The sequence below is a fragment of the Rhinoderma darwinii genome, chromosome 2 (assembly GCF_050947455.1).
Source record: "Rhinoderma darwinii isolate aRhiDar2 chromosome 2, aRhiDar2.hap1, whole genome shotgun sequence".
NCBI classification, from domain to species: domain Eukaryota; kingdom Metazoa; phylum Chordata; class Amphibia; order Anura; family Rhinodermatidae; genus Rhinoderma; species Rhinoderma darwinii.
The window spans coordinates 248698844-248843022 of record NC_134688.1 but is presented as its reverse complement, the minus strand read 5'-3'; the positions used below and the strand labels follow the sequence as shown (position 1 = coordinate 248843022).

The 144179-nt window shown below is 42.0% G+C and overlaps 1 protein-coding gene across 1 annotated transcript; it reads left to right on the top strand.

The window, feature by feature from the left end:
- Positions 1 to 37128: 37128 nt before the first annotated feature.
- Positions 37129 to 106898, top strand: DHX40 (DEAH-box helicase 40). Its single transcript, XM_075853043.1, has 19 exons — positions 37129 to 37213; positions 37311 to 37390; positions 41324 to 41530; positions 47642 to 47787; positions 48747 to 48866; positions 55073 to 55303; positions 58446 to 58512; positions 59417 to 59548; positions 62495 to 62594; positions 63913 to 63999; positions 64085 to 64267; positions 66700 to 66780; positions 72191 to 72348; positions 81804 to 81918; positions 83691 to 83799; positions 88275 to 88369; positions 101454 to 101523; positions 102702 to 102930; positions 106241 to 106898. Exons 2-19 carry the CDS (start codon positions 37378 to 37380, stop codon positions 106375 to 106377), a joined length of 2280 nt encoding a protein of 759 aa, XP_075709158.1. The 5' UTR covers positions 37129 to 37213; positions 37311 to 37377; the 3' UTR covers positions 106378 to 106898.
- The last annotated feature ends 37281 nt before the right edge of the window (positions 106899 to 144179 follow it).

Sequence of the window (144179 nt, the reverse complement as noted above, 5' to 3'; positions counted from 1 at the left end):
TTTCAGGACCAAGAGTCATCAATACTTCAATGACCAGCCCCATTTTTTAAAATCTGACGTGTCAGTTTATGTGGTAATAACTCTGGAATGCTTTTGCCTATCCAAGCGATTCAGAGATTGTTTTCTCGTGACATATTGTACTTTGTTAGTGGAAAAATTTGGTCAATAAATTCATAGCTTATTTGTGAAAAACACCAAAATGTAAATAAAATTTGCAAAAACTATAATTTATCTAATTTTAAATGTAATCTACTTGTAAAACAAATAGTAATACCACACAAAATTGTTGCTAATTAACATCCCCCATATGTCTACTTTATATTTGCATTGTTTTTTGAACATTATTTTATTTTTCTAGGACGTTACAAGGCTTAGAACTTTAGCAGCAATTTCTCACATTTTCAAGAACATTTCAAAAGGCTATTTTGTCAAGGACCAGTTCAGTTTTGAAGTGGCTTTGAGAGCCTTATGTACTAGATAGACCCCATAAATAACCCCATTATAAAAACTGCACCCCTCAAAGTATTCAAAACAGCATTCAGAAAGTTTATTAACCTTTTGGCTGCTTCACAGGAATTAAAGCAACATCGAGGTGAAATTTACAAATGTAATTTTTTTTGCCGAAATTCATTTGTGATACATTTTTTCTGTAACACAGAAGGTTTCACCCAAGAAATGCAACTCAATATTTATTGCCAAGATTCTGCAGTTTTTAGAAATATCCCACATGTGGCTCTAGTGTACTAATGGACTGAAACGCAGGCCTCACAAGCACCTAGAGGATTTTGGGGTCTCCTATTTTTAGAATATATTTTAGGCACCTTGTCAGGTTTGAAGAGGTCTTGTGGTGCCAAAACAGTGGAATCTCCCCAAAAGTGGTTTTGGAAACTGCACAACTCAAGGAAATTTATCTAGGGGTATAGTTAGCATCTTGACCCGACAGGTCTTTTGCTTTATTCATTGGAATATGTCTGTAAAAATGAAAATCGACTTCTTTTTCTCTGAAAAAATATTAAAAAATTGTCATTTTTCCAAGGAATAAATAATTAAAAGCACCCCAAAACTTGTAAAGCTATTTCTCACGATTACGGAAATACCCCATATGTGGTAATAAACTGCTGTTTGGACTCACGGCAGAGCTCAGAAGGGAAGGAGCGTCATTTGGCTTTTGGAGCGCAGATTTTGCTTGGTAATAGTTCTGTTTGGGGTTTTGCTGGTATTTCAGTTTATAATGTGGGGGTACATGTAATCTGTGCGAAGTACATCAGAGCATAATAAGAGGGTATAATCATGCGGTAAATAAATAATAATTCATAGATGTGTGGCCGGTGTCGCACTGATAAATGGTGCCCGATCTTATCCAATTTTGGACACTCTGCACAATTTCTGTCGCTATATTCTGAGCGGCAGAACTTTTTTTATTTTTTTCTCCACCGGAGCCGTGAGAGGGCTTATTTGTTACGTTACAATCTGTAGTTTTCATTGGTACCATTTTAGGGTACATGTGATTTTTTGATCACTTTTTATTCGATTTTTTTTGGCAAGCAAGGTGACAAAAAAAACATACGATCTTTTTTGTCCTTTTTTTTTACAGTAATCACTGTGCGCTATAAATGACATTTTACTTTATTCTGCAGGTCGGTACGATTACGGCGATACCATATGTATATCGTTTTTTAATGTTTTGTGGCATTTGCGCAATAAAATCACTTTTCTATAAAATTATTCATTTTCTGTGTCACCATATTCTGAGAGCCATAATTTTTTTATTTTTCAGTCAAAAAAGCTGTGTAAGGGCTTGTTTTTTGCGGGACGGGTTGTAGTTTTTATTGGTATTATTTTGGGGTACATGCAAAGTTTTGATCACTTTTCTATTCTATATTTTGGGAGGGGTGATGACCAAAAAAATTGTGATGCTAGTATTGTTTTTTAATTCTTTTTTGCGGTGTTCACCGTGCGGGAAAAATAATATTATAGTTGTATAGTTGGAGTCGTTACCAACGCTCTGATACCAAATATGTGTACTTTTTTAACGTTTTATTTTTTTTCCTATGATAAAAGACTTATTATAGGAAATATTTGACACTTTTATAAAACATTTTTTATAACTTTTTTTTTTTTTTACTTGTTCTACTTGAAGACCTGCAGCACTGATGGCTGCTATAATACATTACACTACCTAGGTAGTGTACCGTATTATAAACTGTCAGTGTGACGTTGACAGTCACACTGACAGGAAGCCTATGAGAACCAGCTGGTCCTCATAGGCTTCCGTGAATGGCAGACCTGGAAGCTGTTGTAGGGGCTCCGGTTTTGCCATGCAACCGACGGTAGCACCCGCAATCGGTCTTCGGGAATGTTTGTTGGAGCAACAAACTTTCCAGTTTGTTGCTACAACAAACTTCCCCTGCAATCACATGATCGGGACCTGAACCAATCAGGTCCCGGTCATGTCTCCGGGACCAGAGGCAGGGGTTGACAGCGCGATCCGGGTTTCAGCACTACTCTGAGACACCCGGATCGCGCTTTTAACACCCACTGTGAATTCACGTCGGCTCTGCACAGAGCCCAGCAAGCGCTTACAGTGGGCAGTCAGGAAGCGGTTAATACCGGTGATCATATTCTCTGACAGCCGAACCAATCAGTTCGGCTGTCAGAGAACAGGTTGCTGGGGAGCCGCGGATACTGACCCAGCCTGCGTCTGAGCGCTTTTCACAGCGCTATGCCGGCTGGAACAGAGATCTGTACATACACGTCCTGGCAGCACGGAGTAAGTGCGAAAAGGACGTCTATGTACAGATTGTCGGCATGAAAGGGTTAAAGGCAATACACCTCCTCCTTATTGACATATGAAATATTGCTGCTGCTCATTTTACATTGATTTCCAATAACTATGATTTCTATAATGGTCATTGAGCTCTGGATAATACTTTCTTTAAACATTACGCAAGAACAAAGTATATTAGACGAGAAATTCTGCAGAATTTGACTCGCTGCTACACTGCACCAAGAAACTATATGTTCTTTTTATCAAAATGCGCTGACATCACGTTCTGTTGCGTAGTGACAACGTAGTTCTGTATTTAAATAGGATACTGATAAAAAAAAAAAGTATTTTTGGTGGTGATTTTATTTAATGCTGTTTAAAGTGTAACTAAACTTTCAACAAACTTCTGACATGTCCAAGCAATGAGACCCCCACCGATCGTGTGAGCGCTGAGCCGCTTCGTTTTTGATCAGCTTTTTTCGGAAAGCCGATGTAACGGTGTACTTTCCATGATCTCTCCTGGAGGGGACAGCCTCTACCCTGATCAGTCCTCTACCCTAGTCACCACTCTTCCATTTTTTTTTCGTTCGCAGCAGGCCCGCCCCAGATCTCCTCGGGCGGCCGCATCAGGAACAGTCTGCGCCATGGCGCATACAAAGTCCTGACGCCAGGCAGCATCATGACATTGTATGCGAGCCAGCACACAACGTCCAGCGTCAGGACGTTGTGTGCTGCTACATATGATGTCCTGATGCTGCTCGGCGTCAAGACCTTTTATGTGGTGCAGCATCAACCACCTGATGTGGCAACCTGAGCGGATCCAGGATGGGCATCTTTCCCCTCCAGGAGAGGTCACACCTCCTCTGACCGCGATCGTTATGCCTCTGGATCTACTGTAAGGTCCCACAGTCACTGTGCAACTCGTGTATGGAGTGATGACGGCCTTGAGGCAATTATCCTTTGTTTCTCCTATAATCCAGCCCTGACCACTCATATGCTTTACTTTTATCCAACCTACGTTGTCTCCCATATCATATCTATCTAACAGTGGATACATAGAAACTGTATCTTATCCTGAAACCCGTATTAGTCAGGTCAGCGGGACTGACTGTTTTGATAACAGCGGGTCCTGCGTGTCTGACATAAAGGATCCACCTGTTATCGATTACATCTAAGTTCATAACTTCACTGAATTACTGCATGTTTCATAGCTTAGAACTGCATGCACAAGTTTACGGATTGTTAGTGAAACCTGTTGACAAGTTTGTCGACAGACACATCCCTGACAACTTATCTAAACTTCACTGAATTCTAGCAGAGTAAACTTTTTCTGCATCAGATTATTATAATACAGTGACGGTGAAATACTACACATCCTGGAATGTATCGTCTTTTAAATAATTTGGATCTATATTTATGAGGCTCTGTTACTAGTTTATCACTTCCCCATGTCCTACCTAATCTAATAGGCGCTTTAATGCTGATAACTCCTTTGTTTTGTTTTTTGTTTAAAAAAAGAACATAGCTTTGGAAATAATCGTTACGCTAATTTTCTCATAATGGCCAACTGGGCGTTTTTATTTTATTTTCACCATGTGGGTATTGTATAGAAAACTATATGACGCTGACCATTCCGCGTCATACAGTTCTCTTCAGTCCAGCCCAGCCCAGCGTGATCTCCGCTAGAATCGCAAGATCATGCTGTGATGTCACTTACTCCCGCAGGTCCTTCACCAGAGCGATGGAAGACAGACCAGACATCGCCTTCAGCCATGCCAGGACGATTATCCTCCTCAGCAGCAGCTATGAATGTGAATTTTACTGGAATGTGCTGTTCAAACTTTTGTGTTTTATGTCATTCATATGTGGGGTTAGTGACTGCCTCTATTTTTTGATCTTGCACTCCTCCCACTTTGCCCTGGGTGATTTTAATTTGTTTATTGCTGGTTCCTACCATCCCCAGATCCATTTAGGCGTAGTCCCAGTTCTGGGTGTATGTGTAGCATAGGTTCCCACCTTATTGAGGATGCCTTGTTGTGGCAGGTGGGCTCACACAATTTGATCAAAATGTGCGCTAGGAACCTCACTATTGTAAGCAGATTCATTAGTGATGCATATTTATTTATATTTAATGGCTTAGGTAGCGTTAGTATTCAAAGATTGCTGTCTCCATTTTCGTGTGTGTGTGTGTGTGTAAATACATATATATATATATATATATATATATATAGTACACTCCAAGATACGAGACAAGCAATTGCTTGAGAAAGGCCCCATGGAATAGGGCTGAAACGTTGCAAAAGGGGTGATTAAAGTGATCCTATTTTTCACTACTATTGGAGTGCTGTCTCGTATCTTGGAGTGTACTGGTTATTTGGCACACTGGTCGAGTGTCCGAACGGGAATTTTTTGCACCCTGCACAGAAGGAACGGTGCTGCTTTTTCATATATATATATATAAAATTTCAATAAATATATATTATAAATGTTTATTTTTCTATATTGATGAGTTGTATTTTTAATCCTTTGTTGACTGTAATTGGGATGACCTTCCACCGGAGCTACATTGCAATCCTGACAGCATTATGCAAGCATCATTTAGGAAATGGTTTAGGCCTGTAATACTCAGCTTCTCTATTTGCCTTGTATTTCTGCAATGGTCAATTTAATGGTTCCTCTTTAGACAGCTGTTTGATCACAAACCACGAGTAAGGTTTTAAAATTTGTTCTGTAAACCTTGTATGAGAACGTTTGCTGTTCAGTATACAATTTTCAACCCACATTCTTATGCTATAAGTATTTTTGAGGTGGATTTTGTAGATTTAAAGTGTACCGTAGATGCCAATTCTGATTAGTTTAGGGCAGATTATTTTTGTTAAAAGGATGTACAATTCATTTGGAATTGTTCTTTTATCCCTGGTTTACATACACCTCTTTAGGGCCCTTTTACACGGGTCAATGATCGGGCAAACGAGTGTTTATATGAACTCTCCTTCCCGATTATTGCCCTGTGTAAACAGGGCAACGATCAGCCAATTAACGAGCAAACGCTCATTCATCGTCTAATTATATAGCTTATGCAGCAAGAAATATTATCGTTGTTTGGCAACACATCTCCCTGTCGACATAATGAAAATGTATGGGGACGAGTGATCGTAGTAACGATCGCTTGTCCCCATACATTACTGATCATTGCTCCTTTTGAAAGCGGCAAACGACTGCCGATCAGCAAGCTGCCTCGTTGATCTGCGCTCGTTTTCACGGCCGATATCGGGCCGTGTAAGAGAAACTTAACCCCTTAGTGACCAGCCCATTTTAGGCCCTAATGAGCAAGCTATTTTATTCGTTTTTCTATAGGTCGCATTCAAAGAGCTATAACGTTTTTATTTTTTCGTCTACATAGCTGTATGAGGACTTGTTTTTTGCGGGATTAGTTGTGCTTTTTAATAGCACCATTTTTAGGTACATATAATTTTTATATTAACTTTTATTAACCCTTTTGGGGGGGATTCTAAAAAAAAACTGAAATTCCGCCATTGTTCTATGCGTTTTTAAATTGACGCCGTTCACCATGCGACGTAAATAACATGTTACCTTTATTCTATGGGTCGGTACGATTACGGCGATACCACATATGTAGAGTTTTTTTTATGTTTTACGACTTTTGCACAATAAAAACACTTTTGAACTAAAATTATTTGTTTTTGCATCGTCGCTTTCCAAGAGCCGTAATTTTTTTATTTTTCCATCAATGTAGTGATTTTTTGGACTTGATTTCTGCGGGACGAGGCGTAGTTTTGATTGGTACTGTTTTGGGGTGCATGGGACTTATTGATTCATTTTATTATGACTTTTTTGGGGGGCAATGGAAAAAAATTGCAATTTCGCCATGGTTTTTTGCGTTTTTTTTTACGGTGTTCACTTTGCGGTTTAAATTACATATTAACTTTATTAATGGAGTCATTACGGTCGCGGCGATACCACATATGTGTACTTTTTTTTTTTTTTTACACTTTTACTAAATAAAACCACTTTTTATGGGAAAAATGGTTTTATTTATTTTTTTACTGTACTTTTTATTAATAATCTTTATTTCACTTTGATGACTGATTTTATTAGTCCCACTAGGGGACTTTACTGTGCGATGTTCCGATCGCTGCTATAATGCTCTGGTATACTTCGTATACCAGAGCATTATTGCCTGTCAGTGTAAATCTGACAGGCAATCTGTTAGGACGTGCCTCCGGCGCGTCCTAACAGGAATATGTCCAGGGCAGACCTGGGGGCTTTTATCAAGCCCCCGGCTGCCATGACACCCCATCGGAGACCCGCGATTTCATTCGCGGGACGCCGATGGGTGACAGAGGGAGCGCACACCCTCTGTAAACAAAGTTAAATGCCGCGGTCGCTATTGACGGCGGCATTTAACGGGTTAAACGGCCGCGATTGAAGTAAACTTCGATCGCAGGCGTTGGAGCAGGAGCTCAGCTGTCATCAGACAGCAGAGCCCCGGCTCCTGCCTGCACGGGAGACCCGTGCAGGACTTAGACTAGGCTGACGTGAAAAGGCGTCAGCCTAGCCTAAAGCCCATTAGTGACCGACGTAAAAAGGCGTATTAGTGGTCACTAAGGGGTTAATGACCAGGCCCTTTTGCGCGTCAATGACCAAAGATTATTTTTGTTTTTTCACAGTCGCATTCTAAGAGTCGTAAAATTTTTTTGTTCCATCGACAAAGTTGTATAAGGGCTTGTTTTTTGCGGGACGAGTTGTATTTTTCAATTGCACCATTGTTTTTCACATTATAAATTTACGCCGTTCACTATGAGGCATGAATAACATGTTACCATTATTCTATGGGTTGGCACGATTACAGGTATACCAAATATGTAAAGGTTTTATGTTTTGCTATGTTTGCAAAATAAAAACCCTTTTAAAAAAAAAATTACTTGTTTTTGCATCGCCGCATTTTAAATGCTGTAACTTTTTTATTTTTCCGTCGATGTGGCCGTATGTGGGCTTGTTTTTTGCGAGACAAGGTGTAGTTTTCATTGGTAGTATTTTGGGGTACATGGGACTTATTGCTTTAACTTTTATTTTATTTTTTATGGGTGGAATGTGACAAAAAACTGAATTTTACCGCCTTTTGCAGGTTTTTTTTTACGCCGTTCACACGGCGGTTTAATGTGTTAACTTTATTTCAGTTGTTACGATCGCGGCGACACCAACCTTTGTTAGTTCCCCGGCTGCCATGGAAACCGATCGGCGCTCCGCAATATCGCTGCGGGGCTGCCGCTAGGGTGACAGAGGGAGTGCCCTCACTCTGTTAAAAATATTAGATGCCGCTGTCGCTATTGACAGCGGCATCTAATGGGTTAAGCTGCTGGAATCAGTGAGCGCTTCGATTCCGTCAGTTAGGGCAAGAGCCAGGCTGTGTATAACAGGCGTGCCCCTGCCGCTGATCGCGTGGGTACACTGGAGGTACCCACGCGATCTGAGTGACGGATATATCAGTCGCTATGCAGGAACTAGCAGCTGCTTGTGATGGATATATCCATCGCTCGTCGTTAAGGGGTTAATACTACATTGAAAACGATTGCATTAGTTAATGATGACAGATGCAATCTTATTCTTTATGAGCAGTGTGCAACCAAATGTGCAAGCTATAGCGCCCCTATTATACAGGACACATATGGTCCTGCACTGTGGCCTACTCTTATAGTTCCCATAACAGGAATTTACAGGAAACAAGGATCACAGATGTACTGCGATCTGGGAAAGTAACAGAAATCCAGGACCCCTCATTGAAATCTGGTCACTTGTTTGGTATAGGTTTAGTTAATCAAGAGCCATATAAAATTTGCCTGTCACGTGGTGGTGGTGGTGGTGTTGTTGTTTTTTTATTATTATTAATAATAAATACAGCTCATGGACTTTAACACATAAGGGTTAAAAGTAGGTCTACTGCAAAAGTAAATTTGCATGTTATGGCAAAAATTGTCCTTTTTTGGTCCTGCCCTTAAGATTCCCATGAATATACACTACCGGTCAAAAGTTTGGGGTCACCCAGACAATTTTGTGTTTTCCATGAAAACTCACACTTATATTTATCAAATGAGTTGCAAAATGACTAGAAAATATAGTCAAGACATTGACAAGGTTAGAAATAATGATTTTTATTTGAAATAATAATTTTTCTCCTTCAAACTTTGCTTTCGTCAAAGAATGCTCCATTTTCAGCAATTACAGCATTGCAGACCTTTGCCATTCTAGCTGTTAATTTGCTGAGGTAATCGGGAGAAATTTCACCCCATGCTTCCAGAAGCCCCTCCCACAAGTTGGATTGGCTTGATGGGCACTTCTTGCGTACCATACTGTCAAGCTGCTCCCACAACAGCTCTATGGGGTTGAGATCTGGTGACTGCGCTGGCCACTCCATTACAGATAGAATACCAGCTGCATGCTTCTTCCCTAAATAGTTCTTGCATAATTTGGAGGTGTGCCTTGGGTCATTGTCCTGTTGTAGGATGAAATTGGCTTCAATGAAGCGCTGTCCACAGGGTATGGCATGGCGTTGCAAAATGGAGTGATAGCCTTCCTTATCCAAAATCCCTTTTACCTTGTACAAATCTCCCCCTTTACCAGCACCAAAGCAACCCCAGACCGTCACATTACCTCCACCATGCTTGACAGATGGCGTCAGGCACTCTTCCAGCATCTTTTCAGTTGTTCTGCGTCTCACAAATGTTCTTCTGTGTGATCCAAACACCTCAAACTTCGATTCGTCTGTCCATAACACTTTTTTCCAATCTTCCTCTGTCCAATGTCTGTGCTTTTGCCAATATTAATCTTTTCCTTTTAATAGCCAGTCTCAGATATGGCTTTTTGCCACTCTGCCCTGAAGGCCAGCATCCCGGAGTCGCCTCTTCACTGTAGACGTTGACACTGGCGTTTTGCGGGTACTATTTAATGAAGCTGCCAGTTGAGGACCTGTGAGGCGTCTATTTCTCAAACTAGAGACTCTAATGTACTTGTCTTGTTGCTCAGTTGTGCATTGGAGCCTCCCACTTCTCTTTCTACTCTGGTTAGAGCCTGTTTGTGCTGTCCTCGGAAGGGAGTAGTACACACTGTTCTAGGAAATCTACAGTTTCTTGGCAATTTCTCGCATGGAATAGCCTTAATTTCTTAGAACAAGAATAGACTGTTGAGTTTCACATGAAAGCTCTCTTTTTCTAGCCATTTGGAGAGTTTAATCGAACCCATAAATGTAATGCTCCAGATTCTCAACTAGCTCAAAGGAAGGTCAGTTTTATAGCTCCTCTAAACAGCAAAACTGTTTACAGCGGTGCTAACATAATTGCACAAGGGTTTTCAAGTGTTTTCTAATCATCCATTAGCCTTCTAACACAGTTAGCAAACAAAATGTAGCATTAGAACACTGGAGTGATGGTTGCTGGAAATGGACCTCTATACACCTATGTAGATATTGCATTAAAAACAAGACGTTTGCAGCTAGAATAGTCATTTACCACATTAACAATGTATAGTGTATTTCTGATTAATTTAATGTTATCTTCATTGAAAAAAAACTGTGCTTTTCTTTCAAAAATAAGGAAATTTCTAAGTGACCCTAAACTTTTGAACGGTAGTGTACTTGTCAAACCCAAATTGCAGGGCTGCACAGCCTCTAAATAATTCTTCAATGCAATATGCAAAACAACATTGCCTAAATAATAATGCTATAAAAGTGCACAAATAATGGTGCCATGTAGTGCCTAACTAATACCAAGTTATAATGTAAATTACAAATAAATACTATTAAATAAAAGCCCAATATAGTCTCCACCTAATGGTGTCAGATATCTCCAAACAGTACTCAAATAATACTGACAAACATTCTACATACATTCCAAAATAACTGTCTCAAATAGTAGAATGCCATGCATTTTACAAATAATGGTTCTATACAGCATTGACCTAAATAGTACTTCCATGCACTTCTCAAGTGCCCATATAATAGTACCAGGCATTTTAGTGCTCATATGATATTATTTGCCATATAAAAGTGACATTTATTGTGCCCATATTTTACTGCCATCTTACAGTGGCACCCATAATTTGCCATCTATAGTGCATTTAAAAAGAGAGCACTTTTCTCTAGTGACAATAAGAAAGTCATACATGATAGGCCTCTCAGAGATCAGCGCAGAAAAAAAAGTCAGTTTGCAGGAGCAAGCAAGGACTGTTTGTTTCTGCAAATGAATTTGTGGGTGCCAAGGAAGACATGAAAGTGGCCTGAGTGTAGCACGCAAGTCTCTGTAAAATAGGGCCCACTCATCTGTTGGTTCTCAAGAGAAGGTGAGTTCATAAAATGTAAAGGCTGTGATTCTAATGGAGTTTATAACATATGCTTGGTAACACCGTCTACATTTGTGCAGTCCTCTGAGGTTCTCTATATCCATAGAGAGCTTTGCATTTCTGTATACTCCTGCACCTTCATGTTCTCCTTTATCTGTGCTTAAAGGAGTTCTCCGCTTTGTACATTCCCTTCTTGTTAGAAGGGTCCCTTGACAATAAGCATAGACAAAGTCTCACCCTGCTGGGATCCCCAGCAATCGGCTGTAATCTGTGGTGAAACCTGTAAATAAGGCTTCATTCATATCTGCTTTCCGTCGGAACGGAGCCCTGACAGACACAAACGGAAACCGTAGGTGATGGTGACGGATCCGGTGCCAATGGTTTCCGTTTGTCTCAGTTGTGCAAGGGCTCCTTCCGTTTGTGTCTCTCAGGGCTCTGTTCCGACGGAAAGCTCAGACGGAACGTTGGAATGGAACCCTAGCGCAGATGTGAACGAAGCCTTAGTGTTCAGTTTCCCTGCAGTGCCACCACAGGGGAAATTAATCATTACACAGTGCCCATTCAAATGAATAGGTTTTTCTGTACAGTTCCTTCTCAATGAATTAGAATATCATCAAAAAGTAAATTTATTTCAGTAATTCAATTCAAGAAGTGAAACTCATATATTATATAAATTCGTTACACACAGAGTGATCAATTTCCAGCATTTTTTTTCTTTTAATGTTGAAGATTATGACTAACAGTTAATGAAAACCCAGAATTTAGTCTCTCAGAAAGTTAGAATATTGGGTAAAAGTTGAAGATTGTAGACGCATGGTGTCACACTCTAACCAGCTAAACAACACAAAACACCTGCAAAGGTTTCCTAAGCCTTTAAATGGTCCAACAGTCTGGTTCAGTAGGCTACACAATCATGAGGAAGACTGCGGACTTGACAGTTGTCCAGTAGGTAGTCATTGAAACCCTCCACAAGGAGGGTAAGCCACAAAAGGACATTGCTAAAGTAGCTGGCTGTTCACAGAGTGCTTTATCCAAGCATATTAATGGAAAGTTGAGAGGAATGAAAAAGGGTGGTAGAAAAAGGTGCACAAGCAACAGGGATAACCACAGCCTTAAAAGGATTGTCACGAAAAGGCCATTCAAGAATCTGGGGGATTCGGCTGTGGCTGGAGTCAGTGCTTCAAGATCCACCATACACAGACGTATCCAGGACATGGGCTACAACTGTCGCATTCCTTGTGTTAAGCCACTCATGACCATTTTTCTGAGACACTAAATTTTGGGTTTTCATTAATGGTTAGCCATAATCATGAACATTAAAAGAAAAAAATGCTGGAAATAGATCACTCTGTGTGTAATAAATCTATATAATATGAGTTTCACTTTCTGAATTGAATTATTGACATAAATTAACTTTTTGATGATATTTTAATTAATTGAGAAGGACCTGTATAATGCAGGAGATGACCGGTCCTCCAGAGTGAAAGATGCTCTTTGTAACCGTTCTCCACTCTGGCTGAGTAATGAAGGTCCTGCACAGAGGAACCCCCACTATTAACTCAGCATAACATAATGGGGTATATGAAAATAGTTTTCTAAACTGGACAATCCCTTTAAGTTTTCTAAGTATTCCCTGTTTTTCAGCGATACTCACCTTCTCATACCATTAAGGCTATGTTCACACGGAGTATTTTGGGGGAGGAATATCTGCCTCAAAATTCCGTTTGGAACTTTGAGGCAGATATTCCTCTCCCTGCACGCCGATTTTCGCGGCAATTATCGCGCCGTTTTTCGCCCGCGGCCATTGAGCGCCGCGGGCATAAAACAGCGAGATATACGCTTTCTCCTGCCTCCCATTGAAGTCAATGGGAGGTCGGAGGCCCGAAGATAGGGCATGTCGCTTCTTTTTCCCGCGAGGCAGTTTTACTGCTCGCGGGAAAAAGACGCCGACGCCTCCCATTGAAATCAATGGGAGGCGTTCTCGGGCCGTTTCTGCCGAGTTTTCCGCGTCAAAAAACTCGGCAAAATACCCCGTGTGAACATAGCCTAAGGCTCCTATAAAGTGAAACCTTGCCTTTCCACAAAAGTTTCTAAAAGGATTTAAGGTCTTTAAAATGGTTCTCCTTACAGCAGTTCTAGCTGACTAAGGGAAGACGAGGAAGTGCTTATTGGGCCTCTGTGCAGAACATGTTATAATATGTAGTCCATATCATGCATTTTACTTTTTTGCTCTTACATTTTTATCTGAGTTTCAATTAGTTGTATCCACATTCTGAATCCTGAAAAGAGGAATTCACCCATATTGATTTTTAAAAAATGACAAGTTTGAAGGAATCCCTAACATTTTATGTAACAAGCTTGATTTTTTAGCATATAAAAGGAGCTTGGGTATTGGTAACACTAATGGGGGAGGGGTGTTAATAGGGTGACTACTAAATAGTTTTTAACTGTTGTGTGTAAAATACATAATTTGATTTAAATTATTAATGAGAAAGCAATAAAGATAAACATTAAAACACTTTCTCTTGCCTAGACATCACAGATACCGGAAAGAGTATTCATCTATTTTTATCATTTCATCTACTTTGATCGCTTGGGGATTTAAGACTTACAGTAATTATCCAAGTTGACACGCTGATAAATGTAATTAAAACATGCTCTCTCATTATGTTACAAACTGCATCTTTACTTATTATTAAGATTAGGCTGGTACCAGCTAGACAGCACATCCTAATTGAAGAATAGGGCTGTTGGAAGCCTGTCTTCGTCCACTTCTTCCAAACCTGTCTTACATTTGGCTTGAGAAAATTAGAGAAATTGTAATTGGGGCATGAGGGTTATTTTCAAATGCAGTTAGGGAAATGGTTGTGCAAGTAGGTAGCACAGGTAAATTTGCGTCAGAGAATGCAGAATGTGATGTTGAAGTTAGGACCCCTTTAAAATCCAAGGCAAAATAATGCAGAAAACTACTTGGTAGCTGGAAGACCAGAGTATAAAAAATTCAAAGGTGCAGTTTACCAAATTGACACAAGCCCCCGAATACCCAATTTTGTCACTCTGGGTGTGGTAGGCGGTAATACATACTGGCAGGTCTGGTACAGTTGCTGCACCAATTATATTCAAACCCTCCCTGTAATGCTAGTACTGAAATATTTGACCAAGTTAACATACCCAGTAGACAATCTCATAGTAACACAATCTGAAGTCATATATTGTGTCTGGGGAAAAAATTTGGACATTTTTGACAATTTAAATAGCTACAACAATTATTCGTGGTTACTTTGATAAAAATATTTGTACTGTACCTATACTCCAGTATACACAGACCAGCCATAACAGTAAAACCCCCTGTCTAATATTATGTAGGTCCCCCTCATACCACAAAAACCACTCTGACTAGACAAGGCATGTACTGCACGAGACCTTTGAAGGTGTCCTGTGGTATATGGCACCAAGACATTAGCAACAAATCCTTTAATAACTAAGTTGCGTGGTGGGGCCTTCATGGATTGGACTCTTACCAGCACATCCCACAGATGCTCAATCAGATTGAGATCTGGGGAATTTGGAGACCAAGTCAACACCTTGAACTCTTTGTCATGTTCGTCAAACTATTCCTGAATTTTTTTTTCAGTGTGGCAGGATGTATTCTGCTGAAAGAAGCCACAGCCATTATGGAATATCACTGTCATGAAGGGGTGTAATTGGTTTGTAAAAATGTTTAGGACCTATGGATTCCCAGCAGAACATTGCCCAGAGCTATTTTCAGCCGTTTTTCGAGCCGTAAAAAACGCCCCATAAAAAAGAAGTGCATGTCACTTCTTGAGCCGTTTTTGGAGCCTTTTTTCATTGATTCAATAGAAAGACAGCTCCAAAAACGGCCGCAAAAAACGCTAGTTGCTTAAAAAATGGCTGAAAAACATTAGCGGTTTTCCCTTGAAAACAGCTCCGTATTTTCAGCCGTATTTTGTTAAGCGTGTGAACATACACTGCTTCTTTCTATTGTACATTCTTTCCATCTCTTCCCCAAGTTAGCAATGCACATGCACCTGGCTATCCACATGATGTAAGAGAAAACTGGATTCAGGTGACCAGGCAATCTTCTTCCATTGCTCCATAGTCCAGTTCTGATGCTCATGTGCCCATTGTAGGGGCCCTAGTCAGTGGACAGAGGTAAGCATAGGCAGTTTGACCATACTGCAGCTTTGCAGCCTCAAACGCAACAAGTAGTGATGCACTGTGTGTTCTGACACATTTCTATCACAGATGGACTAGCCTTTGCTTTCGATGCGCATCAATGAGCCTTAGGTGCCCATGATTTGTTGCCACTTCACCAGTTGTCTTTCCTCGGAACACAAGATCCGCCGTTTTGGAGATGCTTTGTCCCTGTAGTTTAACCAATCACAAATTTGAACCTTGTCAAAGTCGCTTAAAACCTTACACTTGTCCATTTTTTTCTGCTTCCAACACATCAACTTCAAAAACTGACTTCAAGTGCATAATATATCCTATCCCATGACAGGTGCCATTGTAATGGGATAACCAATGTTATTGACTTCCCCTGTTCACTGCTTTTAATGTTATGGCTGATCAGTGTATTTTACGTGTACATATTTGCGGTTTAAACGTGAATCTGTTTCTGTAATCTGTCACCATGTAAGGTCATGCTTGCACAGCCATATTTGTGGCCTATGTTACATCTGTGTTTTTGTGACAAAAATAAGGAACAACTACAGTCAGAGGATAGTAGTGAATAGGACATGAAGGACATCAACCTTGTTATAGGTGGTCATCAACACTACTTGGAGCAAATTATTGTATTGGTGGTACCGTGGACCCATGCGGAGTGATTGTACTTCTACAGATCTTGATATACTGACAACAAGGACGTATATTACTAAGCTTTTGGGCAAACACCTCTTGAATTAGATTACCAAAAAATGTTGCATTTCCGCCCAAATGACTCCAATATCACTGAAAATTTAATGTTGCGACTGCTGCGAGAGCCTATGTAGTTTAGCAGAAAGACATTGGAACATATAAACAATGGGTTTTCCACAAGTGAAAACAATGCCACAGAAGATGAGATGCAGCATTGTCCACCAGACTCTGAATATTCTTGTGACCAGAAGAACTTGGCCCCCATAAGCCAAATATTCTCACTAAGCTCCAGAGACTGTATGCTGCATAATCTGCTGACCAACAGGAACCATATCTCATTTATCCCACTAACCACCAAAGACCAGACACTGAATAGCCCACCATCGCAACACCTGCTTTGTGGTAACTAAATCTATGTAATCTCTGTTGATGTGGGTGTACTACTATGTGACATATTGTTTTAGAACAGTCAATAAATGAAATGCATGCTGCAGTAGATTACCACAGTAGCAAGACAGTAGTAAATACTGTAGTGTGAACTTAAGGTCCTCTTACACGTCCCCAGTGGTGTAGCCATAGGGGTCGCAGTAGTCGCGACCGGGTCCCAAAGCCTGGGGGGGCCCATAGGGTCCCCGTTGCCGCACAGCGCGCTAATGATTTCATAAATTTTCCTTGTTACGGGCCGGGCTCCTTAGACGTCACGGACACATAGTACACTCCGTGTACTATGTGACCGTGAGGGGCGTTCCAGCCAGCGTGGAAGAGCCGTTGCGGAAGATCCCGGAAGACTCCAGGTGTACTGCAGAGGGGGCCGTAATGTACTTTATTGTGCTGTCTGTGTTTGCGGTGGAGAGAGGAGAGGGGGGCCTTTAAATTACAGCCCCCTCTCTCCTCTTTCCATCACAAACTGCACAATACATTACATTAAAAATTGTGGGTCGCGACCCCCTAGAAGGGCCGTATAATGACCTCCAGGGGGTCGCGAGTCACTCATCGAGATCCCGGTTCCATTCAATGCTGGAGCAAGGAGCTGACGGCTCCTTGCTCCAACATTCGCTGTGCCCTGAGCTATGAGCGGCTTGACACAGACAGGAGCGATGTAGTGATGACATCGCGCTAGTCTGCGCCGAGTCACACATAGCACGGACCAAAGGAGGAGAAGGATCCTCCACCCTGCGTGGGAACGGGGATAGGTAAGTAATTTTATTATTTTTGTATTATGCACATATGGAGGCATTATACTGTATGGGGCCGATATTGCAGGGTTGGGGCATTATACTGTATGGTGAGCTGATATGGGGGGCATTATACTCTATGTGGGGCTGATATGGCGGGGGCATTAGAGTGTGAGAGGCATTATACTGTATGGGGAACTGATATGGGGGGCATGATACTGTATGGGGAGCCCATATGGGGGGCATTATACTGTATGGGGGCAGCTATGGTGGGCATTATACTGTATAGGGGCAGCTATGGTGGAAATTATACTGTATGGGGGCAGCTATTGGAAAATTATACTGTGGGGGGCATCTATGGGGAGCATTATACTGTATGGGGCATTATACTGTGGAGGCAGCTATGGGGGCATTATACTGTGTGGGGGCATATATGGGGGCATTAGACTGTGTGGGGGCAGCTATGGGGAGCATTAGACTGTGTGGGGGCAGCTATGGGTGCTATATACTGTGTGGGGGCAGCTATGGGGGTGCTATATACTGTGTGTGGGCAGCTATGGGAGCGTTATACTGTGGGGGGAGCTATGGGTAGCATTATACAGTGGAGGTAGCTATGGGGGGCATTATAATGTGGGGGCATCTGTGGGGGTTGTTTGGCAAGGCAGCTGAGCATAAGCGCGCGCAGGGGTCTTCTGGGGGTGTTGGGGAGGCCCAAGCTGAATTCTTGCACCAGTGCCCATGAGCCATAAGCTACGCCCCTGTATGTCCCATCCTGGGCCGTGTAAACGACCGCCGATCAACGAGACAGCTCGTTGATCAGCGGTCGTTTGCTTCTTCCACAAGGAGCTAGTATGGGGATGAGTGCTCGTTACTCTGATCACTCGTCCTCATACACTATTATCATCTCGACGCGCGTCTCCCTGTTTACAAGTCCTTCTACAGCTATGTCGACGTAAAAATAAAAAAGTTATAGCTCTTTGAATGCGACGATGGAAGAACATATAAAATAGCTTGGTCATTAAGGCCTAAAATAGGCTGGTCACTAAGGGGTTAAACTATGTAAGACTAGGTTAAGTTGGGTTTTCAGCCTCTGAATATAAACAAGAATCTGTCCAGCTAGTAGAGATCTTCAAGAAAATAAAGGTTACAGTAAAATTAACCCCTTCCCGACATTTGATGTAAATGTACGTCATGGAAAGCATTGACTTCCCGCAAAATGCCGTACATTTACTGCAAATGTTTGGCACCGGCTCAGAAGCGGAGTCGGTGCCATCATCGTCGGATCTCAGCTGTATCTTACAGCTGACATCCGACTGTAACGGCGGGGACCGAAATTAGCTTCGGTCCCCGCCATTAACCCCTTAAGTGCAGCGCTCAAACGCGATCGCTGCACTTAAGGTGTTTGCAGCTCATCGGAACCCCAGCAATGAAATTGCCGGGGTTCCGGTGGCTGCAATGGCAACCGGAGGCCTAATACTGGCCTAATACTGCCTAGCACCGAAGCCGGTCAAGATCCGCCCGGCGGCGGAGCCTGATCGGCTTCCGTAGCTGCCGGCAAGATGGTGCCGGGTCAGGAGCTGATCCGGCGTCATCAGCGGTGGAAGTCAGCTGTACTGTACAGCTGACATCCACCTGTAACTGCAGGAATCGGAGCTAGCACCGATCCCTGCCATTAACCCCGTCGATGCAGCAATCGAAAGCGATTGCTGCATCGTAGCGGTTACTAGCAGATCGCCAGCCCTGACAGGCAATCGGGACTGGCGACTGCTGTTATGGCAACAGGAGACACAATGGTCTCCTGCTCTGCCATTACGGAAGCCAATTAGGCCCCGCCGGGAGGCGAAGCCTAATCGGCTTGCTGTCAGTGAATGACTGACAGATCTAATACATTGCACTACATAGGTAGTGCAATGTATTAGAAAAAGAAAAATCTGACCGTTGGACCTTCAAGTCCCCTAGTGGGACTTGAAGAAAAGTGTAAAAAAAAGTGCAAAAAATAAAAGTTTGAAAACAATAAAAGTTTCAAGTAATCAAATAAAACACAATCACCCTTTTACTCTTATCAAGTCCTTTATTATTGAAAAATAATAATAAACCATATGTATTTGGTATCGCCACGACCGTAACAACCTGAGGTATCAAAATATTATATTATTTATTGCACGCGGTGAACAGCGTAAAAAAAAACGTAAAAAACTATACCAGAGTTTCTGTTTTTTGGTCACTTTGCACTACAATTAGAATAAAAAGTGATCAAAAAGTCGCACGTATCCAAAAATGTTACCTATAAAAACTATAGCTCGTCCCGCAAAAAACAAGCCCTCATACACCTCCGTCGACAAAAAAATTAAAAAGTTATGGTTCTCACAACTTGGCAACAGAAAAAATACATTATTTTTACAAATGTAATTTTATTGTGCAAAAAGTTGTAAAACATAAAAAAGTGCTATAAATTAGGTATCGCCAGAATCGTACTGACCCGCAGAATAAAGTTAACATGTAGTTTATAACGCATGGTGAACGCTGTATAAAAAATATTAAAAAAAAATAAAAAAGCTGTGCCAGAATTGCGTTTTTTTGTTTACCTGGCATCCCAAAAAATAGGATAAAAGGTGATCAAAAAGTTGCATGTACCCCAAAATGGTAGCAATAATAACTACAGCTCGTCCCACAACAAACCAGCCCTCATACCACTACGTCTATGAAAAAATAAAATTAGTTATGGCTCCAATAAGACAGGAAATCAAAAAATATGCAGTTGTGCCCGAGGGGAACATTTCTTCTGTTTCAAGAGGCGATTTATCAAGGACCTAAAATTAGGGAACCAGGAAGGGGACAGCCCAAACATATCCGCTGGAAGCGACGGTGCCCGTATTATACCAGGACAACACTTTCCCAGCAAAATTCCCCAAACTACAAAAGGTGCGGAGTGTGGACCAAAAGGGGGATAAGTAATGACACCATTTATCAGTGCGACACTGGCCTGTGCGGAAAGGATTGCTTCACAGCGTAACACACATCTATGGATTATTTTTATACCACCTGACTATGCCCCTTATATACTCCGCCCCGCTTACATGTACCTCCACATTATAAATGGAAACACCAGCAATACTCAAACAAATATAGTACCAAGCAAAATCCGCTCTCCAAAAGCCAAATGGTGCTCCCTCGGCTCTGAACCCTATAGCGTGCCCAAACAGCAGTTTCCTTCAACATATATGGCATCGTCATACCAGGGAGAACCCTTTTAACAATTTTTGGGGTGTGTGTCTCCAGCGTCATAAGCTTGGCATGACATATTTGCCACTGAATGGCATATCTAGGGAAAAATATAAATTTTTAATTTGCACCATCCGCAGCGCATTCATTTATGGAAAAGACCTATGGGGTGAAAATGCTCACTACACCCCTTAATAAATGCCTTGAGGGGTGCAGTTTCCTTAGTGGGGGTCACTTATCAGGGGTTTCTTTTTATTATTTCACATCTGAGCCTCTGCAGTTGTGAACCAATACTTTGTAAATCGCCAAATTAGGCCTCCACTCCGCATGGTACTCTTCACTCCTGAGCCCTGTCATATGTCCAGGCAAAAGATTAGGGCCACATGTAGGGTGTTTCTAAAACCGGGAAACACCGCATAATAATTAGAGAGCTGTCTTATGGTGGCACAAGCCGGGCACCACATATTGGCATATCTATGGAAAAAAATCCCATTTTCACTCTTCAACATCGAGTGAACACTAATTTCTACAAAACACCTGCAGGGTTAAAATGCTTACTACACCCCTTGGTAAATGCATTGAGGGGTGTAATTTCCAAAATGGGGTCACTTCTGGGGGGTTTCCACTGTTTTGGGCCCACAGGCGCCCAGAAACCAATCCAGCAACATCTGCACTCCAAATGGCGGTCCTTCCCTTCTGAGCCCTGCCGTTTGCCCAAACAGCAGTTTATGACCACATATGGGGTATTGCCGTACTCGGAAGAAATTGCTTTACAAATGTTGGATTCTTTTTTTCCTTTATTTGTTGAGAAAATGAAAAAATGAAAAAATTTGCGCTAAAGCTATTTTCACTGCCTAATTCTAATAAATTCTAATTCTAATTCTAATTCTAATTCTAATAAATTCTATGAAACATCTGTGGGGTCAAAATGCTCACTACACCGCTAGATGAATTCCTCAAGAGGTGTAGTTTCCTAAATGGAGTCTCTTTTTGGGCGTTTTCATTGTTTTGTCCCCACAGGGGCTTTGCAAATGTGACCTGGCCTCCGCAAATCATTCCTGCTAAATGTGATCTCAAAAAGCCAAATAGTGCTCTTTCCCTTCTAAGCCTCACCGTGTGTCCAAACAGCCGTTTATTACCACATGTGGGGTATTGTTTTACTCGGGAGAAATTGCTTTACAAATTTTGTGGTGCTTTTTCTCCTTCAGTCCTTCTGGAAATGAGAAAAAATTAGCTAAACCTAGATTTTTTTTGAAAAAATGTAGATTATTATTTTCAGGGCCTACTTCCAATAATTTCTGCAAAAAAACTGTGGGGTCAAATCGCTCACTATACCCCTAGATAATTTCCTCAATGGGTGTAGTCTCCAAAATGGGGTCACTTGTGGGGGGTTTCCACTGTTTTGTCCCCTCAGGGGCTTTGTAAATGTGACATGGCCTCCGCAAACCATTCCTGCTAAATGTGAACTCCAAAAGCCAAATAGCGCTCTTTCCCTTCTCAGCCACACCGTGTCTCCAAACAACCGTTTATTACCACATGTGGGGTATTGTTTTACTCGGGAGAAATTGCTTTACAAATTTTGCGGTGCTTTTTCTCCTTCAGTCCTTGTGGAAATTATAAAAAATTAGCTAAACCTAGATTTTTTTTGAAAAAATTTAGATTATTATTTTCAGGGCCTACTTCCAATAATTTATGCAAAAAACCTGTTGGGTCAAAACGCTCACTATATCCCTAGATTATTTCCTCAATGGGTGTAGTTTCCAAAATGGGGTCACTTGTGGGGGGTTTTGTCCCCTCAGGGGCTTTGTAAATGTGATATGGCCTCCACAAACCATTCCTGCTAAATGTGAACTCCAAAAGCCAAATGGTGCTCCATCCCTTCTAAGCCCTGCCGTGTGTACAAACAACCGTTTATTACCACATGTGGGGTATTGTTTTACTCGGGAGAAATTGCTTTACAAATTTTGCGGTGCTTTTTCTCCTTTAGTCCTTGTGGAAATGAGAAAAAAATAAATCGCTAAACCTACATTTTCTTTGAAGAAATGTTGATTTTAATTTTCACGGCCTACTTCCAATAATTTCTGTAAAAAACCTGTGCGGTCAAAATGCTCACTACACCCCTAGATAATTTCCTTGAGGTGTCTAGTTTCCCAGATGGGGTCACTTTTGGGGGATTTTCATGGTTTTGGCACCGCAAGAGCCCTTCAAACCTGACATGGTGCCTAAAATATATTCTAACAAAAATAAGGCCCCAAAATCCACTAGGTGCTACTTTGCTTCTGAGGCTGGTGCTTCATTCCAGTAGCATGCTACGGCCACATGTGGGATATTTCCTAAAACTGCAGAAACTGGGCAACAAATATTGAGTTGCATTTCTCTGGTAAAACCTTCTGTGTTATAAAAAAAATTGTATTAAAAATTTATTTCTGCAGAAAAATATGAAATTTGTAAATTTCACCTCTACTTTGCTTTAATTCCTGTGAAATGTGTAAAGGGTTAAGACATTTTCTAAATGCTGTTTTGAATACTTTGAGGGGTGAAGTTTTTAAAATGGGATGACTTTTGGCGATTTCTAATATATAAGGCCCTCAAAACCACTTCACAACTGAACTGGCCCCTGTAAAAATAGCCTTTTGAAATTTTCTTGAAAATGTGAGAAATTGCTGCTGAAGTTCTAAGCCTTGTGAGGTCATAGAAAAATAAAAGGATGTTCAAAAAACGATGCCAATCTAAAGTAGACATATGGGTGATGCTAATTAGCAACAATTTTGTGTGGTATTACTATCTGTCTTATAAGCAGATACATTTAAATTGAGAAAAATGCTAATTTTTGCAATTTTTTGCAAATTTTTGGTGTTTTTCACAATTAAATACTGAACATATCGAGCAAATTTTGCCAGTAACATAAAGTCCAATGTGTCACGAGAAAACAATCTCAGAATCGCTTGGATAGGTGAAAGCATTCTGGAGTTATTACCACATAAAGTGACACATGTCAGATTTGAAAAATGAGGCTCTGTCAGGAAGGTCAAAAGTGGCTAAAGAGGGAAGGGGTTAAAATACACCCCAGAAAATAAAATTTAAAAACTGAATTGCCGCAACCAAGCGTTATGTGGCTGCTGCCAAGACAAATAGGATCATGGGGTGCATAGAAAGGGCATAGAGGCTCATGAAAAAAGAAAGCTGAAGATGGTTCAGAGGCAGGCAACCTTATTTATTAAGGAAATAGCTTGTTGACATTATCAAGAAAGATAAGGTAAACTGGGATTAGAGAAAAACAATGATTTAGGAATGACCTAGTGACTGTACTATGTATAGAGATACCTGAGATCAATACAAGGAACTCTCTAATGATTTGTATATGTCAAGGCCTGCAAACACAAGGGAGAATCCTATATGTCTAAAGAAAAGAAGCTTCCACCGTCAGTACAGCACTGCCAATCTATGGATCCCTCTGGAATTTTAAAGGTTTGTATGCCGTCCCTGGAAAAGGTTGTATATATAGGAGTCCATATTAGATCACTTTACTTTAGTGACCAGTCTATTTTAGACCCTAATGACAAAACTATTTTCTTTGTTTTTCTATGGTCACATTCAAAGAGCTATAACTTTTTTATTTTTACGTTGACATAGCTGTATGAGGACTTGTACATATAATTTTTTGATTAACTTTTATTAACTTTTTTTGTGGGGAATAGAAAAAAAATTGAAATTCCACCATTGTTCTATGCGTTTTAAATTGACGCCGTTCACTGTGCGGCGTAAATAACACATTACCTTTATTCTATCGGTCGGTACGGTTACGACGATACCACATATCTAGAGGTTTTTTATGTTTATGACTTTTGCACAATAAAAACACTTTTGAACTAAAATTATTTGTTTTTGCATCGTCGCTTTCCAAGAGCCGTAATTTCCTTAATTTTCCATCAATGTAGTGACATGAGGGCTTGTTTTTTGCGGGATGAGACGTAGTTTTGATTGGTAATGTTTTGGGGTACAAGGAACTTATTGATTAACTTTTATTATGACTCTTTTGGGGGTCAATGGAAAAAAATAGCATTTTGGCCATAGTTTTTTGCTTTTTTTTTTACGGTATTCACCTTGCGGTTTAAATTACATATTTACTTTATTGTTTCAGTCATTACGGTTGCGGCGATGCCATATATGTGTACTTTTATTTCTTTTTTACACTTTTACAAAATAAAACCACTTTTTATGGCAAAAAAATGGATTTATTTTTTACTGTAATTTTTATTCATAATTTCACATTACTTACTTATTTTTTTAGTTCCAGTAGGGGACTTTACTATGCGATCTTTAGATTGCTGCTATATTGCTTTGGTATACTTAGTATACCAAATCATTATTGCCTGTCAGCGTAAATCTGACAGGCAATCTATTAGGACATGCCTCTGGCACGTCCCAATAGGCATATGCCCAGGGCAGACCTGGGGGCTTTTATCAGCATTTGCGGGCCACCGATGGGTGAGAGAAGGAGCTCCCTCCCTCTGTAAGCAAGTTAAATGCCGCGGTCGCTATTGACCGCGATATTTAACGGGTTAAATGGCCGCGATCAAAGTAAACTTTGATCGCGGTCGTTGGAGCAGGAACCCGGCTGTCATTAGACAGCTGAGTCCCGGCCCCAGCCTGTACGGGACACCCGTGCAGGGCTTATACTTGGCCGCCGCGAAAAGGAGTATTGGTGTTCACTAAGGGGTTAATATTGGTATTTACATAAATTATATCAAAGGGGAGAGAAAAGACATGGACCGCACATCCACTGTATACTATGATCAATGCGGCTAGGCAAAATATTTAAATATGAACGCGAGGTTCTTTGTAACATTTTGATCAAATTGTATGCAAGCCCACTTGCCACTTCACGGCGACCTCTAAAAGTGGGTCCCTACTCTAGCGGTTGCAGCACCGCATGGCGGCTACCGCCACCGCAGCACCGCTCCTGCAGAGGGAGCAACCCAGGGGCCCAAAAGCACCCATGCCTTCAGACCATGCCAAGCCTCCTTGGCTCTGGGCCACGTCCCCCCACAAGTGCAGCACCACAACATGTGAACAGATGGAAGTAGCTCACCTTGCCATGCGCCCCCAGTGGCCGACTGAGAGTACAATCAGGAGCAGGAACACTTATGAGGTCATTCCTGAATTAAAATCAGCTGGGCCAAAAGTGTGGAGTGCTGGTACCAAGTAAAACAAAACAACAGAGGGGATAGACTCTGTATAATATCAAAGGGGAGAGAAAAGACATGGACCGCACATCCACTGTATACTATGATCAATGCGGCTAGGCAAAATATTTAAATATGAACGCGAGGTTCTTTGTAACATTTTGATCAAGTTTTATGCAAGCCCACTTGCCACTTCACGGCGACCTCTAAAAGTGGGTCCCTACTCTAGCGGTTGCAGCACCGCTACCGCTTACATAAATTATATTTTGTTTTTGCCTCCACCTGAATCTACACAGAATATGTAACGTCTATGGCGGGGGTCGTCGTTCAGACTTACCCCTTGATGGCCCCGGCCATGGACATCTCTCTTCACGGCGTCCGCTCCCTCCAGGGAGACGCCTGCACTCACTTCCGGGTCCTCGGACTGATTCCCGCAGGGCGCCCGCGCGGGCACGGCCTTAAAGGGCCAGTACTTGTCCAGCTGTCACCCATCAATTATTAGGCCAAATGGCTGCTGGACTATAAAAAGGGGCTCTGCCCACTGGTTCCTTGCCTGAGCGTTGTTGTATACCTAAGTTTGTCTTGCAAATGGTTTCCCAGTGTTTTCCAGTTCCCAGTGTTACCCGTTCCTGCTGCCTGTACCCTGTATCCCGTGCTATCGTATCTACAGTGAAAGTCAAGTCGAGTCTTCCGCTGCATCCACGGTGTCAGGCTGGGTTCACACGTGGCGGAATTTCACTTGAATTCCGCTGCGGACACTCCGCAGCGTTAATCCGCAGCGGAGCCGTTTCTCCATTGACTTCCACTTAAATTTAGAAGTGTTCGTTTAGACGATGCGTAAAATTCCGCTGCGGAGCATAGGCTGCGGAGCGGAATTTGGTGTCCGCAGCATGCTCTGTCTGTTGCGGAGCAGTGGCGGACTGGTTGCGGACTCATGGCGGAATTTCTCCATTGACTTCAATGGAGATTCTAAATTCCGCAATGAAGTCCGCAGCTGTCATGCACATGTTATATGTGCTGCGGATGCGTCTTGCTTTTTTAACATGACATTTCTTCATTCTGGCTGAACCTATGTATTTCTAGGTCTACAGCCAGACTGAGGAAGTCAATGGGGCTCCCGGAATTACGGGAGCGTTGCTAGGAGACGTCAGTAAATAGTCACTGTCCAGGGTGCTGAAAGAGTTAAGCGATCGGCAGTAGCTGTTTCTGCCCCCTGGACAGTGACTACCGATCCCAATATATAGCAACCTGTAAAAAAATAGAAGTTCATACTTACCGAGAACTCCCTGCTTCTGTCTCCAGTCCAGCTTCCCAGGATGACGTTTCAGTCTAAGTGACGGCTGCAGCCAATCACAGGCTGCAGCGGTCACATGGACTGCCGCGTCATCCAGGGAGGTAGGGCTGGATGCCGAAAGAGGGACGCGTCACCAAGACAACGGCCGGTAAGTATGAAATTCGTTTACTTTCACTAGGGAAAGTGCTGTCCCTTCTCTCTATCCTGCACTGATAGAGAGAAGGGAAGCACTTTTTCCGCAGTCCGCAGCAGCTAGTCCGCATCAATTTACTGCACATTTTGGGCAGATCCGCAGCCGTAATCCGCAACCCGGATTAGGTGCGGCATTGATGCGGACAGTTGCGGAGGAATTCCGCCACGTGGGGGCATGCCCTCACCTGCTGTGAAAGTCAAGTCGTGCCTTCCGCTGCACCCACGGTGCCACCTGCTGTGAAAGTCAAGTCCTGCTTCCGCTACTGTCTACATTGCCTCAGGTAACGGGTCCATGATTGAGCCATTTGTAACTGTTCAAAACTGAAGCATAATAGATCTTAATGGAGCACTTTGTGGTGCGTATTTCGTACACGCTGGGAAGATCTCCCTACATGTATGGCGACGTGCCTATAGACCAATAGCCTAACTTATTCAACGTGTATACTTCAGTCTCAACTGAAATGGAGAGAATAGTCAACTATGCTTTTCAGTACAACTGTATTTAAAGAAACCTACTATGCGGTATAATTTTCTGTTTCTTTAACCCCTTCCCGCCGCAGCCCTTTTTCAGATTTTTATTTTCGTTTTTTCCTCCCCATCTTCCAAAAGCCATAACGTCTTTATTTTTCCGTCGATATAGTACTATGAGGGCTTGATTTTTAGCACCATTTATTTTGCCATATAATGTACTAGGAAAAAAATATATATTTGTGGGGTAGAAAATGAAAAAAACAGCGATTCCGCCATGGTTTTTTGCTTACGGAATTCACTGTGCAATTAAAACAACCTGTTAATTTTATTCTGTGGGTCAATACAATTACGGCGATGCCAAATATATATAGTTTTTTCTATATTTTACTACTTTTACAAGTAAAAACCTAAGTGTAAAAAAGAAAATTTATTTTGTGTCGCCAAATTCCGAGAGCCATCTTTTTTATTTTTCTGTCGATTAAGTGGTATGGGGGCTTATTATTTGCGGGATAAGCTGTAGTTTTTAATAATACCATTTTGGTGTACATGCGACAGTTTGTGGGTGATTAGGTGACCAAAAAATAGAGATTCTGGCATTTACCATTTTTTTTATGGCGTTCACCGTGCGGGTTAAATAATGATATATTTTAATAGTTTAGACTTTTACGGACACGGCGATACAAATTATGTTTATTTATTTTTTTACTATGCTCTAGGGGGAAAATGGGAAAAGGGGTTTTTTTTTAACTTTAAATTTTTTATTATTTTTTTTTACAAAACTTTAACTCATTTTTACTTTTTTTATTAGACCACCTAGGGGACTTCAACCAGCGATCGTTAGATCGCTTGCACGATATACTGCAATACTAATGTATTGCAGTATATCGTGATTCTGACAGGCATCTATTAAGCCTTGCCGGAGGCAGGGCTTAATACGTGCATAAAGATGGCGGATATGGGGGCCTCCATTAGGCCCCCAGGCAGCGATAGCATCCATAACCCCCCCCGCGCGATTGCGTTGCGGGGGGTGCGATTAGCTGTTAGAGGGGGTCGCCCCCCTCTTTCTAACGATTTAAATGCTGCAGTCTCTATTGACAAGGGGGCTTTGTGTGGAGCTATCTACAGGGGGGCTGTGTGTGGCGCTATTTACAAGGGGGCGGTGTGTGGCGCTATCTACAAGGGGGCTGTGTGTGGCGCTATCTACAAGGGGGCTGTGTGTGGCGCTATTGACAAGAAGGTTGCGTGTGGCGCTTTCTACAGGAGGCTGTGTGTGGCGCTATCTACAGGGGGCTGTGTGTGGCGCTATCTACAGGGGGGCTGTGTGTGGCGCTATTGACGAGGGCTGTGTGTGGCGCTATCTACAGGGGGAGGTGTGTGGCGCTATCTGCAGGGGACTGTGTGTGGCGCTATCTACAAGGGGGCTGTGTGTTGTCTCTGTAATTTATTTTCTTTTAACTTACTGTTATGTTAAACTACTTTATACCCTATGTTTAAAAAAATAGTGAAAAAAAATTACACCTCATTGGTAGAGAAAGCATACATGTCGGGAAAGAAGTGGTTGGGGCTCCAATCCGAATCTTTGTTCCGAGTGCTGGAGAACCTAGCTACGCCTCTGCGCTGAGCTACGATGTTTTCCGTAACTCCCATAGTAGTGAACAGCAGTTACAGAAGCAGCGTAGCATACGAGCTATGCAGTTTCCGTAACTACAATTCAGTTTCATGGGAGTTAAGGAGACCGCGTGACTCGCTGAGCTATGCTGTTTCTGTAACTCCCATAGTAGTGAATGGCAGTTGTGAATACAGCGTAGCATGCAAGCTACGCTGTTTCCGTAAATACTATTCAGTTCTATGGGAGTTACAGAAACAGCGTAGTTCAGCGAGTGGCCGGGAGAGAACAAAAAGCTAGAACACGGTTTAGGGGGCCTGCATCTATCTGACATCTATGACATGTCCTGTGGATATGTCATGAAGGTCTTTCATAAGAAAACCCCTATTGACTGCGACATTTAACAAGTTAAACGGCCAGGAACAGCGCAATCGCTGTTCCTGTTCGTTAGAGCAGCGTGTCAGCTGTAAAACACAGCTGACACCTGTAGTATATGGAGTGGGCTCAGTGCATGAGCCAGCTCCAAACATCACTTCCCCCACTCCATAACGTGCCAGCACATCATGGGTCGGGATGGGGTTAATTAAGGAAGCGTGCAGGGGGGGGGGGGGGGGGGTCTGGCGTAGCCGGGTCCCATCACTGCCAACTATAAGACGCAGGGACTTTTTAGTAAGATTTATTTTTGATAAAAGCTGCGTCTTGCATTCCAAAAAATACGGTATATATATTTTTTTATGTTTTAATACTTTAAAAAAAAAAGAGACATCTTGCTAAAAAAAAATAAAGTTTTGTGTTGCCATATCCTGAGACCCAGAACCAGTGGCATAGCTATAGGGATCGGAACGGTCACAGTTGTCACTGGGCCCACAGGGCCTTCGTTGCCACACAGCGCTTACCCCGCTGGTCCCATTTCCAACCGTATCTGCGTTCTCAGGATGCAGATACAGGTCAATTCAATGCTGGAGCCTTGCTCCAGCATTCACTGCGCCGCGAGTGGCTTGGCGCAGGCAGGCGCGATGTAGTGACGTCCTCGCGCCTGTCTGCGCCGAGTCACTCACAGCACAGTGCAGAGGAGGAGAAGGATCTCCTCCACCCGTCCTGGTAATGGGTAAATAATTATATTATTATTTTTCTATTAGGTACATATGGGAGCATTATACAGGGTATGGGGTGCCGCGGGAAACGTCCCGGGGTGCCGCAGCACTCTGCTCATCCACTGAAAAAAAAAAAACTTAAAAAATATATATATATTTTTTTGCTACAAGCTCCGCCCCCGATGTTGTAGCAGACGTGACGCGCGCTCATCTGTTACGAGTACCACCCACCACTTCCCACTAGAAGCCTGACGGATGGGAGAGGAGCAATTAACGCTGGGCAGGGTAAGTATTTTTTTCTTTAGTTTGTTAGCAGTTGTGTGAGAAATGGAGCCAGGGGAATGCTGGAAGTTGTAGTTCTCTCCTCTTATACCTCCTCTCTGTAATGTCCTCTGATATCCCATAATAACATCCTGGACATGCTGGGAGTTGTAGTTCTGTCCTCTTATACCTCCTCCCTGTAATGTCCTCTGATATCCCATAATAACAGCCTGGACATGGTAGAAGTTGTAGTTCTCTCCTCTTATACCTCCTCCCTGTAATGTCCTCTGATATCCCATAATAACGTCCTGGACATGCTGGTAGTTGTAGTTCTCTCCTCTTATACCTCCTCCCTGTAATGTCCTCTGATATCTCATAACAGTCTGGACATGCTGGTAGTTGTAGTTCTCTCTTCTTATACCTCCTCCCTGTAATGTCCTCTGATATCTCATAACAGTCTGGACATGCTGGTAGTTGTAGTTCTCTCTTCTTATACCTCCTCCCTGTAATGTCCTCTGATATCTCATAACTGCCTGGACATGATGGGAGTTGTAGTTCTCTCCTTCTACCTCCTCCTCCTGTAAACTTTCTCTGATATCACATAACATCCTGGACATGCTGGGAGTTGTAGTTCTCTCCTCTTATACCTCCTCCCTGTAATATCCATTGATATCACATAATAATAGCCTGGACATGGAAGTTGTTGTTCTTATAACTCCTTATTTATTCCTTCCCCAGGAGTAAGCACACTTTCTCTCTGTGATGGTCACTTTACTAGAGGGGCAGATGGTCATTTTATAGGGGGGGGGGGGACTGAGGCTGATGGTGACTTTACTGGGGGGGCTGAGGCTGATGGTCACTTTACTGGAGGGGGCTTATGGTCTCTTTACTGAGGGGTCAGTATACTGTGAGTGGGGGGCTGATGGTAATTTTACTGTGAGTGGGGGGCTGATGGTCTTCGAGTGGTTTCCGCCTCTGATATCCCATTGAAATTAATAGGAGGCAGAAAAAACCTGCGGCGCTCGTTTGGTGCTTTTTTGTCTGCGGTTTTTGCATTCGCTTCAACGGCTTCAAAAAAAATGTGGGCAAAAAACACAGCAAAAAAAAAAGTCAAACAACGCTGTCAATTCAAAATCTGCCTCAAAATTCCTATATGAATTTGTAGGCAGGTTTTTCATTTCTGCCTTAAAAAAAAACGTTGTGTGAACAAACCCTAAGAGTGTAGTGCTTGTTTTTAGCCATTTTTTGTCGTTTTGTAAACAATTTTTGGTAGGAGTGCCCTGAGAATTATTTTTTTTTCCTAGGGTGCCTTGAGCCTTGAAAGGTTGGGAAACTCTGAACTAGAGAATCTCTAAATATTTTGAAGAAGGGGACAGAAATAACTGAACTAAGCTCTTTAAGAACTCTATGGTGTAACCCATCTGGTCCCGGGGCCTTGTGTACATTTATTTTGTTTAATTTAGCTTGGACCATCTCTAGATTCAGCCAATTCAGTATATCAACTTATATATTAACAGCACTGGTGTAAAGCGTTTGCCTGACACAGGTTCTGTGTCGACGCCCGGGGTTAATCAGCCTTCATCAGCTCCAAGGTCTGCTAGAGTGACGCGATCTCTTACCACTCAGGCTTGCAGGCTGAGGAGAGGGAGAACCTATCACAGCCTGGCCTGACTGTTCTAGCTCCCGCCCTTGGTGTATTTATACCCTCACTTGCAGCATGTTCCTTGCCTGTGATTCCCTGGTTTCCTGGCTCTGCTATTTACCTGATTGACCATTGTAACCTTTTTGACCCTGGCTTGCCTGACTATTCTCCTGCTCCGCTTTGCTACTACGTACTCTCCTGGTTTGACTCGGCTCGTTCACCACTGCCTGTTGCTCACGGTTTTCCGTGGGCAACTGCCCCTACTTCCCCTTTGCTTCTGTGTGCCCTTGTCTTGTGTTGTCTGTCTTGCACTTATTGAGCGTAGGGACCGTCGACCCAGTTGTACTCCGTCACTTAGGACGGGCCGTGCAAGTAGGCAGGGACTGAGTTGCGGGTGGATTAGGGCTCACCTGTCGTCTCCCCACCCCGATTTATTACAACTGGCACCGGCTACATCAGCTGCTCTTTCTTCTGTTGCATATACAGAGCTGAAGAACCCATTTAGTAACTCCTCCTTCTCTTGATCCCCTGTGACCATCTCCCCATTACCACTATTTAGGGGTCCTACATGTTCAGACCTTGGCTTTTTTGCATTTATATAATTGAAGAATTTTTGGGGATTTGTTTTACTATCCTTGGCCACCTGCCTTTCATTTTGTATTTTTGCTGATTTTATTACCTTTTTACAAATTTTATTAAGCTCTTTATAATTTACAAAGGCTACAGCTGTACCCTCACATTTGTATTTTTCAAATGCCCTTTTTTTTGTCATGTATTGCCCTTTTTACAGAAGGTGTAACCCATGTGGGGTTTAATTTTAGTCATTTATACTTGTTACCTATAGGAATACATTTTGCACTATAATTACCCAAAGTAGATTTGAAAATCTCCCATTTATCATTTGTACCATTATTTGACATTAGTTCTTCCCAGTCTATATCTTGAATTGCAGTCCTCAACCTGGAGAAATTGGCCTTCTTAAAATTAAGTGTTTTTGTCCTTCCAGCCTGTTTGTTTTTTACAGTATAGGTAAAATGTAACTATATTGTCATCACTGTTACCGAGGTTTTCACGAACCGTGACGTTCCCAACAAGCTCTGCATTATTAGAAATGACCAGATCCAACAGAGCTTCACCTCTACTCGGGTCTTCCACAAACTGGCCCATAAAATTTTCCTGCAACAGGTTGAGGAAATGTCTCCCCTTTGCAGTTGAAGCCGAACCATGACACCAATTAATATCCCGGTAATTAAAATCTCCCATTATCACTGCTGTTCCCGCCTGTGCAGCCCGCACCATCTGTTTATATAGCTGACCTTCCATCTCCTCAGTTATATTGGGGGGGTCTATAGATTACACCAAAAGTATTTTTTTCAGTGTTTACCTCCCTTTGTAATTCCACCCACAAGGTTTCAACCTCCTCACAATCTTCACCCTCTAATGTCTCTTTCACACTCCCCTTCATATCACTTCTCACATATAGACATACACCACCACCTTTCCTATTTCTCCTGTCTTTCCGAAATAGTGTAAAACCCTGTAGATTTACAGCCCAGTCGTGTGAAGAGGGGGGCATTATACTGTGGAGGTAGCTATGGGGGGCATTATACTATGGAGGTAGCTATGGGGGGCATTATACTGTGGGGAGATCCATGGGGGTTGTCACGCAAGGCGGCTGGGTATAGGTGTGTGCAGGGGTCTGGTGGTGTTGGGGAGGTGTAGCGGGGCCCAAGCTGAATTCTTGCACCAGGGCCCATGAGCCTTTAGCTACACCCAGTGCCGCACCTGCCATGAGGCGAGATGGGCCGACAGCCTCAGGCGGCCCCACCTCGCCGAAAATGGGGGCGGCATTTTGAACCATGGACGGACTGGACCGGGGGAGGGGGCATGCCTTGTTTTACTTACCTGACGTGCAACATGGTGGGCACGTCTGTAAGAACCCTCCTCCTCCTTCTCTCTGACGCTGTACGCAGCATGCGCACCCAGAGAGGAGTGGGTCTGCAGAAGGAGTGGTCGAGCGCTCTCTCCTCAAGAAGAGAAGTGACGAGATGCACGAGGTGAGAGGTGGCCTGTATTAAAAACGGAGCGCCACTTACAGCGCTCACGCTCCTGCCTTCACTAATTTAAAAGGTGTCGGTCGGCCGTAGCTGGGGGACTGGGACCCGGGAGTATACTGCAAGGGAGGTCTGGGCATTTTACTGACAGCCAAGGGCTCTATGGGGGGGAATAATCAACCCCATAGAGCCCTCACGTTACTATAATGGAAGGATAGGGGGATGCAGGGGGGGGGGCGGTCTGAGCGTCTGACTTACTGCAGAGGGCTCTATAGGGGGGAGTATTCTGCCCCCCCCTTTAGAGAAGTCAGTTGGATGCTCAGACCCCCCTATCCTTTCAGTATAGTAACTAGTGAGGGCTCTATGTGGGGGGGGGGGGATTATTCCCCCCTATAGAGCCCCCTGTGTCAGTCAAACACCCTGACCCCCCCCCCCTCTTTCAGTATATTCCCGGCCCCCCAGCGTCAGCCGACAGCTTTTAAATTAGTAGGGGCAGGATCGAGCGGTTACCGATCACATCTAAGTTCATAACTTAGATGTGATCGATAATAGGTGACCTAATGGATTCAGGTCTCAGCACTAGATACAGCTGCTCTGTACACAGGATACAAAAAAGCTGTATCTCAAAAAGTAAAAATAATTTTCAGTAAAAAGTAATTACCACTTGCACCAATCACATTGATAGATATCTTCGTATATATATATATATATATATATATATATATATATATATATATATATATAAAAACAAGTTTTTAAAGGTGTACATAGCCTTTAAACTGTAACTAAACTTTTATCATGTCATAGTGACATGTCAGAAGTTTTCATCGTCGGGAGACTGAGCACTGAGACCCCCACTGATCGCTAAAACGAAACAGCAGAAGTGCTCGGGTGAGCGCTGTGCCGCTTAATTTATGATTGACTTTCAGCCGAGTGAGCGGTGTACAGACTCATAGACTTTCTATTGAGCCCGTACACTGCTCCAAGGAAAGCCAAGCAGAATCGAAGCGGCACACCGCTCACCCGAGCACTTCTGCTGCTTTGTTTTAGCGACTAGTGAGGGGGTCTCAGTGCTCGGACCCCACTGATCAAAACTTCTGACATGTCAGAAGTTTTTAAAAAATGTTGTTACACTTTAAGGCCGGATTTACATGAGCGTGTGCGCTATGCGCACGCAAAAAATGCGCCGTTTTGCGTGCGCAAAAGGCACTTAACAGCTCCGTGTGTCAGCCCCGTATGATGCGCGGCTGCGTGATTTTCACGCAGCCGCCTTCATTATGACACTCTGTTTGGATGTTTGTAAACAGAAAAGCACGTGTTGCTGTTCTGTTTACATTCATAGATTGGCAGCTGTTGCGCGAATCACGCTCGTCCCACGGAAGTGCTTCCGTGTGGCATGCGTGATTTTCACGCACCCATTGACTTCAATGGGTGCGTGATGCGCGAACAACGCAGAAATATAGGACATGTCGTGAGTTTTACGCAACAGCCTCCCGTTGCGCAAAAATCACGAACTGTCTGCACGGCCCTATAGACTAACATAGGTCCTTTTCGATTTCACTGCAGGAGGGAGTGATGGGATGTCGGAGGGAGCCACCCCCTCTTTCAACAGCTTAGATGCCGTATTTGCTATTGACTGACATCTAAGGGGTTAAACAGCTGGGATCGGAGTAATCTTCATTCCCAGCAGCTAGAGAAGGGTGTCAGCTGTAATATACAGCTGACACCTGCAGCGCTCCATATAACCACCCTACGACGTAGTTGGAAGGTACAGTAATGGTCGTGTGATTTATAGTAGTACTAGTCACGTAACTCCAATGTATGCCGCTATACAGTAGCATAGGTCAGTCATTAGGTACAATGTGAAAAAAATATATACTGCAGAGTATACATTTTATTTTTTGCAGGCTTTGCACGCCAAACTCGTTCACATAGTGGCATGTGAACAGAGCCTAAAATGTAACCTTTAGGCCGGGTTTACACGAGCGTGTGCGTTTTGCGCACACAAAAAACGTGGTGTTTTGCGTGTGCAAAAGGCACTTAACAGCTCCGTGTGTCAGCCCCGTATGATGCGCGGCTGCGTGCTTTTCGTGCAGCCGCCATCATTATGACACTCTGTTTGGATGTTTGTAAACAGAAAAGTACGTGGTGCTTTTCTGTTTTCATTCATCCTTTTCACAGCTGTTGCGCGAACCACGAGCGTCACACGGAAGTGCTTCCGTGAGGCATGCGAGATTTTCACGCACCCATTGACTTCAATGGGTGCGTGATGTGCGAACAACGCACAAATATAGGACATGTTGTGAGTTTTTCGCAGCGGAGACACGCTGCGCAAAAATCACAGACGGTCTGCACTGCCCCATAGACTAACATAGGTCTGTACAACACGCGTGAATATCAAGCGCGTTGCACGGACGTATATCACGCTCGTGTAAGTGAGCCCTCATTTACATAATTTTAAATTAGAACGAGATTTCACATTTTTCGGTTATCAGAGGTAAGGTTAAACCAATAAAAAAAATGATTCCACGTGGGCTACTGAGAGAATAAATTGGCATACTTATTGATCCCGTGAATATATTAGGTACCCCAACATTTACCATGAACTGTAAAAAGAAAACAACCCCCCCCCCCCCATATTAAATTTAAAATAAACCACACACTCATTTAATTATTTTCCCCTATTTTTGCGAATTGTCCATAAATTTAGGGATGGATAGCAAAACTAAAGAGGGTCTGGACACAGAGATGTCTATAGATGTATAGTAAACCTCTTTCGGATTTGAACTCGGTGATAGGTAACAGGCGCTGCCTCACAAACTTTATAGAACACTGCATTTACTGCTGTATTTTCCCATGCAGAACCACTTAAATGACATTAGGTGGCGCTGTCCAATTGGTTTCGGTTTCAGCAGGGTGCACGCTTACTGCTCACAAGGAAATGTTTGCAGTTTTATCATACTACGGATCGCCATAACAGACAAAAAGCTTCAGTCGCTTGGCGTTCTGGCAGGTAAGTACCACTCAGTGCAGCATAGGATACAAAGTCTTTCGTAGTGCGAGTGTTAAAAATGGTTTATGCTGTTGTTTTGTTTATTTGAACCTGTTAGTGGCGCGTCACTTACATGATATTCTTCGGATGGAAGCTCCTGGCAGACAAGATGGCTCCCTCCAGTCATGAATAGTGGAGGTAGGTACAGTGCTATGTGAAGTATTCTAGGTACATTCAATGTTCTAAACACCGGGTACTTTGACTGGCATTCCCACTGTATTTGTGTACTCTTTACATAGTTTGTTGCTTTTCTGGACTTTGGGATAAGAGTGCCTGGATCCACTGACATTGAGGGCAGCTGGACTTGTTGTCATGATCAGCCCTGTCCCATAAAAGTGAAGATCGTCCTCATGTCTGTGGGGAAACAATCATATAGTTTAATAATAATGAAAAAAAATTTCATTGATCTGAAACTTCGTCATCATTGTCAAAAAAATAGATTTCTCATTTCTATGGTGAAATGATTGCGGTCGTGGCAGAATATGTAGTCTGTTATCAGAGAACTGCTCCAGCGCTGCTTTAATATCGGGTCACTCCTCTTTCACTCTACCATGCCCAGCCTATTTAGGACTCCCAGAAAGAGTCGACTTTTACAGCTATTTCTAAATCTTTGACTGATTTTCTCTCATTATTTCTTCCTGTTAAACCGTCAAACAGATAAAAAAAACAAAAACGACTATTGTGTCTATAGAAAATCTGCCCAAACTGTACATCCCATTATTATTTATTATGTGTCCTTGCTGCCTGCTAGGCAATGGCTTTGTGAGTGACATGTCCTGCCACCCTCCCCCCATTGTGATCAGCTAAGGGTATATTCACACTGCAGTTTTGGGGAAGTATATAGGAAAGATTCTACTTCTGATTTTGAGTCTAAAAACTGCACTGTGAATATATCCTAAGGGTATGTTCACACGGGCTATTTTCAGCCAATTTTCGGGCCGTAAATGCACAGAGAAACGGCTAAAACTGCGAGTGCTGAAATCCTCAAAAAAATCTGCCCATTGATTTTCAATGGGAAAAACGGTGTTTTGTTCCCAAGGGGCGTTTCTTACGCGTCCGTTTTTAAAAACGGCCGCATGAAAAAATGCTTCGTAAAAAGTGCAGGTCACTTCTTGAGCCATTTTTGGAGCAGTTTTTCATTGACTTAATAGAAAAACGGCTGAAAATCAGAGGCTGATTTCCCTTGAAATCAGGTCCGTATTTTCAGCCATTTTTTGTTAAGCGTGTGAACATGCCCTAATACTGTGTGCTGCGGAGCCCTCGTTTCTCTTGCAGAAATTGTGACTAAATCTACCAATTTACTTTTAGACCTTATTCAGACAAGCGTGTCCGTTTTGCGGCTGAAAAAAACGGACTGAATTTCATGCATTTCAGTTCCCTGTGGTATCTGTATTTGTTTTTTTTCTCTTAATTTCTATAGCAACTGGTGCATGAAAAACATGGACCACAGATGTTGTCCGTGTGCTGTCCGTGTTTTTCCCACGCCCATTGACTTCAATGGGCGTCGTGGTCCGCAGAAACGGACCAATATAGGACATGCAGTGAGTTTCACGCAACGGACACACGCTGTGTGAAAAACCACGGATGTGTGAATAGCCCCATTGAATTGCATAGGTCAGTGTGCTGTCCATTTTAAAAAAAAATGTAGCTAAACGTTTGTCAAACCTCTGACAAGTCATAGTGACATGTCAGAAGTTTTGATTGGTGGGGGTCCGAGCACGGACACCCCCACTAATCGCTAGAACAAAGCATCTGAAGCGTTTGTGTGAGTGCTCAGCCACTTCGTGTCTGTTGAGCTTTTTCCAGAAATAAATGTATCGTGTACGGACTCAATAGAAAGTCTATGAGCCCGTACGCCGATACATCGGCTTTCCGGAAAAAGCCGAACAGACACGAAGCAGTTGAACGCTCACACGAGCGCTTCAGCTGCTTCAAACTAGAGATTGGTGGTGATCTCCGTGCTCGGACCCCCACCAATCCAAACTTCTGACATGTCACTATGACATGTCAGGTTTGTCAAACGTTTAGCTACACTTTAACAGACAGCACACGGACGTATAATACGCTGGTCTGAATAAGCCCTTACTAGCAGAATTCGGTCACAATTCGGTAACAAACTATAGACCATGGGTTACAGTGACCTCTAATATGCAGACTACAGACTGTCCTAAAACAGTTTACAGCCTGTTTTAATTGACCAATGTAAATGGTAGTCTATAGATTGTCAAAGGGCTCTGAGGACAACAATTTTAAATATAAACCTAAAAAAGTGTAGGGCACAATTAACACAAGTAAATTGGAAAAATATATAGATTTTTATTGAATATTACAACGTTAAAAAATAGTTCATACTGAGCAAAAACACAAAGACGTCTGACAAATGCAGAGAACATACAAAAAAAGGGTAAGTAGCGATGTCCAAGATACAAATGTAAATCCATTTCTGGGTAAATTTGGCCTGATCAAATAGTGGTTGAGACCTCTATATATATATCAAAGCATGTAGATTAGCAAAGTGAGAGATATATATATATATATATATATATATATATATACATACAAGTAAGAGAGAACTAGCACGACAGATAGTTGTACCCAGTACAACGTTTATCAGCAAACAGTAAGTTTAAGACTAAGGTCTAATATGAAAGACATGGCGTGCCAACAGTCTATGATGAGGCAAATGAGGTAGAGAAATACTCGAGAAATAGAGTGTGTAACATACCCATTGTAGCCCTCTGCATGGAGAGAACGTCAGTCCCGACGAAGTCCCGGACGAAGGCATTTCGCCGAAACGCGCGTCGGGACTGACGTTCTCTCCATGCAGAGGGCTACAATGGGTATGTTACACACTCTATTTCTCGAGTATTTCTCTACCTCATTTGCCTCATCATAGACTGTTGGCACGCCATGTCTTTCATATTAGACCTTAGTCTTAAACTTACTGTTTGCTGATAAACGTTGTACTGGGTACAACTATCTGTCGTGCTAGTTCTCTCTTACTTGTATGTATATATATATATATCTCTCACTTTGCTAATCTACATGCTTTGATATATATATAGAGGTCTCAACCACTATTTGATCAGGCCAAATTTACCCAGAAATGGATTTACATTTGTATCTTTGACATCGCTACTTACCCTTTTTCTGTATGTTCTCTGCATTTGTCAGACGTCTTTGTGTTTTTGCTCAGTATGAACTATTTTTTAACGTTGTAATATTCAATAAAAATCTATATATTTTTCCAATTTACTTGTGTTAATTGTGCCCTACACTTTTTTAGGTTTATATTAGTTGTTTAGGGCAACACACCAAGGGTTACTTGGCTTCATTGAGGTCTAGCCTTTATATATAGGCAGCAGTATAGCATATATTCATATGTATACCATTTAGACCTCTCTCCTGCATGTACCAATAGGTTTATGTCAACAATTTTAAATGAACATTTCTCTGCAATTGCCTTGCTCTATCTTTCCTAGAAGTGGCTAATCTGCGTGGAAAATGACATTACGATATTGTAGTAATATTTCTGTTTTCTATCTTTTGTTTAATGGTTCGTGTGTGGCCTTGTATCCAAATGCCTGCAGACTGGAGCCGCTGTCCCACCGATCGGACTCTATTGTACCCCCTGCCAAACGCTTCTCAGCACTATTCATGTCCTATGCTGATCTATCAGCGGTTTTAACTCGACGCCGTATAGTTACAGTGCAAACAATGCATAATATTACAATATTTAGCTCAAATACCTTGTGCATGGATTTTAGTAGTGACAGCCATAACAGTCTGATCATGTGAACCAGTAATACTGGGCTAGGTGAGCGCATAAAGTAAATGAATAAAAAGCTCCCCCTGCAGATTATTACTGTTCTGAGTCCTGCCGAGAAGGTTCGTCATCGGTGTACAATACTCTGTGGTCCTGTTGAATTCCAGCTGGGTAATGGAAAGCACCGCTTGTCGTAGATGTTTACATTTAGCCAGATTATTGGAAGTGCATGGCTGGTACTTTATTGGATCACATACTTACTGTGCGGAAGTGAAAGTATTTGAAAGCTTTTTTTGTGTTTACAGAACGTTTTAAACAAAGCGCAATGGAGTCTAAATCCCGAGATCATAAAATGGATGGCCAAGGGCAGTATTACTATCTACCGATCCTTCCTATTCACAAATGCAAAGATGAGCTTCTTCAGGCTGCAAAAGCACATTTGTTTTTTGTTGTGACTGGAGATACTGGTAGTGGGAAGACTACGCAGCTGCCTCAATATCTCTACAAAGCAGGTATTCTATAAAGTGCACACTGTATTCTACCATATACACACCACACAACAAAAAATCCCCAGCAAATAGCAGTACTTGAGTCATTATTTTCTAGAGCTGATTGTCTGGTTTAACCAGATTATTTTCTTTTGTATAAGTAAGGGCTTGTCCACACACAACGGAATTGCTGCAGCAATCCCACAGAAACTAGTAGGATTTCCGCTGCGGAAAAACCGCACCATTTCCTGCGTTTTTTACTGCAGAAATTTGGTTCGGATTTTGCCGCGTTTTTCACAATCTAATGAGGTGGTGACATCTCTGAAAAACGCAGCAATTCTGTCCATTTTCCGCAGCAGGTATTGACATGCTCCAATATGAAAAATACGCACCACAGGTTAATTTCTGGATGGAAATTTTACGCAGCGTGTGGATGAGATTTGTTAAATCTCATCCACTTTGTTGCTATTGTATTTTCCGCCCCCAAGTCCGGACAGAAAATATGCAGCAATTCCGCTACGTGTTAAAAAGTTATACAATTTTCCAATGTAAGTTCTATATTCACTCTTTCCATTCACAGCCATTTGTTTTGATTTTCGTATTAATTTTTTCCTCCCCCACATACCAAAAGCCATAACTTTTTTGATTTTTCCGTCGAAAAAGCCATATGGGGGCTTGTTTTTTTGCGGGACGAGTTGTAGTTTATCGGCACAATTTATTGTACCATATAATGTATTGGGAAACTGGAATAAAAGATTTTCTGGGGTGGAATAGGAAAAAAAACTGATTCCTTTTGACGGGTTTTGTTTTTACGGCTTTCACCGTACGGTAAATACGGCTTGTTAACTTTATTCTACCGGGAAATACGATTACGGCGATACCAAATTGCTATAGTTTTTTTTATGTTTTACTACTTTTACAAGGAAGAAACTAATTGTTAAAAATAAAATTTGTGTTTTGTCGCCACATTCTGAGAGCCATAACTTTTTTTTATTTTTCTGTCGAATGAGCAGTATGAGGGTCTATTTTTTGGGGGCGAGCTGTAGTTTCTATTGGTACCATTTTGCGCTCAATGAAACTTTTTGATCACTTTTTATTAAATTTTTTGTGGGATAAAATGTGACCAAACAAACAGCGATTCTGACGTTTTTAATGTTTTTATTTTTGACGGTGTTCACTGTGAGAGTTGAATAATGGTATATAGTAATAGTTTGGACTATGACGGACGCGGCGATACCGATTTTGTTTATTTTTTACTTTACTTTAGAGGAAAAATGGGAAAAGGTTTTTTTTTTTTTTTTGCACTACTAAAAACTTTATTAAACTTTTTTTACACATTTTATTAGTCCCCCGACAGGACTTGAACCAACGATCATTGGCTCGCTGATGCAATACACTGCAGTGCTAATGTATTGCAGTATATTGTTATTTTTACAGGCTCCCGTTAAGGCCTGCCAGAGGCAGGACTTAACAGGAGATGAAGAAAGATAGTCCTGGGGGCCTTCATAAGGCCCCTGGGCTGCTCTGACAACCATCGGCACTACCCGATTGCGTTGTGGGGGCGCCGACGAGCTGTCAGAGGGGGGCCGTCCTCTTTCTAATGTCTTAGATGCTGTGATCGTGATTGCTGACAGTTAGTCCCGGGTGTCAGCTGTAATACGCAGCTGACACCTGCTGCGTACAGAGCAGGCTCCACGCGTGAGCCTCCTCCAAACATCACCCCCTGCACCAAGACCTGCTATTGTGGTGCGGGAACAGGTTAATTCCTCACAGTTTTCAAACTCTTTGTTTGCAGTCATTCAGTAGGAATATTAATTGTTTACTTCCAGTGGATACAACACTATCAATGGTCATGTGATGGACACACGGGTGCTGGGATCGTTACACCCAGTTCACACTGAGGTTTTTTTTGGCTCTTATTTTGCGTCAGAATCAGCTCCAAAAAAACGTGCAAACTGACTCCCATTGATGCCACGAGAGGCAGAAAAAGCATTTTTCGCGGTGCTCAATAGTTGCGATTGAAAAACGCAGCGAAAAGTGCAGACAGGTCAAAGTCTGCCTCAAAACCCATGATGGAATTTTGAGGCAGATATTTTCTGCCTGCAAAATACTCCATGTGAAAAGGGCCTTATAAGACACAGCTCTGATACACCTACTGTAACGAGTCGTGCACCTGTGTGTCCATCACATGTCCAACTATTAGGGTATGTTCACACGGGCTATTTTCAGCCATTTTTTGCGCCATAAACGCCCCGAAAAATGGCTAAAATTGCGGGGGCTGAACGCCTACAAACAACTGCCTATTTTCAATGGGAAAAACTGCGTTTCGTTCCCACGGGGCGTTCCTTACGCACCCGTTTTTAAAAACGGCCGCGTAAAAAATGCCTCGTAAAAGTGCATGTCACTTCTTGAGCCGGTGTATTACTACATAACTAAAGAGATTTGGCATTGACAAGGCTTGTAAATCTGGGTGACAGGCCATGTAGGAGCTGTAATTGTACCATATTAACTTCTTCTAACACAGAAACAAGAATAATGCATTTACTTCCTTTCCTTTACTAATGATATTCTTTGTATTATCAAATACTACAGATGAATGTTCAGCATTTTGTCGAAATTTTATATATCTAGTGTAGAAATGGTAGATATGTGTTTTATACTTGCATCCATATCTGAGGCTTGTTTCAGTCTTACAGGGAACCTTTAAAACCGTGCAATATTTACAGCAAGGGACTTTTCTTCACCCTCTTTGCTAATAATAGGGAATAGAAAAAGCATATTCAAGGGGTATTCCCATCTCAGACATTTATGAAATATCCACAAATGTTTGAAGACTATTCCCATTTCTACCCCTTATTGGGAAACTGGGTTTCCCTGACCCCCATTCTGCCAGGCGAGGTGGCCACATCCAGCTGTATGGAGAGGTGGCCACGCTCTCTCTATTCAAGTCTACGGGAGTTATGGAAAAAGCGTGACACTTCCCCATTGAGTCTGTATGCGTCCGCTGTGGATATGCTCTAAATGTCTGAAATGGGACTAGCCCTTTAAGGTACAATGAATGAGAATTCATCAAGTCTTTTCTAAAGCGTTGCCTCCTTGCTTTAAAGAGATTTTCTCATGAAGGACATTTGTGACATATCCACAGGATGTTATAAATGTCAGATAGATGCGAGTCCCACCTCTGGGACCGGCATCTATCTCTAGAACGGGGTCCCCTGAACCCCGTTCTAGCTCTTTGTTTTGTGCTGACGCTGACTCCCACTTCCCGATTTATATGGTCGGGAGTTACAGAAACAGCGTAACTCGCTGAGCCACTCTGTTGCCATAACTCCCATAGTAGTGAATCGCAGTTAAGGAAGCAACGTAGCATGCGAGCTACACTGTTTCCTTAACTACCATTCAGTTCTATGGGAGTTACGTAAACAGCGTGGCTCAGCGAGTTACACTGTTTCCGTAACTCCCGACCATATAATCGGGAAGTGGCCGGGAGTCCGCGTGAGCACAAAAAGCTAGAACTGGGTTTAGGAGACCCCGTTCAAGAGATAGGTGGGACCCGCATCTATCTGACATTTGACATTCTGTGGATATGTCATAAATGTGTCTGATGGGAAATCCCCTTTAAGGCCAGGATCACTAACACAGTTTTTTGTGCAGTTTTTACCTCCGTTTTTTTTTTTTTTAACCAAACACAGGAGTGTACACAAAAGACAGGAGATGTGTCAGTCTTTTCTTTATACTTTTCCTTCTCTTTGGATCCATTTCTGACTTTGGCTCAAAAATCGGAGCCAAAAACTGCATTAAAACTGCATGTGTGATTCTGGCCTAAAGGGAGTCTCAACAGTTTTGGCCTTGCAAAACTGCTGATAGCACTAGAATAGGAGCCATGGAAAGCTGTTTTAAACATACCTTTGTGTAGGGTTTCGTACCAACATAAGTGAGAAACAGAAGTTTTAATCCGGCGCATGCCATTCCAGCTAGTGCCCCCTGGGCGTTCCCTAACGTGGAAGTGCTCTTTGCACTCTGCTGTAAATGCTCCACAACCCCTCTTCTATTAAACGACGGCTGTAGGGTCTATCCAAGAGACCGCTACATCCGTCACTCCAGAGCAGTGGGGAGCGTCTATCCAGGAGACCGCTACATCCGTCACTCCAGAGCAGTGGGGAGGGGTTAAGGAGTGCTTACTGCAGAGTGCCGAGAGCACTTCAGCATTAGGGAATGCCCAGAGAGTGCTTGTGGCAGTGGCACTTGCCATATCTGTTTTTCGCTCATGTTGCTCCTGAAACCCTACACAAACGTGTGCTTTCCAGGGCTCCTATCTAGTGCTGTTAAGTTTTGGGGTATGTTCATACACAAACGCAAAAACTTCTGAAAATACGGAGCTGTTTTCAAGGGAAAACAACTCCTGATTTTCAGATGTTTTTTTATGCCACTCGCAATTTTCGCTGCGTTTTTTAATGTCGTTTTTGGAGCGGTTTTCTATAGTCCATGAAAAACCGCTCCAAAAACGTTCCAAGAAGTGTCCTGCACTTATTTTTCGTGGCCGTTTTTTTACACGGCCATTTTGAAAAACGGCCGCGTAAAAAAACGGCCCATCGGAACAGAACGCCGTTTTTCCCATTGAAATCAATGGGCTGATGTTTGGAGGCGTTCTGCTTCCAATTTTTCAGTAGTTTACGGCCCGAAAAACGGACGAAAATAGGCCGTGTGATCATACCCCAATAGTTTATCACTGATGATTTTGTGCATTTAGACCAGGAAACAATTGGTACCATCACTCGGCAAGGAGGTAATTGGAGAGATTAATGTAACTTGTAAACAGGGCTGTACACAAAGCAATAAGGCTTCCTAACCATTTGCATTAAGATGAAAGCTACAGCATCTTGCTTAAAGAGGCTCTGTCACCAGATTTTGCAACCCCTATCTGCTATTGCAGCAGATCGGCGCTGCAATGTAGATTACAGTAACGTTTTTATTTTTAAAAAACGAGCATTTTTGGCCAAGTTATGACCATTTTCGTATTTATGCAAATGAGGCTTGCAAAAGTACAACTGGGCGTGTTGAAAAGTAAAAGTACAACTGGGCGTGTATTATGTGCGTACATCGGGGCGTGTTTACTACTATTACTAGCTGGGCGTTGTGTATAGAAGTATCATCCACTTCTCTTCACAACGCCCAGCTTCTGGCAGTGCAGACACAGCCGTGTTCTCAAGAGATCACGCTGTGACGTCACTCACAGGTCCTGTATCGTGTCAGACGAGCGAGGACACATCGGCACCAGAGGCTACAGATGATTCTGCAGCAGCAGCGGCGTTTGCAGGTAAGTCGATGTAGCTACTTACCTGCAAATGCTGATGCTGCTGCAGAATCATCTGTAGCCTCTGGTGCCGACACGATGCAGGACCTGTGAGTGACGTCACAGTGCTGCACTGCCAGAAGCTGGGCGTTCTGAAGAGAAGTGGATGATACTTCTCATCAGAACGCCCAGCTAGTAAAAGTAGTAAACACGCCCCGATGTACGCACATAATACACGCCCAGTTGTACTTTTACTTTTCAACACGCCCAGTTGTACTTTTGCAAGCCTCATTTGCATAAATACAAAAATGGTCATAACTTGGCCAAAAATGCTCGTTTTTAAAAAATAAAAACGATACTGTAATCTACATTGCAGCACCTATCTGCTGCAATAGGAGATAGGGGTTGCAAAATCTGGTGACAGAGCCTCTTTAACCTAGAGTCACTAATATGCCCAAATCAAAAAAAAGTGCTTCTGCTAATGCCTGTCAGCATTGAATAATTTGCTTTAGATTATATTTTCCCACAGAAGCGTTCTTAACTCATGTTTGTATCAAAACCAGGCCTGATTTTAGCTGAAAATGTATGCGCTTCTTTAAGTAGCTAATTCAATCTTGTATATATTATTGGTACTTACATACCGTATCCGTTACACTGTTAAAGAAACAATGCGGATACATGAAATCCTGACCTTGCCCAGGATAGTAGAACATGATTTGACTTTTTGTTTAGCCAGGTTTATCTCACTGCTGTCAAAACGTTAGCTACATCCCAGTACAAGTTGCATTCTTTCCTAACCTTTTGATTAAATTTTAATGGTTTAAATGACTTTCTATTTGAAGGTTTTGGTAAACATGGTATTATTGGTGTCACCCAACCTCGACGCGTAGCAACAATTTCTGTGGCACAAAGGGTTGCAGAAGAAATGGATTGTTCGTTGGGGCGTACAGTAGGGTACCAAGTGCGTTTTGATGATTGCACTTCACAAGTAGGTAGTCTCTTCTAAGCTCTTTTCTTTTTTTAATCTATTTGTCTGTCGTGTATTTTGGGTTTTCTCTTAAATGCATCTTCAGCGGTGCCTTCAAACTTAAAGGGGTTGGATTGTTGCACCTATCCACAGGATAGGTGATAAATATCTGATTGGGGGGGTTCGACTGCTGGGATTCCCATTGTTCATGAGAACAAACTTACCTTGCCATTCCTAGGAGGCCCATAGGAATTGAGCGGTAGTGCGCATTCTCAACCACCGCTCCAATTGTTTCTATGGGGCTACCGAGCGCTATCTTCCACAGCCTCCCAGAAATGAATGGAGCGGTGGCCGAGCATGTGGTCTACCCCTCCATTTATATGTGGGCTCCCAGGAATGGCAAGGTAAGCCTGTTCTTATGATCATTGGTGGTCACAGCCATTGGACCCCCACCTTTCAGATATTTATCACCTTTCCTGTGGATAGATGATAAATATGGATTATGGGAAAACCCCTTTAATATAGTTGCACCATCTGATGTTACCAACTCCTTAAAAGCTATGTACCTCTGAAAATGGTTTTGTTTTATATTTTAATTAAAAAAAATATATATTATTGTGTTTGGTGCAACTTTGTAATTACTTTTTATTAAAAATTATTTTCACTTTTTGAGATACAGCTGCTTTGTATAATGTATACAGAGCAGCTGTATCTTGCACAAAGACGTGAATCGGTCAGGTCAGCGGGGCTGATTGGTTCAGTGACAGCGGGTATTGCGTGTCTCAAGTAACTAAGTTATGAACTTAGATGTGATGGATAACGTGTGTGTGATGGCTGCTGTATGGGAAGGGAGTTAACAAAGTACAAAACAAAAAGTGGAGGTAAAACTGAATGTAACTGCTCAGGCAAGTCATTTCATGTATAGGTATGATGAAAGTATCATTTTATTGTAATATATGTTTATTCATGTCTTCCTATAGAATACTGCAATCATGTACATGACTGATGGATGTCTGCTGAGACACACTCTGACCGATCCCAACCTCACAAAATTCAGCACAGTTGTCTTGGATGAAGCTCATGAGCGGAGTTTAAGTACTGTAGGTGCAATTTTATATTTAACTGGCTATAGAACAGTTATAAATATATACGTTATGTGGACCTACACATTACAACTACAGGAGCTTTGATGACATCCCCTTCTGAATCCATAAGCATGAATTCTGACGTTTACGTATATACCTTAAATGCAAAAAAAAAAGGAAGCTTTTTTATTGTCCCCAGTGTGGCCCTTAAAACCGTTTCACAAGAATGGCTTTCTTCAGATCCACCATCTTTACTCCTTCTTGCAGAAGTTAACCCACATCTTCAGGGTGGATTGGGTTGAGGCCACCCTGCAAAAAGAAACTTAGAGGCTCTGTCACCACATTATAAGTGCCCTGTCTCCTGTATAAGGAGATCGGCGCTGTAATGTAGGTGACAGTAATGCTTTTTATTTAAAAAAAACTATTTTCACCACTTTATTAGCGATTTTAGCTTTATGCTAATGAGTTTCTCAATGGACAACTGGGCGTGTTTTACTTTAGACCAAGTGGGCGTTGTACAGAGGAGTGTATGACGCTGACCAATCAGTGACCAATCAGCGTCATTCACTTCTCTCCATTCGTTTAGTCAGCGCATAGGGATCCTTTTAGATCACTATGTGCTGTCTTATACTAACACATTAACGATATATATAACCGATTCAAGAAGGAAAGCAACAGAAATCTGCATAACCATAAGTCCAGGACAAGTCACACATGGAAATATGTGTGGACAGATGGGTCGATTTCAGGATGTGAAACCCTAACAGCATCAGAAATGCAATAGAGAACCAAAAAAGAAGGATTGACGCTGGAAAACTGAGAAGTAGGAAATATAAAAAAAATGCTTTATTAACATTGATAACACAATATAAAAAGAATCCAAAAAACCACAGTAAAAACAGGGATCTTTGGCTGGTAAATGTAGTCAAACCATATAGCTACGCAAGGGAATGGTACATAAAGTGCATGTGCGTCCTTAAATGAGGTGGTAAATGTATGTATACATCCGTTAAATGGCAGTCTGTACAAGAAATAGTTCAATGAAATGCGTATATGAATATGCAATATAACAGACTACATACAAGTGTGTCAGATGGTTTTATAATAGCAAGAAAACAGATGGAGCAGCACAAGTGCCACTCGACATACTAAGTACAAAGGAGCGAAAACATGCAAGGCAAAGTAAATGAAAGAGTAAGTGAAAATATTTTTCAAAGAGTCAATGAGGTCTCACATACCTATGGTAGTGGAACAAGGTAAGTGCAGCCAAAGTCCACCCCAACGCGCGTTTCGGCGCTAATGCCTTCGTCTGGGGGTGGTGTAGGGTTGAGGTCAAAGGTCCTTTATTTGGACTTGGGCCAATGAGCTGAAAGAAATGCAGCTGTTGCGTGTAAAAGCCGATTGTGTTGTGTTTCCCTGTATGATTATAGGTCGCTGTCTTACCGTGGCCGGGATAGGGCACGCACGTCAGTGTCAGTGACGGAAAGCCCAAACCGGAAACACGCGACCGCGTCAGTACGACTCGGTCACGTGGATCAAGCGAAGGCTCGCCGTGGATGACAGAGGCGGGGGCCGCACCTCAACCACCAATGAGAGAGCGACACAGGGAAATCTAAGTAATGATTGAAAAATGTAAACAACAAGGCAGAGTTGTACGCAGAATGGCGCCAGATGGGAGATATGGGATAACTACAAAGATCGTATATAGAAGTTTAATCAAGGACAGTAGATATGTAGTTTAGAACAAGAAGTTCATAGTTAATATGCTGCGAATAAATACGGTGGAAATGTGTGTGTAATACAATTGTGTATCAAGGTTTAAAAAGGTGTATAAGAATAAGACACTGTGCAGGTAAATAACGCAACAATGCCAGTGTGACTAAGGCTTAGTGGTTGTTGCAAAAGTGAAATATGTAAATGGTGTGATAGCTCCGTGACTGGGAAAAGGGGGAAGGAGGATAAGTAAAAGTGAATATGGATGCTCATTGAATATAGAGCGAAGGAAAATGAGTGAAAATAGTGCTGAATGATAAATGTGAATAGATGTGAAGTAATGAGGAGAAACCTACAATACAAATAAGATAAATAAATGAATGGTATAGATCTTGTTTAAGAAATATAAACATGATATTGGTAGTGTTGGAAGTAGAAGAGGGAAAGTAAAAGTGATAATGAAAGTGAGAAGTATAATAAGGGCAAAGATATGATATTGAGGGCTCACATTTACAACACCTATTATGGTGTGTAATACATCAAAAACAGTACAAAAAATTAATTAGTAAATAATTAAAATGACGGAGTGTATTAAAATATACAAGTGAAGGTCCCTATGTATCAAAAGATGCATAATAAAATAACAATATGAATAGTGTTAGGTGAAGAAGGGTTCATAACAAGGAATGGATGAGATACGGTGAAAGTAATGAGATCAAATGAATATATTTAATAGATTAATTTGAATAACATAGCCAAATTATCTTGAATAAGATCTCAAGTATAGCAGCATAAATAACTCAACAATAAAATTACAATGATGCCTATGGGATGACCATAAATAGGTATCTCATACGTCGTTGGTGGACGAAAATGAGAGTAACAGAGTCAAAGTTGCTTGTCGTCAGGCATGATTGGTGTCCAAGTTGTATGAGGAGTCCAAATGAGAAGGAACAAAAAGACCTCAATAGTAAGGGTAACAATATCGATATACGTCTCATCTGTATAACGAGAGATATAGATAATTAAAATCATAAAATGGTAAAATACAAACTTTAAACACCCAACACCACTAAAATTAGGCGGGCAATCGGAGAAAAGCAGAGAACCCGGCGGTTTCATTAAGGCCTTTAGGCACCATCATTTGGAGTTTCCAGATCCATTTACACTCTTTTTGGAGGAGACGTTGTTTTAAATCTCCACCTCTCATATGTGTGTTGATGTGGTCGATGCCACATACTTTAAGTAATTTAGAGTCACACGCATGGTGAGAGAGGAAGTGTCTGGGAATTGTTTTCAATGCTTCGATATCACTCTCTGTTTTTGCATTTTCAATGTCTCTGACATGTTCTCTTACTCGTACTCGGAGTTCTCAAGTAGTCATGCCAATATAAATTTTGGGACATGGGCACGTAGCGTGATAAATTACTCCTTTTGTCCTGCATGTGATGGGCCAACAGATTTTAAATTGACCCTTACCGCTAGAGTCAGTGAAGGACTGGGATCTTATAATATTGGGGCAGCTGAGGCAGTCACTGCATGGTTTACAACCCCATTTTGGGCCCTTTGTGCCAAAGACTTGCCCTAGTTTGGCTGGTGTCAGATAGCTATGAACAATAGAGTCACGAAGATTAGGCGCTCTACGAGGTGCCATGGCCGGATACTTAGGTAGAATTTTTTTGTAGTGTTACATCAGTTAGGAGAACTGGCCAAAATTTTGACATAATGTCGCGCATTTCCACCCAACATGAGTTGTATGTGGTTACAAATCTCACCTTTTGTTCTCGTTGGTTTTTAACAGATGTTTTTAAAAGTTGGTCTCTTGGGGTTTGTTGTGCTCGATAGTGCGCTTGACGGATGTTCCGATGGCTATATCCCCTTTGGGCAAACCTGTCCTTTAATTCGTTAGAGCGGGTTTTAAAATCTTCAGAGGTTGAGAAAATCTTTTTCACGCGGAGGAATTGACCCGTAGGAATTGCTTCGATTACATGGCGTGGGTGCGACGATGTTGCGTGCAACAGGGAGTTAGTTGATGTTGCTTTGCGGTATAAATCGGTCTGTAAAAAACCATTAGTGTCTTGTTTAATGCAGATATCTAGAAATTCAATGCTTTGTCGACTCCATTTATATGTGAGATTTATGTTGAGGGTGTTTTGATTGAGTGTCTTGATAAATAGGGATAATTCCTCATCAGTGCCCTGCCAGATCAAGAAAATGTCATCGATGAATCGGGCCCAGAAGAGAACCCGACTCATCGATGGCATCCGATCCGACATGAAAAGGTCTCTCTCCCACAGCCCCAGGAAAAGGTTGGCATAGGAGGGAGCACAGGCTGCCCCCATTGCCGTTCCCTGGAGCTGTAGGTAGAAAGAGTTGTTAAACGTGAAAAAGTTGTGTTTAAGGACAAAGTCCAATAGAATTATAAGTAATCGGGACACCTCATTCTCAACATCACTCATGCGTAGAAAGCTCTCCACAGCGTGCAATCCATCAGCATGATGGATGCTCGTGTAGAGAGATTCAACGTCGCACGTGACCAAGATGTGATCTGGGTCTAAATGTATCCCGTCGATTTTTAATAAGAGATCAGCACCAATCTCTAAGATAGGATGGGAGACATTCGACGAGTGGCTTAAGATGAAAGTCAATCCATTTACAGATTTTTTTCCAGTTAAACCCCCGGAACCAGAAATAATGGGCCTACCTGGAGGGTTTTTGATGTCTTTATGGATTTTCGGCATGAGATATAACGTTGGTATTGTTGATTCCATGACAAATAAAGAGTCTTTTAAGATGTTAGAGATAGTTCCATTGTCACTGGCCCGTTGTAAGATCTGCATGAGTTCCGAGCTGAAGGATAGTAAGGGATTAAATGTAAGTTTTTTGTAACATGCTGGGTCTCTAAGTTGACGATTAGCCTCATTCACATACATTTTGCGGGGCCACAGTACTACATTGCCCCCTTTGTCTGCTGGTTTAATAACTGTATCGTGCCACGATTTAATTTTGTTTTAAACTTTTTCTTTCATCTCTTAGCAAGTTGTCATTTTTAATTTTGCTAGAGATGGTGGCCCATTCGTTTGACACTAATTTTACAAATAAGTCTACAGCCGGGCAGATGGTGAGGGGGGGAAATTTTGTTGATTTGCGCCTTATACAATCGGGTATCTTACCTGCAGATGTCGTTTCGTCCTGATTGTATAGTGCTTCCAAAATTTTCAAAGTTTCCCTTTCTTGGGTGGTTGTGAATATGGTATCTTCTTCTTTGAAGTACCACCTCTTAAAGATCAAAGATCTTCCAAACAAATGCAGGTCTTTTATGGCTAGGAAGGGGTCAAAAGAGGAAGCAGGCGAAAATGTCAGGCCTTTCTCCAACAAGGAGTAATCACTTTCAGTTAGTGAATGATAAGTTAGATTAATTACCTTTAATCCTCGTTGGCCCAAATTAGGTTCATGCTCGTGATATCTGGGCGTAGATTCTACACTCCTATTCGTTTTTCTCTTGGGGTAGATAGAATTATTGTAGTTGGCCTTCCGTTTTACTTTAGACCAAGTGGGCGTTGTACAGAGGAGTATATGACGCTGACCAATCAGCATCATTCACTTCTCTCCATTCGTTTAGTCAGCGCATAGGGATCCTTTTAGATCACTATGTGCTGTCTTATACTAACACATTAACGATACTGAAGTGTTTAGACAGTGAATAGACATTCCACGGGATGTCTATTCACAATCCCGACACTTCTGTGGTAGTTACAGCAGAGCAAGCGTAATCTCGCGAGATCACGCTGTAAATGACAGGTTTCAGTGAGATTACGCTTGCTCTGCTGTATCTACCACAGAAGCATTAACGAAGTGTCGGGATTGCGAATAGACATCCCGTGGAATGTCTATTCACTGTCAAAAACACTTCAGTATCGTTAATGTGTTAGTATAAGACAGCACATAGAGATCTAAAAGGATCCCTATGCGCTGAGTAAATGAATGGAGAGAAGTGTATGACGCTGATTGGTCAGCGTCATACACTCCTCTGTACAACGCCCACTTGGTCAATGGTAAAACACGCCCAGTTGTCCATTGAGAAACTCATTAGCATAAAGCTAAAATCGCTAATAAAGTGGTGAAAATAGATCGGTTTTTTTAAATAAAAAGCACTGCTGTCACCTACATTATAGCGCCCATCTCCTTATGTAGGAGATAGAGTCCTTTAGTGACACGCTACCACCGAAAATAAAATTAAAACTACAAACTTTCTTCCAAAATACCTTCTGGTACCTAGAATAATCGATAGCAGGCAACCCGCTTATTACATATCTGACCTATGGTTGTGTCATGGATCCAAACCCTACTGTTTGAGCTCTCTTAGTTCTCCGTAAGTGACTTGCCCGTCATCCACTTCATTACCTCTGACTTTTTCTTACCCCCCTTTTTTTCTCCCCAACAAACTCTGCAATTGGGCTGTGCGCTTGCACTTTTATAATTAACTCTATAACATTTTTTTCCCCCAGGACATTTTGTTTGGTCTTTTGAGAAAACAATTCCTGATGAAATGCACTTCAAATAGGAAATACCCTCTCAAAGTTATAGTAATGTCTGCTACTCTGGACATTGAGAGACTGTCTAAATTCTTTGGCAATTGTCCAGTATGCACTATTCCAGGAAAGGTCTTTCCAATTAAAGAGCGATTCCATAATCTGATTGGCCCGCGAGACAAAGACAACAGTGCTTATGTTACAGAGGTACGTGCTTTAGTTCTTCTAATTAACTAATAATGCTAATTTACAGATTTCAGGATTTGTTCCGTATGCCATGAAAATATACTCTTCGGCTGGGTTCAGACATACGGATGAATTTTATCATCCATACTGCAGTAAATTTATTTAACATCCGGACCCCCGCAGTTCTACTGAATTTAGATCACCATAGAGTTCAGTATAATTGTGAGGAGTTCGAGTCTTGTGGCCATAATATAAACCCAGCGTTATTAGAATACTCCTTGTGGAGATTCAGCAGAAAGCAAGGGAGACAATAAAGGGAATCTGTCAGAGCTTTTTGACACTCTGGAAACTAAGTTTCAATCCTCACGTGCTGAAAGTGAAGTGTCCGGCATCTCCGATGTAACTCCTGCCCTCTGCTTTGACACAGACTTGCAGGGTGGCCACCTATAGTTGGCATTAAAGTGGGGTTTATTTTCCTTCGGGAGAAGAAATACACCAACTACATCCTACACAGTCTTCTTAAAAGAAAACCAATACAAGACTGAGTCTATAAGCTCAATAAAAATACATACTTTATTTCATTTTGTAAGAATGTAACTATTTATTTATTTATATATATATATATATATATATATATATATAAATCCACACTGATGAACAAATAGGATCACCACACCAGGAATATCATATATCAATACTGTACAAAACTTTCCATTGTCAATGCATATATCATGAGATAACTACTACAGTGCAGTATGTATGGGTGGATAAAGAAAAGCTGATGTGTTAATGGCTAGCCTATAGGCATACGAATAATAATAATATTACTAAATAACATGGATCTTACTAAACTTCCACTTTAGTGGACAATATATTTCCACATGTAAAGTGCTAAGTGCGCAAGTTGGTAAAAAAAACTCCTCACAATCCCCCACATTAATACATCACAGTTACTAACCAGTCATTTCTAATTCCCTGGAATGGTGTCCTACCCTGACGCGCGTTTCGGCAAGCGCCTTCGTCTGGGGGTGGAGTCCTACATAAACTACTCCCTATTTATAGGGCCATTGACCAATCATGTATGTCTCACTCCATATGTCTCGGTTTGTTAATTACCTCAATCCAATAGCGGCGTCATGCTTCACTTCTCCGTGGTGTACCTCCCTATGAGAGCAGCGTCACGTAATGCGTTCACATGCATACTACGTCATTACATCATGACGCATCACATCCACATAGGGATACTGAATCATTCAAGGTTACCATGGACGCCTGGGCATGCGCACAGGACCCGGAATAGAAGCATGGGTGAGACAGAAGACATAGCCAACCAATTTTGTTAACCACATAAATGCTGTATTAGACTGGTATAGTAGTTGGAATCATATAGAGAGAGCCTCTCAAAATATGGCTACGACATCGAAAGGAACAGCATATTGCCAAAAATAGAAGTCTAATATATAAACTTATTGTCGTATCTCCCTGCACTATTTATAAACAAATAAATGCCCAATAGATCTGTCACACATTTTATATACTAATTTATTGGATATTGCAAAGTGTGTGTTAGTGAGACATCTCGTACACAAAAATTATGACCATCACAGTACAAATATTAATGTGCTTATTACTAAATAGCAAATACTATTATTGCTAAGAGATTCTATATATATATATATATATATATATATATATATACTTATGTGATATATATGAAAAAAGGTATCATATGTGATACTACAAAGTGTAAAAATATATGTGTACTGTTTAAGCATCATATAAATATTTTAACGCAAGGTAAGCCAAAAAAATTAAAATATATGGTGCATCAAAATCCAAAGCCCCACCGCAGTTACACACAAAAAGTGAAAAAATAAAAAATCTAATAAAAATTTGTCAAATATAATAGAATTCTGGAACATAAAAAGTAGGTTTAGTAGTGCAGGGATATTTCCTAAATGACATGTTCCTTGTATATATCATGGTCAATGGTACACACACGTTCATCCCCTACATTTAAGTAGAAAAGAAATCCTATTAAAATCACATAAAAAAAACCATTACAAATTAAATCTATTATAGGAAAACCACAGATGAACAGTATCATCAATCAGAGATACGTTGCAAATTTGTGGGACTTCCACGCGGTTGTAGGGTCCCTAACCTCCAAATCCACTAGCTCTCCTGATGTAGAATTTTCTTCATAGTATCACCTCCTCTTCTATTGGTCTGGAGATGGTAAATCCCTTTCACTTTCAACAATTTAGAGTTGCAGTTGTGATATTGCCTAAAGTGACGAGGAATAGTTTTTAGTTTGGCAAGTTTTTCCCCATTTAACGTACAGCCTGAGCCGATTCGATGTCCCTTACATGTTCTCTAACTCAGACTTTTAGCTCTCGAGTGGTTAGGCCTTCATAGACCATGGCACATTGACACGTAGTGTAATAAATCACGCTTCATGTTGTACACGTAATGGGCCGCACAATCTTAAATGTTTTGTACCCTCGGAGATCAAGAATTCAACATCTTTCTTAATATTTGGACATGAAATACACCGTCCACAAGGAGAACAGCCCCATCTCAGTCCTTGGGACCAGAAGATCATTCTCGATTGGGTATTAATTAGTATATAAACTCTGAACCAAAAGATCTTTTACATTTGGAGTCTCCTTAAGATACACCTATTCGCTGAATTGCTCTATTTACGAATAGCAACAAGTCGGCCAATAGGGAGTAACAGATGGAGCGAAATCAAATTCCCAGGGTGCCTCTGTTTGGCTTCATTAACAGAATAGACCCGAAATGCAGTGCCATGGAAAACAAATCTCGGGGGTTGTTTGATTTCACCCCATCTGCCCTCCCCTATACCTCTTGTTGAATAGGAAGACATGGATAATAGGTATATATTGGCAGATACTGTAAATGCAATTCTCTATTCTATAAGAGAAGGTTCACCAAACAAGATGAATCATCCATTCAAGCACATACGCAGATTGCAACATCTTACACAACTCTTACCTAGAGCGTTTATCCAGAAATAAACAGCCTATGGTGTTACTGGAAAGCAAAATGAATGTTCAGCTTTTTATGACACGTACCATAAAGCACAAGGTTTTAAATGTAATCTTTGACGTGTGTTTTTTTTTTTTTCTTTTCCCCGAAGACTGTGAAAGTCACGCTGCAGACACACTTAAATGAACCAGCGGGCGATATTCTTGTTTTTCTCACAGGTAAGATGTTCTCATAAGATCACAGGCCATTGCATTAAAGTCTATGTACACCTTTTGAAATGTTTTTTTTTTTTTTTTTTTAAACTGTGCATTAGTGTGATTGGTGCAGCTTCCTGAATACATTTTATAAAAAATTATTTTTACTTCTTGAAATACACTTGCTTTTTATTCTGTATACAGAGCAACTGTATAGTTCGCTAAGACGTGAATCCACCAGGTACACGTCTCTGACACGCAGGATTCACCTGCTATCGATCACATCAAAGCTATGAATTTAGATGTGATCGATAGCAGCTCGATCCTGCTTGTCAGAGACACTCCGGACCCGCTGTACATGAACCCGTCAGTGCAGCGGACCTGACAGATACAGGATTCAGTGCAAGAAATGGCTGCTCTGTATACAGAATACAAAGCAGCTGTACCTCAAAAAGTAAAAGTAGTTTTTAATAAAATGTATTTAGGAAGTTGCATCAATCTAACTGATGGACAATTTTATTTTAAAAAAAATAAAATAAATGATTTCAAAGGTATAAATCGCCTTTAAAAATTGTTTACAGTCACCTCAAAGGTTTTGAAATTGAGAAGTGGAATAATTCTAGAAAATCAAGGAGCCTTAGGCCAAAATAAATTATTTGACCAAATATGAGCTCTCAATTTTATAAACTGATATAATTATATATAAAGCGCAAAATGTATTAAGGGGTGTGCGACTATGGCTTAAATCTCGCCAGCTACCCCCTCTGCTTTGGCATAAAATACGCCAGTCTTTGTAAATATTGGGCCTCTGTGCTCTTGTGACAATATTTTAACTTGCATAGCCATCTATGACGTGTGGTAACAAGCTGTAAGTTTCAGAAAGATTCCAAAGATAAATCCCCATCCCAGTACATTTTCTATACTACAGGTCAATCCGAAATTGAGAAGGCATGTGATGTGCTTTACCAAAAAGCTGAAATGATAGACTATCGACATGATGTCTATGACTCCGCTGTGGAAGGGCTCCTTATCTTACCATTGTATGGTTCTATGCCGACAGGTAAGACAGTGGCGAGTTGTAGTTGTCATTGGCACCATTTTGTGGTACATACAACTTAACTATTCCTTTTTTTTGGGGGGTAGGTGGAAAAAAAAAAAATCGCAATTCTGCTATTGGTTTTTGGTTAGTGGTTTGTTTGTTTTTTTTACACCGTTCACTGTATAAATAATATGTTAACTTTATACTACCGGTTGTTACCATGTAGGTATATTTTTTTTATATACTTTTGCCTAATAAAAGCTAGCTTTATGGGAAAAGAAAGTGTTTTGTTTTTTTTACTTTACCAAAGTTTATTTCTTAAAAAAATTGCCAAAAACTTGGGCATTTCAGAACTAAAATTTTCGGTCCTTAAAAGGGTTGTTCCGGGCACAGGTCTGTTTTTCATACTGATGACCTATCCTGTGGTTAAACCACCCTATACCCGGAAAGGAGCAGAGTTTCAGCTCTGCAGCACGGCCGCTATACAGTTTATGGAGCCATCTGCTTCTGGCGCTGAACCCTGCATAACATCTGGTGCCCGTGGGCAGCCGGAACAGCTGATCGTTGCGGGTTCTGGGTGTCGGACCCCCATCGATTTTATATATTGATGACCTATGCTGTAGATAGGTTATCGGTATGAAAGAACTGTCCGTGCCCGGACAACCCCTTTAATATAATACATTTCAATACTCTTGTAAGTAATGTATTATGCCCTGCCCTATTTCAGTTTGGTTTTCAAAGTTTCTTCTATACATAAATAATATATAATACACAGGGCTTCAGGCTAAAAAAAATCACTTCGGAGCCAAAAGGTAGTGTGCAGTAAGTTCCTAGGTTTCCTCTAGCGTCCGTTGCAGACGGACAGCATGTTGCCTTTTAATCTATGTTTTTGCAGGAGGGCTCTAGGCTTAAAAAAAAATAAAAGAATCACTTGTGTCATTGGCTCCTAATATAAGATAAGAAATACTTTATTGATCCCAAAAGGAAAAATTAATAATAGTCACACAGTTTGTTCCATAAAAAGATAACCTCACGAATACAGGACATTCATAACAAACAATTAATACATCAACTTACATTAACCATTTCGTGCACCCAGACGTCCGGGTGCAGGGGGTCATGTTTGTAGCGCGCTCAAGCACTGAGCACACTCCATATGCTGCAGGCGTCGGCTGGACACCCAGGACTAACAGCTGGGGCAGCGATCGCTCTGTTCCTGGCTGTTTAACCCCTCAAATGCTGCGGTCAATCGCGACCGCAGCATCTGAGGCATTGAAAAGAGGGGGTCGGTCCGCTCTGACAGCTCATCGCCCCTGCCGCAGTGAGATCGGGGGGTGACCACGGTTGTATTGGCTGCCCAGGGGCCTAATGAAGGCCCACAGGGCTGCCTTCACTCTGCCTCTGTGGTAGGGCTTAAAAGAAGCCTGTAAAATGACAATATACTGCAATACGTTAGTATTACAGTATATTGTACCAGCGATCTAACGAGGGGGGCTAATAAAGTATGTTAAAAAAAAAAAAAAAAAGTGAACGTTTTTAGTTGTGAAAAAAAAATATTAAAAGTTAAAAAAACAAAAAACCTCTTCCCATTTTCCCCCTAAAGTAATGTAAAAAATAAAATAAAATTGGTATCGCTGCCAGTAAAAGTCTAAAATATTACAATACACCGTTATTTAATTCACACGGTGAACGCCGTAGAAAAATAAAATATGTAAACTGCCAAAATCTTTGTTTTTTGGTCAACTTAGTTCTCAAAAAAAAAAATCTAAAGTGATTAAAAAGTTCTACGTACCAAAAAATGGCACCGATAAAAACTACTGCTCGTCCCGCAAATAAGCCCTCATACCGCTCTATTGATGGAAAAATAAAAACTTTATGGCTCTCAGAATGTGACAACACAAAATATTTTTTTTTTCTAACAAATTTTATTATCAATTAAAGTTGTAAAATATTTTTAAAAAAAACTATATAAATTTGGTATCCCCGTAATCGTATTGCGCCACAGAATAAAGAAGTTGACGTTTTTACCGCACGGTGAAAACCGTAAAAACTAAACCCAAAAAACAATTGAGGAATCGCAGTCTTTTCCAACTTAAGCCCGTAAATAATTATTTTTCAGTTTCCCAGTACATTATATGGAAGTATAAATGCTACCAAAAGAAACTACAGCTCCTCCCGCAAAAATAAGCCCTCACACCACTCTATTGACGGAAAAATAAAAAAGTTATGGCTCTTGGAATGCGGGGAGTGAAAAACGAAAATGAAAAATCAAAACACGGCTTCGTCCTGAAGGCGTTAATTAAGTAACAATAATACTAAAAATATAATTATAAGGCCCTGTTCACACAGTTTTCTTTTTTTTTTTTGCAGGCAGAAAAATCTGCCTCAAAATTCCTTCCGGAATTCCGAGGCAGATCATGACCTGCTGGCAGAACACTTGCCTCGCAATGTTTTTCGGCTGCGACCATTGAGCACCGCAGGCAAAAAACACAGCAAGAACCGCTTTCTCAGTCTAAACAAAGTCTAAAAATTTAGTAGCCAAATAATTTTCTTTTCTTGCATTGGACCATTTTAGTTGCCATTTGGAGCCCTGATACAATATACAGAAGACTTGTGTGCTACCTTTTTTTATTTGAGTTAGCATGTTGCAGTCTGCATTTTTTAAGGGCATTTGTGTGTGTGTGTGTGTGTGTGTGTGTGTGTGTATGTATGTATATATATATATATATGTGTGTGTGTATATATATATTTATGTATGTGTGTGTGTGTATATATATATATATATATATATAATGACTGATGGGAAAATATAAGGTTTTTATCCCAGACCTCCCTTCACGAGGTGGCGGCTTCATATATCTAAAGAAAGGTGATATAGTGTGAATGTTTTAGGTGGAGGGGGGTGTTTTTTTGGAATATGTATAGTAAAGTACTGACCTGTTTCCTGTTTTTCTGTGTCATGTGCAGATCAGCAAAAAAGAATTTTTCTCCCACCTCCAAAAGGCATCAGGAAGTGTGTAGTAGCCACAAACATTGCTGCAACCTCTGTGACAATTGCAGGGATAAGGTACATATTTGTTGTGACTGTGTGTTGTTACATTTTCAGTTATGTATTTGGTTCTGTTATATAGTAATGCTGACCAGCAGCACATATGCATGGGGGACCACTATACTGTGAACGTTTAGAGATTGGTGATTAAGCTCTCCCGATGTTCTGTTTTTCCCTGACTTTTTAAATGAACGTTTTGCACCAAGACAACATTGAGTCCTCTGGTCTCTATTGTTGTAAATGTAAACTATTAAAAGGACCATTTTAGCCCACAAAAATCCCTTTCTATTGGTGAAAAAATATATAATATACTAGTGTTTAAAATTTTGCTCCACTTCTACGCTTTTGATCACTGATGTCCTTTGCCGCTTCCTGTTGTCGCCAACGTTAAGACAGTGCAACGAGACCTTAGCGGCCAATTGCTGGACAAAGTGGTGAAGTCATTATGGAGGACTTATTACTGCAGTGCACAGTAACTGGGTACAGGGGTCTCATGGCCCTGGACAACAAGTGGTAGGAACTCCAAGTATATTCCTCTTTATCAGGAAAATGTAAACGGGTTGTGTCCTCAAGAGAATAAAAGGTATTGGACGTTATGGAGTGTAATCCTTCACTTGGGGGCACCCTCTATTAGCCAGAGTGTAGAACTGCCAAGATACCAGCAACATGTGACCACTGCACCCAATTCCTTCAGTGATGTGTCCGGAAGTGGGAACCACTCTTTCTTGGCCAGCCGCAGCTTTCTCCAGTGATGACCGCTGATTGGAGTTCTAGTTCTAAAGCTGCGGCAATCGGCTGATCACTGGGGTGGCTTCATTTTTACAAAGCGTTTTTTATTGATGGACAGATAAACATTTGGACACTGATACCAGATTATGTTTCAACCTTTGCCTGCAGAATGTATGTCAAGCATGTTTCTACAGTTAAAAGGATATAAGGGGGAGGGTTATTTCACAGTGATTGACTGACTGGCAAGGGGAGGAGAGAGATCTAGAAATGAGAGTTCTACTATGGATGTCAATGGTGCTGTGAGATGGATACATACTGTCCCTGAAACTGAAGGCGGGAGCACAAACCGCTGAGATTATAAAAGAAAGACCAGCAAGCTTAGCTGCACCACTACACTACATTTAAATGGAGAGGGATGATCACATGCGGCCCTGTTCACCTTGTCTGGCAAAATAGGGGTCAGAGGATATCTGTTCTGCTGATAAGTGAGGATCATTGGACCCCCACCAATCAGATATTTATGCCATCTCCTGTGGGTAACCCCTTTAAAAAATAACTTTTCTGAGGTAATTTGCATTGTTGTCCTTATGAACACTTTGTTTTTCAGGTATGTCATAGACAGCGGCTTTGTGAAACAGTTAAACCATAATCCCAGAGCCGGCCTAGATGTCTTGGAAATTGTGCCTATTTCAAAGTAAGTTCAATTGAGTAGTATTATTTTCTTCTATTTTTATAACTATGCGTGATTTCCCTTTCAATATTTATTTCATTTCCTGAAGAAGTGAAGCAGTGCAGAGAACAGGCAGGGCTGGCAGGACGGCTTCTGGGAAATGCCATCGGATTTACAGTGAGGAGTTCTGGGAGAAATGTATGCCAGATCACATGATCCCTGAGATTAAGCGAACCAGCCTAACATCTGTCATTCTGACCCTTAAATGCCTGGAGGTAAATGATGTCATCAGGTAATCCAATGTTTCCTTAAATAATTTTACCTTAGTATGACCCCCTTGTTGTAAAATTAATCCTGGGATGGTGTTACCTGAAGGTGTCCACATTAATGTTGTCCTAGTTTTTTCAGGTTTGGGGACCACTGTTATAGTGCCGAGAGCATTTACTTTTCATATCATAACTAGAAATTATATACATTAGTAAATACAAGCACCTCAGCCTGAAAGTCTGTAAACTGACTGCTGGGAAGCATTTCTAATGCCAGATATTTAGTTAGATACTATTTATTGGGCACATGGGCAGCAAATCAACTAAATTCTCTAGTGTCTCTGTCCTTCTTTTGTTAACTTGATAAATTCTATACAGAGGACCGATAAGCTTCAGGCTTGTTTTCAGAGTTCCTGATAGGGTGTACCAGAATTAAGTTTCTCTATGCTCCCTCTGTTTCAAGATCAGCTGGGTCCCAAGCAAGTGCTGAAGCTCACGATTTACTCCACTTCATGCACTAATAATAATCTTTATGTAGCGCCAATATTTATTACCTATACTTTGGATAGGTGATAAATATTCCAGGTGAAAATACTTCTAGACTACCACAATCGGTGTATTTAGATTCTAGCCTCCGATGCCCGTTGCAGCACGAATGGAAATACACGTTGTCGTCTTTAAACCGTTTACTGCTGTCGCTGCAGAATTTACTTTGTCCGTTAACGTTGGACATTATCTGCATTTGTCTATGAGTTCCAAATTAATGAATGCTCTCTCACTGGTGGCTGGAGAGAAACCATGACACGCAGCATCGGTGTTCAAAACAGTCTGTGCCCTGGGGGGGGATCCGTCTTTATAAGAAAATGAGAGTAGGTGTTACCCTCAAAACTTGCAAACGTATACATTCTACATATGGTAACATACAGAATCCCAATCTCGTCTTTAGTATGTATCTTTAGCCAAAACAAATGCAATGTCATCAAGTTTTGTTACGTTGCCTTTGTAATAGCTGAAATGCAAAGTCATAAACCAGAAGACTTAGAATAGCCATCCCCCCTGTAGGCTGTTGTTTCAGCAGATCTTTGAGCTCCAGTTACAACTATCCATAGCAGTAGATATTAGGCACTTTTAGGTTCACACATATAAAGATATTAAAATATTTTTGACACTGCCAAGGATGTATATAATACTTCATGAATGTAGACTCTTGCTGTGACTAGAATTCATGGGTTGAAGATTAGATCTTGGTATTATAGTAAAGCCCAGAGTCTGTTTTATACTAGGCTCAAAGCTCTAGGAGCAATATTCAGCACGCAGGATGCAGAGTTTTACTCCCTGGTGAACACTGAATGTAGGAAGCTTCCTTCATGCATTCTGCCTGTTTCCATGAACAACTTGTGACACCATGGGCCTCCAAATGTCACATGGGTAGAGGAACTGATCTGGGTCCTGCCAGCATGCCTTTGTATTCAGATCACTCGTAATAATGATCTAATGGCCGACGGGCATTTTATCACTATTATCTGTGATCTGTATACACCGGAATGAAAGCGTGTGAAAAAAAAATCTAACCCCATCCCACTGGCACAGGTTCAATCCTCTGTGCCATGGACACATTTTACATAAACTTCATGGACCCATATAATAATTCCCCCCTATCACAGAATATATGTTATATGAAAATTATTACTTGTCACTTGTTTTTGTCTCTCTATCCCTGCCCCTATTTGCTCTTATGCCTGCTATAATTTTTTTTGTATATGGGTGCTTTGTGCCCGTTTACAGATTCCACACACTACCTAAAGGCAGTAGGCACATTAGAAAATAATGCAGACCTGTATTTTTGGGCATTCTAGCCATGAAGTGGGTTGGGCAAAGTACACGTATTTGGTATCGTTGTACACGAGAGAGCTGGGATTATTCTGTGGCATAAATTGCTTGAACTAATTACATAAAATTACAAAAGGGAAGAGAAGAACGAAATATGCTTTTGTTTTCCCACTATATTTCCAAATTTTCCTTCTATAAAACTTAAAAAAAAATATATATCATTTATTTTTTGGTACTACATTAAAGCCCTATCTGTGCCACAAAAAAAGAGAAAAAAAAATATTCACTCTTAGAATGTCATGAATTTTTTCTGTGGACATTCGGGCATCTAAAGACCTTGGACTTAAAAGGGATAACACACCATTTCCATTCATATTAAATTGTGAGTCTAGACGTACGTCTGATTTTCAAATAGCTGTCCAAACACGATGCGGCTGAGCCACGCTGCAAAAACAGTGTGTGGTTTGCTGCAAATTGCCATGGTACAGCTGAGGCAGCTGGTTTATATGTGCCTTACCTGTACCTGCCATAAAACTCTGCAGCATTTACAGTGGCTCTGCTATGTTGCGTATGGGCCTCTGTCACTTCCAGACTTTTTTGTTTTACTGCCTCCTGATGTTACCCACAGGTTCCCCTACTTAGATCCACCTGAAGAAAGATTTATTTTAGAAGCACTCCGGAAGCTCTATCAGTGCAGTGCAATTGACAGGTAAATTTATTTTTTAACTACTAATCACTTTCACCCAGGACTGATGTATGCTTATTAACTTGTATTAGGATTATAAGGGTTGTCCGAAAATAAAAAAAAAGTTATTCAATGGTTTTCAAATGTAAATTATTGAAATTTCCTTATTATTATACTTTTATTTTGAAAACTTTATGTATGGCCTGATATCGCTCCACGTCGCATGGTCCCTGAAGTGGAGATTCTGCTGTGATGCGTCATTACAGCCTCAGGTGGCAAAAAGCTTCTGCCACCCCCTGTGTAATAGTGAGGTTTATGAAGAAGGGGGTTGGCTTGGCTAATAAATTAAGCTAGACAGTGAGCTCTTTCATGCAAGTCACCGACTCACGGGGGGCGGGGGAACTTCCTGCCATCTGAGGCTGTACGAATGCGTCACCGCTTACGCAGCAGAAGCTACACTTCCGGGACTACACGCCAAGGCGTTACATCAGGCCGTATGTAACGTTTTCTAAATAAAAGTATATTAATAAGTTTCATTAATTTACATATGAAAACCACTGAATAACTTTTTCTGTCTTTGGAAAACCCCTTTAAGTCTGTTACACTTTGTAATTGCTTTCATGTTTTCTGGAGTAGTTATGGTTGACTACCGGAAATTCATTTTGTCCCCCTGCTGATGCCATCGATCATATCTTGAAGGTATAGATGTATTTTTAAATGTTGTTACAGAATTTTGTTAGGGCAGGGGTGTCCTAATGAGGGCGATCTGTGAATTATATATAAGAAAGCTGCGTTATCAGCAATTCCTAAATGTAATATTGATACCCAACTCCTTTATTAGCAGAGTTACAGGTAAAAGAGCAAAGCAATGTAAATTGAATACATGCCTGGTGCTGTCATGAGTTGTTGTAAATACAGACTAATATGCACCAGGTAAATGATAGGCCATCAATGTTATAGTCCTGGGAACCCCATTTAAAGAGGACTTGTCCGCTCTCTTGATAGGACTTAACAATTCAGGAACATCTTTTCTTACAACTCTGCATTGTGCCGTTCCTGTGATAAATTCAAAACTGGGTGTTACCATTCCCCTTGTCTATGGGGCGTGTCCCTACACAGTCACACTCTGTCAGCACTGATTGGACAGTGTGAAAGGACACGCCCCATTGACAAGGGGTATGTTAAAACCAAGTTATCAGTTCTAAGAAAAGATGCTCTAGCATTATTATTTCATGGAGCATACAAGTATTTACTAAGACAGACATGTCCGGAAAGCTGGGAGACCCTCTTTAAGTCTGGTTTTCCATGTCTGATATTAGCTGCTTCTACTGATTTAGGTTCAGAATTGCACAGGGGTTACAGCTTTATTGGGCCAAGTTCAAACTTTATTAAAGGGATCGTGTGCCTTGGACATATGCAGGTTAGGGAGCCCCCTATTACATTCATATGCCCTTTCTCATTAGCCACTTCTGTGTAGCAGCTCCTCATTCTATCTAAAATGAACGAACTTCATCTGGAGCTCTAGGACAGACCATTGATTTCAATAGGTGCAATGTATTCCTTCATTATCCCTGCAAAATCGCTTCCTCATGGGATTACAGCTGATCGCTGGTGGGGTCTGGCAGTGGGAACCCAGCAAACTACTTATTGTTGGGGGATTTATTAACTCAGCATTGCCTAGATTGGCATACAAATGTATTCCCCCTCTGTGGGTGTCAGCTGTGTATTAGTGCAGGGTGTCAGCTGTAACGTACAGGAACAGCGATCACACTATTCCTGGCCATTTAACCACTTAGAGGCATCTAAGCTGTTATAAAGAGCCCCCCACCGCGATGTGATCGCGGGGCGCCCTTGGTTGTCATGACCCCCATGTCTGCCTTCTTTCTGACTCTGATACAGGGCTTAAAAGAAGCCTGTAAAAATGACAGTGCACTGCGATACATTAGTATTGCAGTGTATTGAACCAGCAATCTGACTATCACTGGTTCAAATCCCCTAAGGGGACTACTGAAAAATGTAAGAAGTAATTAAATAAAATTTTCAGTAGAGTACCAAAAAATATATATATTAAAAGTTCACAAATCCCTAAAGAAATGTAAAAAAACATTTAAAAGTTAACATAACTGGTATCGCCATGTTTGTAAAAGTCCAAATTATTTACCTTCTCGATGAGCTCCGTAAAAACAAAATAATGAACGCCCAAATTGCTGTTTTTTGGTCATCGTAGCTTCCCAAAAAAGTGGAAAAAAAAGTGATCCAAAAGTCGCATGTAACCCCAAAAAATAAGCCCTCACACCGCTCAATCGACAAAAAAATAAAGTTATGGCTCTCAGAATTGGCGACACACACAACAATTTTTTTTTTTAACAAATAGTTTTTATTTATAAAAGTGGTAAAACAAAAAAAATATACATTTTCGTTTCGCCGAGTTCATATCAACCCATAGAATAGAGTGAACATGTAGTTTTTACCGCACAATGAACGTCGTAAAAACGAAATCCCCCAAAATAAATCACTATTTTTTTTGCCCATTTGACCCCACAGACATTTTTTTTTTCAGTTTCCCAGTACATTATACTGTACATAAAATAATGCCATGAAAAACTACAACTTGTCCTGCAAAAACCAAGCCCCCACACAGCTATGTCGACGAAAAAATAAAAAAGTTACGGCTTTTGGATGGCTGGGAGGAAGAGAAATGAAAATTGGCCATGTCATTAGGGGTTAAGAATGCAAAAGATCTAGCATGTTTACAACCAATAAGGCCATGTTCACATCAAGTTTTTTGGCCTACGTTTGATGTATATGCCGGGAAAAGCTCCCGACACATACGTTAAACCTAGGCTACAATGGTTTTAATGGAAGCGTCACAAGAGTTCATGACTTATCTGTTAAACGGATACTAATATAAAATTTATGGGTGACGGATGCCACTGTTAGACATCCGTTTAACGCATCCATCACCCATAGGATATAATGGCATCCGTTTACGAATACGTCATGAAAAACTACTGAAAAGCTCAAGGCGTATACAATTAATGGATACCTGTGACAGTTTCCATACAGCGGCATCGGTCACCCATAGGCTACCATGTTTAAAGAGCGAAAACGTACAGTTTTTTTTTTTTACTGGACTCCAGACAGAGGCTAAAAGGATGCTTATTGGGCCTCCGTCTGCCAGTGGAGACCTATGAACAAATTTAACTTGTACGGCCGAAACTTTCCCGACGTACACACTAGTGGTAAAAAAAAGGTTTTGTAAAGAGGGCCTTACATAACATATTAAGCACATAGTAAAGACCCGTTTACACAAGATAATTGGCCGAATGAGCATTCTTAAGAACGCTCATTCCCGATTTTTTTATTGGTCTGTGTAAACAGGGCAGCGAGCAGCCGACAAACGAGCAAACGCTGAGTCGTGGACTGATCACATAATTTGTGGAGCCTATAAAAACATTATCTGCAGCACTTCTCCCTGTGTAAACCAGGGATGTGCTGCCGACAATAAAGCAACTGATGTGGACCAAATGATCGTATTAACAATAGTTTGTCCCCTTACAGAAAGCATCAGATCATATAAAAGGGCCTGTTAACGAGCGCTGATTAAGTTTTTCGATCATTGATCGGTGCCGGTTATCGGCAGAAATCTGCTCATGTAAAGCAGCCTGTAATGAAACTAATGATTATCTCTTGGCAGTAGATATTTGCTTTTGAGATAAGGTTGGCCACTGTCTGTTGTATATTCATTGTCATTCATTACCAAACCCAATCCATAGTTTTGAGCGTTTAACATCTATTATATATTAAGCTTTCACAGAGAAGACTTTAACATTAATTAGTTATTGTTCTGCAGTATCGTCAGAAAATAGCAAACACAGCCCATGGACAATAGTGGTGCAGTTTACACATAGTGTATTGTGCTGTTTAGCGGCTCCTATTAAGCCCTGCCTGTGGTTGCAGATTGCAGACCTGGGGGCCTTGATATAATGGTCAGAAATAGTAATTCATCATGTACACACATATGACAGCTCATTCTGAAAGGTTAGTTATACTTTAAATAAAAACATTCCCCTAATCCCTGTACACATTAATAAAAAGTAGGGAGTGTGAGGATGGATCAAATGCTTTTGAAACATGTAGACATAACAGATCCGTAATCGGACTTTTATTAACCTCCTCATAAAAGCTGATTATGTGAACCATGACCTGTTTTTTGTGTATCCATGTTGATTATCTGTTTATTTATCTCTATATAATTGTCTAGAACGTTCCTTAACACCTTTAATGATCGGGCCTGAAAAGGCCTTAGGCCCCATGCACACGAACGTGTTTTTGCGTCCGCAATTCCCCCGAAAATCCACGGGAGAATTGCGGACCCATTCATTTCTATGGGCCCATACACACTATCCGTGTTTTCACGGGTGTCCGCAAATCCGTGCCGCACAAACTCAGGACATGTCTTATTACGGCCCGCAAATTCGATGCGGACATGCCCATAGAAGTCAATGGGCCCGTGGAAACTGCGGGTACACCTCCGTATGTCAACCGCAGTTTGCGGATTTGCGGAAGTGTTGCTAGGCGACGACCGGGAATGAGTTCTGTCGCCATCCTGTTTTACCTAGGCTTTTTTTTTTTTATCCGCATTTTGCGGATTACATACGGATGAACTGCGGATTACATACGGGTGAACTGCGGAGGACATTTCACGGAACACGGTCCTGGAATTTGCGGACCAGAAAAACACTACGGTCGTGTGCATGAGGCCTTAATGACCAGCTAAATTTTTCAGGTTTTTTACCTCTGCCTTTCAGCAGGGATAACTTTTTTCTTTTTTCATTGATGTGGCCGTATGAGCCCTTTTTTTTTATGCGGGAAAAATTATTTTATTTTTTTTGCCGTTTGGGTGTCGAATATTTTTTTATTTACGACGTGAATATAGGAAAAAACGATTCTCTGCATCGTTTTTCTTTATTTTTATTACGATCGTTTAGATACCTAATGTCTAGTTTTTATTTCATGCAGGGGCAGTAAAATATATTTTATGCAAAATAATAACTTTTTGGGACATTTTTAGTTACATTTTTTTTTTGTTACTTTTTTTTTTTAAATCCCATTATGGGATAACTTTATTTACAACTCTATATTTTACTTATAATGTATTCGCATACTATGTGTCACAGGAGCGCTCATCAGCCTCTTCTACTGCGACGCCAAAAGACGTCGCTATAGACTAAGCACCTTCAACTCCTGCCGTCAAAAAACGGTGGGCGGTCGTTAAGGGGTTAAAATACCTTCAAATATTTTACTAACAGCAGAAGTCAGGCTTACTGGTCCATAGTTACCTTTGTTCTAGTTTTTTACCCTTTCTAAATAATGCTATATGCCAAACTGTCCGTACTAATTATATTTGATCTCCATGTCTGTTTTATAATAGGAGTGGCAATGTTACAGACCTTGGACGTTTCATTGTTGAGTTTCCATTATCTCCAAATCTAGCCTGTGCTCTCATTAAAGCGACTTCTCTTGGGTGTGAGGATCTTCTTCTTCCTGTGGCAGCCATGTTGTCTGTTGAACATGTGCTTATACAATCAGGTATCTGATGAATGGTAACAAAATATTTCTAACATTTCAAGAAGTATATTTGTAAAACTGCAAGTTGAAAAGTCATAGCCCTTCATTTTTAGAGATAACTCGCTACTAGTAAAGCTTAAAGGTGTTTTCCCATGAGGGCCATTTATGACACATCCACAGGATATAACATAAATGTCAGATAGATGTGGGTCCCACCTCTGGGACCCGCACCTATCTCTAGAACTGGGACCCCTAATCCCCGTTCTACCTTTTTCTGCTATCGCTTCTCATCCAATTCCTGGTTGTATGGTCGCTGAGCTACGCTGTTTCCGTAAGTCCCATAGTAGTGAATGGCAGTTACGGAAGCAGCGTAGCATGCGAGCTACACTGTTTCCATAACTACCATTCAGTTCTATGGGACTTATGTTTCCGTAATTCATGGTCGGAATTCACCTGCTTCTGCCGCAACTCAAGAGCGGCAGAACAGGGTTTAGGGGGCCCCGTTGTAGAGATAGGTACGGGTCCCACAGGTGGGACCCACATCTATCTGACATTTATAACATGTACTGTGGATAAGTCATAAATGTCCTTCATGGGAAAACCCCTTTAACTCCACTTGATATCTTGGGAAATAAATAGGCCATCAGAACATGAGTATGTGAGTGGAAACTCACAGCTGCATGTTGCAAGATATTTTATTGGTATAGTGGAGTTAAACCCACCTACACTTGAAATTGAACTTCGAGTTATATTGGTCTACAACACCCCAAGTTTTATTTATTTCTTTATTTAACCCCTTAACGAAGTACCATCTGCATGTAACCCTTAAGGGGAGGTATGGAGCAGGCTCACGGACTGAGGGCGCTCCATACTCAGCGGGTATCCGCTGTGTAATACAGCCGACACCTCACTGCAACGGGCGGAATCAAAGATCACGACGCGATTGGCGTGGTGCCGATTGTCGTCATGGCAGCCTGAGACCTAATGAAGGCCCCCAGGTCTGCCATCTTTGTTCTCCTTTGAAGCACTGCCTCTTTTGTCCCATTACTTCCCTAAAGCAATGTAAAAAAAAAATTAGCATAACTGGTATCGCCGCATCTTTAAAAGTCCAAACTATCGGTAAACGCCGTAAAAGAAAATCTACATATATATATATATATATATATATATCACGCAAATTGCATTTTTTGGGTCACCTTAGCTCTCGAAAAAAATAGAATAAACAGTCGATACCCCAAGATGTTATCAGTAAAAACTACAGCTCACCCCGCAAAAAAATAAGCCATCACATCGCTCAATTGATGGAAAAATAAAAAAGTTATGTCTCTCAGAATATGGTGACCCAAAATAGTTTTGTTTTTTTTAAGCAAATAGTCTTTTTTTTCTCTAAAAGTGGTAAAACATAAAACATAAATTTTGGTATTGCCGTAATCGTATCAACCCGTAGAATAAGGTGAACATGTCGTTTTTACCACCTGATAGAAGGCTGGGAGAAATCACTGAAAATGAAATAATGCAGATTGGCCGTGTCATTAGGGGTCCAGGGTGAGGAGAATTGGATGGTGAAAAGAGTGCTCTTACCTTTTTTTACGTTGATTCATCACACAGTGTAACAAACACAAAGAAGAAAGAAGAGCTTTTAGCCAATATTATATAAAAGATATAATTTTATTAACATATATGACAAAACAAGGTTTAAAAAATGACTGGAAAGACAAGACCCTAGTATAAAAATAGGAGCGATTACTGACACTCGCAATATAGAGTAATGGGTTTCTGTATCACAGAATATTGGTCATATATATATATTCACATAGGATAGGTTCCCATATTTAGAAGTTAGTGAACCATACAGAAATATAGTACGTCAAGTAATAAGGTAGGAGAACAAGATAGACCAATAATTCAAGTAAAGTGCTAGTGCATGGATAAAGTGTTTAGAGCAGATAGCTTGATAGCTTACCCATAAATGCAAGGAAGAATAGTATTCAGTGCTCGCTCCAGCACAAAGACGCCAACGCGCGTTTCGCAAGAAGGTGCTTCCACATCCCCTGAGGAAGCACCTTCTTGCGACACGCGCGTTGGGGTCTTTGTGCTGGAGCGAGCACTGAATACTATTCAGTCTCATTTTTTTAATCCACTAAAAATTGCATTAAAAAAAAAACTGCATCAAAACGGCATTTGTGAAAGCACCTTAAGGATCACACACACCGTTTCGATGCAGTTTTTAGCTCCGTTTTTTGAGACAAAGCCAGAAGTGGATCCATTGGAAGAAAAGGTATAAAGAAAAGACTGCTGCATCTCATTTCTTTGTGTCCACTCCTGTGTTAGTCTTAAAAAAACTGCATCAAAAGTTTGTGTGTGATCCTGGCTTATGTGAGACTTGACGATTGGATGGTTGGTGATCATTGTGAGCAGTATTTTGGTCAATAATTATTTAATTTCTGTATCTATTTGTGATTGAAGTAGGGCTGGCCGATTTTGCCAAAAAATAAAATAAAATTCTTAATATTTTTCTGTTTAACTGTAATAAATTTTCTCAATATAAACAACTTTGTAACATATACTAAATAACACATATATTGCTATAATTGTATGTGACTTCACAACTTTTAACCTCGGCAAATCTTTTTTTTTTTTTTTAATCATAAATACAGTTGGAAAAATGTCTATCTAATTGATTTCTAACGTCTGTGTTCCCTGGCAGTCAACAGGTTAACAGAATCTATAATCAATGATTGGCTGTGTGCACGAAAATCCCCCTCTGCCCGTCACCCCCTCAGCCGGTCTCCGACATTGCAGATGAGAGCAGTGTAAAGTGCAGCAGGGCCAGGTAGATAGTACTGAGTGGGCACGCTGGGGAGAGATAACATTATAGTGTCTGAAGTGTGAGCAGGACCCTGTGCAGTACTGGCCCCACGATGGGGTTTTAAATGAATTCCATTAAGGCCCGATTCACATGACCGTGAAAAACGATCCGTGTGTCCGCCAGATTTCCCTGCCCGACCACGGTATATGTGAAAGGGACTACTGGCATCAGTCATTTAGGCTGCAGTCACACGAAAGTGAAAAAAGATGGCCATTAAAAACTGATCATTTATCAGCTTCTGATGTCCTTTTTGCATCAGTGTCTCCAAATTCTCATCCATTTCCAGTCCGTCTGTCCATTTTTCATGGCTGTTTAAAAATTGAATTTCGTTTGTCAGAGTTTTTTGTCCCAATCACCTGAAAACACCACAGTGCCCATTTAGGTAGTGCCGCAATATCCATGTAGATAGTGCCACAGTGCCCATGTAGATAGTGCCCACATAGTGCCACACTGCCCACATACAGTGACCACATGTAATGACAGTACCACAGAGCCCACATGTAATGACAGTGCCCACATAGTGCCGCCACTAATATAGTGCCACAGTGCCCGTGTAAATAGTGCCGCACCCCCTCTCTTGTAGGTCACGCCCCCCTTCCTTGTAGATCGCGCCGCTGTAGCTGCCACTAGGAGTTGAATCCCCGGCCAGAACTTGCAGACGCTTTGGCCGGGGATTCAGCTCCTAGTGGGAGCTACAGCAGCGCGATCTACAAGGGGGGGCGGGTTGGTGGGATATTCAAGGGGGATGCGATCTACAGTGGGGCGGTATTGCTTTATACTAGGAGTCTCTGCTTTCCGTAGTGTATCATTTTGTTCAGTACAGAACATCAGTTCCATGGGGAAGCAGAGACCGGACAGGGAGGACCAGGCAGTGATGGGGCAGAGCTTCCTCATTTAGCGCGGAGCCACTACAGAATTGATTCAAAGATTCTGTTAAAAATCAGAATCGCAAGCGCCCTCGAGGGCGAATTAATTTGATTGATCGCCCAACCCTAGATTGAAGAAAATCTGTTACAACAGAACAACTTCATCCATAGGTTCTTCCATGACTCATGAGCTCCAGTTCTTGTTCACACTGCTACTTTAAAGGGAAGGTGTAATGATTTTTTATTTTTTTTATCCTATTGCTTTTAATATGATATTAACGTAAATTTTATTATTTGTGTTCTCGTGTTCTACTTTTTACTTTGTACTTACTTTTACTTCTCTATGGGGGCTGCCATTTTTTTTTCATCTCTGTATGTGTCGATTAACGACACATACAGAGATGGAATACGGCACATAAAACCCCATAAAGAATGCGAACGGGAGCTGTTCCGTTCTCAGAAGCATACGGCGTCTGTATGGGAACGGCGCCTGCGTCGCTCCCACACAGACCAAAACGAAGCTCGTTCGCAGAGCGAAATCCGGCGCCATTTTCATGTGGACCGGAAGCCGCTGCCGGACAGTAAGATGACGACTTCCGGCCGCGGCTTCCAGCCATATGTTCAAGGAAGCGAAGGCGCAAGGCATAGGAGCGGAGGTGGCAGCAGCGGTAGGAGAAGGTAATTTATGTTTGTGTATGTGATGTGTGTATTATGTTCGTGTTATACTGTCTGCTTAGCACTGTATCTAATCCTCCTACACTGTGCAGTCCCTCAGAAAATGGCGGCACACAGTGTAGGAGGTTTGAAGATTCAAACCCCTCCTTCTCCTAGCACTAGCAAGAATAAGGGAGGGGGGATTGTGTGGGGACACTAGAGTTTGTCTACCCCAAATTTGCAGCAATGAGGTTGCTTTACCACATTGACCATGTTGCAATTTTGGGAACTGCTCCCTCTAGTGGCCAGCACATGGAAATGTTATAAATTTAAATCTAATTTATATTATTTCCTGACTTGTAAAAAAATTAAAACAATGTGTAATCACTTAAATAATAATTGTTTAACTAAAAAAAATTTCTAGCGACACATTCTCTTTAAGAGACCTTTGACTTTTGTTCTATATGGCATGAAAAGTATCAGTTAAGCAAGTATTATAATATTAACCACAGTTAATTTATTGCTCAGCAGTTAGACATGAGTTAAAATGTACCTTTTTTACACCTCTGACTGCAGCTTTGCAACGCATTACACTGGGCAAATACTCACTGCCTAGTTTTGCGCTATTGCCCCTTAGGTTTGATGTCTATTCACTGCAGTTAAGATTATTGCTTGAGATACATATACAAGAAAATGGCGACATCACACTGCGAGCACTAATGCCACCTAAGCCACTAAATATAAATAAATATGCATTACTGCTAAATCTACAATAGGGAGGTTCTTAGCGCACATTTTGATCAAATTGTGTGAGCTCACCTATAAAATATATATATTAGTTAAAATCCGCATAAAAGGTTGAATATTTTTTCAAATGCTTTTTTTTTTTTACTTATCTTGTGCTGCTTTTGTATTGTAGATGTTTTATTTTTTATTTAGTTAGTGTTAAATTTCAAATATTTATTCATTTTGGAAGCTCAGATGACCGTTCCATGGTTCAACTAAGCTATTAGGTCATAACGACTGTCTGTGGAGTGCAGATAAACCACATACTGACTTCAGCAGAATTTTTACTTTCACTGTGGGTGTGAATTGCGAAGACAACAGTATATAGCTTTAAAGTTAGTAGAGGAAAGTATTTACAAAGTTACTGAAGTTTTTATGTGGACTTTCACTTTCAAAAGGGGTGTTGGCTTTTAAGGGAAATTTAACAGGTACCTAAGCTGCAATGAATCACTGGGTGATCCTAAGGTCTTAAAACTTCTGTGTAAAATTGGAGAATATAGCTGAGGAACTTAATAATTTAGCAGTTTAATCACTTCTTTATGAATCTGAATTGAGTATAGGAAGTGAAGACTTATAAAGTAAAGTTGCAAAATCATTTAAAGAGGCTCTGTCACCACATTATAAGTGCCCTATCTCCCACATAATGTGATCAGCATTGTAATGTAGATAACAGTGGTTTTTATTTTGAAAAACAATCAATTTTGACGGAGTTATAACCTATTTTAGATTTATGCTAATCACTTTCTTAATAGACAACTGGGCGTGTTTTTACTTTTTGACCAACGGGGCGTTGTAAAGAGAAGTGTATGATGCTGACCAATCAGCGTCATACACTTCTCTCCATTCATGTAATCAGCACATAGTGATCTTGCGAGATCATGACGTGCTGTCACTTACTCACACATTAACGTTACTGAAGTGTCTTGAGAGTGAATAGATATCGCTTCCAGCCAGGACACGATGTCTATTCACAATCCCGACACTAAATGACAGCTCAGCGTGATCTTGATGTGCTGTTCTGTAAGTCCCACACAAACGTTACCGAAGTGTCATACACTTCTCTCTACAAAGCCCACTTGGTCAAAAAGTAAAAACACGCCCAGTTGTCTATTAAGAAAGTCATTAGCATAAATCTAAAATAGGTCATAACTCCGTCAAAATTGATTGTTTTTCCGAAATAAAAACCACTGCTGTGATCTACATTACAGCGCCGATCACATTATGTAGGAGATAGGGCACTTATAATGTGGTGACATAACCTCTTTAAGGACTTGCATTCAAACACAGTGGACAGCATTAGGAGAAATTATTCCTGCATCCCCCCAGTAGTTTATAGTGAATGTGCAGTTAAAGAGGACTTGTCACCTCTCCTGACATGTCTATTTTAGTAAATACTTGTATTCCCCATGAAATAACAATTCTGGAGTATACTTTCTCAGATCTCTGCATTGTGCCGTTCCTGTGTTATTCCTTCTAGAAGTTTATGACTAAGTTTACAACTGGGTGTTCGCATTCTCCTTGTCAAAGGGTGTCTCCATACACTTTTAGGAATAAGTTGTCAACTGGGTGTTACCAGTTGGTGGTGTGTCCCTACACAGTCTCACTTTGTCAGCACTGATTGGACAGTCTCAGCCTGTGAAGGGACACACCCCCAACTGGTAACACCCAGTTGACAACTTATTCCTAAAATTGTCGGAGGAATAAGAAAGGAACGATACGACGCAGAGTTCTAAGAAAAGATACTCCAGAATTGTTATTTCATGGGGAATATAACTGTTTACTAAAACAGACATGTCAGGAGTGGTGACAGGTCCTCTTTAAGTATTGCCGCATCCGCTCCCCAATAGTTAATATAGTGATGGAACAGGTTATTATTACCACCATTCTTTCACCCATTCTCAACCCGCCCAACCTCTCTACACAGTAACTGTAGCGGTGGTGTACACACAGACCTCGCTTCTTTGACTAAGGCTCTGTTCAGACTACCATTTGGCGGTTCCGTCAGGGTTTCAATCAAGCTTTTTAGTATTGTTGATGAGAAGAATGGCACGGTCTGCAGTACTATTCTTGCTGTCTAATAGGGGTTTCTAGTACTTTTAAGTCAATGGGGTTAGTCCGTATCTGTTTGGATCCCTTGGAAACTGATCACAACGGTCATGGTTCCATTGTAAACAGAAGCCATGATTCTAATGTGAAAAGTGCCTAACACACAGGAATAGCACGTTCTGTTAATAGAGGCACTCTCCCTGCATGGCAACTGTTGTCATGCAAAGAAGAACCTTTTCTTATCACCTGCATACCTAACTTTGATACTAAATTGTTGTAATTAATATTTACATAGATGATTGTATCTTCAGGCGCATTTTATATTATCCTGTGTATGCTTTATCTGATTTCACATTAACATGCTATGAACAAAGTTAAGATGCCTATAAACCTAAAGATAATTGTTAAAGAGGCTCTGTCACCACATTATAAGTGCCCTATCTCCTACATAAGGAGATCGGCGCTGTAATGTAGGTGACAGTAATGCTTTTTATTTAGAAAAACAAACTATTTTAAACCACTTTATGTGCGAGTTTTAGCTTTATGCTAATGAGTTTCTTAATGCCCAAGTGGGTGTGTTTTACTTTAGACCAAGTGGGCGTTGTACAGAGGAGTGTATGACGCTGACCAATCAGCGTCATACACTTCTCTCCATTCATTTACACTGCACTAGCGATATAGCTATATCGCTATGTGCAGCCACATTCACAAACACTAACATTACTGTAGTGTCCTGATAATGAACATACATTACCTCCAGCCAGGATGGGATGTGTATTCAGAATCCTGACACTTCTGAATCTTTTCTGTGAGATTCCAGCAAGGAAAGCGTAATCTCGCGAGATTACGATGTAACCTGTCATTTCAAACAAGATTACGCTTGCCTTGCTGGAATCTCACAAAGTTTCAGAAGTGTTAGGATTCTGAATAAACATCACGTCCTGGCTGGAGGTAATGTATATTCATTGTCAGGACACTATAGTAATGTTAGTGTTTGTGTATGTAGCTGCACATAACGATATAACTATATCGCTAGTGCAGTGTAAATGAATGGAGAGAAGTGTATGATGCTGATTGGTCAGCGTCATACACTCCTCCCTACAACGCCCACTTGGTCGAAAGTAAAAACACGCCCACTTGGACATTAAGAAACTCATTAGCATAAAGCTAAAAATCGCTCATAAAGTGGTTTAAAATAGATCGTTTTTCTAAATAAAAAGCATTACTGTCACCTACATTACAGCGCCCATCTCATTATGTAGGAGATAGGGCACTTATAATGTGGTGACAGAGCCTCTTTAATGATGCAACAGGAAAAAGACAAGATGGCACAGGGAGGCCTCGTCATGCACAGAATCTAAATATGAACTTTTGTGCATATACCAGTTCATATTCCCATTGTGCTATTCACATTTCCATATATTTTTTTACATATGGCTATAATAAACAAACATTCTACATCATTAACGTCCGACGTATAGTGTTTTTATGGCAGTCGTTCAGTGTAGTTCTTCTGAAGCGCGCCGCCTTTTCACCGCGACACTTCAGAAGATGTTGCACCCGAATCGGGCGCTCTGCTCGTGAAGCCCAGGCTGTTGCTAACACCCTTGGGCTTCAGGGGAACGATCGGAGACCAATAGCCGTGGTCTCCGATCATGTTTAACCCCTCAAGATGCGGCGGTCAATGGCAACCACCGCCTTGGAGTGGTTTTCGAGGAAGGGGACTCTCACTCAGCCCATCAGCACCCCGTGATGCGACCGCGTAGTGCCGATGGTTCTTTTGGCAGCCAGGGGGCCTAACAAAGGGACCCAGGTCTGCGTTTAGTAAATGCCTGTTAGGCCATGTTAATGATAATCCTTTTGTGTATGTTACTACTATGGAAATGTCACACCATCGGTCATCACAGTGCATAAACAATTAGTGCAATAGTGAGCGTGATTTTCCACTTAAAAAATCATTCCCATGACTTGCTTCTCCTCTAAAGTCTAGTGTACCGGTGAAGGATATTTACATCTGGTCATACTTGAGGTAAGTTGACCCCTGTGTAGCCAGCTTCAGTCATGGTTTTTGTGCTGCCTCTATAGACCTGTCCCATAATAATACTGCTTCCCTTGCTCCATTACTTCTTTGCTTGTTATTATTTGATTATTAGTTTAACATTTGCTAGCGGTTCCTTGTGAAACTGTCCTTTTGTAATACATTAATTCTAAAAAAAATTACCAAACGATTGTTTTGTTTTTTAATTATTATTAAGGAGTAGCTCAGAAAGAAAAGGAAGCTGAAAAAAGTCACAAGACATTATCTGACATGGCTGGAGGAGACAATGACTTTGCCACTCTTTTTTCCATTTTTGAACATTGCAAATCTAGGTGTGTAGAGCGTCTGTCACCAAATAGTTTTTTTTCTGTTGGACTATTCATTATTGGTTTATATAATACATATATTCTGCATAAGGTAACTATACTTCTCTGCCAGTAATTCACACTGCAGTTGTTCTGAATTTTATCTTCGTATCTAAGGCTAGGTCCACATCTGGATTGGAGGTTCCGTTGGGAGCTGCCATCGCAGAGCCTGAAAAAGTGCTGGGCAAAATGGCACAGCATATTGCGTTATTTTGTCAGGCAAAAAAAAAAGTTATGGCTCTCAGAATATGGCGACAAATTTTTTATTTTTAACAATTTTAGTTTTTTCCTTGCAAAAGTAAAACATCCAATATATATATATATATATATATATATATATATATACATATATAAAAAATTGGTAAAGCCATAATCTTATTGACCCTCAGAATGAAGTTAACATGTCGTTTTTTATTTCATGGTTATTGCCTTAAAAACAAATTGTTGTTTTTCTTTCCCATTCCACCACACAAAGATTTTTTTCCCCAGTTTTCCAGTACATTATATGGTACAATAAATGGTGCTATGAAAAGCTTCAACTCATCGAGCAAAAATCAAGCCGTCATATGGCTTTAAGGACAGGAAAATAAAAAAATTATGGCTTTTGGAAGGTGGGGAGGTATAAAGGAGAACGGAAAAATGAAAAAAATGGCTGCAGTGGGAAGGGGTTAATAAAATTGCTGCTGATGAATATTCATTAGGACTTCAGCCCTTGTACAGCTTTCTTAGCTGCTAAAAGCTATATTCTGAGTGGTCTATTGAGTGATCTTATATACTCTTCTAAGCTACACTGAATCTGATTGGTCAGAGCTCCAGCTTTTAGACTCATTCAGACACAAGGTGGCCCAGACTCCTTCTAACATACATACAAAAGTTGTTGTAAAACAGCACAAAGAGAGACTAAAAAAGTAAAACATATAATGTAACAGAATGCTAACAAGGTAGATGGGGAGAATATATATTAAAGTAATACTGATTTCCAAACCAATGATTGGTGACTGATATACCATAATGAATAGGAGATATATTTGAGAACAATCCTGAGGTATAGTTTGTTTGGTTAGCATTTTAAAGCATATGCACAGTATGGGGTTACAACTCCCCTAACTTTTGTCATCCTTGCTTGTTTTAAAAGCATACAGGCATAGATGAGGGTAAGAATACAGAACCTGCTTTTCAAAGTAAACTTCTTGTAGAAACCTGTCATGAAGCTGTTGTTGTTGTTGTTATTATTATAGAGGAAATAAATTAATCTCCTGGTCAGTCACTTGATAGAAAAGGTTATCGGTGGGGATCTTAGATCATAAAACATTTTAAAGCGGTTTAACAGGACCTTTAATTGATGGCCTATCCTTCGTGTAGGGCATCAATGTATGATCGGAGCTCTGACCCCCAGATGAACGAAGAAGTTGGTATCCCTGCATTGTTTATCCAGGCACAGCGCCGTACGTATGTGTGTGGCCGTGCTGGGTACTGCAGCTCATTTCCACTCGTTTGGTTTGAGCTGCAGGCACACCCAACCAATAATACACTAATGGCCTATACTATGATAAAACCCTTTAAAGAATATGTTCCAGACATCATTCAAAGAAGTTAGAGTTCTACTTGTCGCAGAGATGTCTTTATTTAACACTATGGTCTGTTCGGATAAGATAATGTTATGATTCACATACATTCAAATGCATATTGACTATTTTATATGCAACAAGGAGATGTGCTTATATCTTTTTCTTTGACAGTGACAATCCTGCTTCCTGGTGTCACAGACATGCCGTTCACTGGAGAGCTGTAAAATCTGCTTTCAGCGTGGAAAAGCAGCTTAGAGATCTTACGAATAAGCTAAAACAGGTTTGTACTTTACTTTCTGTAATCCAGAAATCTCCATCCTTCACACTTAGGATACATAGTTAACCTGTATATGCATTATAGGAAAGTGAAATTAATATTTCGTTTTTGGTACAAGCTCTATGCTGAGGAATGATTCCCATAGCTCCTTAAGAACTTTACAACTGCACAACAAAGAAGTACTCTGCCAACATGCGTGTGGCACTCATAGTGGTACTGTTGAAACCAGGAAAGGACCCTCGAACCCCAGATTCTTATAGACCAATTTTGCTACTTAATTGCAACATTAAAATCTGTGAAAATATTCTGGCCTTTAGGCTTAACAGTGTAATCCTTTCCTTGATTCCCCCAGATTAAACTGGGTTAATTCTTGGCAAGGTCACAGATATTAATACAAGGTGGATCTTCCTCAATATAAAAGCTGCCCAACTATATCAAATACCTGGTTATGGGGTTTCCTTAGACACCTGCAAGGCATTTGATTCGGTAGAGCGGTCCTACAGCTGGGAGGTGCTGCATAGGATTAGTATTTTTGTCATGGGCAAAATTGCTGTATAATGCCCCTGTGGCTAGAGTGTACTAATCTAGATATTTTGCAATCTTTTTCCCTAAAAAGGGGTACAAGGCAAGGCTGTCCACTGTCCCCCTCCTGTTTGCCCTAGCGCAATCACTTTTCAGTATTCTCAGGGGTTTTATTACTGAGGAAATCTCTCTATACACATGGCAGGTTCTTCCATGGTTGCTCTTTTGAGTCTCATTGGTAAATTTGGTTCCTTTTCGGGCCTAAAAGTGAATTGGGGTAAATAAGTCCTGTTTCCTCTGCTTACCCAGAATACCCACCGCCCTCTCAACCGATCTTCTCTGGGTCACTTAATTTAAATATTTAGGGCTTCAGGTATCCTCTATTTTAGAGTATCTAAATCTTGAGCCACTACTGGTGACTACTGAGGCTAAACTGAAAGCCTTGATCCCTATACCTATTAAGGTTGGATTAACATGTTCAAGATAATTTATTTCAGAAAAGTTCCGGTTTCCCTTTCCCTGGAATTGTTTTGTAAGCTAGATGGCATACTCTATTCCTTTTTTTGTCAAGGCAAAACGCTTCGGTTCAGTATGGCAACACTTCAGGCACCTAAGGACGTTAGAGGTTTAGCAGCCCCCAATATAAGACTATATTTCTAAGTTTGTGCTAATTGATGGCTTGATACCAATTGAAGTAATGCTGCCATGGCTTTATATGGTGCTCCTATAGGCTCTTACGAAGGCCTTTCCAGCTTTCTTTACCACTACAAATTTCCTTATAGATCCCGGCTGCTTCCACTGCAAGTTGTGGCTAAATATTTGGGTGTAGCCAGTGCTCTACTCTGATCGAATTCCTCTGAATTTCCTCCTCATACTCCTCTGTGACACAGCCCTTCTCTAACACACCTTTTAGACCACCCTGCGGGAAGGTTTTGGGTGTACAAGGGCCTTAAATATATGGGCCAAATTTTCCCGGATTCTGCAGAATTTCCTACCTTTTGTTTTGTACCTTTCTACAGACATCTCTTGGGTTGCCACACTTCGCGTTTCTTTATTACCTTTAAAATAAGACCTGACATTAGAACACAATTTGCCCCCCCCCCCCCCCCCCAAGGTATCACTGTCTTCTTCCAAGTTGGACGTTTTTCTCTCCTCTAGCGAATCCCCTGACTTGTATTTGAGTTGTTATATTCCAGGGTAACACAACCATTCAACCATGGTACCTGCACATACTGTGCATAGACAATTCTATATGAATCCATTGCTTACATTAAGGTTTCTGCACCAATCAAGACTAGAGGATGCCTTATGAGCGTGCAAGTGTAAATGAACAGAGTATATGCATACAGCATGATGAACTCCGTGCTCCTTCTCCTGCTTCACATTTATGGAGATTTAGACTGTAACCTAAACATGAAGAAATTTCCATACACACATGCATCTACAGAAATAAGAAATGTACCTTATATTTTATTAATACTGCATCTAATCCTAAAAAGAACCGATAAAAACACAGGGACATATCCAAAAACACAGAAAAAGGCCATACTTACAAATGGACACAGCCAGGTCAGAAACGCTGATGAAAGGGCGAGCAGGTGCTTTAAATAATAATAGCCACTCCCACTAGTCTTGAGGGGAGTGGTGTGTGGTGCATGGGATGTGTAGTAAGAAATAATAAATGAATAGTGTATGTGCAAGTGTAATACTATAAGTGAAATATAGGGGGCAGTAATGAGTGAAGTGCCTCAATAGAAATAAATGGATAATGGGGTGCAAGTGAGTGAAACATGGAGGGATAGTGTGTAGGTCATGAGGCACAACGTGTATAGCCAGGTAGAAGCCTATTTGTGACGCCTTGATAATTCATAGAGCGGGCTACCCTGCTTGCTATGCCAAACAACAACACACCATGCTCTCCCAGCATCAAAAACCCGGCTGTGTCCAAGAGAAGCGAATATACATAATACATTTTTTTTTTATCTAATCGTAAAAACTAAAATGTATTATATTTATTGGAAATTGAGTATGTATATGTTATTGGATAGATTTGTTCTTGCCTGCTTAGTGTTCCCTTTTTGCTTCTATAAAACGTGGATGCCTACAAAACGGGTGCACAATGTTTTTTGGTCTCCGGTCAGGACTGCATTGTCATATTGTACTACTACAGGAACATAATACTTTTTAATCTAGACCATTGCCTTACATCTGCCTGCAAGCCGTTGAGACACAATGCGGCTGTGACATAATAGGAACCTGTATCTTCGCTTTATTATACCATGGTTCTTAGACGGGACAAGCAAAAACAACAAGCAGGCTATCCCATTGCTGTAACCTCATAGAATACTACCTATACTGAAGCAGAGAGGTTACCGTGTAGTCCTAGTCTCATTGCCATTGGGGCTGCTATATACGTTTTCTCCCCTGTTGATACCTATCCCTGAGAAGGGTTCTAAAACTCACTCACTCGCACACACACCGCCACATGTACATTAATAAACACTGTATATCATTTTCGAATGCTATATACCATACTTAAAGAAGTATTCCCAGAATCGACAAGTATCATCTATCCACAGAATAAGTGATAAAAATAGGTGATAATTGTCTGATCGCTGGGGCTCCCATCCTCTCAGTAAGGAGGAACCTGAATGTAGTGGCAGTTGAGCATGTTCCCACAGCTCCGTTAAATGTCTAAGAATGACGGAAATTCTATTCAATGTCTATGAGAATTATTAAATCGTCAGTTTGTCATTTCCATGGACTTTGAATAGAGCTGCAGAGCTTAACCGCCACTCAATTGAATTTCCTCCTCACTGCGGTCGAGCAGTGAGGAAGAACAGGGGGCTTGAGAACGGTGGGGCCTTCTAGCGATCAGACCATTATCCCTTCTCCTGTGGATAGGTGATAACTTTTCATACTGGGAATACCCGTTTAATCACATACAATCGCTTTGCTCCTAATCTAATGAATTCGTGTTTCCTTGTCCATGTCAACTCCTTTATTTGTGATTCTTTGACCCCTTCACGCAAAATCAAGTAACTACGTGATGAGGGTTAAGGGGAAGTATGGAGCGAGCTCACGGTAAAAGTAAAAAAAAACGTTAAATAAAGATTTTTGTTATGTTCCAAAAACAATAAAGTGTAAAAAAAAAACCTTTTCAAATTTCCCCCAAATCAATGTTAAAAATAATAAAAATTAACATAACTGGTAACGCCGCGTCCGTAAAAGTCTGAACTATCACAATATAGCATTGTTTAAACCGCTCGGTGAATGCTGTAAAACATAATATATATAAAACACGCAAATTTCTGTTTTTTGGTCACCTTAGCGCTCCAAAAAAATTAAATAGAAAATGATCATAAAAGTCGCATATACCCCGTAATGGTATCTGTGAAAACTACAGCTCGCCCCGCAAAACTTAAGCCCTCACTTCGCTAAATTGATGGAAAAATAAAAAAGTTATGGCTTTCAGAATACGGCGACACAAAGTTGTTTTTTTTTATTTAGCAAATGGTTTTATTTTTTTAAAGGTGGTAAAACATAAAAAAAATATATAAATTTGGTATCGCCGTAATCGTATCAACCTGTAGAATAAGGTGAATATGTAGTTTTTACCATCTGATGGGCGCCGTAAAAACAAAACCCCCCAAAATAAGACGTAATTGCTGTTTTTTGCCCATTTGACCCCACAAATAATTTTTTTCACGTTCCCAGTACTTTATGTAGTACAATAATGGTGCCATGAAAAACTACAACTTGTCCTGGAAAAAACAAGCCCTCGTATGACGATTTTAGACGGAAAAATAAAAAAATTCTAGCTTTTGGAAGGTGGGGAGAAAAAAAACAAAAGTGAAAATTTGAAAAAGGGCTGCGTCCTGAAGGGGTTAAAGATACATATATTGTACTTTTATCTGAATTTAAATGTAATACCTCAAATTCCATTATTTATTTAGATGAAGAATTTTCCTGTGGAAAGCAGTGATCTTCCCGAGAATGAGTTGCTTAAGCATTGTCTGTGTGCTGGATTTTTTTCCAATGTGGCCAGAAGGTAAGGCCAATGCGCAAATTTCATTTAGCACACTAGTCCATACGTTCAGACCCATAAATGACATTCACCTGCACTTTTTATTGTTTTATTTGTGGCTAAATAAATTATATTACATGCTCCTTTACATTTTTTCTTTGCATCAAAATAGATCCAAAAATTGTTTAAAGAGCAAGTTAGGAGTAAAGTAAGGGTATGTTCACACGATGAGAGGCATTTACGTGTGAAAAGACAGACTGTTAACAGCTGCCTCGTTTCACACGTAAATGCTCCTCCTCGCATTTTGAGAGCCGTCTGAGACGCTCGTAAATCTTGAGCTGTGCTTCATTGAGTTCAATGAAGAACAGCTCAAATTACGTGGCAAAGAAGTGCCCTGCACTTCTTTGCCGAGGCAGTCCATTTACGCGTCGTCGTTTGACAGCTGTCAAACGACGACGCGTAAATTACAGGTCGTCTGCACAATACGTCGGCAAACCCATTCAAATGAATGGGCAGATGTTTGCCGACGTATTGTAGCCCTATTTTCAGACGTAAAACGAGGCATAATACGCCTCGTTTACGTCTGAAAATAGGTTGTGTGAACCCAGCCTAAGAAGTGCAGCCTCAATAAATCTAAAGACATAAGGGTCATGCACGCCTTCAGGGGATTGTATATTATACCCCAAAATACAAATAACCAGTGCAGAAGGAGAGGGAGTACACAGCTGTAACGTGCCATCCTATTGGTGTTGATTCACCCATTGAGTCAACCGTTCATTAACTGCTGGGTGCTGCCTCTTCTAGTGCATTAGATCTAGACCGTGGCATACCTACAGAACAAAGCAAAGATTAAAAATACCCTTTCACATTCCCAACCACCCAGGACAGAAGGTTCTTGTTCTCCCGTCCCATTTTCTTGACTATAGTAAATTTTTCACTTTCTTGTGTGTCGACAATCCAATGCGTGTGGAGCACACATTAGTGTTCAGGTTCTTACCACCCATTAAAGGGTCATTCTCAGCTTATAAAATGATGGCATATTGCTAGGATATACCGGCACTTTGTGATCTTGGGAGTCTGACATCTGGGGATGAAGGTGCCGTAGTGCTGGTTTAGCTCTGCATCCCCTTCAATGTTTTAGCGGTGCACTCGGCCACCAGTTGTGCAGGGCACTGCATCCCTATTCATTTGAACATTTACTGCAGTTGCAAGCACTGTAACGCAGGGAAAATTTAGCAGGGGATGCAGTGCCAAGCCTGCGCTGCGGCCCCCTCTTTCCCAGGATCGTTTGATCCCAGAGGTTGGACTTTCATCCATCAGAACGTGATGGCAATATGCCATTATTTTATAAGAGAGAAACAACCCTTTAAAATAAATTCTTTTAAATTGACCTCCTTTACTAATGTGTCATCCTGAGTCCTGTTCTCTTCCTGTGATAGATGACATCACGTACAGTTTCTCTGCAAATAACTCCCCCATTGTACGGCACGTCATCCATCACGTGCCGTACATTAGGCTGGGTTACTAAACTGAGGTTGTGCGGCTGTTGCTGCGATGCGTGCTCGGTAAGCTCCCCACTGCACATGCGCCTAAGCTCGCAGCGTTGAAGCTGTGACACAAGATGGAGCATCATGGAATATGTCTTCAGTTATTGCTGAATTGACTAACATGCCCCTCTCCCAGAAGATAGCTAGCAGCACAGCAGGGGTGCCAGGACAATGGTCCAAAATATAATTCAGATTTATTTATTTTTTTGCATATTTTAAGTCTGCTCACAGTATACAGCAGATGTATAACCCCCTCCTTCTTTTTTTTTTTTTTTTTTTGAGTTTGGAAAAACCCCTTTACTATCCCAATTATGTAATGTATTCGGTAAAAGCCCTGCCATATTATTTCTGTACTGCCCATTCCACTGCTTACTCATCTTTGAGTGTATATCAGTCAGTTCCTCCTCCTATCCCCCTGCATGTGAGTATTGCTTTTGCTTTTTGTCATTTGCGATTTGATTAGATTGCAGCTTCTTGGTCACAATCTTATTTATTTCCTAATATTTGTGCTTACTATTTTATATGTTAAGTTGGACTCAGTACAGAGTTAATGTTTCCTTTTTTTAGTGTCTTTATTTTAAGAAACGTATTTCCGGTTTACTGCCAAACCTTTTCCGGTTATGCCTTGCATGAAATATATTGCTGGAGGAACTAATACTCCTGGGTAACATTTCACATTTATCAGCTCACATTCCAAATGGAACACTACTTAATCTATCCACCAGGGAAAAAACAATCAATATTCCTTATTTAAACCACTTTTAAGTGTGGAAAAAAACTACAATGGACATGCCGGGAGTTTTTGCTGCTGTTATGTTTTTCTTTTATAGAATATATATTTTTTACAATATTAGGCCTTCTTCACACGAACGTGTCCGTTTTGCGCACGCAAAAAACGCTGCGCAAAAGTTCAATGTGGCATCTGTATATGGTGCGTGGCTGCGTAATTTTACAAACCTAAAAACAGGAGGTGTTTTTCTGTTTTCATTCATTTTTTTTTTTTACTACTGTAGTGCGAATCACGCGCGGCGCCCGGTAGTGCTTCCGTGTGCAGAGCGCGATTTGCACGCACCCATTGACTTCAATGGGTACGTGCTGCGCGAAACACGGGCAAGTATAGGACATGTCGTGAGTTTTACGCAGCGGACATACGCTGCGTGAAAATCACGACCTGTAAGAATAGCCCCATTGACTTACATAAGTCCGTGCGACGCGGGTGATTTCCACGCGTGTAGCACGGACGTAATACACGTTCATGTGAATAAGGCCTAAAGTCAATAACTACTCAAAACACAATACAAGTCACCCACCATAAAAAAAACACACTTTACACTTCTACCACTATTGTATGTTTGTCTCACTGAATAGTGTCTGATCATTAAAGTAGGAGAAATGTTGGGGCGTGGCCTAGCGGTGAATGTGAGAGGACGTGTGTGACCGGAGCTCCTGCTGTATCCATCCTGTCAGGCCTATATATCCCGCAGAATTCGGGGAAAACGGTTTCCCCTGTGACTTACCTAAGTCTAGAGGTGGAGGTGCACGAGTGCCCGTCCATAATGACGCGCTCGAAGAAGCAGAAGTCGCCGCCAGCGAGTCCCGGGTCCCGCTCTCAAGATGGCGCTGGCGAGACGGAGGGCCGCACTAGAGGCCTCACGCAGGAAGCAGCAGAGAAGCTGGAGAGGTTCGCTCGCACGCCGAGAGCAGGGGGTGCGACAGCACAGCAGAGAGCGTCGGCTGGAGATCAGGCTGCTGGAGGCTCCGCTTATGGATCCAGGTACTCTCCTTTGGCAGGGGACATGAGAAGTGAGGATGAGGAGGAGGAGGAGATGTGCAGTGCCATGCAGGATCAGCCAGGTGCTGGAGGGAAAAGTGGAGCAAAGAAGGGGGAACCCTCATTAAAGGACATTTTTGCAGCAGTGAAGCAGAATTCTATGGTCCTTACTGCCTTATCATGCCAGATGGGTGGATTGAAGGAGGACATTTTGTTGCTCAGGAATGATTTGCAAAAAGTAGCGGAACGCACCACTGCTGTGGAGGGGAGAGTATCAGACATGGAGGATGCGATTCCTAACATAAGGCAGGATGTACAAGCACACTCTCAGGCAGTGGCTGCATTGCTGGCAAAGACAGATGGCATGGAGAATCGGCTGAGACGGAACAACGTTCGCCTCGTGGGGGTTCCGGAAAGAGTGGAGGGAACGAATCCGGATGATTTCTTTGAAAAATGGCTGATAGACACATTTGGCAGAGATGAATTGACCCCTCTATTTGCACTGGAGAGAGCGCACAGAGTACCGACCAGACCCGGCCCTCCGGGGAGGCCGCCGTGACCCGTTCTAATAAAGATTCTACACTACAAAGATAGAGATAAGATCCTGAGGAAAGCTAGGGAGCGTCAAGACATCTCCTTCAATGGGGTGAAGGTGTCCTTCTTCCCGGATTTCTCTATGGAAGTACAACGGAAAAGATCGCAGTTTATGGATATAAAGAGACGCCTAAGGGCGTTACAAGTGCAATATTCTATGATGTATCCTGCCCGCCTGAGAGTGGTGGCTCTGGGCACGACTTCCTTTTTCGAGACACCGAGAGAAGCGGCTGGATGGTTGGACAGCCATGAAAGTCAACGGAGACCGGCGGAGGCAGAGAGACGACGCTGATCTGGAGTGGACCGGCTGAGAAGATGAGGCCGGGGATGCGGGATTGAACCAGGTGTCGTAGACCATTGCAAGAACTGGCACTGAGGGTTCCTGGCTATGCTTGGTTTCCTGATTGAACTCCTGGGGGCCTTTGCGGGCCTGGCTGCGGTGCACACTGAAGACGGGGAGTGGAGGAATTTGTCTATGGACATTGAGGGGTACTGATATGTTGAAGGGATGGCTGTTTATTTGCAAAAAGGCAGCGGGAGTAATGGTCAGTTGAGCGGGAAGGGTGAATTGCAACTTATGGTATTGCTGAGTGTGCGTTGGGCGGTGTTGACCTGCCGATGCTTGTCGTTATGGGTTATGACAGATACTATCTGTCGCCCCTACCCTTGGAATGGGGTAGGTTTACTGGGGATGTTACAGGGTTGGGGAAGGGATGGGGGGGAGGGGTGGATGACCCAGCCGGTCGGATATTTAAAACTACGAATACAGGGTAGGATGTATTGGGATATGTTGAGGGATGACGGGATCACTTAATTGTCTGTCCTGGAATGTTCGGGGCTTGCGGGACTCCAGAAAACGGCAGGCGGTATTTGAATTTATCAAGAAGCAGGAGTCACGGGTGATAGGACTACAGGAGGCGCATATGACTAGGGATTCGGTTTCCATGATGCATAGGGCCTGGGTAGGCCATAGTTTTCATTCCTACCACACTACATATTCAAGGGGGGTGAGTCTTCTCATACATAGGGTGGTGCCATTTATATGTCATGACTCCTTCCAGGATGGGGAGGGGCGGTATGTTGGGGTACACTGTACTCTCTATCATTGGGATTGTGTGTTGTATGTTCCCCCTCCCTTTTCAAGTGGGTGTATTAAGAAAGTGGTGGAAGAACTGGCTAGATTCCCGGAGGTGCCGTTACTCTTGATGGGGGATTTTAATGCGGTAACTAATACTAATATGGATAAATTTGGCACGACAGGGGGAGGAATAACTGCGTTTGGTCATCTTGTTGCTGAAATGGGTTGGCGGGACATATATGGAGGAATAAGCATCCAAGTAGGTTTCAGTACTCTTGTGCGTCTTCCACGTATCAGTCTCTCTCCAGGATAGACTTAATCTTGTGCTCGCCTGCAGCGGTGCCCTTTGTAGACCAAATAGAATACCTACAAAGAGCCTTATCGGATCATTCTCCTTTGTTAATGAAGGTAGTGACGGAAGGGAGGACAGGGCGGGGGCAAGGGTGCTGGAAGCTCAATGCCTTTTGGCTGAAGTTGATAGATAATAAACAGATTTTAGACCTCATAAAGGAATATTTTCAGTTCAACTTGGGTACTGTACCGCAAGAGATACTGTGGGACGCGATGAAGGCGTGGCTGAGAGGGGTGTTCATCCAGCACATTTCGGCAGTAAAAACCAGGTCTAGACAGTTAGGGGAAGCGCTGTTGGAAAGGGTGACGGAGACAGAAAGGTTACATATTGCGGATAACACACCAGACACTTTGAAGCATTGGGTGGAGGCACAGAGGTTGTTAAAGCAGCATCAGTTGGAGAGGGCGGATAACAAACGGATGTTTTTAAAACGCCAATATTATGAGGAGGGGGAGACCACAGGACGGTTGCTGGCAAGGATGGCGCAGGCTCAGAGGGAGAATAATTATATACGTACTATTAGGGGGGAGGGGGGAAAGCCAGAGACCGATACAGGACAGATATTGAAAGTCTTTCAGCAGTTTTACTCCGATTTATATGCCTCTAGAGCAGAACACACACCTCAACAGTTGGAAGAGTATATAGGGGAAATTGACCTTCCCAGGTTGGGAGGGGAGGAGAGAATGACATTGGAGGAACCTATATCTCTGGAGGAGCTCCAGGCAGCCATAGGGATGCTCACCAGTGAAAAGGCTCCGGGGCCGGATGGTCTTCCGGTGGAGGTTTTTAAAGAATATGGGGAGGAACTCACACCTCAGTTACTGGCTACTCTTCTGGACAGCTTTGATAGGGGGCGGCTCCCGGAATCAATGTATGAAGCTACTATAGTGGTTCTGCCTAATGAGGGTAAGGATCCTCAGATCCCGGGCTCCTATAGACCAGTATCTCTATTGACGGCGGATATTAAAATCATAGCAAAGGTCTTGGCGCTTCGACTTTCTAGAGTAGTGGCCGGGGTGGTACATGGAGTCCAGGCCGGCTTTATGCCATCCAAATCGACGGCGGTGAACCTGAGACGGCTGTTCTTGAATTTGCAGGTTCTTCCGGATAATCATGGGGGAGAGCCATTCTTTCCTTAGATGCGGCTAAAGCGTTTGATTGTGTGGAATGGGGATATTTGTGGTCAGTTCTGGGAAAAATTGGATTCGGCCCTAATTTCATAAAATGGGTAAGGTTGTTATACGTAGCCCCGACTGCAAAAATAAGGGTGAATGGGGCCCTCTCTGATCGGTTTGCGCTGGCGCTGGGAACACGTCAGGGATGTCCCTTGTCTCCGTTGTTATTCGCGTTGGCGGTGGAACCATTGGCGTGCGCAGTACGACAACATGAGCACATACAGGGGTTGAGATATGGGGGAGTGGAGGAACGAATTGCATTATATGCGGATGATATGCTGCTGTTCATGGCGGATACCGAGCGCACACTACCGTTAGTTATGGCCCTGATTAAACGTTTCGGGAAATATTCGGGATTGCTCATTAATTAGTCGAAATCGGCTCTTATGTTCATGGATCCGGGGGTCATCCAGACTGGGGAGGAAGAGGTGGAGATACCGGTGGTCACGGAGTTTAAATATTTGGGGGTTAGGGTGACGGCGAAAGCGCAGGATTATATGTCCCTTAATGTGATGCCACTGTTAACAACGATAAAGGCCAAAGTAGAGGCTTGGAATAAGCTACCGCTATCTGCTCTGGGTAGGACGAATTTGATTAAAATGATCCTTATGCCTCAAGTGCTGTACGTCCTACATAATTCCCCGGTATGGATCCCCAAATATTGGTTTAGGAGGTTGTATAACCTTTTTAGAGACCTAGTATGGAAGAAGGGGGTGCCCAGGATTAAACTGGAGAAACTCCAATTGCCTAAGGAGGAGGGGGGCCTGGCTTTGCCCAATGCTTGGGTGTATTATTTAGCTGCCCAATGTCAGCATTTTTGGGGGTGGGAGCAGGAGGAAACCTGGGGGTCCTGCGCGCGCATCCTACGGTATCATATCTGGGCGGGGGGGAGAATCCGTTGGCAGGACTGGATGCACACAGCTATAAAAGGCTGGCGAGTACTCGACCCACCCTGGCTTCTCATACATAAGGTGTGGTGGCAGTGTAAGCACTTGTTGGAGATAGGAGAGTGTACTAAATATACTCCACTCTGGAGGAATGCATATCTGGGGGAACTGGGCAAATTGGAAGGGATGCAGGGGTGGGAGCAGCGAGGCATAATACGATTGAGTCGGTTGTACGAGGGAGGCATACTCCAATCCTTTCAGCAATTAAGGGAGGGGTTTCAGTTGGATTCCCGCATGTTCTATCAGTACCTGCAGATTCGGCATGCTGTGCAGACACAAGCTGCTAGTGTAGACATGACGATCCATGCCACCGGAGTGTTGGAACATATTGCAAAAGCAGTAACGTCAAGGGGATTTATTTCATTGGTCTATCGCAGGCTGCTGACGGAACATCTGGGAGATCCTATGGCACCAGTCAAAGCTACATGGGAAAGAGATGTGGATCCTATTCCTACAGACCACTGGGAGGCTGTCTTGGCGTCATCATGTACTTTGTCCATCAATGTAGCACAACGGAGGTCCCAGTTATTTCTGATACATAGGGTGTATAGGACCCCCTGGGTTCTGAAACAGATGGGATTACGGGCAGACGCCAGGTGCCCTAGATGTCCGGAAGAAAAGGCAGACATCCTTCACATGTTCTGGTGCTGCGGGAGATTGGGGACCTTATGGATAGAAATGTCAGAGTTACTAGGTCGAGTGTTTGAGGTACAGATTCCATTGGATCCTGTGGTAATGCTGCTGGGGTATGTTGGTGATTTGGAGGGGGATAGGATGTCCGGTTTGGCAATTGCAAAAATATTATACCAAGTTAGGAAGGGAATAGCAAAACACTGGCTGGATGCGGAGCCACCCTCGAAGCAAGAAATTATAGGTGCACTTAACTCTCAGGTTCTGATGGAATATAGGCTATATTCCAAGAGGGGTCCAAGACCAAGTTTGAAAAACAATGGGCTAGGTGGATTGATCACTCTGGGTGTGCTTCCTCGGAACTCATGGCGCTACGCGCGCTGGTCTCAATCTAAACGGTCGCTGGGTTCCAGGGAATACTACGGGCGCGGGGGGCACTGGAGCAGGGGGGGCAAGGTCACACATTCAGGAATGGTGCTACTGACGGATGGGTACATGTGGAGAGTTGGAGTGAGATGGGGAGTGGAAATGGGAAGGAGAAGGAGATAGGATAAGGAAGCTTGTAACGTGAGGGCCGGCTGGGGGATGCAGGGGGGAGTTGGGGAAAGGGGAATGTTTTGTTGGAAATAAATGCTTGGGTCTTTGGTAATATGTTTTCACAATATATGAGAATGTATAATGACCTGTACTGATGTGGAGTTTGTTGAATAAACTTGAACTGATTAAAAAAAAAAGTAGGAGAAATGTTTACGGAAGAAAAATAGGACCAAAAAGTAGCACTTCTATACATAAAGTTCAAAGACAATGCAAATAATAAAAGGGTATTTATTTGTATGAGGCTACGCATTACGATATTGTACCAACGTCTTCATCAGGCCATACATAGATTAACAGTTAGTTTTTTGGAAGAAAACAACGCCAAATCTGCACAGGTCAAAGGGCGCTCATGACGTCCTATAAAATTCAAAATGATGCAAAAGAACGGTAAAGTAAAGGAATAGTTCTACAACGAGTAAATATCAATGTTAAATGTCTATTACAGATATGAAGTATTCCAAATAGGGCATATATAAAAAAAACTTGTAATTATTAAACTGCATTATATGTGTATCCACTTATTGCGGTATAAAAAAACTTTTTCATGGTATAATCTAATCACATCATCAGAATGTGTACACAGGTGTCACTTAGGGAGCATCCCTGGAGTCAAGGCAACCAACTTGACTCCAGGGACGCTCCTTAAGTGTCGCCTGTGTATTTGCGCTATCGCCTACGGATCCCGATGTTGTGCTTTTGTCAGCTGATATGTAAGTAGATAAATCACTCTTTTTAATAATAGGAATAATATAAAAGAATATTCTGACGATGTGATTAGATTATACCATGAAAAAGTTTTTATACCGCAATACGCGGATACACCTATAAAGCAGTTTTTAATGATTACACATGTTTTTTATATATGCCCTATTTGGAACACTTCATATCTGTAATAGACCTTTAACATTGATATGTACTCGTTGTGGAACTATTCCTTTACTTTACCGTTCTTTTGTATCCGTTTGAATTTTATGACATCATGAGCGCCCTTTGACCTGTGCAGATTTGGCGGGTTTTTTTCTTCCAAAAAAACAACTGTATTTAAGTTAGACCTGTTGTCAATCTATGTATGGAATGACGAAGACATTGATACAATGTTGTAACGCGTAGCCTCATACAAATTGATTATAAAAATAAAAAAAAGGAGTTTGGTGCAACTTTCTAAATACTTTTTATTTAAAAATTATTTTTACTTTTTGAGATACAACTGCTTTGTATCCTATATACAGAGCAGCTGCATCGTGTGCTAATACCTGAATCAGCCAGGATACATTGCAACTGTATCTCAAAAAGTAAAAATAATTTTTTAATACAAAAGTATTTAGAAAGTTGTACCAAACACACTGATAGACATTTTTATTATATAAAAAAAAAGATTTCAAAGGTGTACATAGCCTTTAATAATTGACAGCCTCTTACAGAAGGAGAGGGGACCCTGCCGGGAAGGGCTTACAATCTGCAATGGAAGGGGAAAGGAGACCGAGAGTGAGGGTAGAAGCTGTTCCTCTGGTAGAGTAGTGGCAGCAGGGTTATCGCAGGTTGTAAGCATTTCTGAAGATGTGGGTTTTCAGGTTACTTTTGAAGGTTTGATTACTTGTGTAAAGGTATCGGGATATTAGGAAAGAGATGTATGGAGGGGGCAGGTTGTGGACAACCTTGAATGTCATTGATATTGTGAACTAAATTCTTACTTTGGAATGCTTGTACATAATGGGGTACCTGTTGTTCAAGGACTTTTACCGACATCTGTGCATAGAACATAATCCTAAATTGTTTGACAATCACAGTTTTTTTCCCTGTTAGTATGACTGTAGCATGATGTTGCGCTTGAATAGTAATTGTTTCTATCTTGACAATCTCTGAAGAATCACATTTTTGCTCAGTCTCCTTCCTATTGGATAGTCATGAACGCTGAGTAGAGATGTCGGCGGGTTGCCTTCATGTAATATTATATTTTGTTTAAAGGTCAGAAACCGTTAGATAACACACATTTGGAATAATAGGGACATCTCGCAGTGGGTAAATACGTGTCACGATCTGTGGGTATGTGGACCCACTAGGCCGCACCGCCGTAGCAGCTGGCCAAACAACAGTCTATAAAGTCTATGCAAAGTCCTAGCGCAAGAGTACCTGTAATAGTCCGGACAGTAGCAGAAGCTTATGCACAGATGGAACTTGAAGATAGATGACACCAGACATGGTGTATGACAGTAAGCGTGACAGATGGGACAACACGACTCAAACACTAGAAGAGGCACAGGAACATATACAGCACGGGATACAGGTAGCAGGGCATGAGAACACTAGGAACAGGATACGTCTACGGTACCATTTGCTAAGATTAACATAGAAATACACAACAACGCTCAGGCAATGAGTGAAAGGGCAGGGCCCTTTTTATAGTCCAGGTTGATCTGGGGATAATTAATTATTCACGTGTGCGCGCTGGCCCTTTAAGGCCGGGAACTAGCGCTCGCTCCCTAGTGGTCAGTGCAGGGCAGAGCGTCCGGATGTGCTGGTGTCTCCGGGGAGAGAGATGTCGGCAGGAGGAGAGTGGTCTCGCGGCTGTTACAATACTTATTTATAACATTGGTCTTTTGGGTCACCTGCATTATAGCGGAACGCTGTTATATGCACTTGCAAATAAATCCTCTTTACTTGTTATTATCATTGTGGGACACAGCACCAGTTGTATAGGCCCTAGGTATTAAAGAGTCTTGGCTTCATCCAGGCAGGCCAGAGACAATGGCTTAATCCGTTTTAGCCTAGTGTGCGTATGAGGCAGACATGACCTCCTTTCTCAGGTCTGCTGCTATTTTTATTTTATTGATTTATTCTTTCTCCTTAGCTGCAGAGGGGTTGTCAGTCTGGACTACCAGCCTACTCAGACCCCTGCTGGAGCCGAGAAAACAGGCAGTTTTCCTCACTTCAGTTTCCTTACTGCTGGTCACATAACCTATTTTCTGCATCCACTATATGTGCGAGGTTACTGAAGAGATGACCCTGCATACACCCAAAGACTTCAGAGGGTATGGATCAGATCTCCTATGACTCTTTACAATTTACCTCAGAATCTCTTGCAACCGCTAGCCCCCCACCATGCAAGGAACTATGTCTAGGAGAATGTAGTGGGTTTTCCTTATTAGGGTTGGCTAACCATGGGTGTTTTCCCTAAATGTGTGTCTACTCCAGTCCCGAAACCGGTCTTTATATAATTTTATCATGTTTTAGCAATTCATGCTTTCCTAGCTCTGTTTTGTTTTTTTGTTTAAAAAAATAAATAAAAATCCTTTTATTTATACCACCTGCCCAAAGTGGAGTTTTATTACTAGCAGCGCCTCCAAAAATCACACTATTTTTATCTACAATTATTAGGCAGGTTTTGGAACTGGCTGCTCTCCTTTTCTGATTATCCATAAGGATAAAGTGGTGTCCCGTCTTTTCTCCCAAAAGTGTTCTATTTCGTCCACGTCAACAAAGAAGATAGTCCTTCCTTCTACCTCTCTATATCTCTTCCATCCTTCTACCTCTCTATATCTCTTCCATCCTTCTACCTCTATATCTCTTCCAAAGAAGCAGTCTCCACACTGTCTCGATGTGACATTGTGGCGCTCCGGCACTTTATGATCTTTCTAAAGTGCCATGTAAAGGGTCAGTGGTGTCCAAGGCCACCATTGCTCATTGGCTCCAGTCTGTATTCTTGGATTGATACCTTTCCAAAGCTCCTCCTCTTCAGGTTGCTGCCTATGTCACAAGGGCAATTGGTGCCTCCTGGGCAGTACGACATCCAGCTTCAGTTGCTCAGGTTTGCAAGACTACTCCCTGGGTTTTGGTGCACACCTTTATGAAATTCTACCAGTTCCATTCTTTTGCATCCTCTGATGCCAGTCTGGGTCGCATGGTGCTTCAGGCAGCTGTGTGTTAGGCAGGTCACATGGCTGGTTTTTATTTTTGTTTCCCACTCTCTGGAACTTCTTTAGGACATGCCTTGGTGCTGTGTCCCCCAATGATCTTAATGAAAAATTGGATTTATGTACTCGCCCTAAAATCCCTTTCTCGATAAATAAATTGAGGGACACATATTCTGCCCTCTTTGTTTTCTGGGCCTTGGACTTTTGGTTCTGGTTGGTTGTTTTTTGTTTTTTTTCTCCCGGGACTTGTTGGTTTTGTCTTCTCCAACTGCTTCTGTACAAACTGATTAATTCAGTGTCTGTGGGAGGGGTATGGCCTGCTTGGGCAAAGCCAAGAATCTCTGTCCTACCTTGTGGCAGCCTCCTACTGGCAATGGCCTATACCCATAGTGCTGTGTGGGGGACACATGAATTCAATGAGAGATTTTACAGTGAGTAAAAAAACTCCAATTATTTTCAGTAAAATGCTTTGTTTACATTGTGCACACTTCTGTACCGTACTTTAGGTCCATAGGAAGGACATTCTGCACAATGGATGGAAATGGCAGCATGGTTCATATCCATCCTTCATCAGCTGTGAGTATTTGAATAAAATCATAAAAAGATGCTAGTTCTCAATGGTTACTTGTCTACTGTTGAGGATACTATAATCAGCCAATGTTTGTTGGATTTATTAGATGCATTGTTGTTTTCCTTAAATTCATAAGTCATAGATGTGACAAGTCATTCATAAAACTAAAATGAGTCCGTTTTTGGAGATTGTGGTAAAACACCATAAAAGGGCTACAAGCGCGGTTATAATAGCTTGCTTTATCAGTGACCTACATCATTTCTAGTCCTATTGTATGACTTTGAAGGAGTCCTAATGAAACGCATCTTGCTTGATAAGTGTTGCAAATAGTTTCCTAGACAAGGAATGTAGATATTCAATAAAAAATATTGAATTAGAAAGAGACCTAGTACACATGTAAATAGCCGTAAGAGTATACTATTCTGCTCACGGCTCTAGCCCCTCAACTCTGCTGTGTATACCACTTTTCCCCTATCCATAACATTCTATGCACCGTTACCTCTATAGTAACACAGACACAATCCCTCTCGCAGTAGCATATCCCCAGCATATCTGTTCTCCTCACTCTTTCCATCGTCTTGAAGTTTGATTTCTTTTCCTCCTATTGTAGCGGCAAATTATCTTTCTCACATTTTCATTAGCTTATCCCCCCAAACCTAGCCGCAGATTCCTCCTTCCCCAAGTAACACATTCTTCTCTCCTTCCACTCAGCAGCACATCTCTCCCAGCAGTACATTTTTACCTTTCCTGCCTCCCTGCAACACATTCTTCACTGTCCCCATCATTCGCCTGTACTCTGCTGGTCCTCTTCCCTACCGCTGCTTCTGTTAGGCTTTGTTCACATCTGCGTCAGGGCTCCGTAACAATGTTCCGTCTGAGCTTTCTGTCGGAACAGAGCCTTACGGTATTCATCCCATCAAAACGACGGAACTCTTGCGCAACAGAGACAAACTGAAACAATTGGCACCGGACCCGTCACCATTGAAATCAATGATGATGGAGACGGAAACCTTTGGTTTCAGTTTGTGTCAGTCAGGGCTCCATTCCAATGACGGAACGGAGCCCTGACGCAGATGTGAACGAAGCTTTACATACATTTTGAAACTACTGACTTCTAGATGCTGGAGAGCATGTTGCTTATGTTTTTAAGTCTAAATTATTTTTCTTTTTTTATTTCCCCAAGTTGTGTGGACAGGAGGCCAATCTGGAGTGGATTTTATTCCACAGTGTTTTAGTTACATCTAAAATATATGTTCGAACTGTGTGTCCTATCCGCTATGAATGGGTTAAGGATTTGTTACCAAAACTACACGATGTAGATGCCTATGAACTGAGCAATGTGGCCAGAGAAGAGGTGACCGAAGAGGAACTTGCTAAATGGGAATCAAGAGAACAAACAAAACGGAACAATGGTTAGATTCTTTCTCATTAAACAGTATGTAAAATACAGATTAGTGGATCACTTATTCCATCCCTAGTAAATGTTCTGCTCACCCTATGCTGCTATATACGATGCCACTTTTTTTTTTTTTTTTAAAAGGTTTTCTTTATTAACTTTTTCTCAAAATACAAATGTACAAAAGCGCAAAATTGCGCACAAAAACATACATAACATACTGACCAACCGCACTAGTTGGCAATGACAATCCTCATATAGAAAAACACAATTACAGTGCAAAAGCCCACATGAAAACTTAACGGATTACAGGTGCATATAAGTGTATTATGAAGAAAATAGGATCAACATTTGACCGCCATTATTACCAAAAACAGACAACCAGTCACACGTCACTCACTCCTACCTATCAGACAACAGTGTCCGAAATCTCCATCCATCTAGCCCATATCTTCCCGAATTTGTCAGGACACCCTCTGCTAATGTATAATTTCTGATATAGTGGTATATACTTATTTACCAGTTGTAACCAATGTTCTATACTAGGACACACCGTGGCCTTCCATTCCATAATTATAACCTTCCGTGCACAGAACAAAACAAATCGGAAAAAGATTTTGTCATAATAGCCTTGTACTAACTAATTCACAATGCCCAAGAGGCACACCTGAGGGGAGAGAACCCTGGGAAACTCAAAGTTGTCATGCAGAAACTCTACAACCCTTGACCAAAATAGTGAAATCCTAGGGCAGGACCAGACACAGTGGAGGTACGTGCCAATATCCGACTGACACCTAAAACAGCTGTCCGACCCGGAGGCCCCAATTCTCTGAAGTCTAACCGGAGTATAGTAAATTCTATGTAGAAACCGTGATTGTATCAAAAAATCTCGAGCACTAACTACGGAATCAAAAAAGGAAAGCTCCACCTCCCTCCACTCCTCCTCCGACAGATCAGGGATATCTCTCTTCCACCTCAGGTACACCCTATCAAATGGACGTTTTACAGAGGACAGCAACAGGGCATACGTCTGAGTGAGGGTCTTAGGAAGGTCTGGGGTGCCGAGTAGGTCCTCCAATCCGGAAAACCCCAAAGCTGGCATAACAGAACCAAACTGAGCCAAGCAGGCATGTCTCAACTGGAGATAATGATAAAAAACCTTTCTCGAGACCCCAAATCTCTCCTCTAGCTCAGAAAAGGAGACAAACTCGCTGTCTACAGAGTATATTTGGCCTAAAAATCGAACCCCTATCCCAGCCCACATCATCGCTCCCGGCAGGGACACCAGGTGAGGCAGCCATGGATTGTTCCATAACGGAGTCCTAGGGGAAACAGAAGAATCCGTAGTATCTTTTAGTAAGAGTTGTGCCTTCTTCCAGGCATTCGCAATAGTTTTTAACGGTAAGGGCGCCTGACACGAAGTTTTAAACCTATATAAGAGGTTGGTAAGACTACGATGCCACTTTTTTAATCGGCTCTCCCTGCACTGATTTCCTGGTGATCATGTAATAGACTTGTGGTTATACACAGCAGCCAATCTGAGGAGAACACCTACAGTCGCCCCCCCCCCCCCAACCTATGGTTTAAAAGGATCATTTAAACTCCATACATTGCATTCAACGTTCAGAAAATTGAGAGTAGATGGACTTTAGGGTTCCTTTAAGGCAGTTCCTCACAAGCTACCTGTGGCTCTTGGGCCCCTTTACATGTGGCTGCACACGCCTTGGAAATTTGGGTTGTGTATTTGAGGTCATGCTGTGGAAATGTATTTCGTCAGCATGCCCTATATGTTGTGGATTTCACAATTGTATTGTTAATTCATCACTCTGCTACATCATGTCACACTATATGTAGGTTAGAGGGTAAAATGTCCGAAGAATGTCCAGCAATAATCCAGGTAGTATAAACTTCAAAACTACAGAAATTGGGTCCTCAGCCGTGTTAAACACTAGCGTTCACTGAAAAAAATAAAAGCTGCAGTAGGGGTTAGAAAATGAGGACCTCCACCTCACCCTGGTGAGATACTAATGAACAGGGATATGCCATCAATGTTTTCCTTTACATATATATAATGTATAAATAAAGGATCCTTTACAAAAAAAATAAGCGCCATTACAATGTATTTACGCAAAATCTTTTATGGTCTGTTACTAAGTAGCTTTATAATGAATCGGTCAATAATTCTGTACATAAACACTGCTGCCAACATTCTAAATTACCATTCCAGGGACACTTTTGCGCTAGAGTAGAGGCAATGTGTAGTGTGTGAGATATTAAAACCAACTGGTATATTATGCATATACTATATAAAGTAGAATACAGCATCCTTTTAAATGTGTACAGCGTCCGTCTAAATACTCACAAACTGCGTCCAGATAAAGTGTCGTGTTGTGTCCAGATAAATAATGGCAGGCGGCATCTATCTAAATATTGTCATGCAGCGTCCAGATACATAGCATGTACTGCAGTCTGATATATAGTGTCATAAAACATCAACATGCATAATGCTTAGGCCCTGTTCACACAGTATTTGCAGGCAGACAAATCTGCTTCTAAATTCCTTCAGAAGTTTTGAGGCAGATTTTGACCTGCCTACACTCTGTTTGCCGCATTTTTTGCAGTGTTTTTGCGGTGTCTTTTGGTCGTTGCTATTGAGCGCCGTTGGCAAAAAACGCAGCGAAAACTTCTTTCTCTGCCTCCCATTGACATCAATGGGAGGTCAGAGACGGAAACGCCCGAAAAAAGGGCATGACGCTTCTTCTTCCCACAAGCGTTTTTTTTGCGCTCGCGGGACAAAACGCCTCCGCCTCCCAATCAATGGGAGGCGTTTTCGGATGTTTTTTTGGCACAGTTTCCGCATCAACCGTGCCAAAAATCTCCATGTAAACAGGGACTTAGAATTTCCAGATAAATAACATACCTATACCTTTTGTTTGGTGTGTGGTGGACCAATTTATTTGCAGTGGGAATATTAAATAGTTGTTTGTCTAGATAGTGACTGTGGCTTTTAATGCCATGAAAAAAACCTAGGCAAAACGCCACCTATAAGGCATGCTGCCTACTATCTATCTGGCCACAGCAAAAATGCGTTGTATTGTTAATTGCACAATTATTGCCCTATTTTGATGTACCTTAAAGGGGGGCTAGGAATAGTTTTTTTGCACTCTTGTTGCAATACGTCTATGGGGAGGGGTATATAGAAGAAGGGGGGTAGCAGGCACTTTGGGACGAGAAGCAGAAAAAATATATAGCCACTATGCATAAGTATGAAACCACACTTTCTTTCTAGCCATTGAGTATTGTGTTTTTTTTCCACTTACTGGTAGAAGGACTAGAAGCCTCACTGAAGAAAATGCAGAAAAGAAATGATGACAAGTCAATATCGGATGCAAGAACGCGCTTCCTTCAACGCAAACAACAGAAACTTAGGAATCCAAATGCTCATCAGCAAGAAACAAGTTGACAAAGGCCTGGGAACGCAGCTCGTGGGGAAAGGAAAGAAAATTCCTTATTTTATGCAATGTTACAAATGGACCATATCGGAAATCACTATTCATGTTTGGATAACAAACTGCTAGAAGCTGATCATTGCCTGCTAATGAATCTCTTTGTATACAAAGCCACCAGTTTTTGCACATGAGGTTTCTAGATACACACTTGTTCGAGTTCACACTTATGTTCTTTTCTGTCAGGTTTCCGTTGCACTTTGACAGTCAGAATTGTATAATCCGGTGCACTTTTCTATCAAGTAAAATAATAAAAAAAAAACGAATGGAACATTAGGGCTTATTCACATCAGCGTATGGCTTCCGTTGATGGGTTTCATCAGACCTTTCCATCTGGAGAACTCATGAACGGAAACCATAGCTTCTGTTTGAATGGTTCCGTTGCAAATGGTTTCCGTTTGTCTCCACTCCATAAGGTGTCCGTTTTTTTGGCGGTTGACTGCGCTATTGATTCCATCAGATAAACTGAAATCTTACGGAAAGGAGACAAACTGAAACCATTTGCAACGAAAGCATTACCATTGAAATCAATGATAATGCAAACAGAAGCTATGGTTTCCGTTTTCCTTTCCGTTGATGGGTTTCTCTGACTAAAATGTCTGACTGAACCCGTCAACGGAAACCGAACCCTGATGTGAACACACCCTTATCAGTTGAGAAAATCTTTCAGGATCCTGTACAAAAAAAATATTAATGGGTGTGTTCAACCTTTCAGTATGTCACTATGAATAGAGCCTAAATCCTTCAGGCCGCAAAATCGGGTTTATTTGTATACATGAAGCTCTTCTGTTCGTCGTTTCTTTCCCCTTTAACTATTTCTGGTGTTTTTGTTGTTGCGGTTGCCACTTGCAATTGTTAACAGAACATTATTCTAGAGACTATTCTGCCATTGTTTCCTTGAGCCAGGATAACACGCAGTTTTTGGATCCGTTTTTTGATCCAAACAGGAGTGGACACAAAGGAAAGGAGATGTCTCCGTCTTTTCTTAATATTTCAAAGAGGGTACGTTTTTCCTCAGCAGGTCCGCAAAATATGGTATAAAAAAAGAGCTTTATTTAGTCATCTTTAAAAAGTCCATAGAGGACACAGGTAAGGTGACACGCTGTGACAGCGTACTGTAAGATGTGACACGCCTTACCTGTGTCCTCTATGGACTTTTTAAAGATGACTAAATAAAGATTTTTCGGATGTGCTGAGGAGCAACTTCTCTTTGAAATATCAAATTTCTTCCCTTCCAATTGGACTCCATTTAGGAACTACAGATCTCAGACCGAATACTGGGTGAGCACACCTGTGGCTTGCTTGCTGCTGTCGTTTTCTTTTTTGTCTTTTCTTTATACCTTTCCTTCCTTTTTTGGATCTACTTCTGGCTTTGGCTCAAAAAGCTGAGCCAAAAACTGCATCAAAATTGTGTTTGTGATCCTGGCGTTACAGAAGTTATACAGAATTAGAGAAACGTGGCTGATTTCTTTCAAAAACATTACCACAACTGTCCTTAGGTTGTGCATTGTATTGCTTCCCATCATTCTCTTCAATGGAACTAAGCTGCAATACCAGACACAACCAATGGACAGGTGTGGCAGAATTTCTGAAAGAAAGCAGCCGTGTTTTTCTAATCCTGTATAAACCCTTCTAGGAAATGCACCACTAACTTAAAAGGGTTTTCCCACGAGGGACGTTTTATGACATATCCATAGGATATGTCATAAATGTCAGCTAGATGCGGGTCCCACCTCGGAGTCCCGCACCTTTCTCTAGAACGGGGCCCCCTAAACCCCGTTCTAGCTTTGCCTGCTATCGCTGACTCCCGGCCTCTTCCTGACTTTATGGTCGGGAGTTACGAAAGCAGCGTAGCTCGCTGAGCTGCGCTGTTTCCATAACTCCCATAGTATTGAATAGCAGTTGCGGAAGCCGCGTAGCGTGCGAGCTACGTTGTTTCCGTAACTACCATTCAGTTCTATGGGTCTTACGAAAACCGCGTAGCTCAGCGAGCTACGCTGTTTTCACCTTCATGGTCGGAAATCAGCCAACACACAAAGAGGTAGAACGGGGTTTAGAGATAGGTGCGGGTCCCAGAGGTGGGACCCGCATCTATCTGACATTTATGACATATCCTGTGGATATGTCATAAATGTCCCTCGTGGGAAAACACCTTTAAACCGCACAAATGCTCTCAAAGCACATTTTAGCAATATTTGGATCTGGTGCATTTTGTATCTACAACGCCCTCAAAGTCCTTGTGTGGGACTACCGAGGAAAAAATGTGTGTGGTTTTTTTTCACAGCATGTTCAAGCTAATTTTATTTGATATTTTATGGTAGCGTTTTTCAAGTTAGACTTATTTTAACAATAATGGATCTTAGAATGATTGAAGCATCACAAACAAATGTTTAATCATGTTATTTATTCATTCAAAACAATCATCTCTTCCAGTCTCACTGAAACGGTTCGGATTACTGCTGATGGAAGTAGAAGACATAGTCTTAAATATACAGAAGGAAGGAACATGTTTTCCGAATATGACCATGTAAACAAGATCTTATATAATGTCCTCAGTTCAACTGATTTATGTAAACAGGAAAATGAAGTACAAGTTCCTGTGCTTTGCTGACTTCCTTTTGTAAGATTTTTCTATAGCAATTAATCATATTTGTTTTTATTAGATAGCTGAAGTGGATATGAACATAATTTTTGGTTTTTCGGTTAAATATTCGTGCCAACTAAAGTGGTTCTCCCAACTTAGACGTTTATGGCATATTCACAGGATATGCCATAAATGTTTGATAGATGCGGGTCCCAGCTCTGGGACGAGCACCTATATTGAGAACAGGGGTCACCAGATCCACGTTTTGTCTGGTGAGAAGATTCCAGGCGGGGACCAGCGGAGAGGGGGCCACGTATTCACGCGGTTGTCTCCATTCTGTTTTATGTTTCTATTCTATTCTCCATTCATGTATCAGATGTTTATGGCATATCCGGTGGATATGCTAGAAATGTCTAAATTGGGAATAATCCTTTAATGTCGAAATAAATTTTTATAGGGATTGGTGTACTTTAAAATACAAATACAAAAACAAAAAAAAAGGTTGGTTTAACTTTTATAAAATGATGTCTGTCTACAGCCTCCAGTAGGGGACCTTACTGTATACTTATTTTTTATACTAACAAGACTTGAGTTTTACAATGTATCTGCATAATTACAGAATATATCATACAATAGAGATGTCTACAGTATTATTGATCATATAAAGTCATTTAACATCCAGTTACAGAAAGAATATTGTACATTAGTTTGTTAGATCGTACAATAAACACTATTGTCTAATAATATTTGTTAATTATTCTTTATTTACAAATGTTATATCTTGGAACGTATAAGAGCAGGTGATGCCAAACTTGAGAATTTGGCCACAGTTCCCATTGTTTCTCAAATGTGATTGTTCTGCCTCTTTTCTGGTATACCCCCTACTCCGGCAATTGACTTGTGAGCCCCAATCAGCTGCTGCATAGTAGGTGAGGTAGATTGAATACGTGGGTCTAGCTATAACTTTACGTGTTTGATAAAATATCTATGGCTAATTGTCTCAGAGTATCACTTGGGATGTCTCCTACATACCCCATAAGGCTTGTTAACGGAACAGCAGATACTCTTACCTCATACACTGTCTTCCACATCTTCATTTTCAGGACACCTAGCATCTCGGAATTCCCATCTTGCACATCAACTGCGGAGTTCTATATGCCCTATGCAGCAGAAACCACTATGAATGTAGTCGTGCCATCACACTAAGGCCATGTTCATACTTAGGACTTTTCATGTGGAAAAATCCAACATGGATTTGACCACGATTCAGTGGCAGAAATCTGAGCTGACCCTTTGATTTCTGCCATGGTTTTTCAGTAAAATCTGCACTTCATTCAATAACTAATGTGGGTGTGGCTACCCGATACTGTTTTCGCACATAATACGTTGCAGAAAACGCAGAAGTGTCATGTCACCAATTTTTTTTTCCAGCAACACGGTTTTCAATGGCACTCGTTGAACGTTCCACCCTGTATGAACAACTGGCTGGCTTCCCAGTGAATATAATTGGGGGCATTTTCTAAGTGGAATTTGTATGAATTCTGGTGTGGCAAACACAATGGACCATAAGGAATGCAAATGTCCAAAAGATTATTTGAAAAAATGATATATCCAGTTTATTAGCAAATATTAAGTGAACAATAAATGACAATAATACAGTCCTTTTTAAAATAGTGGAGAAAAGAGGGCACAAAATGTGATACCTCGACGCATGTTTTGCTAGAGCAGTAGCTTCGTCAGGAGGTTGAGTAAATAAAAGACAGGGGTATGTAATCGTACAGCAGCACAAAAATATTCACAACACACCTGTATGAAGGTCAAATTGGCGCGCAACTGCCATGATGGTCCAGCCGTTGGAGCAAATGAAGGCACGTACCCACAGCGACTCAGCGCACATCACCAAAGTCAGCATGCCTGTTACGCAGGCAACATATGTACACAACGGCACCGCTCCAGAGTGGCAACAGCGCATGTAAGGAGCACGTCTGTCACCAAAAATCAAGCGCTTGAAACGAAAATCTAGGAGATGAAAGTTATCAAATATACCTATACTCGCAGGACATCCTTTAAAGTGTGGAACAAAAAATTTCATATATATATATGTATGTATATATATATATACAGTGAAGGAAATAAGTATTTGATCCCTTGCTGATTTTGTACGTTTGCCCACAGTCAAAGACATGAACAGTCTAGAATTTTTAGGCTAGGTTAATTTTACCAGTGAGAGATAGATTATATTTAAAACAAAAAACAGAAAATCACATAGTCAAAATGATATATATTTATTTGCATTGTGCACAGAGAAATAAGTATTTGATCCCTTTGGCAGACAAGACTTAATACTTGGTGGCAAAACCCTTGTTGGCAAGCACAGCAGTCAGATGTTTTTTGTAGTTGATGATGAGGTTTGCACACATGTTAGGTGGAATTTTGGCCCACTCCTCTTTGCAGATCATCTGTAAATCATTAAGATTTCGAGGCTGTCGCATGGCAACTCGGATCTTCAGCTCCCTCCATAAGTTTTCGATGGGATTAAGGTCTGGAGACTGGCTAGGCCACTCCATGACCTTAATGTGCTTCTTTTTGAGCCACTCCTTTGTTGCCTTGGCTGTTTCGGGTCATTGTCGTGCTGGAAGACCCAGCCACGAGCCGTTTTTAATGTCCTGGTGGAGGGAAGGAGGTTGTCACTCAGGATTTGACGGTACATGGCTCCATCCATTCTCCCATTGATGCGGTGAAGTAGTCCTGTGCCCTTAGCAGAGAAACACCCCCAAAACATAATGTTTACACCTCCATGCTTGACAGTGGGGACGGTGTTCTTTGGGTCATAGGCAGTATTTCTCTTCCTCCAAACACGGCGAGTTGAGTTAATGCCAAAGAGCTAAATTTTAGTCTCATCTGACCACAGCACCTTCTCCCAATCACTCTCAGAATCATCCAGATGTTCATTTGCAAACTTCAGACGGGCCTGTACATGTGCCTTCTTGAGCAGGGGGACCTTGCGGGCACTGCAGGATTTTAATCCATTACGGTGTAATGTGTTACCAATGGTTTTCTTGGTGACTGTGGTCCCAGCTGCCTTGAGATCATTAACAAGTTCCCCCTGTGTAGTTTTCGGCTGAGCTCTCACCTTCCTCAGGATCAAGGATACCACACGAGGTGAGATTTTGCATGGAGCCCCAGATCGATATCGATTGACAGTCATTTTGTATGTCTTCCATTTTCTTACTATTGCACCAACAGTTGTCTCCTTCTCACCCAGCGTCTTACTTATGGTTTTGTAGCCCATTCCAGCCTTGTGCAGGTCTATGATCTTGTCCCTGACATCCTTAGAAAGCTCTTTGGTCTTGCCCATGTTGTAGAGGTTAGAGTCAGACTGATTAATTGAGTCTGTGGACAGGAGTCTTTTATACGGGTGACCATGTAAGACAGCTGTCTTTAATGCAGGCACCAAGTTGATTTGGAGCGTGTAACTGGTATGGAGGAGGCTGAACTCTTAATGGTTGGTAGGGGATCAAATACTTATTTCTCTGTGCACAATGCAAATAAATATATATAATTTTGACTATGTGATTTTCTGTTTTGTTTTTTTATATAATCTATCGCTCACTGGTAAAATTAACCTAGCCTAAAAATTCTGGACTGTTCAGGACTTTGACAGTGGGCAAACTTACAAAATCAGCAAGGGATCAAATACTTATTTCCTTCACTGTATATATATATATGTGCATAAAAATCATATATATATCTGCATATGTGAATAATAATATTACATGAAACATATAACGTGCTTATAATAAGAAATAAGTCAAAAACATGGGCCGATGGCGCCAGGCACTCTCCACAACTCTGTAAAGAGTGGATGGCAAAAAACGGGCCAAGTCCGAACATGATAGAACAGTACCAGTCCGGTCCTGGTAAAAAAAACACGGGGCCCATCTGGCACCCGCAAAACACCCCAGTTGAGACTGCATACTCCATATACTAGTGAGAAAAGATGTAACAATGTACATACAGATAATAATATATAAAGTGTGAAATACAAAGTTCCATAATATGATATAACAAAATGCCAGAAATCCAGGATTGGCATGCCCGCCACAAGCGGATGGCACAAGCGCAACCCAGTACAAATATAATGTGAATAGTAATTAAGAGACTGTTGTGAAGTCGCAGTACCAGTCTGACCCCGGGGTGACCACGGGACCGACTGGCAAGGACAGAGCACGCCAGGTCTTCAAAAAAGGTTAAGAAAAATAAGTACACAGAGTGTAAATACAACCGATGTCAAATATGGCACCATACACACTATTTATTAAAAATCAGGAAGGTGAAAAGAAATAAATGTAAAATCAAAACAGTTGTGTGGCAGTTGGATTCACCATGGTTCGCAAAACATGAGGCGCAGTGGACAATGTGGCACACATCACAGGTGAAAGTGTAATAAAATCTATAATCTACAAATTATATTAAATGCAATATAATAAAATAACGCCAAATGTGGACTTTGTATCGCCATCAAAGAAAGCTGTGCAACTAGATTTCCGGTCCCCCGGCGGGGCTATATAAATGTATGAAAACCTCAGTATCAGCGCGACGGGGGACCGGAATGTATATTAACGAGTGTACTCACATACTGCAGTGACTACACTGCTAATACTTTTCGGTCCCCGCGTAACCCCTTTAATGTCCCTTACATGTTCTAAGACACAGACTTTAAGTTGTCTTGTAGTCATACATCATACCCACATAGATACGTTCACATGGGCAGGTGGCATAGTACACCACAGCTTCTGTGTTATAGGTGATGTGATGTACAACCGAAACTTCCTGTCACCTGCCGAATTATTGAACGTAAAGGACCGGATTATATAGTTGCAGGTCAAACAATTGCCGCAGAGAAAAGAACCCCAACGGGGGCCCCTACTGCCAAAGATATTGCGTTGTTGCTACAAGAAGATCGCTCCATTGTTTATTTGAGGTTCCACATCGGCCTCCCACTTTTCTTTCAGCCCTTTTATTGGGTCCTAGAAAACCAGCTAGTAGTCGCTACTGCATACTGATTTAAGCAACACCCATTAACCTCCCTCATTCAGAAAGCTCCTATGCTCCCCATAGTAGTGGCATGTAAAGGGGAAACAAAATAAAATTATCTGATATGTCATACGTGGCAGGAGATCGCATTGGTGGAATTTGTGAGCTCAATAACATTCTTTTTTTTAAATCATTCTATTTTAGAAATTTTAACGTGGGAAGGAAATAGCAGCACAATTTTCGGCTGTTATGCCACACTGGCCAAATAAAAGATCAAACGTAGCAAAAATCAAGTCAGCAGGTAATAAATGCAATATTTATTATAACCATGTACAGTAGTGTTCAAAAAAATAGCCATCCAACATCATTAGGGCTTATTCAGACGAACGTAAAATACGCGCGTGCAACCCGCGTGATTTTCACGTGCGTTGCCTGTAGCTATATTAGTAAATGGGGCCGTGCAGACATGGCAGCGTTTTTTGCGCAGCGTTGCTCCGTTGCAAAAAACTCACGACATGTCCGTTGATTCAGCGTTTTCAACGCATCACGCACCCATTGAAGTCAATGGGTGCGTGGAAACCACGCATGTCGCACGGAAGCACTTCCGTGCGAACTGCGTGTTTGCGCAACAGCTGTCAAAAGGATGAATGTAAACCGAAAAGCACCACGTGCTTTTCTGTTTCCGAACATCCAAACGGAGTGTCTTTGCGATTAGCGAAGCCGGACAAGCGAACCGAACTTCACCGGGTTCGGCCGAACTCGATTTGGCCGAACCCGGCAAAAAAATTATCGGTACGCGACGTCCGGAGATAGTCACTGTCCATGGTGCAGAAAGAGTTAAACTGTTTCAGCACCATGGACAGTGACTACCGATCCCAATAAACATGAACCTGTAAAAAAAAAAAACGAAGTTCTGACTTACCGATAACTCCCGGCGTCTTCCTCCAGTCTGACCTCCCGGGATGACAATTCAGGCCAAGTGACAGCTCCAGCCAATCACAGGCCAAGCACAGCCTTCAGCGGTCACATGGACTGGCGCGTCATCCAGGGAGGTGGGGCCCGATGTCGAGAGGCGCGTCACCAAGGACGCGTCACCAAGGCAACGGCCGGGAAGTTCTCGGTAAGTACGAACTTTTTCTTTTTTTCACGCCATTCACTGTCGAGGGTGCTGAAAGAGTTAGCTCTTTCAGCACCTTGGACAGTGACGGGCGTCGACTAGACTCATCTCTATGATGGCGGCTGCGCGAAAATCACGCAGCCGCGCATCAGACACGGATGACACACGCAGCTGTCAAATGGTGTTTGTGCGCGCAAAACGCCGCGTTGTTTGCGCGCGCAAAAACGCATCGCTCGTGTGAATCCAGCCTTAACCTGATAAATCAATGTTTTAGGTAGAAGTGATATTTCTACCTAGCAAATAATTTACTTGTAAGTGTAGTAGAAAAAAACATTTAGCACCTACATGCCGCTTATTGTGAGTCTTTGTATCATTAATTTAAAGGGGCTTGTTCAAAATAATAGCAGTTAGGAGTTAAATTGGTGAAGTCATTCATTCTGTGGAATAACGGGTCAATTTTGGCCCTTATTTAACCCCTTCCCGACCAGCCCACGTAGACTAACGTGCTGCAGCGTGTTAATGTACGTCTGCTCCTAACAGAGCGCACAGGCATCCCCCGCAGTCCGGCATCTCTCAGTACTGGCTCCTACTAGCAGCCTTAGTACTGAGCGAAAACATCGGGTCTGATCAAAGCCGTGATCCCCGCCGATTAACCCCTTAAATGCGGCGGTCAATAGCCACCGCCGCATTTCAGGTGTTACAACAAGATCTGCACCCCGCAATGCGATTGCGGGGTGCCGATGGTTGCTATGGCCATCTACGGAAGGCGATTAGGTCCTACTAGAGGCAGAACTTATTACGCTGCTTGTCAGTGTGAAACTGATGGGAATAATACCCTGCAATACATAAGTATTGCAGGCTATTATAACAGCGATCCAACAGTTGGATCTTTAAGTCCCTAGTGAGACTAAAAATAATATATTGTACAAAAACAAAGTAAAAGTTCCAAGTAAAATTAAAAATCACCCTTTTCCATTATAAAGTACTTTATTATTAGAAAAAATAAATAAACTATGCGTAATTGGTATCGCCGCGTCTGTAACGGCCTGAACTATAAAAATATAACGTTATTTATCCAGCACGGTGAACGCCGTATAAAAAACAATGAATCACTATTTTTAGTCACTTCAGCTCCCAAAAAACGTCAATAAATACGGATCGAAAAGTCGCATGCACCCCGAAAATGGCACCAATAAAAACTACAGTTTGTTCCGCAAAAAACATGCCCTCACACCGCTTTCTTTATGGAAAAATAGTTATGGCTCTTCGAATATGGCGACACAAAAACAAAATTATTTTTTTGAAATCGTGATTTTAATCGTGCAAAGACAGTAAAACATAAATGTACTATATACATATGGTACCGCCGTCATCGCATCGACCCGCAGATAAAATTAAATATGTAATTGAGGCCGGATTCACACGAGCGTGTGCGTTTTGTGCACGCAAAAAAGCGGCGTTTTGCGTGCGCAAAAGGCACTTAACAGCTCCGTGTGTCATAATCATATGGTGCTTTTCGCGCAGCCGCCATCATTATGACACTCTGTATGTTTGTAAACAGAAAAGCACGTGGTGTTTTCAGTCATACTTTTCACTGCTGTTGCACGAAGTGCTTCCGTGTGGTGCGTGTGATTTTCACGCACCCATTGACTTCAATGGGTGCGTGATGCATTAAAAAAAACAACAAAGAACGGACATGTCGTGAGTTTTACGCAGCGGACTCGCGCTGCGCAAAAATCACGGACTGTCTGCACGGCCCCATAGACTAACATAGGTCTGTGCGAGGTGCGTGAAAATCACGAGCGTTGCACGGACGTATATCATGTTCGTCTGAATAAGCTGAGAGTCTGCACTTTACACCCATATTGATTATATAACTGTATATTTAATATGGTAAACAGCGAAAATGCCAAAACTTGTGTCGCTGTCCAAATAATTCTGGACCTAACTGTATATTCTAATAAAAAGGAGGCCCCAAAATCTTCTAGATGCCCCTTTGGTGCTGAGGCCGGTGTTTCAGTCCGTTAGCAGACTACGGCCACATGTGGGATATTTCTAAAATCTGCAGAATCTGGGCAATAAATATTGAGTTGCGTTTCTCTGGTAAAACCTTCAGTGTTACAGAAAAAATGGATTTAAAAAAAAATAAATAAAAAAAATTACATTTATAAATTTCACCTCCACTTTGCTTTAATTCCTGTGAAGCACCTAAAGGGTTAAGAAACTTTCTAAATGCTGTTTTTAAGGGTATGTGCACACGAGAACTGTCTTTTACGTCTGAAAAGACAGACTGTTTTCAGGAGAAAACAGCTGCGTCGTTTCAGACGTAAAAGCTCCTCGCATTATGCGAGGCGTCTTTGACGCCCTTAATCTTGAGCAGTTCTTCATTGACTTCAATGAAGAACGGCTCAAATTACGTTGCAAAGAAGTGTCCTGCACTTCTTTGCCGAGGCAGTCAATTTATGCGTCGTCGTTTGACAGCTGTCAAACGACGACGCGTAAATGACAGGTCGTTTGCACAGTATGTCGGCAAACCCATTCAAATGAATGGGCAGATGTTTGCCGACGTATTGTAGCCCTATTTTCAAACGTAAAACAAGGCATAATACGCCTCATTTACGCCTGAAATAGGTCGTGTGAACCCAGCCTAAAAATTTGAGGGGTGCCGTTTTTAAAATTGAGTGACTTATGGTTTTTTTTTTAAATATAAGGCCCTTAAAGCCACTTCAGAACTAAATTGGTCCACAAAAAAATAGGTTTTGGACATTTTCTTAAACATTTTAGAAATTGCTGTTTAAGCCTTGTAAAGTCCGGGAAAAATAAAAGGATGTTCAAAAAATTATGCCAACATAAAGTAGACATATGGGAAATGTTAACTAATAACTATTTTGTGCGGTATAAGGGTATGTCCATACACAAAATCAAAAACGTCTGAAAATACGGAGCTGTTTTCAAGTGAAAACAGCTCCTGATTTTCAGACTTGTCTTTTAGCAACTTGCGTTTTTCACTGCATTTTTTTTCGGCCGTCTTTTAAGTTGTTTTTCTATAGAGTCAATGAAAAACGGCTCAAGAAGTGCTTTTTCGCAGGCGGTTTTTACGCAGCCATTTTTCAAAACGGCCCCGTCGAACAGAACGTCGTTTTTCCCATTGAAGTAAATGGGCAGATGTTTGGAGGCGTTCAGCTTACGATTTTACGGCAGGTTTTTGGCTGTTTACGGGCCCAAAAACTGCCGAAAATAAGCCATGTGAACATACCCTTACTATCTGTTATACAAGCCGATACATTAAAAATTTTGCAAATTCTCTAAATTTTGTTGTTTTTCACTAATAAATACTGAATTTATCGACTGGATTTTTCCTCTAACATAAAGTACTACACCGTGTTCCAAATTATTATGCACATTGGATTTAAGTGTCATAAACATTTAATTATTAGTTTTTCAATTAAACTCATGGATGGTATTGTGTCTTAGGGCTCTTTGGATCATTGTAATCAATCTCAGACACCTGTGATAATTAGTTTGCCAGGTGTGCCCAATCAAAGGAAAACTACTATTAACTATTATTAAGCAGGCCACAGGTTTCAAGCAATATGGGAAAGAAAAAGGATCTCTCTGCTGCCGAAAAGCGTGAAATGGTGCAATACCTTGGACAAGGTATGAAAACATTGGATATTTCAAGAAAACCTAGGCGTTCTCATCGTACTGTGAAAAGATTTGTGGCTGATTCAGAGCACAGATGGGTTCGTTCAGATAAAGGCATAATGAGGAAGCTTTCTGCCAGACAAATTAATAGGATTAGAAGAGCAGCTGCTAAAATGCCATTGCAAAGCAGCAAACAGGTATTTGAAGCCGCTGGTGCCTCTGGAGTCCCGCGAACCTCAAGGTGTAGGATCCTCCAGAGGTTTGCAAGTGTGCATAAAGCTATTATTCGGCCACCCCTAAACAATGCTCACAAGCAGAAACGGTTGCAGTAGGCTCAGAAATACATGAAGACTAATTTTCAAACTGTGTTGTTTACTGATGAGTGCCGTGCAACCCTGGATGGTCCAGATGGATGGAGTAGTGGATGGTTGGTGAATGGCCACCATGTCCCAACAAGGCTGCGACGTCAGCAAGGAGGTGGCGGAGTCATGTTTTGGGCTGGAATAATGGGGAGAGAGCTGGTAAGCCCCTTTTAGGGTCCCTGACAATGTGAAAATGACCTCTGCAAAGTACGTAGAGTTTATGACTGACCACCTTCTTCCATGGTACAAAAAGAAAAACCGTGCCTTCCCTAGCAAAATTATCTTCATGCATGACAATGCACCATCTCATGCTGCAAAGAATACCTCTGTGTCATTGGCTGCTATGGGCATAAAAGGAGAAAAACTCATGGCGTGGTCCCAATGTTCCCCTGACCTCAACCCTTTCGAGACCCTTTGGAGCATCCTCAAGCAAAATATCTATGAGGGTGGGAGGCAGTTCACATCAAAACAGAAGCTCTGGGAGGCTATTCTGACATCCTGCAAAGATATTCAAGCAGAAACTGTCCAAATACTCACAAATTCAATGGATGCAAGAATTGTGAAGGTGATATCAAAGAAGGGGTCCTATGTTAACATGTGACTTGGCCTGTTATGCTTTTTTTTTGATTGAAAGAACTTTTGATTTCTGTAAATATGACCTCCTGATGCTGCAAATTCAACAAATTACCATTTTAGTTCTCTTTACAACCTTTAAAATGTTTTGATCTCTGTTGTGCATAATAATGTGAAACAGTGCATTTTTGAGTTTTTTTACTTCTAAAAAAAAAATCTGTTATCATTAGGAGATTTGTTCAATAAAATTCACATTATACTCCAACGGTTGATGGCTTGAAGATTATACTGACTGTCATTTGCATCGACTATTTAGGAAAATCAGCGAAAAATAACATTTGCATAATAATTTGGAACGCGGTGTATATGTCATGAGAAAACAATCTGAGTCGATTGGATAGCTATAAGCATTCCAAAGTTATTACCACATAAATTGACGCGTCAGATTTCAAAAATGGCCTGCGTCCACAAGGCCAAAACAGACTGTGTCCTGAAAGGGTTAAGGTAGGAGGGTGGCAAATGTTTGCACATTTTGGTTATAGTGCATTTCCTTCTGAAATGCTGGGAAAAATGGGTCGTTCTAGATTGTTCTGATGAAAAACGTACTTTGATTAAAAAGTTGATTGGAGAGGGAAAAACAGAAGTGCAGCAAATTATAGGCTGCTCAGCTAAAATGATCTCAAATGCCTAAGGCCTTAATCACATGGACGTGTCCGTTTTGCACGCAGAAAAAACTCAGTGTGTCAGCAGCATATGATGCGTGGCTGCGTGATTTTCACTCAGCCGGCATCATGATGACACTCTGTTTTTATGTTTACAAACAGAAAAGCACGTGGTGCTTTTCTGTTTTCAATCATAGTGTTTACTACTGTTGCGCGAATCACGCGCGGCACCCGGGAGTGCTTCCGTGTGCCGAGCGCGATTTGCACGCACCCATTGACTTCAATGGGTGCGTGCAGCGCGAAACACGGGCAAATATAGGACATGTCATGAGTTTCACGCAGCGCATATACGCTGCGTGAAATTCACTGACAGTCTGAACGGCCCCATTCATTAACATAGGTCCGTGCGACGCGCGTGAAAATCACGCGCATAGCACGGACATGTAACACGTTCGTGTGAATAAGACCTTAAAGTGGCAACCAAAACCTGAAATACGTGGAAGGAAGTGGGGAACTACTGTTCAAATGGATTGAAGACTAGCCAAAATGGCAAAGTCTCAGCCAATGATCACCTGCAGAAAGATCAAAGAAGATGTGAAGGTACCAGTGAGTACTGCTACAATCAGAAGACGAATAAGTGAAGCCTATAACTCCCTGCAAAGTCTCGTTGTTGAAAAAAAAACATGTCCTGAATAGGTTAAAATTGCCAACAAACACATTGACTGGCCAAAGTCAAACAGTATGTCAGACTACCCCCGAGCACTGAATTCAAGCCACAGTATACTGTGAAAACAGAAAAGCATGGTGGTGCAAAAATCATCATATGGGGATGTTTCTCATTTATTGCATACAAGGGAGCATGGAGCAATTTGAAAATATCAAAATACTTGAAATCATGTTGCCCTGTGCCGAAGAAGAAATGCCCTTGAAATTGGTGTTTCAACACGACAATGAACCAAAACACACCGGTAAGCGAACAACATCTTACTAGGGCAAAGTTTCTACGTATATGGTCTCCTTGGAAGGTTTATTTGGATAATATTCGCTCGTCTAATGGATAATATGGGTAATGTGATCCCTATCCGCCAAATTTTCGTTAAGATGTGGAGAGATGGCATACTGCATTTATTGAATATTACATGCTGAACTTTATCTTAAGATGTATAAGTCGCGACATATGACACATATGTTTTGTTAACATCAGCACTTTTACAGCCTCTCGTAATGAGGACCTGAGACAGATTCTTACCTTCTCCCATCCCCTACTTCCCCCTCCTTTTTCCCTCCTTCCCCTTCCTGGTTTGTCCTGTTCTTATTCATTTTCTCTTATGCATAACATTAATGTTATATATGTATGACTTTGATAATGCAATGTTATACCTTTGTTCGTATACAAAAACAGTTATGTGGGTATGATTTAATACTCTTGATGATCTGCCAATTTGTTATACTTCTGCTGTATACCTCATGACTAATAAAAACAGTTTGAAAACAACATCTTGGTAATAGACAAAAAGGATTGAGGTAATGGAGCGGCCAGCTCAATCCCCTGACCTAAATCCCATAGAGAACTTGTGAAGTGACATCAAAGATGCGGTTTATGAGGTAAAACCCAAAAATGCAGAACTGTGGAACGTAGTCAGATCTTCCGGGACTGGAATACCTGTTCAGAGGTGCCAGATGTTGGTCGACTCCATGCAACACAGATGTCAAGCAGTTCTCAGAAACATTGGTTATGCCACTGCATATTAGTTCAGTAAAGTGAAATCTGAAACATTTTTTCAGTTTATACATGACATTTTTGATTTTACAAAGAAAAATCCTGGCACTGCTATTTTTTTTTAACAGCCTAATATTCCTTTTTCTTTACTTTCTATAAAGGATTAACACAAACTGGATAAATGTTGTTATTGTTTTGATTTGCAATTGAATGTGTAGTATTTCCAGTGCATTTGCATTTAGGCAAATTAAAGTTATTATAATGTATTTGCGCTTTATTTGCTTTTTTAATCTCACTGCTATTTTTTTTAACACTACTGCATATGGACTAAGACACCTTTCCCAGTCAAGTAGATAAAATGGAATAGAAGGATCAGTTGGGGAAATCAATAGTCCATAAAGGCTTTACACATACATTGAAATTAGGTTTTAGTACATGAGTAGTCTAAAAGGCGAGGCAGAGATGTCAGAAAGTGCCGGAGTTGAGTTACTTGCTAATTTGTGGGATTATGGGGGTCTGAGATAGTCGATAGGGATTGACTAGATTTCCATCCTGCAAGAAACGTTGGGCCTGGAATCTGTTCGCAGAAATACACTGTCGAAATGGACCATGTTCCAAACCGGATGGGAATGATGGATTTTCCAAAAAAAGGGAACAATAGAGACAGCGAGGGAGAGATATCGGTCCAGGCAAAAAAGACACAAGAGGCAAGTACTTGAGGGAATACCGGGACCATCGAAATGAGAAAGATTCTGCTGTCCGAGACTAAAGACTGTGGCAAGGAGACATTAAGTGCCTCTGATTTTTGGTAGTTTATTTTAAAATTAGACAAGGCAGAATATTTATGTAATTCAGCCAAAAGGTTGGGTAAGGAAATCCGGGGTAATAAGAGAAAAAAGAGCAGATTGCCTGCATCAGCTGCAATTTTATGCGAAATGCTTACTAGGGGAACCCACCTTATGTCAGAAAAGGATCACACAAAACACAAAAAGGGTTCTAGGCATAAAATAAACATGAGTGGAGAGAGGGGCATCCCCCTCTTCTGCCATTTGAAATGGTAACCGGGGACGAGAAGTGGCCATTTGCATTAACTGTGGCTGGTGAGGAGGAATAAAGACTAGTTATGCATTTCAGCATATTGTCACCCAGTCAAAAAAATCCCAATTAAACCTATTGAACTCTTTGTCTGTGTTGGTTGACAATAGGATCATGGGCAGAGCAAAGTCGGTTGCTTGACAAATCAAACTAATTGCTCTTGTGGTGTTGTTGCATGCTTCTCATTACGGCACAAAGCCCACTTGGTCTTTATGAATAATGTCTTGAAGGAAAGGGAGTTAACTTGAAAGCAAATATTTTTGAGAATAGTTTAAGATTAACATTAAATTAAGAGATAGAGCAGTACATTTTCACTGTAAGGGGTCTTTCCAGTCCTTGGGTATCACTGTAATATGAGCTTGAAGTGTGTCTTATAGAAGAGTGTGCCCTGATGTGAGGGAATTGAATGCGGTCAAAAAAACGGATACCAGCTCTTACGAGGTAATAGTCAAGTGTGTTTTGTGGCAGGCGACTTAATCCAGAGATCTGAAGGTAGGTATATATTGTCTCCCGATGCCTCGTGCCCCTGGAATCGAAGGATGGCTGGGGAAGTTTATACAGAGACTGGTAATAGGCAAGAAAAGGGTTTGTCATTTGATGTGGCAAGAGTAAATGGTGGTTTTTGGGGTTAAAGATACGAGGAATGTATGTGCGTGCACGCAACTTCCTGTGTAAACAAAGTGAACATGATAAGGGCATGGTCCAGAAAAATATATATTGTCAATGGATGCCACAGCAAGATATGCTAGCTGGGAGTGACGGAGGAAAATCTATCCTGAAGTAGGAGTTATGAGGTGTTGATAAGAACGTGTTATCATTAGTGCAGGTGTAAAGGATTCTCCAGATGCCTACGAACTCATGTTCATGTATTGTCTTACAAAGCCTACAGTGATTAGACAAAGGTAAACTAATTTGTCCCCCAAGAGGAATCCAAATGAGTACCAATAGGAATGTTTAGGTCCCCACCTATTATCCAAGTGCCTTCCATTAAGTCCTCTAACTTCGCCAGGGCCTTTTCCAGAAAGGTAACCTTTGCAGAAGAGGCCAGAGTTGTTAGAATTATGGCCAACTTACCCTACACAAAGAGATATTTACCTGCACCATCACTGCCTGTCTCCATGGATTCCCAAAGAACTGAGAGAGAGATGAGGATCAAAACACCTCTGGATTTGGACTAAGAAGAAGTGCTGTGGAAACCGTCTGGAAAATAGGTATCGGATAAATTCGGAATGCAATCAGCACAGAAGTGGGTCTCTTGAATAAAGTCACCTGTGCTCTATTCTTCCACAGGAGATGGAGAATAGAGGATCTTTTTCTCGGTATGTTCAGTTCCTGCGCATTTAGGTAAATGATTGTGATAGTAGATGGGATAAGGAGAAGTAAGGAAGCCTCAGAGAATTAGAGGAAAGATGTCTCAGGAGAAGGAAAGTGTCACGATCACAGGGTATGTGGACCCACTAGGCCGCTCCGCTATAGCGGAAAGGCAGCTGGCCTAGTAACAGTCTATGCAAGAGTCTATAACAGTACGTAGCACAAGGGTACCTGAAATAGTCCAGACAGTGGCCAAGGCTTCAGCACGGGTGGAGGTGGGTGCAGCAGGTTGCGCCAGACGTGGCGGATAACACTGGATGTGGCAGATGACACTGGACGTGGCGAATGGCACTGGACGTGGCGAATAACACTGGTGCAGTAGGACACGACTCCAACACTAACAGGCTCAGGAAGAAGGACACCGCACGGGATACGGCATACAGGTAGCAGGGCATGGGAAACAACAGGAACAGGATAACACTAAGGGACCATTTGCAAGACTGGCATGGGATAAACTAACAACACTCAGGTAATGTCCAAAGGGGCAGGGCCCTTCTTATAATCCAGGAAATTATCGCCAGTTGATGATGATGATTTCCCATGTGCGCGCGCTGGCCATTTAAGGCCGGGCACGAGCGTGTGCGCGCACCCTACGGGACACAGCGGACCGGAGCGGAAGTGAGCGCTGGTGTCTCCTGGGAAGGAGATGTGAGCCAGCTCTCACAGATCCGCCGGGGGTGAGTAAACCCGACAGTCTGCGGCCATAAATGCTACAGAGAGTAAGAGAGAGAAGAAGACAGAAAGCTTCAAAAAAGACCTAACGGGGTCTGAAGCAACTCTAAGTTAAACACTCCAAAAAACAGTCAAAGGTTGTGTCCTTAGAAGAACAATACCACGGAGAGCAGAAGAACACGACACTCTAGTGGGAATAACTTGGAATGACAATAACGCAACAGTGTCCAGGGGTCCAGGTATTCCGGACACACAACAAATAACTAAGTAGCAATAATGGTTCTACTGCTTGGTTCTATGGCGCTTTATGCGACCTCAGTCGCTGCTCGAGAATTGCGCAATTCTCGAGCAGCGACTGAGGTCGCATAATGTACCATTGAACCAAGCAGTAGCACCATGAGTCTGATGAAGTTCTGAATTAAGACCGAAACGTTACTTTAATAGATACTTATGTATCATATGGAAAATAAACAACACAAATTTAGCAAATTCAACCAGAGTGCCAAGTTTAATCAGTACTGTATGATCTGCAGCGAGATGATGAGTGGTATGATTTATCATTTATTTTTTCGTGAAACATCAATTTCCAGCATATCTTTACCATTGTTCTTTGCCATGCTGGGAGAAGTTGTTTTACACTGTACAAACCTATACAGCAGGGGTTACACTGAATTTGCAAATGATCTCTATACTGAGCTGTATTTGTGCTGTTGTACACCGTGTTCCAAATTATTATGCACATTGGATTTAAGTGTCATAAACATTTAATTATTCGTTTTTCAATTAAACTCATGGATGGTATTGTGTTTTAGGGCTCTTTGGATCATTGTAATCAATCTCAGACACCTGTGATAATTAGATTGCCAGGTGTGCCCAATCAAAGGAAAACTACTTAAGAAGGACATTCCACATTATTAAGCAGGCCACAGGTTTCAAGCAATATGGGAAAGAAAAAGGATCTCTCTGCTGCCGAAAAGTGTGAAATAGTGCAATACCTTGGACAAGGTATGAAAACATTGGATATTTCAAGAAAACGTAAGCGTGATCATCGTACTGTGAAAAGATTTGTGGCTGATTCAGAGCACAGACGGGTTCGTTGAGATAAAGGCATAATGAGGAAGGTTTCTGCCAGACAAATTAATAGGATTAGGAGAGCAGCTGCTAAAATGCCATTGCAAAGCAGCAAACAGGTATTTGAACCCGCTGGTGCCTCTGGAGTCCTGTGAACTTCAAGGTGTAGGATCCTCCAGAGGTTTACAAGTGTGCATAAAGCTATTATTCGGCCACCACTAAACAATGCTCACAAGCAGAAACGGTTGCAGTGGCCTCAGAAATACATGAAGACTAATTTTCAAACCGTGTTGTTTACTGATGAGTGCCGTGCAACCCTGGATGGTCTAGATGGATGGAGTAGTGGATGGTTGGTGAATGGCCACCATGTCCCAACAAGGCTGCGACGTCAGCAAGGAGGTGGCGGAGTCATGTTTTGGGCTGGAATCATGGGGAGAGAGTGGTAGGCCCCTTTAGGGTCCCTGACGGTGTGAAAATGACCTCTGCAAAGTACGTAGAGTTTATGACTGATCACTTTCTTCCGTGGTACAAAAAGAATAACCGTGCCTTCCGTAGCAAAATTATCTTCATGCATGACAATGCACCATCTCATGCTGCAAAGAATACCTCTGTGTCATTGGCTGCTATGGGCATAAAAGGAGAGAAACTCATGGTGTGGCCCCCATGTTCCCCTGACCTCAACCCTATTGAGAACCTTTGGAGCATTCTCAAGCAAAATATCTATGAGGGTTGGAGGCAGTTCACATCAAAACAGAAGCTCTGGGAGGCTATTCTGACATCCTGCAAAGATATTCAAGCAGAAACTGTCCAAATACTCACAAATTCAATGGATGCAAGAATTGTGAAGGTTATATCAAAGAAGGTGTCCTATGATAACATGTAACTTGGCCTGTTAAGGTTTTTTTTATTGAAAGAGCTTTTGATTTCTGTAAATATGACCTCCTGATGCTGCAAATTCAACAAATTACCATTTTACTTCTCTTTACAACCTTTAAAATGTTTTGATCTCTGTTGTGCATAATAATTTGAAACAGTGCATTTTGAGTTTTTTACTTCTAAAAAAAAATCTGTTATCATTAGGAGATTTGTTGTATAAAATTTGCATTATACTCCAACGGTTGATGGCTTGAAGATTATACTGACAGTCATTTGAATCGACTATTTAGGAAAATCGGCGAAAAATAACATTTGCATAATAATTTGGAACGCGGTGTATATATGAACTGAGCTTTGTTCTGGTGCTATATTTATGTACTGAGCATTGTTCTGGTACTGTATTTATGTATTGAGATTTGTTCTTGTGCTGTATATATGTACTGAGCTCTGTTCTGGAGCTGTATTTATGTACTGAGCTTTGTTCTGGTAATGTATGTATGTACTGAGCTTTGTTCTGGTGCTGTATGTTTGTACTGAGCTTGGTTCTGGGGATGTATTTATGTACTGACTTTGGTTCTGGGGATGTATTTATGTTAGAGCTTGGTTCTGGAGCTGTAATTATATAGGATATATTTCTAATAACCAAATCCCAGGGCAGATGGAATTGTTGCAATTCATTGTCTATTTAATGGGAACCTGTCAGGTAGTTTTAACCCCTTGAACCGTGCGGTAATACATGACCTGACAATAATTCCAAACCAGTGGCGTAACTATAGGGGTCGCAGCAGTCGCAATTGCGACCAGGCCCCGAAGCCAGGGGGCCCACGGCCTCCCGCACAACATCAATGAAAAGTTACTATAGTAACTGGGGCCTATGTAATAAATGACATGGGCCCCCATTACTATAGTAACTGACAGTAAATCACAGCGCTGTGCGCAGCACATGACGTCACAACACTATGCGCTGCTCACAACATCCCGACAATTGATGTAGTCAGGAGCTCCGCTCTGGCCGAAGGGAAGGGTAAGATCAATGCCACTCTGCTGAAGCTGATAGGTTGGGGTCCGACTCCCGGGACCCCAGCCAATCAGCTGTTTTGAAGGGGGTGCAGCCGCTCGTACGAGCGCTACTTCCCCCTTCATTTCGGTCACTTTCTCACACTGAATCGCCGACACGGACGTGTCAGCAATTCACAGTGAGAGCAAGCAAGGAAAATTAAGGGGAATCAGCGCTTGTATGAGCGCTGCACCCCCTTCAAAACAGCTGATTGGCGGGGGTCTTGGGAGTTGGACCCCGACCCATCAGCTATTGATGGCCTATCCTGAGGATAGGCCATCCATGTTTCGTGTCTGGACGATTACTGATATAAGATTACTGTCTGCTGGACCCTGTATCTAAGCCTACCTTAGGCTTAGATACAGGGTCCAACAAACAGTATCACACATGCTCTTGGGCCCTTTATCTAAGCCTACCATATGTGTTAGGGCTTGTTTAGACGAACGTGTAATACGTCCTTGCAACACGCGTGATTTTCACGCGTGTCGTACGGACCTATGTTAGTCTATGGGGCAGTGCAGACAGTCCGTGATTTTTGTGCAGCGTGAGTCCGCTGCGAAAAACTCACGACATGTCCTATATTTGTGCGTTGTTCGCGCATCACGCACCCATTGAAGTCAATGGGTTTCCCACACAATCCAAGTTATCTATTTTATTGAGAATAAAAAAAACGCCACTGTCGCAGTAGTCCTCGAATCCGAAGTAGTCCAACAACCTAATCTGTAAAAAAAAACACAAACACATGAAAAAAGTTAGTAACACATAAAAAAGCTAAACAATTCTTATACTTACCTTTCCTGGGTCCAGCGCTGGAGCCGCAATGTCAGCGAACATGATCTAATCCTATCATGTGTGATACTGTCTGCTGAGTTACTTTATCTAATCCCATCATGTGTGATACTGTCTGCTGGACCTTATATCTAATGCTATCATGTGTAATACTGACTGCTAAGCCACTGTATCTAATCCTATCATGTGTGATACTGTCTGCTGGGCCTTATATCTAATCCTATCGTGTAGTACTGACTTCTGAGCCACTGTATCTAATCCCATCATGTGTGATACTGTCTGCTGGGCCTTATATCTAATCCTATCATGTGTGATACTGTCTGCTGGGCCTTATATCTAATCATATCATGTGTGATACTGACTGCTGAGCAACTTTATCTAATCCTATCCATAGCTATAGGGTTGTAGTGCTTTAGATATCCTGTCTCCTATATACACATATACATACACGCACATTTTTTTGGAGGGTATATGTATTGGGGCTATTTCCGCTGGCGTTTCAAGACCTTAGTGACGACCCCAGCTGCTGGTGCTGCATCGTTGGGTCACTTAGGAGACCCAGCGATGCAGGTGAAAGCTGTGGACCGTCGGCCATGAGAAGTTTTGGGGGGGCAAGAAGAACCTTTGCATTGGGGCCCATGAGCCTTTAGCTATGCCCCTGTTCCAAACATTCCCCTGTCTGTATTTTTGAGATGCAGAAAAAATCTATGAAGTCAACTTAAAAACAGTGCACACTGTGTGCTAATTACTTTTTTTTTAAACATAATTTTTATTGAATAATTTCCAAATTTTGTAACAAATACAAAGATCGCATAGAAAGTATTCATAATAACAAAACAGAAAATAAAACATATAAGAAAATACATGGCATATAACGTATTCCATAACGTAAGAGCGAACATCCCCACCCCCTCCATGACTCCGGCTACTAGAGTAAACAGTAAGGGTATGTGCACACGGCCTATTTTCAGACGTAATTCGGGCGTTTTACGCCTCGAATTACGCCTGAAAAAATGGCCCTAATACGCCTACAAATATCTGCCCATTGCTTTCAATGGGTTTTACGATGCTCTGTTCCCACGAGCCTTTATTTTACGCGTAGCTGTCAAAATACGGCACGTAAAATGACGGCTTGTCAAAAGAAGTGCAGGACACTTCTTGGGACGTTTTTGGAGGCATTTTCCATTGAAAACAGCTCCAAAAACGGCCGTAAAAAACGCAGCAAAAAACGCGAGTTGTTAAAAAAACATATGAAAATCAGGAGCTGTTTTTGCCTGAAAACAGCTCCGTATTTTCAGACGTTTTTGCTCACTGCGTGTGAACATACCCTAAGAGTGAATGATTACAGACAACATTCTCAAATTAAGACATGAGTTGCAATCCCCCGAGAGCACCTTTTGGAAGTTCCCTATTTTACCAGGCGGTGTATTTAAATGGTGTGACAATTAGGGTATGTGCACACACACTAATTACGTCCGTAAATGACGGACGTATTTCGGCCACAAGTCCCGGACCAGACACACTGCAGGGAGCCGGGCTCCTAGCATCATACTTATGTACGATGCTAGGAGTCCCTGCCTCTCTGCAGGACAACTGTCCCGTACTGTAATCATGTTTTCAGTACGGGACAGTAGTTCCACAGAGAGGCAGGGACTCCTAGCGTCGTACATAAGTATGATGCTAGGAGCCCGGCTCCCTGCACTGTGTTCGGTCCACTACTTGCGGCCGAAATACGTCCGTCAATTACGGACGTAATTAGTGTGTGTGCACATACCCTTACTGCCATTACAATAGAGACTGAGGGGACATGGGAAGGCTCGCCTTCCAGTGGTCAAATACAAACATTAAGACCGCCGACCAAAACCTTTTGGTATGAGCACAACACCATATCCCATGCCACAGATTTATCAATGGGATATCACATTTGGGACAAGCAGTTATACGATCTCGGAACAACAGAGAAGGTAAGATGTTAAAGCCATATATAGCCAAGTGCATCAACTTAACTCCTTAATGACCGCCCACCGTCTTTTGACGGCAGGCGGTGCAGGTCCCCAGCCTACAACGACGTCTTTTGGCGTCGCTGTAGATTAGGCTGATGAGCGCTCGTGTGAGCGCTCATCCTCTAAGCAGGAGCTGTAAGAAACAGCTCCTGATCTCAGAGCAGCCTCCTGAACACAGCTGGGGTCGGAAAACAGCTGTTTAAACCTTTGATTGCCGCGGTCCGTGACCGCGGCATGATCAAAGGGAATTACCCTCTTTGATCGCATCACCAACGTTCCGGTATGCGATCAAACACCGGGCAATCCCTTTGCAGTCAGCCCTGGGGACCTACAAAGGACCCCAGGGCTGTCTGTTCCATTTGCCTGCTGTTCGGGCACACTATGTGCTGCCCAATCAGCAGCGTGTGTCATAGTGACACAGTGTAATGTATTATCATACAGGAGTATGCTAATAGATTATTAGTAAAAAATAAAGTTATAAATAAAGTTATCCGTTAATGGGATTTAAAAAAAAGTAACAAAAATTTTTTAAAAAGTCCCAAAAAAACGAGTGGAGTCATGATCGTCTTCCAACAATTCCACTCTATGTGAGATTTTCTGGATGTCCTGTCGTACTGCAGCTACGGCTGCACTGCAGGTATCTTTCACCTCAGCTATAAGTGATTTAAAGTAATCTCTAGTAGGGAGCTGCCGTAGGTATGATTGCCAATCATGTCGTTTAGGAGTGGGACCCTCAGATTCTGAGGAAGAAAGCCATAGTTGGGAGTCCGAAGCATGACCTCATGGTCGCGGGGGGGCTAAAGATGGAGAGGCTCTCTAGCTCAGGTTCTCGCCCTGACCGCCCTGATTCTCTAGAGCGTTTAGAAGAAAGGATGTCACCTTTTTGGGGTCTTGGAGGTTTGGGTGAGAGTGGAAAGTTCACAAGATTAGCCGGTAAGTCACTGACCTGTGAGTCCCGTTGTGGAGAAGAAAGTGGCTCCTGTAAATCAAGCGCCACCAATTCCGATTCCTCAGAGTGTTTAGAGGATGTGACAAAAGATGGCGGCAGGCCAACCCCGGTTCGGTCCACAGAAACCAACTCGGGAGACAGCACAAGAGGCATTGCAGTAGTGGCTGTCGGCGGCATCGACCCAGCAGTCTCAGAAGGGCAATCCCTATCCCCAGGTTCCGACGGACACCAGGGGGACTGTGACGCAGTATCCTGGGAAGGCGCGGGCAATGGCGCGTGTCCCACCATTAAGTCTGAGCGCAAGAAGGCGTCCAAGGTCCCAGCAACCGATGCTCCAGAGGATGCCAATTTGGTATCTGGCTTCTTGGCTGAACGTCTCACCATCGTGAGTATGTATTAGGCGGCTAAATCGAGTCTGAACCGCTTATTTTAGGCTGAGGGATGCAGGAGCTCTGAACTGTGCATCTTACTTCATTGGCTTCTGCGAACGCCCCCGTACGGTATGGTTTACTGCCTGTATGGGCTGGGCATGTTTCTCTAGGTGAGAGAATTTTGTCTCCAGGTCTGACTGGGTGGGTATGCCCGTACCATTTCTAAAAGTTCCTGCAAAGTGCGGTCCATGGAGGATGGCAGGGAAGATGATGGTGCTTCTGGCTGTGCCCCCCGAATCTTGTGAGGAAAAAGAGAAAACTCAGAGAATTGCTGGGGTGCTCTGACTCTGCTCTGAGAAGCTGACGTGTAGGCCATGTGGCCACGAGTTGCCGCCATTTCAGACCACAGCCGCGGAGGAGAAAGCCTAAGGGTATGTTCCCACGATGAGAGGCATTTACGTGTGAAAAGACAGACTGTTTACAGCTGCCTCGTCTCACACGTAAATGCTCCTCCTCGTAATTTACGAGGCGTCTGAGACGCTCTGAGACGCTCGTAAATCTTGAGCTGTGCTTCATTGAGTTCAATGAAGAACAGCTCAAATTACGTGGCAAAGAAGTGCCCTGCACTTCTTTGCCGAGGCAGTCCATTTACGCGTCGTCGTTTGACAGCTGTCAAACGACGACGCGTAAATTACAGGTCGTCTGCACAGTACGTCGGCAAACCCATTCAAATGAATGGGCAGATGTTTGCCGACGTATTGTAGCCTTATTTTCAGACGTAAAACGATGCATAATACGCCTCGTTTACGTCTGAAAATAGGTCGTGTGAACCCAGCCTAAATCAGGTAAAGGTGGTGTGCAACTCTGAAGGATGAGTGCCACATTCTGGAGCGGAAGGAATTAAACAAGAAAGGCAAACAGGCAGGCCGTGAGATCTGTCTGGGAGGCTCCAACGTCATATTCTATCTCCAAGTCCAAATGGGTAGCAGCGAATCGCCATGATGAGTGCACAGTTCCGAGAGGAGGTACATCTATCTTAGCAACCGGTGAGTCGGTCTCGTGGCCCTGTGGAGATGGTGCTGCCATGGCAGGAGATTGCTGCCGGAACGGTTGCTCAGGCTGGGAGCAGTGAAATCTGCCAATAGAGAATGCTCGAGGAGCCTTAGAGAGACTCCTGGGTTTTCTCTCCTTCGTCATGCTGTGAAAAGCAGGTTTGGGTGAGTTTTTCCCTGTTTACTGGTTAGGTGCTATCGGAGCACTGCAAGATTGCTTCCTCTTGCTGTCGTGCTAAATCAACGCGCCCGCCTCTGAAAATGAGAAGGGCTGAATGGGTTTGCCCCGCTATAGTTTTGTAATTGGTGGAGGTCCAAACTCACAGACTCCATGGATGTGATTTTCTGATATATCTATGACATGTCAGATCACTTTTGGATGGATTTCCCCTCTAACTATGGCTGTGTAAAGGGAAGCTTGAAATTTTGCAACTAAAAACTGAAGATATGTTCATAGTTGAGATTCGCTATTAATTTGATTGAATGCAGTAACATCATCCTTTTTATATGTGGAAAAAGATGTATGCTTTTGTATACTTGTACATTAGAATGGATCATCTGAATTAAAATTAACATGAGATGGAATTTTGTGAATTGCTTTAGTGACTACCACACTTGAGGAGATTTATTAAACTTAATGCTAGGGAAAAGTGGAGACATTTCCTATAGGAACCAATCATATCACAGTTTTTATTTTTCAGAAGTCTTTCAAAAATTAAAAGCAGCAACCCCTTCACTCTACCTTTGCACCAGTTTTGATACATTTCCCTTATTTTAGTTTAGATTATTCTTAGGATTCAAATATTCAAACTTTGTACAGCCTCATAGCTATTTATACAATTCAAATAAAAATATTTTTTCACTTGTTTAAATGGTCCTTTCCGAAATCTATTTGCGTCTTAAAACAATAGTTAAGGCTACATGCATACATTGCAGATTTTTATGCGAAAAATATGCATCAAAACCGCATTTAACTGCAGGAAATTACGCAGGTAAAACCAGCATATAGGACTGCATTTCATGATGCGGTTTTAGGTGCAGATTTTACATTTTGATGTGGAAACAGGTGCAGATTTTATGCTGCGGATTTTGTTTTTGTTTTTTTATCAACATGTCAGAAACAATTCTGAGACAGAAACGCATGATAATCTGACATGCTGCGGATTTTAAAATCTGCACCACAGGTCAATTTGCATGTGGGAATATTCTGTATCGTGTAGATTAGATTACTTGGGATATCATTTATTTTGTTGGTACAGTAGTACGCTGCGGATTTGCCACAGACAAATCCGCACGTAATGCGTATTTTTTGCATGTAGGATGATTTGCGTGCATGCACATCGTGTGCCAGGGGTTTTTCAGAGATTTGCCAAAAATTTGGCCATGGGGTGGGAAATGCTATAAAATGACAAAAGACCCATTACTCACCCTTAACGAATTCCCTGGCATTCCAGCTCTATTGTCCCCTGCCACCCTCTTCTATGTTTTTTTTTTCTTAATCCCTATTTTTCCAGTTCACGAAAAAAAAAATTATATACATGAAATTTTTATACATCTACTGATTTATTTAGAATGTGTAATTCAGACTTTTTCGTACGGCACAAGTACTATCATGGACACACAATTACAAGGAAGAATACTATACTGTACTATTCCTAGAAATAAGAAACCGTTGACAACTATCATATAATGCAGCTTGTGGGTGTTATCAGACCAAACGAACACCATATGAGAATATGCACTTTACAAGTTTTTTTAGACTAATATCTTATGTATCAATTTGTAAAAAAAACAACAACTTGGATATAGCTGTTGTTGTGTATTCATGTATGTAGGTTTCATTAATGCAGGGGTCTCAAAGTCGGCCGGGTAAGTGGGCCACATATAGAAAAAATGTGAAGTGGTCGCGCTGCATTACTTTCAAATTTGATACAATACAAAATTATTGTTAATCAATTAGTTATTTGAACTACTATAACACTATATTACTATAATAATAATAATAATAATAACAATAATAATAATAATAATAATACTACATTACTATAATAATACCGCAAGGTTTAAAATTTGAGATATTTCTCCACATGCTTATTTCAACAATCCAGTTTTCCAGTTTAAGTGTCACTAAATGCAGTCCGGCGGCTCAGTTAGCAGCGTTTGGCAGACACACATGTCAAGATTGGGCAGCCCCTTTTTAGATAGCGCCACAGTGCCCTCGGTGGATGCTGCCGCAGTGCCCTCTGTGGATGCTGCCGCAGTGCCCTCTCTGGATGCTGCCGCAGTGCCCTCTCTGGATGCTGCCGCAGTGCCCTCTCTGGATGCTGCCGCAGTGCCCTCTCTGGATGCTGCCGCAGTGCCCTCTGTAGATGCTGCCACATAGTCCTCTGTAGATGCTGCCACAATGCCCTCTGTAGATGCTGCCACAGTGCCCTCTGTAGATGCTGCTACAGTGCCCTCTGTAGATGCTGCCACAGTGCCCTCTGTAGATGCTGCCACAGTGCCCTCCGTAGATGCTGCCACAGTGCCCTCCACAGATACTGCCACAGTGCCCTCCGCAGATGCTGCCACAGTGCCCTCCGCAGATGCTGCCACAGTGATGTCAGGGGCTTGCCCAGAGCTGGGGTCCCGGAGCAGAGCCACTTCTAGCACTCTGCCTGGGATTCCAGCTCTGCTCCTGACATCACTGTCCATATATGCACAGAGATGTCAGAGGCAACACCAGAGCTGGAGTCCTGGGCAGAGCGCTAGTAGGCTCTTCCTGGGACTCCAGCTGTGCTCCTGACATCACTGGGACTCCTGCTCTGGGGAAGCCCCTGACATCATTGTCGATCTATGGACAGCGATGTCAGAGGCTTCCCCAGAGTCCCAGAGCAGAGCCTATACTAGCGCTCTGCCCGGGACTGCGGCTCTGGGGAAGCCCCAGACATCGTGTGTCCAAACATGGACACCGATGTCAGGGAATTCCACAGAGTCCCGGAGCAGAGCCGATACTAGCGCTCTGCCCGGGTCTCCGCTCTGGGGAAGACTTTGACACACTGTCCATATATGGACAGCGATGTCAGGGAAATCCACAGAGTCCCGGAGCAGAGCCGATACTAGCGCTCTGCCCGGGTCTCCGCTCTGGGGAAGACTTTGACACACTGTCCATATATGGACAGCGATGTCAGGGAAATCCACAGAGTCCCGGAGCAGAGCCTATACTTGCGCTCTGCCCAGGACTCCGCTCTGGGGAAGACCCTGACACACTGTCCATATATGGACAGCGATGTCAGGGATTTCCACAGAGTCCCAGAGCAGAGCCGATACTAGCGCTCTGCCCGGGACTCCGCTCTGGGGAAGACCCTGACACACTGTCCATATATGGACAGCGATGTCAGGGAATTCCACAGAGTCCCGGAGCAGAGCCTATACTAGCTCTCTGCCCGGGACTCCGCTCTGGGGAAGACCCTGACATCGCTGTTCATATGTGGGCAGCGATGTCAGGGAATTACAGAGTCTCGGAGCAGAGCCGATACAAGCGGCTCTGTGTCCCGCGGGCCGCAGATGACAGAACCAGGGGCCGCATGTGGCCCACGGGCCGCGTGCTTGAGACCCCTGCATTAATGTATGCTTGTGTGCACCTAGGTCATTACTGTTTTGAGAGAACGTCCAAGTTTCAGTAATCATTTAAGGCTATGTAAAGCCTCATGCCCACTTCAGTTATTTTCTTCAGTGTGCTATCCATTTTTTTAACGGCTAGCACATGGACACATTAATTTCTATGAGGCCATGCACATTAACGTTGTTTTAACGGAACCGTGTGACCGTTCCGACAAAAATAGGACAGGTACTACTCATGTTCGTTTTTGACGGAACAGTCTCTGCCATTTCATTCATTTGGTCCATTGAAACAACGGACTGCACATGGAAGCCATCCGTGTGAGGTTCGTGTTTCACTGATCCGTCATTAGCGGCCGTACCATGACCAACGAAAGTGTGCATGAGGCCTAAACCTTTGATAGTGAATTTTGTTCAACTTTCCAATTAGTTTTTAAACTTAGATGTGATCAATTACAGGTGGATTCTACGTGTCAGAGACACGCAGGACCCGCTGACACTGAACCCGTCAGGTCCACGGGACTGACAGGTTGAGGTCTTAGCGAAAGATACAGCTACTCTGTATAGCAAATACAGCCACTCTATATAGAGAATACAGAGCAGCTATATCTCAAAAAGTAAAAATAATTTTTAATAAAAACATTTCAAAGTTGCACAAAACACAGTGACTGACATTTTAAAAAAAAAAAAATGTACTTTCAAAGGTTGACATAGCATTTAAAGGGCTCTAGTATACGGCGGAGTATGGAGCCGTGAAGGCTCCGCTATACTGAGATATTGTTCCCTAGAAGCAATGCTTCCAGGGGACAATGCCTTCATACATACAGAGTCTGATGGTGCATGCCACAATTATTTTTTCTGTCACATCTATACAGAATCCGACAGAAAAAGATAATTTTACCTCTGTATAAAATCAGAGGCATACAAATGTACATAAGCCCTAACACCCACTGCTTTAATCCACTTGATCAGTAAACCCCTTTTAGAAAGAGGCCAATTTTGCCCTTAAGAAAATGTTTTTCTCGACTGCATAACGTTTTTTTTTTTGTAACTGCATTTTGATGGGCTTGTTGTAGAGGTTTTAGGCCTCATTATGGGGTACATACTGAATAGATAGTATTTTATTTTAATTTTATTGTCATGACAAAAAGCATAAAAAAGGCAATTGCTACATATACCAAATGCCTATATTCTTTTTTTGTTACAATTTTTTTTTTATAATTTTCATTAAAGAAATATAATATATATTTTTTACATTGCCAACTTAAAATTGTATTTATTATAAGTTTTTAAATATTTATTTTTTAGTCCCAGTAGGGGACTTAGTTTTTGATCTTTTTTAACTTTAATGTAATTTAATATCTGCATATGCTTGTGCATATAAAATACATAGGCATATATTTGGACCTACTTTAGGTAGGGAAAGGGGTTGAATAATAACAACAACAACAAAATAGCACAAATCTCATTCATACTTCTGGACCTAGACTCTCCTTTAGTTGCAGTATATGTTTTAAATACTATTTTGGTTAACATATATTTTGGCAAAGAAAGTATTGTGTTTTGCCCTAAAGGAAACCTGTCACTTTGGGCATCATGTTATGTAGGAGAAGCTGAGCAGACTGATATATAGTTTTGTGCAAAAAAAAGTTCAGGGTAGCTTGTAATTTATAGATTTTAATCCCTGCTTACTGTGGATTTAAGGGCGGTCCTACTGCGTGATTGGCAGCTGTTTCTGTATTCACACTCACAGGCTGTCAATCAATGGTTGAGACCGCCCAGTATATGACAAACGATACATATATAACAATGCTCCCTCACTTTCGAAAAACATCTATTCAAATAGACAAAGAAGCAGTTCAATTATTGCACCTTCAATTTTGATGTTCAAACTTTCAAGTACGTACTTGTTTGAGGAGCATAACCTATAAAACTGTAAATTACAAGGTAACTTAATGAGGGGGAAAAAGGGGGAATGAGGGGGAGGTAGGAGGGGGGGGAGCCAATAATGTAGCCCAAGAATGTAAGGGAATTGTATATAACGTGACTATAACCCATAGTCTTAGAAGGAAGAAAAACCTCTAAAGTTTCTCCAGGCATTCCATATGTCTCTGAATTTCGTATGATTTATGGTCTCCCAAAATGCCAATTCCTCTAATTGATAAACATTATCAACCTTCGCCTTCCATTCCTCTAATGAGGAAGGGTGTGTTGCTTTCAACTATTTGGATAAAAGCATAAGAGCTGCTGACAAAAGATGCCGAGCTAGTCTAGAGTTGTTAGATTTCGTATTCTGGGGAAATAAGTGTAAAAGTAATACTTCTTTGCTAAATTGAAAATCAGTTCTGCAAATCTCATTAGTAATTTTTAATATATCTTTCCAAAAATGTTTGACTACATTACAGGACCACCACATATGTATATACAACCCTGTATTAGAACCACACTTCCAGCACACATCTGAGTAATTACAATCTATTCTACGTATTTACTCGGGGGTCATATACCATCTCGTCAGGACCTTATAAGCATTTTCTTGTATGCGGATGCACCTTGTGTCTAATTTTGGTGCCATTAATATAGTTTTAATTTGCGTGACTGTGAGCGTTAGTGCAAGGTCAGTCTCCCAGGCCTTAATACAAGGTAAAAGATGTGCATTGATTGATCCATCAGACAGTAAGTATCTATAAGCAATGGACACAACTTTCCTAGGGGTATTGCGTACTAGAGCTAAAATTTCAAACCCTGTCGGTGTTCTATTCATGTTTGGATATTTAATGATAGTACCCAACTGAGTTCGAATTTTATTGTACATCATAAAGTTTAGTCTAGGTAGGTCCAAAGACTCACGTAGTTCCTGAAGAGAAGGCAAGACCCCAGAGTCTAACAGTGTCGTATATGGTTTTGCATTTGTCAATATTGAAGTTGGTATTGATTTGTTACCTATCACCGATGTAGTGCTTGGTAGGTCTCTAATTTGAATTAACGGCGAGGGGAAGGTAACAAGTGAGTGTAAAGTGTTGATGGACCTCCAAGTTCGAAAGGTGGCACTCAACACCTTTGTCGATATACCTGGGGAGAAGGAGTGTCGCAATTTAACACCAATTGTCTGAGTGGTAGAGAGGAGTTTGCCTCCTCCGCCTGGACCCAAAGCTTCTAAATCGGGTTTCTCAGCCAATCTAAGACGCTCCCTACCTGCACTGCCCTATAATACAAAAAAGGATCTGGAAGTCCTATACCACCAAATCTATCTGATCTAGTAAGAGTCGTGAAAGCAATTCTAGGTTTTTTGGCTCTCCATATAAAGGAGGTGAAAATTCTTCTCACCGTTGTAAACAAGGAGCTAGGAATGCAAACAGGAAGAGTGAAACAGGTACAATAATTTTGGCATAATAATAGATTTAAGTAAATGTTCCCATCCTTAGGGTATGTGCACACGCTAGCTTCCTTTTACGTCTGAAAAGACAGACTGTTTTCAGGAGAAAACAGCTGCGTCGTTTCAGACGTAAAAGCTCCTCCTCGCATTATGCGAGGCGTCTTTGACGCCCGTAATCTTGAGCTGCTCTTCATTGACTTCAATGAAGAACGGCTCAAATTACGTTGCAAAGAAGTGTCCTGCACTTCTTTGCCGAGGCAGTCATTTTACGCGTCGTAGTTTGACAGCTCGTCTGCACAGTACGTCGGCAAACCCATTCAAATGAATGGGCAGATGTTTGCCGACGTATTGGAGACCTATTTTCAGACGTAAAACGAGGCATAATTCGCCTCGTTTACGCCTGAAAATAGGTCGTGTGAACCCAGCCTTACAGTGACCGTATGTGTATCAGAGCTATGTCTTCTAATGAGCTGTACACATGTGTGATCCAGTGTGATTATTCACTGGAAGTAAATTATGAATGTTCTTACTGAATAACAACAAGCAGAGATCTTGACAACCGTGAGGAATTAATACAGAAAGTATATTGGATAATTGTATAACTTTTAAAGGAAGGGTGTCGCGAAAATTAATTTTTTTATATTAATTTGCTTTTAGTGTTTTATTAAAATAAATTTTGTTTATTTGTGTGTTTGTATTTTACTTTTTTTTTTTTTCTAACTTTTTCTTCCCTATGGGGGCTGCCATTTTGTTTTTCATCTCTGTATGTGTCGATTAACGACACATACAGAGATGGAATACGGCACATACATCCCCATAGAGAATGCGAACGGGAGCCGTTCGCATTCACTATGGTGTACGCCGTCTGTGTGGGAACAGCGCATGCGCCGCTCCCACACAGTCCAAAAGGAAGGTCTTCGGCCGAGCGACATCCGGCGCCGTTTTCTTGTAGACCGGAAGCCGCGGCCGGACAGTAAGATGACTACTTCCGGTCGCGGCTTCCGGACATGTGATTAGAAGCAAGCACTAGGAGCGGATGGAGCGGAGGGAGCGGCGGCCGCGGCAGCGGCTGGAGCAGGTAAGTTATTGTTGTGTATGTTCGTGTTTTAGTGTGTGATTACCACTGTATGTAAGCCTACTACACTGTGTATTCGCTCAAAAAATGGCGGCACACAGTGTAGGAGGTTTGAACATTCAGTCCCCTCGTTTCTCCTGGCACTAGCCAGGATAAAGGAGGGGGGATTGTTTGAGGACGTTAGAGCAAGTGTGTCTTCTCAAATTTTGCAGCATAAAGCAATGTGGTTGCTTTACCACATGCCAATGCTGCAATTTTGGGAATTGCTCCCTCTAGTGACCAGCACAGGGAAATGTTATAAATTAGAATCTAATTTATAATATTTCCTGACTTGTGAAAAAATTAAAAAAATTTGAACAATGTCTAATCATGTATATAATAACTGTTTAACAAAAAAAAAAATTTCTAGCGACACATTCCCTTTAATTATACAAAAGTAACATGAATTTGCTTGATCTGGTCAACTACTTTAAACTTTTATTCACATGGGCTTTTTTTTTTTTTCTCCTACTTTTGTATGAGAGGGTCTAATCCCTGTTTGGCAGCATAATACACCCATGTGAAAAACCCAAATAAAACCTTAGTAATTGTCATGCTCATAGCCGCGGGCCATCAGGCTCACTTACATCCTGACGCCCGCAGCCATGGAACTGTGAGCGCTGGTCCCCATTTCCTCCTCAGGAGACGCCAGCGCTCACTTCCGCTTCTCCCGGGCCTGGACTATAAGAGGGGCCCAGCCCCTTCCTGCCTTGACTGAGCCTTGTTGTCGTTACCCTAGTCTGACTAAGCAAATGGTGTCCTAAGTGTTTTCCAGTTCCCAGTGTTTCCCGTTCCTGCTACCTGTAACCTGTATCCCGTGCTATCCTGGTCAAGTACCGTGTTGAGCTGAAGTCGTGCTGTGCTGTATACCACGCCTGTCCTGCTACACCACGACCGGCGCCTGCCTGCTGCCTAGTCCCAGCTGAGCCTGTCTTGCTACTGTCTGAGCTACCACAGGTACACTATATGAACTATAGACTGTGACCTGTGTCCTGTTGGCCAGAAGACATACCGTTAAGGCGGTACGGCCCAGTGGGTCCACGTACCCAACGTGATAGTAGGTTCAGGCCATGGACCCCGCTGGTCAATCCAAGACCATGATAACGTCACAAGAGGTGCGGATGGATATGCTAGAGCTCCGGCCTCAACAGGACCAACTGCTCTAGACCTTGAATGGCCACATCCAGTTCAAGTGAAGAGAGGAGGGCTGAAGAAAAAAAAAAAAGCTTTAGAGCCTATGACATACAGGACTTGGTAATATTAAAGGGTTTCCCTATAGTCCAAGAAGATCTTGTTTATTTTGGATAGGTCTTGAGGCACTAAAACCTGTAGAGAAATTGCCTGGGACTGTAAGTGATAACAGAGAGAAAGGGGGGGATAAGTGCAGGAAAGAATAGGAGCAGGTATTGGGCTAAGGGGATAGAGGAGGGGTTAAAGAGAGTATAAATATTTGAGGTCAAGTCTAGTTCACCCTGTTACCTGCTGTAGCTGCAAACATCTGGTCCTGTGTGAGGTCTCCTCTGCGGTCCAGGGCGTTTTCCAGAGTGAAAAGATGGCGGATGAGCTGCTGAGATAGGTGGTACAGCGGGTTGCCACGGAAGGAACTAGTTGGCTGGAGGTGTTCCTGGCTGCGGATCGCGGGCAGGAGGTGTTACCTGCAGCGGTCGTCGGTTGAAGCAGCAGTGTGGTCCCGTCGGCATCAGAGGTTAGAGGTAGGGCGTGCCGGATTTCTTGGCCTCCTCCTCGTTTGAGCCCCAGCCCACCTTCTGCCACTCAGAGGCGAGCCGGCACCGTTCACTCTTCAGGAGCGGGACGGAAGCGCCGTCGCCTGCTTTTCCCTTCACCGGGTCCCGATGTTGTGCCACCCACTCCTCTGGCTAGGGGAGCGTCCGCGGTTCTCTCCATCCGAGCTGTAGGCAGCGCAAAGCATCAGGCGGCCGCAGAGGCCGGGTCAGGTATTAATGCACCGCTGGTGCTTTTTCCCAACCCACCAGCTTTATCCCTCTCACAGCATGCCAGGGGAGCTAGGGGGGGGGGGGGCGGTTCCAGAGGCGCAGCGACGCAGGCCCCAGTCACCAGCAGGTTAGGAGTGCAGTCTCTGACACCTGCTGGTGGTTCTGAGTATGACACAGAGCTGGGGAGAGAGGTGGTAAGTGGCCTGTGGATACTAGGCACATGAAATGTGCACAAGCAAAATTTGCCTGGCAGATTGTCGTGCGGTAGCAGTGATTTGCTGGCGTGCGGGCAATCTGCGGATCGTTGTGATTTGCCTGTTTCCATCTCTGAGTTTTCTCTTCCAGGTGCGGTGTTGGCGAGACGCAGATGGCGAAGGAGACTGCATGGGAGAGGACATCAGCGTAGTGGTCACGGGCGTCTATGCCATCGGGTTGACAGACGTTGCCATTCCCGAGTAGAAGTGTGTCATCCAGTACAGCATCTTCTTCGCCGTCTCAGTCGTCGTGAGCAAAGGGATCGGCTTTCTTCTTCGGTTGTTCCGGTTCCAGAAGCCGCCGCAGCCTGTCCACCTGTTGAGGATCTGTCTGTGGTTCCTGCGTCCATGATGGGAGTTGATGCACCCTCGGAAGTCGCGAAGACGCCCTTATCCGGTGAGTCTCCATGTGGTAACGCATGGCTTCCAAGGGGTGATTTATCTGCTATTGATT

Coding starts and splice junctions, on each gene's coding strand:
- DHX40 (XM_075853043.1), top strand. Junction 58,513..59,416: donor TATTCTTGTTTTTCTCACAG/GTAAGATGTTCT, acceptor TCTATACTACAG/GTCAATCCGAAATTGAGAAG. Junction 64,000..64,084: donor GAAATTGTGCCTATTTCAAA/GTAAGTTCAATT, acceptor CATTTCCTGAAG/AAGTGAAGCAGTGCAGAGAA.